This window comes from Anabrus simplex, chromosome 11 (assembly GCF_040414725.1).
Source record: "Anabrus simplex isolate iqAnaSimp1 chromosome 11, ASM4041472v1, whole genome shotgun sequence".
NCBI lineage: Eukaryota > Metazoa > Arthropoda > Insecta > Orthoptera > Tettigoniidae > Anabrus > Anabrus simplex.
In genome coordinates, this window is record NC_090275.1 from 47,023,240 (window position 1) to 47,167,418 (window position 144,179).

Here is a 144,179-nt window from a genome sequence, read left to right on the forward strand (position 1 = left end):
CATTTTAGCAGATCTACCAATAAAAAGAAAACTATATTACTCCTATAACAGCAGCCCTGCAGTGTCTTCCTACAAGGATGTAGAAGTAAACGGGACTGAAATACCAGCACTCTGTTATCTACATATTTAAGACAGAAGGATGAGGCGAGGAAGTATATACGATGAGTAACGCATGGTGATAGCAGTGGCGATCTGACGGACCGAAGCCTAGCACAGCTATCCTCCGCCGGTCCCCGAGCCTGTAGGCAGACAGCAGCAAGCCGCGTGAGGCGAGTCGATGGGAAGGGGCGAGAGTCTGGGCTGCAATATCAGTCTCCGAAGCCTTGTTCTCAGAAATACGTGCGACGTGTTTTCTCATTGCTTTCAAGGTTTGCAAATGGAACAATGTGTCAGATGCTTACAATATAATGTGCTTTAGATTTCCATCGCTCGCATTTGAGGTTTGGGCTTCACTGATAGCCTTGGTAGCCCTCAGTATACGCCACTGGAATGTACCCTTGTTTGAAAGAGGAGTTTACATAGCTGAAGTTGGTCATACTGTCATGAAAGTTCTGTGTTTTGTTTTTACACAGGGAGTTGGTTTGTTTTTCTCCAAGGCACAGGAAGCTGTTTGTTTTGATCTAAATTACAAGTAATTCGTGCTGAAAAATGAGAAATGTGAAGAAATTCGGTTAAAGAGACATATGGAAACCAGCGTAAGAACAAGAAAACCTTTAATTATTTAATAAATGTGTTGGTACATATAGTGGAACTGAAAAAATTAGTGAAGTAAATCATGTTGAAAGTGAGGTTGTAAAAAAGTTTGGCTCATGTCCAAATTATTGTACAGCTCTGCTTCAAGTGCATCAAGCAGTAATGTAAATAAAGTGACAACAGGTTTTCTGTTTGTAGATACTGAAATGGTATCAGAAGCCCTGAGACAATTTGTACAGTGTAAATTTTGTAATAATGAAGGGCAAGAAATTAGCTGATGGCAAGGCTATAGGAGGATTAAATAGATTATCTGGTAGTGAAATTGAAAAGTTGCAGGGTTATTATAGTAAAGCCATAAGAGAAAATGTGCATAATTTAGAAAACATGAGGAAACCAGTATGGTGCACATATATACATAAGCTCTCAACAGACGATCAGCCTCAACATGGACTGTGCCCTTGAGATTCATGGTGCAAGTATAATTCTGCTAAAAGGGCAACCTACAAACATAGTCTGCCTGAGGCTATTTTAGATGTAATAAAACCTGTATATCGGGACTTGGCTCATCCAGACCTTCTAAGAGAATGTTTGCATGGTCAAACCCAGAACCCGAATGAATCATTTAACAATGTGATATGGACTAAAATACTGAAGAATGTGTTTGTTGGGTATAATACCCTAAAAATGACGGTACTGGAAAGTGTTCTCTCCGTTTACATAGAAAACACTTGGGAGAGCACAAGTACTTAACCATCTTGGGATTGGACCAGGTCTGAACACCATCAGACAGCTTCAGATAATGGACAACCTGCGCAGGAAATATGCTGATAGACAAGCAGAACAGATGACAAAGGAAGCAAGAAAGAAGAGGAGAGGATGCAAGAGGAAGAATGAATACATGGATGATTCTGAGTATGAAGCTGGGAAGTTTTAAACCACAAGACGTGTGTTTTCTCTGCTACCTAAACTTTGAAGTTGATTTTCTCTGAATAACATTTTTTTTTTTTTTTTTTTTTTTTTTTTTTTTTGGCTGTGGGGTGCTCATCTTGGAAAATACTAAAGATACCAGTATGAAATCACCTTTAAAACCAACACTGCCCTCCATGTTAAACACAAATTCACTATTTAACTATTTACTCCAAAAATTAATTTTGTAGGAAATTGTAACCAGGGAAAATTGTAACATATACAAGCGCACTACAGGATACAGAAATGTTTTCAAAAGAATTACTTTATTTTCGCCCAAATTGACCCCTTTTCTGCAAATGCGTCATTGTTCTTCTGAAACTGTGATCAATATGTAACGAAGTTTGTCAGTAGTATCGGGAAGAAAAAGACCCTACGTCTTGGTACCATCACAGTCTAATATATACAGTCGCGAAGCTCTGATTATATTTTTCATCCGACGTGCCTACAGCGCTCCAAGCGGCGAGGTAGTGACAAATTGCTAGCAGGCAACAGGGAACGAATTACCACTACAGTCTAAAATGGTCATAACTTCTGAACCATTCATGCAAATAATGTCCTGAAAACGTTATTGCAATCCTTATGAATTAGTGGAGGAGGTCAAACAATTTATTTCGATGAGGAGTTCGAGGATAATATCGAAATATTCATTTAATCTTAAGGAGTTACCTATTTTTTACCGCGGACTGTAACATAAAAATCGCTTCTAGAGGGCAACCGGTTCGAAATAGGTATATACCATCGCGGACTTTTTTTTGTAGAGGTTTCTATGCTCTACAATTCTTACGCTTACACTTGGGGTCTATCGTTGACGGTTCAGGCAGCGTAAGCCAAGAAAGCAAGTAACTGACCATGGTAGAACGCTGGCCTTCTTAACCGAACTCGGCAGGTTCGATGTTGGTCGGTCGGTCGCTTTGAGCCGCAGCCAAGAGCCAACGGAGAAGCCTGCTGAGTTGTCAAGGCTGCTTCACAAGCTACTGCCCTGGCCTCTGCTACTGTCAATACTCAACACCTGATCAGTGGATATGGTAGCCTAAGGTTTAGCAAATTAAAGTCCTTATCAAAAGTCCGGCTTTGTGGCTAAATGGATAGAATGCTTGCCTTTGCTCCGATGGCCCCGGTTCAATTCTCAGAATCAACCCCCTCGTACTGTTAATTCCCCTGACTTGGGGACTGTGTGATTATGACGTCTTCGCCATTCATACTCATTAGGTCACCACCATACCTATACATATTGCACCCGTCCACCTCCCGAGTCCCAGACTAGCATTTATCTCAGGGGTGTCGGTTCATTATTTAAGTCATCAAATATAAATATAGCGGCATAAATGAACACGGGAATGAACGGAGCAATTTAAAATTAAAATGGGGAAAACTCGATTGTAAACTTGAATTTAAGGACTCCATGATAGGACTAGGAAGTGACTGTTAACTTTAAAAAGGGCATCAACTAACTACAATAAAAAGATTATGAGAATGGTTTCCTTTGAAATAATTTGCCAGAAAAAGCAGTTTATTACCGCCATCCGACGTACGAAACTTTGATACATTTGGCAACGATATTTAAATTTTCCACACATGTTACATAAACAAATCACTTGCTATACCGCAAGTGGTATCAATATCGTGCTGGGTTGCTTCTGAAATAAAATGACATTTTGAGGTATAATTTACGGATCGATTCCATTTGAATCGAACCGTTGTTCAAGGATATAGCTTCCTTCTATCGGGAGCCCGAGCATAACCCATGTTACGGTCGGCTTCTCGTTTTAACTAAGATGATGTACTCCGGCTATATACATTTTTCCGAGACCGGTACTCGGACTGGGTAATGTTTCTCGTGAATTACGAAAAATGGATTACACGGACAGTTCCTATCTTACGATGTCCAGCTGATGCCATACCACAGAATTAGCATTTACATTTTATTTACATATGATCTGAAATGTTACAAAGTAGCCTCAGTAGACTACTGCCACAAATGAGATAACGAGAAGCGGTGGGAAATACCGTGGCAATGACCCCCCTCGCATCGCGGGCGAAGTAAATAAACACACCAGGTATTACTGTAACATCGTCCCGTACGGAAACCGTACGATAACGAGGCAACAAAATGATTATAATATTTATCATTCTTATTATTCAACATACGAATAGAGGGATGTTGTCACCAAATAATTTAATCCACTATCGTCAGAATATTTATGAAATTATCATCCTCGAAATTATTATTATTATTATTATTATTACTATTACTCAACGGTTCCTGGCATTGTCACGTTTGATTAATATCGTCATTATTATGCGGGATGCAAACACAAATGGTTATTACTGTTATTATTATTATATCCCTCTTGTGGTTATTATTATTATTAATGAATAGGTGACTCAAGATATTATTATTATTATTATTCACGTCACTCAAGAGATTATTATTATTATTATTAATGAACCGGTCACTTCCGCCAAAATATATTAAGATATCGGTCGCAATTATAATTATTTCACTGATCAACCAACGGCATCATTACTGTTATTATTATGACAATTATTATTAATCTGACCGCGATGATTTAACATCGTCCTTACATTATTATTATTATTATCGGTTGCATATTATCATTTATATTCCCGTTTAACATCTTTATCAACGCTCATTTAATTAAGGCGGTCCAATCCTTTATCTGCAATATTTATTATTATTATTATCACGACATCATGATTGTCATCGCTCGTCATTACAATGATTATAATATACGATCATTTATGTGGACTCTGAACTCTCATTATCCTTAGATCCGTAGTATCTCGACGAATAGCTGTGCAGTCTATTTATTTCGTACATGCTGTCACGGGTTCGAATTCTACCCGCTACGTAACTCAGTATTTCTCTGTGACACTGCCCGTACATTTTACACTCATTTCAATATCCTAAGTGTCTCTCGTACGGAATTTTTTTTTCTATCTCAATATTCCTTGATTCATTTATTTCTCACAGAATTATCAACTGACTTATTTATTCCACTTTTGACATCGTACGACCTTTTATTATCTGACTGCAGATTCTTTAACATTTTTCTATCTCATTTTGATCTACGCCTTAGTTCATTCTCCACAAATAATCGTAACATTTTGAAATTATATTTACCAAAATTTTACAATCATGGTTTCGTAATATTAGTCCTACGTGTTCCGGCTAATGAATTGCAAATTTAAGACACGACATTTATACGTAAAAAAATATTGGACCGTAATTTAAACCACACGTTCATTAACATGTACGGATTATTAGCACCGATCTTAAATTTCAATATTATTAATTTATCAAGTTAAATTATCACACTCTTTAATTCCGAATTAAAAAACGACCTCCCGTCATTAAATGATTTCCGACAAGCTCAACACCTGATCACTTGAAATTTATTATTACGCATGGCTCACTAAATTTCCGATATCACATGAATTATTATTATTTCCAAATTATATTTTTTAAAAATTCTTCTAAAAAAAGTAGTTTTATTTTTATTTATTATTATTATTATTATTATTAATTAAAAAAATTTAATTTTCGCCTGTTACACGGTAGTCCACTCTTAATATGTTTAACGCATAACCCCTTTTACAATTTCGATTTATTCTGGCACTAATCAATCCAGATACGATTTACTTGGAATATTATTATTATTATTATTATTATTATTATTATTATTATTATTATAATCACTTCTCACAAATTTAACAACTTCACTTTGAAAATATGAACATACTAATCACAACTGGTATGACGAAGCTGGACCTTCCTTCAATGTCATTACATAGCTCGTTAAAATGTCAAACAGAAAAGCACATATCGGGTCTATTTAACTATAATAACCAAAATCAAATGTACAGAAAATTATTCTTGACTACAAAGAAAATATGAATACATGCATGACTTAACGTACTACTCTATATCTACAAAATTTACATCTCCAACAAACTGAATACATAAAAGACCCGATTATTTACATTGTTATATTTACTACTGTCCGTGCTACAAATTTAGGATGGGGTCGTTAAGCGACTCATCTTGTTACAGAAGGTAACCAAGTCTAATCAAATTATTCCCATTTTTCCCAATCACGATAACATTTCCCAAATATATTTTACATTATGTACTCATCTTAGTTTCTCGGTATTCCATTACAGCTTTGCAGATGAGAGGCTCCTTTCGGCCCCTCTCTGCATTTTACTCCTCCATTCTTGATGGCGTAGTTCCACAAAAGATTTCCTGGCACATTACCATTTTACACTAATACCTTAATTATCACAAACCTTCACCATTGACAACGTTAACACTGAACACTTTAACTTTTATACAACAAATTAATATCCTAGACCCAAAAATTTAATATTTACACTATTTTAATCTTCGTCCAATTACCGCACAATGGACCTGGACACGTACGACGAGGTGTCAAATTTTACGCCCGTCGCGATTTATGTCGTCTGACGCGATACGCCCGTTTCATACGGCACTCTTGAAGTGTTCATGATAGCGGTTCGATATTGCAAAGTACAGGCTACTATTCCCTTAAAGTACTGTTCGTCACACAGTAGGTTATTTACGTACTCATTGTGGTACAATTTATATTACTCTCTTACAGTGCAATTAATTTACTTCACTGATATTAATAACTGACAAACACTGTCCTACGTTAACTATTTCCAGTTCATGTTGCTTGAGCGCGATCACATCTTATAAACACTGGCGGATGCTCGCGCCATTAAATGTTGAGTTACTGTACGCCCGTAGAATTCTAAGTTAGCTGCGACCGACGGTTCAACTCCAGAGATTCATTTCAAGTGTGTTGGCGAGGATCCCTTGTCCCGTATATATCGATGAAGCTTTCCCTCGCGGATTCATTGACGTCATACCCCTTAGGGAGGGGGTGGATTTTTTATATCGGTACTTGCACTCCGAATTGGACGTTAAAATTTACATCAAATTAATCCACTCCGCTAGCATATTTGCTGGATTAAATATGAACTCCTAACGATCACAGATTTAGGAGATACGGGTGGATTTAGCTCCTCACATTTCGCGCCTTTAGAAGCGTCCCTTACAACGTGGTCTTCGTCCAGCCAATGACATTCAAGCTGTCTGGTTTCCAAGAAATCCAGCCTCCAATTTATTTAATTTGCCAATAATTATTGATTATTTTTCCATGCGTGACATCTAATAAATTCATTACATCGATCCGTGTACTCACAATAATTTATTACTAATTACTTTTGAAGTTACGAGAATATCTCATCCATCATTCCTTAAGATGGTATCCCTGAGTCTTACATCAAATTTTTACGATTGGCCGGCAAGCGGTCACGTGATTTAAATCTCCACCTGCCCGAACCTAGGCTAGCGAATGTCCTCGCAGCCGCTGTAGCTTTCCATGACGTCACGGAATTTCCATCCTGCCAAAAATATCCCAGTGCATTACTCATGTAGCGAGCTTCCTTTGTCAAACTATCCCTTTCTCTTTCTGACCAAGACTTATTTGTAGACTTGTATTTCCTTGTTCGCCAACTAATGAGATCCCCTGCTGTGAAGTAGCTAAATGTTGGTGTGTCGAGCTAATCCGTCAGGCTCCAGTCTGTCGTCCTTCCTTCGCTCCTATTTCGACATTACATATATGAAATGTTTTCAACTACACTTCTGTATTTCAATAAATGTACCATATATTATTTTATCAATCAAATCATGACTGACTATGGGCCTAAGTCACTCGGGTTCAATATGCCATGCACTATTATTATTATTATTATTATTATTATTATTATTATTAAATAAAAATTTTGAATTGTACACCATTACCTATTAGCTTCGTCGGGAGATCAGTGTTGGTGTCTGAACCATGATCTCGAGTTCGATTCCAACCAACAAAAGAGAACATTAAACCTGAAAGATAGCATTTCATTTTAGCACATCTACCTATAAAAAGAAAACTATATCACTCCTATAACAGCAATCCTGCAGTGTCTTCCTACAAGGGTGTAGAAGTAAACGGGAGCCTGGGCTGCAAGATCTGTCTCCCGTGCCTTGCTCACATAAATATGTGCGACGTTTTTTCTCATTGCTTTCAAGTTTTGTAAATTGAACAGTGCGTCAGATGCTTACATCATAATGTGTTTTAGATGTCCATCGTTCTCATTTGAGATTTGGGCTTCACCGATAGCCTTGGTAGCCCTCAGTATACATCACTGGTTCTTTCTATGGCGACTTCATTATTGTGAACAAATTTTCCCTATACCTTGCTTCACCTGTACCCCCACTTAGGGCAAGTTTAGAAGCTTATACTTCTAAAACTTCTATATACACCGAGCTCGATAGCTGCAGTCACTTAAGTGCGGCCAGTATCCAGTATTCGGGAGATAGTGGGTTCGAACCCCACTGTCGGCAGCCCTGAAGATGGTTTTCCGTGGTTTCCCATTTTCACACCAGGCAAATGCTGGGACTGTACCTTAATTAAGGCCACGGCCGCTTCCTTCCCAGTCCTAGCCCTTTCCTGTCCCATCGTCGCCATAAGACCCATCTGTGTCGGTGCGACGTAAAGCCAATAGCAAAAAGAAGAAGAAGAAGAAGCAGCTTATAATGGAACACTCGACGGAATAAACCACCCAGCTAAGCTGGCTACGTAAATTTACCCTTACGAAAATAATACTCCAGAAAGCCCTCTTAGTGATAGGAGGTTCAGTGAATCACTGAACCTAATGAGAACCGCGAGTGCTGCAACTTCACCCCTCTGCAAGTAATTATGCCGGTCGACTAGAGTACTTATGATCCAGTTTACTTCCAGCTGACAAAAAGTAGCAGTTATATTTCACTGATATTTTAAACTAACTGAGATCTAAAGATCAACGTTCAGCTCACCTAGGGTGACCAGACGTCTTCATATATCCGGACATGTCCTTTTTTAGACCATTGTCCGAGGTCCGGGTAGATTATTTTAAAAAACCGAAATGTCCTCCTTTTTTCGTGAATCTGCTTATTTGGGAAAATCTGTTTTGCTACTTCGTTTTTACGCATAAGTTTCTTGAATTGACTTGGATGAGCAGACTCCAAAAAGTGACACTTGTGCTCTATAATTATGCTGAAAATTGGCAAAGATGATACTCTTTTTTTTTCCCTCAGTAACGACAGCTCGGCTTTGCCAATTCCAGTTAAAAACATTGGTTCTGTTCTAGCAAATTTAGAATTTAGACTAATATATTCTAATTTTAACATAGAGGCCTATACTACATAAACAAAATTTATGCATTTCGATATTATACAGTAAATTCTTACAACATTTAAATAATACAATTAATTTACACGCCGTGCTGTGCGTTTATGAAGTTCAGTTACCTTCAGGAGTTTTGGCGTGTCTAATATATACTTATAAAACTATACACATATAAATTATTCAAGGTACGCCCATCCAGGAAATGTTTGAAATCGCAGAACTGATCAAAAGATGTCACATCATCATTTTGAAAGGATTTAGTCATATCAGGAGGTTGAGGCAGTCTTGGAACGATGGCGAGTAATACTAAGAGGCAAATGGATTAAGAATAAGTCGCAAGAAGACAGAGTATTGTGTTCAACTTTGTGCAGCCAGGGCAAGCGGGCCGACACCCATTACTGTATCACATAGATTGATGGCTCCCGCATACCAAGTTCTGATGGAACTGACAGTGTTGGCTGTCCATTTGTAGTCTATGAGAATGATGCTGAAATATCTCCCAACTGCTCAATTTTTCAGGCAGAACTTTGGGCCTTAAAGTGGGCGTTACAATGGTGCAAAACTAATAACAAAAGAGTACGAATCTTCAGTGATTCACAAGCTGCATTGAACTCAGTAAACGATAAATATGACTTAAATCCAATAGCTGTCAATATCAGAACAATAGCTCAGGAGTATTCTCACACCTGTTCATCTTAGATTAGAAGTCACAGTGCGTTTACTGGTATGAAAAAGCAGATTCATTAACTAAATCAGCTGCTACGTCTCTTGTGGATATTGCATACCATAAATCTCCAATATGCTAAGTTCAAAGACAAACCAGGGAATATATTTTACATCACTGAAATATTTTATGGACATGTAGTTTGAAAGGATCTGTTATGTGATATATATATATATATATATATTTATTTATTTTCGGAAGTTCAAAATCGACTGTTGTGTAAAGCATTAGTGCCGAACTTTGTTTTCACTCAAATTTTAACTGCTCGAGGAAAATTGAAATCTTATTTGGAACGCTTTAAACTTACCGTTACAGTCGGCTATTTATCAATACAGACAGGGAATCATTTGATATTTGAGTGTTCAATGTTTGAAATGACAAGATGCCGCCTGAATGGTTGTAATCTGGAACTTACTAAACCACTGTAACATATATTCAAGAGACAATGTTGTTATGTGCAGTTTCTCACATTTATCAACAATTTTTTGTAAACTAAATTTATAAGAAGTCCCTTCGTTATGATTTTAAACTAAAATCCTAATATATCTTTGGTAAAATAGGATTCCTGTATTGTTTTTGGATATTAAATAAATAATAAATATATAAATTCATTTCTGTACGTGAAAATCAGTATATATGTCTACATTCAGACTCTCAACGGAGGAATTTTGTGTCCTTTTTTTCGGCACTGTCCTCCTTTTTTAAAATAGATTTGTCCTCCTTTTTTTTCGGGGCCGATGACCTAGATGTCAGGCACCTTTAAACAACAAGCATCATCATCACCTTTTTAAAAAAAAATCTATTAGAAACTGGTCACCCTAACCAGCTCACCTCCACAAATTTCGAACTTCGAGGCGAGCCTCTCTGTTAATCATGCGACGGTTCTTCCCCTGCTATCAGCATCTAATAAAACTCAATATGAGATGTCAACACATGCCGTGTCATACTTTATCTGAGGTCATACACGAGTTACGTTCACAGCAAGGAGTCCACTGCACTAATGACACTTGCTCTTAGTTAAGTAATGCCCACTTAACGAGCAGAGAACAGTCTTCAGGTTATATTACGTACTACTGTATATCTTGCGTGGAATGGTTTCTTCAAAACTCAAAAGAGGACGTAAGTATTTTGTGTACTAGCAATCAAACAATCTACTCTGATCTGCATTTAGGACAGTCGCTTAGGTGGTAGACCCCCTGTCTGTTGTTTTCCTAGTCTTTTCTTAAATGATTGCAAAGGATTTGGAAATTTATTGAACATCTCCCTTGGTAAATTATTCCAATCCCTAACTCCCCTACCTATAAACGAATATTTGCCCCAATTTTTCTCTTGACCTCCAACTTTATCTTCATACTGTGAACTTTCCTACTTTTAAAAACACTACTCAAACTTATTCGTCTACTAATGCCATTCCACGACAGCTCGGAACATACCACTTAGTCGAGCAGCTCGTCTTCTTTCTCCGAAGTCTTCCCAGCCCAAAATTCGCAACATTTTCGTCACGCTATTTTGTTATTATTATTTGTCGGAAATCACCCAGAACAAATCGAGCTGCTTTTCTCTGGATTTTTCCCAGTTCTCGAATCAAGTAATCCTGGTGAAGGTCTCATACACTGAAAGCATACTCTAGTTGGGGTCTCACAAGAGACATATGCCCTCTCCTTTACATCCTTACAACAACCCCTAAATACTGTCATAATCATATGCAGAGATCTGAACCTTTTATTTACAATCCAATTTATGTGATTATCCCAATGAAGATCATTCCTTAAAATATTAACACCTAGGTACTTACAGTGTGATCCCCATAAGGAACTTCCAAACCATCAACGCAGTAATTAAAAGTGAGAGGACTTTTCCTATTAGTGAAACTCAGAACCTGACTTTTAACCCTGTTTATCATCATACTATTGCCTGCTGTCAATCTCACAACTACTCCATTTAGACCCTCTCCTCCCACATGTGTATTGTGCTGGGTCAGGAATATATTTCTTTCTGGCTTCGTATTTCCTGCTTTTCCTTTCCTTTCAAATGTATTTTTCCGAAATCTCTGATTATATTGCCGAGTGTTCTAAGAAATACCTTCACTTGTTGATAACGCCTAAGACGTTTCTACAGCGTACCGGTAACCTAAACTTAAGGAAGCAAGTAAATTAAACAGGTAGGCGGATTGTATGGTACGGTATTGAAAAAAAGAGAGAACACAGATTTATTTCAATCTTCAATGTAAGTATGTTGGGTATTCAACCCGAAGGCTGGTTTTATCCTCTGCAGCTCCGCCAACAGCTGTCATAAATAGCCTAGGCGTCACTGAACAGGCGTACTAGGGAAATGAGGAGTGAGGTAGTTTCCCGTTGCTTTCCTCACCGAGCCAGCTGTTGCTATTACATATCAATCTGCCAAGCCCACTGAAACGCATGCACCAACCGTCCCTATGAGCGATATTTTCACACCATTCATAACAGGGACTGGTTACATAAGGAATGGTATTACTAGCATCACTCATACCTCAGTCACTTTCATATTGTCAGAGCCAAGGATGAGACTGAGAGAGGTCAATGAAAGTAACAAATTTGATATAGCTCATACAAGAAGACATAGTGCATTGTAAACGCTACATTTCGCCAGCAAAGGCATAAACTCAATTTTCAATGCAAACGTAAAAACGGCATTAAGTACGATGCTAATTCATTTTAAATGTTCTGTCACTAAAAGCTCTTTATGTACCGGTAACTCTTGGCAACACCGATACTCCATGAACTGAACGGTGACAATTTGAAATTTTTCGCCGCGCGTCTGAGCATGTGATTCGTCAGAAATTCGCTTGTGCCTCGAAAACTGCAGCAATATTGGATATGAAAGACATGTGAAAGATTTCCTTGTTGTTCTAGGTAATGGAAGTTAGAATCAATTTTATGACCGCTATTCCCTGAGTGAGATACATTTGGGACTACTTGCTACTTTTCTTCACCCAGTGTTTGTGAACCTGGCTAGCGAGGAGATCCACTGTTCAGTGTTCTCGGTTTATCAAACTGTGCACAAGTGAAATTCGGCGGAAGCTTACAAAGGCAAAGCTGTGGTAAGCAAAAGCAGCCAGAGGCATTGTGATCATGTGCATGTGTTCAAATTATATCAAAGAACGTATTATTATGTGAAGTCTATATGTTTGTGATTATGTAGAGACGAGCTGAGAAAGACACACACCGCGAGGCGTTAAATAACATACGATAGGATATACGTACCATTTTCAGCATTTGCGTTGTCGAACATGGATAAAACTACTTCCAGGTTGGCCTTCGAAAAGCATCGTGATAGGAGGTGACTGACTTCGATTCTTCTCTGTTACTTTGAAGATCATGAAGTGGTTAGGCTATCCCACATGGTACTTAGCTCTTGTTTGGTCATGATCTTCGTGGTAACCATAAACCATAAAACGGCAGTTTCTGACTATTCAAAAGCATTTAACATGCAGTAGACCTACATCGCGTATTTTCGTTTCCCGAGCGACGCACAAACACAACCTGGGCATTTTCCTTCTGTCTTTAGGTAGGCTACCATGCAAGTCTATCGTCAGTGGCGTCAGTGTAAAGTACGTGCTTCATTCGGAAAGGAATACACCTCCCATAACTAAGCCACGAATCGCGTAAATCTGAGCGGATTTTATTAGTAGATGGTTAATGTCTGTCGCATGAAAGCTGTCCTACAGCACAACACATTTCTTATCTGCGACCAATTCTGTTTTTCCCTAAGGTTATGGACAGAAGTTTTGTAGAATAACCATCACACACGAAATTCGAGACCCTACATACATTCTCCTGCACATGTTCTAACTTAGCGGTTGTTTCCAATTCTTTGTCTTACTGGGTATCTTTCGCAATGAACAAGGGTCACCAGTAACTCCCTTTTATTAAAAGGGCACTCATGATGTACCGTACTTTTCTTTTTAGCTCTGATACCGAAGTTCTGAGAAAATATTCAATTATTTGAATCGCTCGTAATGTGCACTACCTGAACATAAAGGTTTCTCTTATAATACTGTTTTGAACCAATCAATATATGAGCGCTCGACAACACACACCATTCAATTCGATCCATATTCACACTACCTAGGTACTGTACCGAGTCATTACGTCACCCTTTCCTGAGTAGTCTGCAGTCACAATGTCGGCTTGAACATCAGGGAAAATAAGGATTTAACCATACTGGTACCTACGAATAACGAACTTTAATAGAACAACAAGATTTATGTGACTATTGATATATTCAAAGCCACGGGGTTCGAGGTTTATACGTAGTACCGTATGTGTCAAATCATTTTAACTGAATTTTGTGAGGCTATTTCTAGCATGGTGCAATGTTTGTAAGGCAGACCCTCCGAAGAGGGTGGGCAGTGTCTGCCATGTATAGGAAACTGCGTGGTATTGTAGCGGAGGTTAGTGTTGTGTGTGATGTAGTCTATGAGTTGCAGGGATGTTAGGGGCATTACAAACACTCCCAAGGGAACTAACCATTTTAAGGGTAAAATCTCTGGCCCGACTGGGAATTCAACCCTCTGAACCGAAGAGCTCTATGCTGATCATTCAGCCAAGGAGCCGGATATGTGTCAAAAATGGGAAGCGTTTAGGCCTCAGGATTCTCCACTCAAAATTGCCCAACCAAGGATCTGCTATGCTGTCTCGTTATCCCATCCGCTTAATGCGGAAACTTTCACTGCGTTAAATATAACTTGTGCCAGATCAGAATATTTTCACTTTATAAACACAACCCCAACTGAAATAGCTTCCCATCTGAAACAGATTATATAGAAGTACCGGTATAGTAAGAATTCGAACCACAAAGACGGAACTTCATATTAAAAAACAAACAAAAACGCACTGCCTGTATCCATCTGTGATAGTCATGGTGCAAAAATCAGTTGCTTCTTTGCTTCAAAATATGGGTTAGTGCTTTCTTTCTTTATTCGTGTCAGAAGTATCAAGTTTACTTATAGATATTTAACAAAAAGCAACAAGGGTTAGTGCTAATTTATGGTAGGCCTATTCACCGTACCGTAGGCCCACTTCTTTCATGTGAATATACGAAAATTCTCTATGAATTACGAACAAAGACCTTTAAAAAGCAAAGAAGACGCTTGTAGATCTATGTGACTGTTAATGCAGTGATCATAGCCCCGTGACCTCCAGTCTGAGATGGAATTTCAAAAATAAGGACATTTTCAGACTTGGGAAGTAATTGAGTAGGTAAAAGTAATCTGATTACTTTTTTACCGGTACGAATACTTCCGTCGTAATTTTTACCCGAAATTATCTCATGGAAGTAGAAACGGGATTAAATTAAGTCGTGACGAACTTTTCCAGTTTTACAGCAGAACCAGTAAGTGGTGGTCGTTTTAATGTCGCACTAACACATTGAAGGTTTCCGGCGACGACCTTGCCTGGTGTGAAAAAGAGAAAGCACGGAAAACCATCTTCAGGGCTGACGACGGTGGGATTCAACCTACCATCTCCCGAATGCAAACTCACAGCTGCGTGGCCCTACCCTCCGCACGGCCAATTCGCTGGGTGGAACCAATAAGTTTCACCAGTGCTGGATGAGGCACTTTCTTACCTCTCCAATAGCCTATTTCCAAAGACATCAAACTTATTCTACAGTATCCATCACTGCCAGGGATACTCTCAGAATTTAACACAGGTATCTTCAAGTACCCCTGTACAGTGTCTTTTCATCAAATGCAAATATGTATGCACTTCCCCCCCATGAGGTTGAGGCTAAGCGATGATAATCTAAGGAACCAATAATTTTGAAAGTTCAAAGGTATCATATTCAGTGGTGATAGCCACATGTCTCTATGCTAAAAGAACACAAAATGAAATAATATCTTTCCATTACAGACTTTAGTATCATTCCACCCCATATGAAATTTTTTTTGTAAGGGGGAGAGATTTATTAAAGAAATAAATCATCCGTCCTCCAATGAGGGTGAGTGACCATTTGGATCCGGAATACATTTTCAATTTCAATGGTTTAAAAATATCAAAAGATGAACATTTAAACGTTAATGCTGTTATCTTCTTTTTTTCCACGGTTAGTGGGGGAGGAATGTAACTCACATTCTCAGGTATAGGTGGAAATGAATGATTTGCAGCGAGTCCCTCAGTATCTGTATTACTATTTTTTCTAACTCGCAGAATGGAACTTTCAAATTTTGTAGGAAGTTCGATGTCTGACTAGGGAGGGTGCCTCTTGCTTCGAAAAGCAGGCCTGTGACAATCCACCGATCAACAGGTATTTTATACTTAGATGAAAGGTAAGGCAAGCACGGAACATAAATAGCTTGCTTTTCTAGGTCCACATCCCGAGCCTGAAGCTAATTTTGAGCAATAAATTCATAAACTACCTGAAAAGAAAATATATTGTAACAGTATTATACTTGAGAAAGAAATAACTTAATTAAAATAGAATGATAGGTTTCATTCTTAAAAGAACATCATCTAATTATATCAAATCACACTCAGATATTTAGAAATGTATAAACATTTATGATTATTTCTGTTTAAATACTTATGAACTTGAAATGTTGAACTTTTCTTAATGAAGTTCTCTTTTGTCTCCATCCAGCATAGAATAGCATAGATAGCATAGCACAGAATGCCAAGCATTCATTTGATTGTATTTGATTGGACATTTGCACTATTCATTGTCAATTTTATTTGACCCACAATTGGGTCGAAACTGGTACCAATGTATAAGTAGGCCTATTTATATGCAAAAGCAAAGCAAAGTCATCTCCGTACAGGCCATGAAGGCCCCTGGAGGGGTGGAAGGTAAAGGCTTTCACTATCCATAACCTTGACACGTGGTGGGGTAGAGTGGTTAGCTCTATGCCCGGCCGCCTTTGCCCCCAGGAATTAACCTGGTACTCATTTTTGGTGTAGGCTGAGTGAACCTCAGGGCCATGTGCACCTCCGGAAATGGAAATCTCGTTTCTTAAATTTTACGACTTCCTGACTGGTATGTCTCGAATATTATTACAATATATTTTTTTTTTCTTTTCCCTGGTGAACCGAGCACTCCTTTACTGCCTCGGCCAGGCAGCCCTAAGTAACTATATATGACATCATATTAAACTGTACTGAACAGGTGGACCTTCATTTTAATTTCTTATTAATACGAATGTTTGTCAATACGGATCATGATGAAGTTTATATCGTACAATGTAGAGTAATTGTTGGATGATTGCACCTGCCTATAAATTATCATTATTGTATTGAGGCTAAGAAAGCTGTCTCTCATAACACAAGCGGCACGCTCTCACAAATATCTGTGCCAAGTTATTATTAATGAAACTGTGATAATTGGTTCCAAAATACAAAATGTTGGCCCTAATTATTCCTGTTGCTGTTTCTTCTTCAAAACAATCATTTTCAAAACTGAAACTTATAAAGAACTACCTACCAAGACAGACTCTGTTAACTCAGCCTCCTCAGTGTCGAATGTTTCATCCATGGATATCACTGAAGTTGTGCCTTTGCATCCCACAAATTACGCTGCGTGGTCCAGTTTATTTAGAATGAAATATGAGTCAGGGTGATAGGGTTAGAACCTACCCCCACTCCATGAAACATTTACAAAAGAAAATAAACAGAAAATCACAATAAACAAGTGAAAGTCGACTTAATAGGCTGGCTCTTTTGAACATTCACAGAGACATAATTGTAAAACCAACAGATCTCTTGAATCGATTTTCTAAGAAGCCTCCAAAGTTGGATTTTAGATTAAAATCTGAACATATTATTTGCTGTAAAACTGTTGATCTTCATTATATTGTTCTTGTTCTGTATTTTAATGTAAGATTTTGGACTGTACTGGTACTGCAATCTGAATATCAACATATTTACTTGTCTCAGTGTCCTTATAACGACACTCATGCATGGGCGCACCACACACGCACAAGCACATTCATTATGTTCCATCATCATTATGTAACTATAAGCCCCCCCTCCCCAACTGGTTGATCCTGGCAATGCTACTGATGTGAGTACAGTAAGGTTTTCAAAAGGAAAGACAAAAGATAGAAACATATATTCATTTATGTTGTATTTCAATCCCCACACATTACTGGTATTTCACTTTCAAAATAAAATATATAAATAAATTAATTATTGTTGCAATCTTATAGTAAGCCACTTGTATGAATTAAATGAAAGTAACTGCTGTAGTTAAATTTATATGTTTTATTCATTTTCTTTCAGGGGCCTATTTTTTTTTTTTTTCTGTAGGTGTGCCTGTATCATATTCCTTAAGACTCTGGGGATATAGAATGCAAAGTAGCAAGCATTTAATTGTCAGAAGTCATCCTGGAAGGGAATAGATATAGGAAGATAGAATCTCAGATAGGCTATCAGGCATCAAATATGATTAAATTATGGTACCAGAATTAAGTAAGCTCAATGCATAGTAGTACAGTGTGAGAAATAGAAACAAGGTGTATTGTTAGAAAATGAATGAGTTTTTGGTTAGCTCCATCTATTATACTGTATTCCAGTCAATCAATCAGCACAGCACGCTGATTTGCATTTAGGTGGCAGATACTCTATAACTTGTTTACCTAGTAAATATAATCAATACAAAATTTTTATATCAGGAAATCTGATTAACTTTGCTCTATTAGAGGCAAAGCTTGGTACAATACTGGTACTTTATTTCTTTATCAGACAGGCTCTAATTATTTATTTATTTAATTATTTATTTATTATTTATTTATTTATTATTTATTTATTTATTTATTCATGAAAGGCCCCAACAAGCAAAGCTCATTTTAAGGGGCTGTATACATAGGACATATGCGTAATATTCAAGAGATAAAATTTAAATTTATTGAAGATGTGTGATAAATCAGTAAAGTACAATGGAATTTAAAAATGAAACTACTACAATAACACAAATAATAATCTAAACAAAAACTAGAATAAAATTGAAAGAAACTAAATTATAGCCTAACTAGTAACAAAACTTTTTTTACATGTTTTTACTTAGTAATTTACAGAAAGTACATAAATATTTTTTTAGACCAGGAAGGACTGAAACAATAATTTCCTTAGTATAAGTTTAAATTTATTAATAGCAGAAATATATTTTATTTCATGAGGTAGTTCTTTGTGTATTTGAGACAAATAATTCTTCAGACTCTGTTCCATTAGTTACTATACCTAATTACCAGGTATAAATATTCAAATTTTTGCACGTGTAATGTTGAAGTATATCTCCATGATATTGTATGTTGAGATTGTTAAGTTACGATATGAATTTTAATGTTAACATTTAAAAAAATATAAACAGCGGCATTTCATTTAATCTCCAATTCCAAAGGTAGTGTCCTAGTCTGAACATAAAGAACTTTAGTTGGTGTTAAATATGGTAGGTCTACTCCTAACAAATTTCTAATGGTCCTATTCTGTACAACATTCAGTGGTGATCATATTAAGGGGCAGTACAAATAAGATAGCAATGCAGTACACATTTAACCTGGGCTAAAATATAAACAATACAAAATTTTAGCTACCAGTAAAAATGATTACCGGTACCAGAATTTGAGAAAGATGAGAGTATTTTAAACGACAGGTACGTTGTAAGATTTCTTCTTGAAATTTCAAATCCAGATAGGTGGTATTTCTTGAACCAGCCTCTGATATGCCAGTAACATACATATATACTTCAATAGTATGCTATGGAAAAGTGGGAGTTATGGAATTTCTTGCTCCAAACAATCTTAAGTTTGTTTTCTTATTCTCCTTCAAATTTTATTTACAATCTTTTCTGTACAAAGTAAGCCTAACATAATTGCATTTGCAAACTGGGTGAACATCTTAACAGAATACAAATCTAATTAGATCTGCAATTAGATGTAATATGCAACAGTCAAGCATAGGAAGGAAATAAATGGCAAATTTTTCTTTCCGGTTACTGTATGCAGCTACCATGTAATCATATCTTTTAAGGATAAGAACTTATCAGCAGATACCCGCCACAAGACCAAGTCACATGATTAAATAAATAAACACCTTATGAATGAAACAGACTCACAATTGTTCAGATCTGTTAGGTGTTCTGAGTTAGCAGAGGTTTGTCTAGAAACAGGTTGGAAAGTGTTATATTATTTCTTCTTCTTACTATTATCATTATTCCTTTTATGCCATTGCAGTGTCAGGTTCCAGCCACTACTGTAGTTGGAGACTACTAGTACTGTTAAAATCACTCACAATTAGTATAAAGAAGAGTGAGACGGTGCTTACAGTCAGGAAGAGGGATGGACCAACAACTAGAGTAATAATTTGTGGGGCTTAATACAGGAGGATGGAAGAAACAATAAGGAAACAAGTTACAGTAGTGGGTGAGACAAATTAGTTAGGAGGTTGGTGTGGAGTAAAGATGTCCCTTCCCTCAAAACAACAACAAAGGAGTTTAGAAACTCGGGTAATGAGGGGATGGGAGGAAAAGAAGTAACAAAAATGGATAAGATTAGAAATGAGAAAGTTGGAGAACTAGTGCAGATGGAACCATTGCACAGGATAAAATAGAGAAATCAAAACATACTGTCAGATTTTTTATTACGGACACTCCAGTTTAGGCTTTAATTACACACAAACCAATAGGCCTATTGCAAAATGAGTTATACCAATACTTTTGTTGTTTAATTTTGCATTAGTGTGTTTAAGACAAATTGTTTTTGAAATCCGTTAATTATTTTTCATTTGTTGTTGTAATAAAAATTGTGTGGATTTCTTGGCTTCTTCTTTAGGAACTGCTCACTTAAAAATATATACATGGAAAACTACCTGTCTGGTGGTAATGACATGCTTATATGTTATAGGCACATGTATTGATAGTGTAATAGTCAAGTTAAAATTTTTTCAACTTGTCAAAAAAAGTTCTTATCATTTTTCTAAAGCAACTTTTTCTCAGCCCAGGATAAATGCACAACAGGAAACTCGGGCTTGTTCTGAAGCACTTAGTTGAGGTTATCAGAAACCAGGGTGATACTGAATTTATGAAGAGTAATATTGATGGAAGGTTGTGTGAACGCTGAACCGTGCAATTAATAGAAGGTGGGGTGGTGAAATCAGGTTCAGCGTTGCCGTGTTGAATAGTAGTTGTGGTTCACAATGAACACATATTTTTGTAGATGGTATGGACATGTGAAGAGAATGGAAAGGAAGAGGATACCCAGGAAGATGCATGAGAAGGGAATGGAAGGCAGGAAACCCCAGAAGATCAAGGCACAGGCATCTGAAGAAAATGAAGGACAACTAGACCAAAGTAACAACAGAGAGACAATGGGAAGACAGAGGTTTATGTTTTAAACAAACCCAGCCAGTGGCTGGAAGCTGTGTAAAATGATGATGACCATTATATCAAAGAAGGCTCCAGGTGGACTCTTACTTCTTTTGTGATGTTTATTACACTTATTATACTCAGGTCAACTAGTAAAATAAAGTAAAGGACAGGTAATCCAACAAATAACAATACGAGATATAATCTGCTTGCTAAAGAAACAGCAATAAAACATTGCACAAAGAAATTCATTTCATATTGTTCTGTGTGAACTGATTAGGAGGCCGATCGGTTAGATTCCCTAATAGGGGCGTCTATCTGTTGGATATTCTCTCTTTTCAGACTGAAAAGTGTAACCACAAAATGGTTCTTTCTTAACAATAATGAAATTTCTTATTTTGATGCCTAAATGAACTGTTCAATATGGCTAAGCAATGTACTGTATTTTCATTCAAAGGTGAAGAAATCCTGTGGATAAATAATTCTTTAAAATGTTTAGATTTAGTTACAAGTTGTTGCAGTGATAAGTTCTTTTTGTCATCTAGCAGCCTAACAGCACAGCACCTTCAGAATTTTTTTACTGAGCGGATCACTGCCGTGGAATTCTTGAGCCAGCACACCATAAGCTCGAGGTGAACTAGCCAATATGAGGGCAGGCCATGAAATTTGAAATTAATTGATCACAACAACTCTTGAGGCAGCTGACCATAGTTTTCATAAAAATCAAACAATTGTCAAGCATTTCAACTAAGGGAATAAAATGTAACTTTTAAAATTAAAAATAGCAGAGCGGTTAGCTTAGCCTTGGGTGGGTCACTAGCGGAGACTTTCTGTAACCTCCCACTCAATCTACAGGGTCTCTCGCATAAACTCAGACCAAACGCATGGTGTTTGTACTCTGCACTATGGCAGCTGCTTCAGCCAAGGTTATAAAATGAAGTAGCACAATACAGTCTGTTAAGAGACATTTGTATGGTGTAGCATTTAAATCAGAAGCTGTAGAATACGGAAAAGAATATGACAATAGAGCAGAACATCACTCTGGACCACTCAAGAAATGAGGTATCAGTAACGTACTCGATGATACTGAAGACAATGAGCTTCAGTATTTGAAGAACCAGAAACTGATAACGGAAATTAAAATTTGGACAACAGTATTATGAGTGATAGTGAAGATGAATATATTGAGAACTAAACATACTCACTTATCGTATGGCTTTTAGGGCAGGGAGTATCTGAGGACATGTTCGGCTTGGCTGGTTTTTTTCCTGTTAGCCGATATTCAATTATCCAAAAAATTTCAAGAAATATACTGAAGACAAAAGGAACACTGGGACAAATATAAAGAATTTTATCAACCACAACTTTTAAGATCATGAACTCATTCAAACCAAGAACTATGCAATAGACAAAGACTGCTTATTATTCATTATCATCAATGTCTTACTGCAGTCACCTGAGTGTGGTTAACAAGTCTCCTCCACTCCTTTCTGTCCTTCCACTTTTTCTGCTCCATTACTTCTGCCACAACCAATCCAGCTACTGTAATGTCTTTCCAGATCTGATCCATCCACCTTCTTCTCAGTCTTCCAACTGGTTTTTTTCCTTTAACTTCTCTTTCCAATTCCCTTCTTGCTACCCGTTCCTTTCCCATTCTTTTTTACATCACAGAGAGTTACAATAATTAAATAATTAATAAAATAAAAATAATTAATTAAAAATCTTCCACCTTTTTGAAGATTTTTAATTATTGTAACTCTCTGTGATTAGATTTTGATACGGAAAATGAAGCTGATTACTTGCAATTCTTTTTACATGTCCGAACTATCTCAGTCTTGCTTTCTGTATGTTCTGTACTAACGGTCCTATATTTAGCTCTTCTCTGATTTTATTATTATTCTATTGAATAACCCATTTGTAGGGTACGATAAATCAACTTTGGATACTTTTCCTTCTATTCGATTTCCTTTGCTTCCAAATTTCCTGCATTCTTCGAGAGTGTCACTTTTTCTCTTCCAGAGTCCACTTTCTTCCAGTTGTCAGTTTCTTCCTCTCCTGAAATCCTGCCTTTCGAATTACTTCTCTAAAACGTTTTCTGTTTTCTATTGTGTCTGTTTTAATCTCAATGTTCTTCATATCTTTTTCAATTTCAGCAAACCATGTGGGTTTGGATTTGTAACTGTTCAATAAATTGAAGATCTGTTTAATTAGTCTGTTGCTTTCCATTCTATAAACGTGTCCGACAAACTGTAGACTTCTCTTCCTCATTACATCAGTTACTTTTTCAATTTTCAAATATAGCTCTCTGTTTGGACATAACCTGTATTTTGCATTATTATTTCTTTCAGCTCCTAGTATTTTTCTCAAAATTCTTCTTTCAACTTTCTCTAGGTTTTCGACAACTTCAGTTGTAGTTCTCTGCTGCATATAGAGTTTCAGGCCTGATCACTGTTTGGTAGTGTCTTAATTTCGTGTTCCAGGATAAGGATATTTTGTTATATACATTTTTTGTCATATGAAATGTCCTTTCCATTTTGTGTACTCTGATTTCTATGGATGTCTTTTCTTTTGTGTTGTTCATTATCCATTCTCCTAGGTATTTAAAGCAATTTGTTTTAAATATTGTGTTGTTATGAATTGTGATATGTTGCAGGGCGTCACTGATGTTTGTCATGAACGTTTTTTTCAAATGAAATTTGTAAACTTCATTTTTTAAAATGAAATTTGTAATCCTACTTTTGATACTTGTTTTTGCAATTCTCTGATTTGTTCTTGAGCATTTTTCCAGTGAGTCAGTAGTTAATGCCATGTCATCTGCAAAAGCTAGACAATCTATAGTGATTTTATTTGGATTATTTCATAGTATCAATTGCATATTATTAATTAATTTTAAGTGTTTTTAATCAATATTATGTACAGTTAGTTTCTACTGAAGATGGCCATCTCAGGGTTGAAACATGTATAGAAGTAATTTTTAAAAGTGTAAATCACTTTGAATAGGAGAATACTTGAACAGTAAATTATTATTTTAACAACACTCTGATGGTGAAAATTTTTCGACCAACTGGACTCAAATTGGCTAACCTCAGTGTTAGGTCATACAGGCTTGACACCGAAGATTTTCCCTTAAATTTCTGACCTAATATCGAGGTCGAAAAAATACGGTAGAAAGAAAGGTGATTGATGACGAAAGAGATCATGGACACCAGGTGGGCTACAACTAAAATAAGTTGCTATGATTTCATTTTACAATGTGTTACTTTGTCCCTGTGCATAAAAATTTAAAAGTTTAAATATGTATATCATTTTTCTTAAGTTTTTTCCAAATATTTTACATTGCACTGACACAGATAGGTCTTTTGGCGATGATGGGGGTAGGAAAGGGTTAGGAGGGGGAAGAACCATAATTAAGGTACAGCCTGGTGTGAAAATGGGAAACCACAGAAAACCATCTTCAGGGATTTGAGTCCACTGAAAGCTCTAAAATCCAAACTAAGATCTTTCCTTAAATTTTTGACCTAAAATTGAGGTCTGAAAAATACGGTAGAAAGAAACGTGATTAATGACGAGAGAGACTATCTATTGTACTCGAAAACAACAGTGTATGAAGATGTGGAGATTGTCAACTGAAATCAGAGATCTTTTTACGGATGATGTTATACTGTATATTATTGAAGGAATAGGTGACCATAAGGTTGTAATAATGGATGTAGGACTGGTACCAAAAAGGCTTAATAAGAGGGTCACACAAGACAAGAAATTATACAGAAAAACTAAAGTTGATGAATTTGGGACTTACCTTAAATCACAATTCAGTTGTTGGATAAGTGAAGGGAGTAATGTGGATACACTTTGGGCTAAATTTAAAGGAATCATTTGGGAAGGAGAGAAGAGATTTGTACCTGTTAAGAAGGGTAAAATGACCTCAGACCCTGTTTATTATACAAGGGAAATAAGAAAATTAAAAAGAAAATGTAGAATAGTAAACAGGAAAATCAAAGAGGGTAGGGAGAATAGAGAAACTAGAAAACAGCTAATGAGGGAACTGAATAGAGTGAAAAAGGAAGCAAAAGAGAATTATATGTATGGCATTCTTCAAGAGGGTAATGACCACAAAGGGAAATGGAAAAAGCTGTATTCATATATTAGGAATCAAAAAGGAAAAGGAATCCAAATTCCTACAATGGTGGGAGAAGGGGGTGAACACTATTTAACAGATACTGAGAAAGCAAACCTCTTCAGTAGGGAATTCAGAGATTCAGTAGAAGATTGTCAGGACTTGGAAACCATAACAGAAGATAGAGAGGGAGAGACACATAGGGAAACAAGAAGCTTCTCATTCACAAATGAAGATATTTTCAGAGAAATCCAACTGCTTCAGCAAGGAAAAGCAGCAGGAAGTGATCAAATTACTGGGGAGGTATTAAAGACGATGGGGTGGTATATAGTGCCTTATTTAAAATTTCTCTTTGACTATGTCATAAATAATAGTGTAATACCAAAGAAATGGAAGGAATCTATAATAATACCAATTTATAAAGGAAAGGGTGATAAAAGGAAACCAGAGAACTACAGACCAATCAGTCTGACCAGTATAGTTTGTAAAATACTGGAGAGTTTAATAGCAAAGTACATCAGAGGGATATGTGATGATAAAAATTGGTTCATGAGGAGCCAGTATGGATTTAGAAAGAAATTTTCTTGTGAGGCACAACTGGTGGGATTTCAGCAGGACATATCAGATCAGTTGGATTCAGGAGGCCAGTTAGATTGCATAGCCATAGATCTTTCCAAAGCCTTTGATAGAGTGGAACATGGAATATTATTAAAGAAATTGGAGGGAGTAGGACTGGACGTCAGGGTTATACGTTGGATAAGAACATTTCTAAATTCAAGGGTTCAGAAAGTCAAAATAGGAAATTATATATCACAGGAAGAGAAAGTTTGGAAGGGAATTGCACAGGGTAGTATAATCGGTCCGTTACTTTTCTTAATATACGCAAATGATTTAGGGAACAATATAACATCGAAAATAAGATTGTATGCAGATGACATAATTGTTTATAGGGAAATAAATAACATTGAGGATTGCTCAGAATTACAAAGGGACATTGAGAGTATCCAAGAATGGGTTGAAGAAAATAATATGAAGGTTAATGGAGGCAAATCAACTGTTACAACATTTACAAACAGGAGCTTTAAAACTGAATTTGAATATACTTTGGATGAGGTAGTTATCCCTAAAGATGGCAAGTGCAAATACTTAGGTGTGAGATTTGAAAGTAATTTGCACTGGAAGGGTCATGTTGATGACATTGTTGGGAAAGCATACAGATCGTTACATGTCATAATGAGGCTACTTAAAGGATGCAACAAAGAATTAAAAGAAAAAAGTTACTTAAGTATGGTTCGTCCATTATTGGAATATGCAAACAGTGTTTGGGATCCTCACCAAGAATACCTAATAAAAGAACTAGATGGTGTGCAGAGGAAAGCAGCAAGGTTTGTAACAGGGGATTTCAGGAGAAAGAGTAGTGTATCAGAAATGTTAAAGGAACTTGGTTGGGAACCTTTAAGTAAGAGAAGGGAGAAAACTAGACTTATAGGATTATATAGAGCCTATACAGGAGAAGAAGCATGGAGAGATATCCGTGAGAGGCCTCAGTTGGAAAATAATTATATTGGTAGAACTGACCACAAGTACAAAATTAGAAGGAATTTTAGCAGAAGTGATTGGGGTAAATTTTCATTCATTGGGAAGGGCGTGAAGGAGTGGAACAGTTTACCAGGGGTAGTGTTTGATCCTTTTCCAAAATCTGTACAGATATTCAAGAAGAGAATAAACAACAACAGAGAAAATAAATGAAATGTTAGAGGGCATTCGACCAGTGCAGGATATTGTAAATAAAAAATGTGTGTGATTAAATTAATTCCATCCCCTGGTCTATGGAGTTTGGACAGCCCAAGTAGGGGACTGCCTGTAGGGGTGAAGTACAGTGGGGACTTCGAGGGCCCTGGGACCGCTACGGTAGCTGTGAAGGCCCTTCAGGAACTCTGAAAAGTGGTAGCAAAAGGGGCTCTTGTTAAGACGCAGCAGGTCGTTATGCTACTTATGTTCCAAAATGGGTAAAATATAAATATGTAAATAAATTCAATGTTAATTTTAATCTTATACCAGTTGTATATTATTATTAGAAGTAATTTCACATACTGTATATGAGTTGACTATGTTTGTAAGATATTATAAGTAGAATTTTGTAAACAATATAAATTTATTAAGGATGATGTATGTGTTTAATAGAACAAATTATTAGCGTAAATTGTATAATATTGTATTCTAGGAAAATTTTCTTTGTCTCTTGTTAATTTAAAATTTAGTGCTTGACAATAATGTATTTTAGTGTACCATTTGCCACCGAGGTAGACACCTCATTTGCAAATAAAGAGATTTTGATTTTTTGATTTGATTTGATTTATTTATTATGCCTTTGTAGGTGGCGAAGTTAGGGCTCTTGGCCCTCTCTTACACTTAACCACGGTAGTGATACATCATCGGGAGCAGGGTTTGAGTACATAATATTATACAGTAAATAATAACTTACACAAAAATACATTACACTTTTCTAACTCACATTCATTCGATCTTCCAGTCATACAGGTTAGTCAGTGGCATTCAGCAGGTAGTCTCGGCAAGCAGTCTTAAATTTAAGTAATGGGGTGGAATTTCTGACACTGACAGGCAGGGAATTCCAAAGTCTCCCGCCACAACAAAGGAATTATTGTACATACAGGATTGGTGAACAGGAATAGAAAGGGAGGAACCAGAGCGGGTATTACTGCTGTGAAAGGAGGACAAATACTTAAGCTGGGATGAAATGTATAGTGGTCTGTCTTCAGAGAGCAGTCTGTATATCTGTATCACTATGTGATACATTCGTCGTTTGTCAGGTTTCAGCCATGAAATAGTGTGATAGTATGGGGTGACATGTGTATCATAACTCAGACTGTATATGAATCTAAGGCAACAATTAAGCGCTCGCTGAAGTTCCAAAGTCTGCTCTTTTGTTGCGTCTACCAGAATGACGTTAGAGTAGTCAAGGACGGGAAGCACTAGCGTTTGTATGAGTTTGACTCTCACAGTACAGGGTAAAATATCGCTGTTTCTTTTAACCGAATGAAGTATCGAAAATATTTTTTTACACACATTCTTAATATATTCAGACCAATTTAAAGTTTCATCATTATTACTCCAAGATTTCTCACAGTGTGGCTGAATGGAATAACTCTACCATTCAGTATAACTGGAGGAATAGTTTTGTATCTTAGTATGGCCAGCAATTTTTGAGAGCCAAATAAGGTACAATATTGTGAGCAACTGCAAAAAGATCTCGACAATATTGTGAGATGCACAGCAGGCAATGGTATGATGATAAACAACATTAAAAGTTAGGTTGTAAGTTTTACTGATAGGAAAAGTCCTCTCAGTTTTAATTAGCGAGTTGATGGGGTGAAAGCTCCTTATGGTGATCACTGTCTAGGTGTTTAAGATCTTCACTGGGGTAATGTCCGGCTCCATGGCTGAATGGTTAGCGTGCTGGCCTTTGGCCACAGAAGTCCTGGGTTCGATTCCCGGTAGGGTCGGGAATTTTAACCACAATTGGTTAATTTCGCTGACACAAGGGCTGGGTGTATGTTTCGTCTTCATCATCATTTCATCTTCATCACGACATGCAGGTCGCCTACGGGCGTCAAATCAAAAGACCTGCACCTGGCGAGCCGAACTTGTCCTCGGACACTCCCGGCACTAAAAGCCATACGCCATTTCATTTTACTGGGGTAATCACATAAACTGGATTGTAAATAAAGGATACAGATCTCTACACATGGTTATGAGGGTATTTAGAGGTTGAAGTAAGGATGTAAAGGAAAGGGCATATAAGTCTGTGGTAAGAATAAAATTAGAGTATGGTTCCAGTGTATGGGACCTTCAGCAAGATACTTGATTCAAGATCTGAAAAAAAAAAAAAAAAAAAAAAAAGCAGCTTATTTGTTTTGGGTGATTTTAAACAAAAGAGTCGCATTATGAAAATGTTGCAAAGTTTGGGCTGGGAAGACTTGAGAGAAAGGTAATGAGCTGCTCGACTAAGTGGTTTGTACAAGCAATAAATTTCATGGTTATACCCATATTGATGGATATGACTGAGTTTTTATCCACCTAATCAATACAGTTTACTCTCAAATAGTAATCGTTTCGATCGTACATAGCGGTCATCCTCACCGACAATGACAGCTGTTCTGGGTGCACCACTGCAACCTCGAAGGATATCCTCCTATTAACACCCTTATGGATGGAGAGACTTACTTTCATAATGTTGTGATATCCGTCATTTATTGTAACAAAAGAAGATAGTTCCTTCAGTGATGTGGCGCTGACAGGCACATCAACAACTAATCAATTTTATTTTCATCAATAACCCAAACCCCATGGCGCAACAGCCCCGAAACTACCAGGCGACCGCTGCTCACCTCGAAGGCCTGCAGATTACGAGGTGTCGTGTGGTCAGCACGATGGATTCTCTCGGCCGCTATTCTTGGCATTCTAGACTGGCGCCGCCATCTCACCGTCAGATAGCTCCCCAATTGTAATCTCGTAGGCTGAGTGGACCTTGAACCAGCCCTCAGATGCAGGTAAAAATCCCTGACCTGGCCGGGAATCGAACCTAGGGCCTCCGGGTAAGAGGCAGGCATGCTACCCCTACACTGCAGGGCTAGTATTTATTTTCATCAATACTGTGATATTTTCTTGTAATGCATATTTTACTATGATCCATGATGGGACAATTAACAGACAATGGCTTTTACGTCATCTTTTCATCGACACAAGTACAGTTTTGAAATCATTTTAACTCTCTTGTGACCTACTAGTTCTTATTCAAATCCACTTGACCATTTATCAAATGTCTAATGTATGAATTTTAATGTGTACACTAGTGTATTTTTATGTGTTTGTATTTGTAGCCGTAATTCAGGAGGTTAAAAACCCCCACCCTTTTATTTATGTCGTCACTATGACCTAATTCTAATTTTATAATTAATAGCTGAGGATGACCGCTATATACGGTCGAAACTAGTAATGTTTGAGAGTTAACTGTATTGGTTATGTGGATAATAAACTAAGCTTTTGTAGAAAAAAAGTGGTATGTTCCGAGCTGTCAGTGGAGAGATTGAGATTAGTAGATGAATAATTTTGAGTGGTATTTTTGAAAGTAGGAAAGATCACAATATGAAGATAAAGTTGGAATTCAAGAGGACAAATTGGGGCAAAGATTCATTTATACGAAGAGAGGGATCGGAATAATTTACCAAGGGAGATGTTCAATAAATTTCCATTTCTTTCCAATTATTTAAGAAAAGACTATGTAAACAACATATAGGGAATTTAAATTCATATCAGTGGTGACTAATGGACTGACTCATTCTTTAATGTTTTCATGTTTGCCCTATTCTCCTTTATCTATGAGGGGGGATCAAATATAAACTGGACTTTATTTTTTATTTAAATTCATTTATTGAAAAACACACGGCGATTATAGTTTATTTTTCCACATACAATTTACTGCTTTGGAAATGCATTTGTCCTAGTGAATGAGCAGCTTTTTGATGCCCTCATCGTAAAAAGAACAGGGTCATGTCGCCAGCCAATTGTGCATGAAGTCTTCCACACTCTCGTAATGTACAAATCGTTGCCCTCCTAGAGCTTCTTTAAATGTCCGAACAGATGGAACTTGCAGGGTGATAAGTCCGGGCTATAAGGAGGATGATCAAGTGCAATCCAGTGCATTTCCTGCAGCTTGGAGACAGAGCTGCAGTATGGGGCCGCGCATTGTCGAATCGGTTGGTCTCGTCTTTTGAGGCGATGTGCAACCCTCACCTTGTTCAACAGCTCGCAGTAGTAAGCAGTATTGATTGTGCATCGCTCATGCAAAATATCAAACAGTAAAATGCCTCGCCGATCAAAAAGAAAGGGTTGCAAGAACCTTACCAGCTGACAATCAAGTCTTGGCTTTCACTGGTGCTGCCTCACCTTTCCTCCGCCACTCCTTTCACAAATGCATCTTTGACAGTGTATGATCACCAAACTGTGCAGTCAATCTCTGGCAAATTTCCGCCGCTGCAACTCCTTCACGAGCAAGAAATCTTATAATTATGCGTTGCGCAGTGGAGGGATGCACCTGTTGCTCTGGCATCGTGAGCGTTACTGACGAAATGGCAGGAAATATCTAACAGCATGCTCTCCCCACTCCTAACAGTCCTGCCTAAGTCTAGCAGAAGCACGGGGCCAGTCCTACCAACTGTTGATGTTCAGGAACAAAAATACCATTTATATTTGATCGACCTTCATATTGCTCCCACTTTCCACACTGATCTGTCATGTTTTTATCCTATATGTTTCTCTTCTTTCTATACTTGACCTCATTTGTCATTTGCTTTTTTTTTTTTTTTTTGTTTTTCTTCAATTACATGCCAACTTTACAAAAGTGCATTAACTTTTTTGACACCCTGTTCATAACATGTTGCCCAGTGCACCTAAATGGGAATATCATTTGATATTTACAGGTATTTCAGAATGAAGCTCCTCATCATGGTAATACTGCTGATATGGTTAAGAAATACTGGTGCTGCCAACATTCTGGCAATGATGGATGTCCATTCCCAAAGTAATTACCACCAAAAGGTACCCCTTATCCTGGCACTAAAAAAAGCAGGTCATAATGTAACACTTATATGTACAAACGAAGAGAAGAAAATAGACTTTAATAATACTGTACATCACTCAACGATATATGGACTAATGAAAGATGGCAACTATTGGACACCAGAAGATAAGGAGGAGGAACATTATTTTAAAACAGTATCATCATTCTTGGAAAGATCAGTCCAAAGATGTGAGAATGCTCTACAGAATAAAGGAATGAAGGAACTACTTGACAGCAGTGAAAGTACAAAGTTTGATCTTGCAATTTTTGAACCAGCTCATGGGGAATGCTTCTTAGGAATGCTTCATAAATTTGGGTGAGTAAAAACCATGATGAATTATGACTAACAAATTAAGAACTTCATAAACAGTTAACCCTTTATAGGGCAAAAGACTGGGGGTATTAAAAAAATAAATTTTATGGTTAATTTGTACTTGAAATATATGTATGACAAGGGATGTACAACTAGTTTATGGATTTACACCTTATTTCATAAAATATGGGGTGGGAAATTATTATCCCAGTGACTGTTCCAGATAGGTAATGTTTGTGGGTGGGCAGTGGGATAATAATTTCCCACTTAAAAATATTTATGATAATGCGCTCATTGCGTATTAATTACTTTATTGACATCAACATAATACAATAACATAGCATACTACATGGCCTATGGAATAATAAATGATAATGAAATCTCTCAAATTTAATTTAGTTAGGATGTAGAAAACTTTGAAAACACTGTCTGTGATTTGTGAAATGGTTCAAAGCATGATTTACATAACGCAGCATTACATTTCATATTACTGCGTTTCTCCTTCTGCTCAGTATTATATTGTGCACAGCGACGATATGTTTTTATTAGCTCAGGCTGCCGATATCTGATAATCTCACCGTATTTTCGATCGTTGCTTGCCCAACAGATCCGTTTGTCCACCGTCCACGCCCGTTCGCTGGGGAATAACCAGGGCGCTTCTTGCTCGAAAATGACCGTATCAGTTCATTTACTAGTTGTGACCTAAGCTTCAGGTGTGACGTACCTTTTGTTTTCTTCTCTTTAATTTCCGCTTTGTACACTATGTATGAACTGACAGTCATACTGTCCAGGAAGTAATAAAAAATCTTGAGCCACCATCTTCTAGACTTCTTGACCTGCCAAAAAAAAAAAAAAAAAAACATGAACCTATAAGACACTATGTATAGGATTTCCAAACATAATAGGTTGTGTGGGTTGACCATTGTTTTTGGTTACCATAGTACTGGACATGGTCTTCACCATCAGAGTCCCCACCTTCCTCCGAGTCCAGAGCTTGTTCTTCGGATATTTCATCCAGCCAGACTTCAATCTTTGCTTCCATGTTCAGAGCGGTAGTTATCAACCTACGTAATTCTAGCATAATACTGTATTAAATTATTATTATTATTATTATTATTATTATTATTATTATTATTATTATTATTATTACCAAGCTACTGTTAGATGAAACAAGCTTTACCAATGTTTATGATTTTAAGCCACTTATTAGGAAGACTAAATAGCATAAATACAGTCAAAACCAAAATTAGGCCTAGATCTTACATAAAACCCAAGTACTGACTAAGTGCAAGTGACTATAACATCTTTGTCTATTGTCATAAGGGGAAACTTAAAACAGTTTTAGAATATAGAATTGTAGTAAGTTTGAAAAATATATAAATAATTTTGAAATAGCATCTTACTAGGTTGCAGAAAAACTATGAAATTACCATTGATTCTGTTATTAGTATTCTGAATGACACAACGGATGGATCATTATTATATCTGTGGCACAAACAGATTTTCTCCGTGAATAAATCATGATAAACTGCATTTCCGAAGTATATACTAACCTTTGGAAATCTTCTGTCTTCAGTATTCCACATCTTCTTCCTACAAATACCGTTTCACTGCAGCTCGACACAATGGGACTGCCACTGTACGCGCGCTAGGAACCGCTGGGATATATACTTCCCACCTAGTGATCTTAAGTCACAGTAGCGATCAGGTTATTAAGTTTGAAATGAAACTGTGCAGCCCTCTTACACTAGCAAGTGGAACTGCATGTTCTGAAATAGCCGGGAAGATAATCTCCCTAAAACCGTTACGTATATACGAGGTGGGAAGATAATATCCCAAAGACCTATAAAGAGTTAAATCAACAGTTTGCATGTTATGTTCCAGGCCATATGTGTTTCCTTAAGGTTTACTGATCTGCACAACAAACACAATGAGAAGAAGGCTTCCACCTAATCAATTCTTGTTAAACAAGTAGCCTATTGATTAGGTGGAAGCTTGCAGTTTAATTATCATCTGCTAATCATAATATTTGGCCCTCAATCACCAGTAATACACAGAGTCAATACAGGGTCTCTCTTATGAACCCAGACAGTCCAGCAGCATTTTTACTCTCTGAGACCTAAGCAGCAGTATGGGTGGCACGCTCATAGTCCTTGACCTTGCAAGAAGCGTGCACATATTCAGCCTAGCATCAGTAGCCAGTCTGAGTCTCACCTGTTAACATGGTGAGACAGTTATTGCAACACCGTATTTTCAAATGTAAAAGTTGTTTTAAGTACAACTCGGCTGGATGGGTTCACGATGCATTTGTTCAGCAATTTCCTGGTGAAGTGCTTGCTACCTTCACGAGTATAGATTCACATAATTGTAAATAAATTTGAAACTACTAGCTCAATGTTCAATAAATAACTTGAGTGCACATGAACAGTTTTAACGAGGAAAAGCTAGATGACTGGTGCTAATCTTCAGCGGTCACCGAATAAATCACTCACTTCATTAGTACAACAAGTAGGGGTTTTGGTTTCTTCTGCACACAGAGATACAAAGCTGTTACACATCAAACCGTACAAGTTTACATGGGCCCATTGTTTAAAACCTGCTGATTCAGCAGTGAGAGATTGTGAGTGGTTTGTTGCACCATTGAATGGTTGTTTATTCGAGCCACAGCTTGTGTTCTTTTTGGATGATGCCTGATTTCATCTTAATGGTCGTGTAAACAGTCATAAATCTCGCTACTGGTATGCAGAAAATCCAAATGGTGTTTATAAAGTCTCTCATTATGAAGGATGACACTTCAAGCATCTTTTATCAGGTAAGATTTCATATAAGATTGTATACACTCTTAAAGTAGGGCGGCCACGCGCGATGTAAGTTGGGCTGAGGCAGCTGCTGTAGCGCAGAGTACAAACACCGTGCATTCGGACTGGGTTTATAAGAAAGATCCTGTATACTCATTTTTGCCACTGACTGTAGTTAACAATCCAACAATAACTTAACTCTGATCACCCTTCTGTCAAATTTCATCTCTCCCCTTGGTTTCTCCATCAATTACTGAATCCAAGGCCAGGAAATATTACTTTTTCTAGAACCTATATCTCAAATATATATATCATTTAAGGGTTCCAGATGTACATTTTCTTTGGGTTAGGCTATATTTTCTTTCACTGCCCCTGCCTTCCACTTGAAACTTTCCCTTGCAGAGTGAAAGAGTTTTAACGATTGGTAGACTTCCATCAGTGATGGATACAAGTAATTATTTTCACCCTTCCACCGAGCTGTACTGCACTTAACGTGAGGGTTCTGTGCTGCACTAATGTTTCTTGCTAATGTTATATACAGTGCTTTTTTTGTTTTGTTTTTATTTAAAAAAATGTCATTTATTGACAGAGAAATGTATTATAAATATTCCAGCAGATGAGACTATGTTCACAAATTGAATTTGCAGTAACGATTCTCGCAAGATGGTACCATGTCCTCATATTTCATAGGCTTCATAGGTTGGTAATGCACCCGGGAACAGGAAGTTGTGTTCACTTCCGATTGTTTCCAGTGTCAGATAATCGGTTCTATATCTGCTCTGCAAAATGCAGGGGTTCATGTGTGTTTTGAATTAATCTACTATAAGTTAAATCAGTACAATCATTCTTCAAAATAAGTAGATACTTTATGTCAATGAGTAAAATAAGGGAGGCTGAAGAAGAAGAAATTGACAAATCTACATGTAATAATAATGGCGTGTGGCCTCCAAAAAGGCCTGGTGCAGGTCTTTCGAGTTGAACCGTATAGCCGACATCATAGTTTATAATTTTCATGATCCGTGTTGATTTCCCAGGTTCAATAGAAAAGGACTTTTATTAGGAATCTACCTAATCAACACTAAAATAACACTGTACACAAAATCTTATCCTATCTCGTAAGAAGTAGTACCACTTTTGGTCACTGTGTGACCATCTTAGTTACATATGTAAAGTCACTTAAAAGCTAATCATAACACACATAAACATGACATACAACATATTTCTTTTTTTTTTTTTGTGAACATTCTTTATAAATCATAGGACAAATTTCAAGAAGCATCAATGATAGCACAATGTGGATGACAATGTGGATGTTTTCCTTATTCTACATCAACAGAGACTATACCAAAGATGTCATTGTCAAGAATGTTCACAAAAAAATTTGGATTTTGTAAATCATATTATTGTTTATGTGGGTTATGTTTAGTTTTTAAGTCACTTTATACAGGGTCCAGCAGAAACAATCTACCATTTTAGTATAAGTCCTATAGTAACACTAAATAGGAAAATGTAAACTACTAGAGTGGCAATTGATAGGAATCACAATGTCATTTTATGATACAGTAACACAAGTCATGTTTCATTTTCATCTTTTGATAATCACATATTTTAGATAATCACTGTCCCTTGCGATGCACGCATGGAGTCGACGAACGAGGCTGCCCATTACCTTCACCAGCATTTCAGGTGCAACTGTCTGGATCTCTTTGTGAATGCGTCACATCAAAGTGTTGCCCCACATTGCTAGAAATAGAATGATATCAAATTAATGCCCTGTCTCTGTAATTCAGGAATCAGGAAGGTCGTCAATAGGCCTCTGTAATGTTCCAAATTCACTGTGGCTGAGTTTCCATGTTGATCCTCAATAAAAGTAGGGTCCAATAATTCTGGAAGCTGAAACACCAAACCATGAACTTTGCACTATGGAGTGGTTTTTCATAGAGTTCTTGTGAATTCACATTACCCTAGTTGACATAGCCTGTCAGTTCAAAGTATGCCTCATCCGACATTATCAGGTTGGGAAGAATGTCCCTATTCTCGACCAATAAGTCGATAAAGTTGGTACAGAATTTTTTCCAGGAGGCATAGTCACGCTGCGATAACTTATGAGTCACCTGCATTTTGTGCAGATGATGAGCTAAATCATTATGGAGAATGCGGCGCACACTTCTGTCCGACATGTGTAAAACTGCAGCGTGTTTATTTACTGAATGCCTAGGATTCCTGTCAACAGTGTTCCATACTCTCTCAATGTTTTCTGGCGTCCACACTGTCCTTGGGTTTCCTGGTGGCTTCTTATTCGTGGCACTTGTGGTAGCACGAAACTACTCAACCTACCTCCGATTGTGTGTTGTTGTTTGGTACTCTTCCATGTCTCCCAATATTGAACTGTTGTCGAAATTTCCGCTGCGTAGCTACCACACTGTCACCACTTTTGAAATATGTTTCAATCACAAAAGCGGGATGCGTCGCGGTCTAACGCTTCATGGTAACTAAAACGGCATCCTTCATGTTACACACTACCCTGTTGGTTTTATCCCCACTGCCATTGAAAGTGGTAGAGTGTTTCTATTGGACCCTGTATATGTAGCTGAAGATGGTCACACAGTGACCAAAACTGGTACTACTTCTTACGAGATAAGCAAACGGGATGTCTGTGAGGATGCCTACCTATGATGAATTTTTTAAATGCTGAATACGGCACACACACCAACCCCCCAACCAAGTTGTTGGAATTAACCAATAATGGTTAAAATACTTGACCCGGCCGGGAATCGAACCCAGGACCCTCTGGTCCAAAGGCCAGCACGTTAACCATTTAGCCATGGAGCCGGACAAATCTACATGTGATCATGTAATACACCAAACTAGCACTGAAAATACAGGTGGTGAAGAGTATCATGAAGATCGAAGATCCGCTGGGTCAAAAGGAAGCAGATTCTGATAATGATTGGCCAGAACATTGGAACGTTCTGAGTTAAAAAAAAAAAAAAAGGCCTTCTGTGAGACAAAGGTATGTTGGAGTTTATGTTATAAGTGTGGAAGTTGCTGTAATAGCACCTACATGGTGAGTACCAGCACCTTTTCTTACAGAAAAAAAAGCACCGATTATATACAGTCGAACTTCGATATCTCAAATCACCTTAGGAGCTGAATTTTATTTTGAGTTATCGAAATTTTGAGATATAGAGAATTCTCGCATATGAGGACTACACGTAATCGCATAACGTGTAACTACGGCTTGATACTGCCATTAAGTGTTATTTAACTTGTTTAACTTTGAAGTATTTTGTCAGTACTTAATTCCAACAGTTATTATAGTAAGTCGGTGAAGACAGAATACAATATACAGTCAAGGAACATGCTTTTCATTCTCAATCTTCTTTTCTTCCACTTAGTTTTCAATAACAGTTAGTTATTTCTGTAAAAACATTTACATTCGACTGACTCTGTATTTAGGATCGAAGAATAGTCAATGCACATAACACCTGGTGTAGTGACAATTCAGGAGAGGCTTCGTACAGCTCCAACTGCCTATGGTCAACGCGCCAGGGGTAGACAGATAAGATATACTGTAGTATGTTAAGGAACAATAACACACAAACCTTAAATGCCATATTGCACAGTTAATGTTGTACAAAATTCGAGTTAAAGTATATTTTCAGCGTCTGTGGAGGAAATGTTTGCTTCGAGAAATAGAGAAATTAGTGCAATTGAATTTCGAATAATAGAAAAATAAATACACGTGAAGTGCAGGACAGATGGCAGGGAGATTTAAATTATTTCGAGGTACTGGAAATTCGAGTAATGGAGGTTTGAGATACTGTGGTTTGATTGGAGGGTTGGAATATAAGTCATGGGAGTGGGGAGCATACTGTGCTGCGGAATGTGTGAATAATGGTGAGTAGGTTTACCAAGTGTAGGATATAAAGCGAGAAAACTGACGGCCATGAAATCCTTGTCCTATATAATGTTTATTCCCAGAGAGTACAGTAACCTTTATAGTAAACCCTCAGGGTAGTCCCCTACATTGTTCACAATACGTTGCCAATAGGACATCAGGCACCAGTCACCTCACCATGTGTGTATTTTTTAGTTCCCTGTTTTACAGCATCGGCATTGTCTTTTCCTGTTCCAAACTATCTCTCACACATTGGTTCTTTCACTTTGGAGATGAAGTTTAAATATGGTGGGTGTTCCACTACTTCCCACCCTGTCACATCCATTCTGCATGGAATTTGATTCACTAGTCCAGTCCCATCACTCCGTGACACCACCACCTTATACTGTGTTCATATACTATGATCGATCGTTTCCAGGACATATGAGCATTGTATGGTAACACTTTTCAGATGTGAGGATTATGACAATTGCCATTACTTATGCCCCAACCCTCATATGCAGAGTTATGTTTGCCTGATTTGCCTGAAATGCTACATTAACACAGAATAAGAGCAATTCTCTGCCAGCAAATCATTAGGATTATGAAGAAAATGCATATATTTTTAGAAAATTCAATTCTAAATTCTGTGTAAGTATTTCACTTTTGATTAGAGTAAGAGTTTGGTCCACATAACACATGGACTGTGGTAATAATAATAATAATAATAATAATAATAATAATAATAATAATAATAATAATAATAATAATAATAATAATAATAATAATCGTATGGCCTCAGCTACCGTGTGCAGACATTTCGATTTGACGCCATCTGGCTGTCTGCTCATCAATTTCGACGTTCCGTTTTACTCTAGGTCCGCTAGATGGCAGACAGAGTAAACCAGATCTCTCTTGGGCGTCTATGGCTGAGATTTAATTAATTTTGTCGGGTAAATACCAAATGTATCACCAGAGATCTTTTACATGCCGACATCGTACGACATGGAGTGTTGAATGGACTTTTTTCCGCCCTTCAAAAATCCGACTACCTCTGCCGGGTTTGAACCCGCTATCTTGGGATTCGGAGGCCGACACTCTACCACGGATCCACAGAGGCAGCTATGGACTGTGGTAAAGTGAATATTATGCAGGCATATAGAAAATACTTGACTGCAACAAAAATTTGAAATAATAAACAATTTATTTAATTTATTTTCCGGGTTGAACCGTGTTGTACTTGTACGCATATCACGTACAGTGTGCCGACGTTTCGAATACATTGCAGTATTCATTGTCAAGGCGACTGAAATACCCCTACTCGATCCGAGGTAATCAGTCTCCCAGGCAGAGTTACACTACTAGAGTGGCCTTGATCTTGGCCTTTTATATCCTAGCCTATCTGGCTGGCGTAAGCCCTGGCTGTCTCGCGAGGCTTCTGGAAAGTTTATGTCACAGCCAGGTAGTGGGGGCTTGCCCGTGCTGTTATGTAATGGGGTTGCGGCCCGTGTGTTTATGTTGTGGTCTGTATGTCTTAAACTATGAATGATGGGCATCCAAGAATTACTGATTTTGTATCCTTCTTCTAAATTTATGTTATTCGGATGTTTCTTGATTTCGATAGCCTCGCGGATTTTTCTTTCCAGATTCCAAGGGATAGCTGCTAGGATCTTGGTCTTGTCAAATGATATTCCGTGCCTAGTTTCGTAGGAATGCTTGGCTACTGCTGAAATATCTGTGTTTTGGTTCTTGGTGTGACGGATATGTTCTTTTAGGCGGGTGGAGATCAGACGTTTTGTCTCACCTACATAACAAGCTCCGCAGCTACATTCAATGTGATACACTCCAGGGGCCTGTAATTCTATTGTGTCTTTTACTGGTGGTAGATAACGGGCTAGCTTACGGTGAGGTTTATAGATAGTTTTTATGTTGTATTTGTCCAGTATCTTGCCGATCCTGTCTGTAGTGTTTTTAATGTATGGCAGTATCGCTGTTTTCTGGCAGGTCAGTTCTTCTTTCCCGTTGTTTTCTCCTGCGGCGGTCTTTTCTTTCTTCTCTTCTGATTTTTTAAGGACTCGTCGGATGTTATTGAGCGAGTAGCCATTTTTCCTAAGGGTTTCCGTGAGGTGTTCTTTTTCTTCCTCGAGGTGCTCTGCGTCAGATATCGCTATGGCCCTGTTTACTAGTGATGTTAGGACAGCCTGCTTTTGTGATGGGTGATGATGAGACGAGGCGTGTAGGTACCTGTCTGTGTGAGTGGGTTTCCTGTAGACTGCGCAGTCTACAGGAAACCCACTCACACAGACAGGTACCTACACGCCTCGTCTCATCATCACCCATCACAAAAGCAGGCTGTCCTAACATCACTAGTAAACAGGGCCATAGCGATATCTGACGCAGAGCACCTCGAGGAAGAAAAAGAACACCTCACGGAAACCCTTAGGAAAAATGGCTACTCGCTCAATAACATCCGACGAGTCCTTAAAAAATCAGAAGAGAAGAAAGAAAAGACCGCCGCAGGAGAAAACAACGGGAAAGAAGAACTGACCTGCCAGAAAACAGCGATACTGCCATACATTAAAAACACTACAGACAGGATCGGCAAGATACTGGACAAATACAACATAAAAACTATCTATAAACCTCACCGTAAGCTAGCCCGTTATCTACCACCAGTAAAAGACACAATAGAATTACAGGCCCCTGGAGTGTATCACATTGAATGTAGCTGCGGAGCTTGTTATGTAGGTGAGACAAAACGTCTGATCTCCACCCGCCTAAAAGAACATATCCGTCACACCAAGAACCAAAACACAGATATTTCAGCAGTAGCCAAGCATTCCTACGAAACTAGGCACGGAATATCATTTGACAAGACCAAGATCCTAGCAGCTATCCCTTGGAATCTGGAAAGAAAAATCCGCGAGGCTATCGAAATCAAGAAACATCCGAATAACATAAATTTAGAAGAAGGATACAAAATCAGTAATTCTTGGATGCCCATCATTCATAGTTTAAGACATACAGACCACAACATAAACACACGGGCCGCAACCCCATTACATAACAGCACGGGCAAGCCCCCACTACCTGGCTGTGACATAAACTTTCCAGAAGCCTCGCGAGACAGCCAGGGCTTACGCCAGCCAGATAGGCTAGGATATAAAAGGCCAAGATCAAGGCCACTCTAGTAGTGTAACTCTGCCTGGGAGACTGATTACCTCGGATCGAGTAGGGGTATTTCAGTCGCCTTGACAATGAATACTGCAATGTATTCGAAACGTCGGCACACTGTACGTGATATGCGTACAAGTACAACACGGTTCAACCCGGAAAATAAATTAAATAATTCTTCACACCGTGGAAGCTTCACTTCTAAGATAATAAACAATTTGTAATCCTTATGCTGAAAGAGTAAGAAAATATTTTCAGTAACAAAATTTGAGAAAAAAAAAAAAAAAAAAAAAAAGCAAAATTAACCCTCGTAGTGCTGCGCCTTTTTATAGTGGGTATGCTAAGAATGCCACCCATTTTATGATCAAACAGCAAGGCTGAATAAAGAAGAGAATGCTTGATTACCTGGCAATTTTAGCAATAGTTGGGGGGAACGCAATTGCATTCCTTGGCACTCTTAAGGATTAATTCATATACCAACTGTAGTAGACCTATATTTTTCTTATTATACAGATTAACAACACTCTTATTAATTCCCTTTGTCTCTTTCTTTTCTTTCCAGATCGCCTGCAGTTATAGCATTAAATGCTGTCACTAATCCACAATGGACGAACTACATGATTGGAAACCCAAGTTATCCTGCTTATATGCCTAACATTTTCCTACCATATTCTCATCAAATGTCGCTCTTCCGGAGGATGTATAACATTATACTCAGTTTTTATATACAGTATCAGTGGAATGTCAACTACCTGACTAAAGTGGATGGTATGGATTGATAACGATATTCTATGTATATTTCTAGGTAGAGTAGACTCTCTCATGTCCATCAGTTACAGGACCAGGGCAGGGTCGGTACACAAAAAAGGTCACACAATCTGACGTGAACAAATTAAAAAACTCAATTATAACTTGACATCGGGTCTTTAGGTCCCCAAAAATAAGTTTTAGGCGTTTAAATAGGTGGAAAAAAATGTATAAATATTTTCTTATTGGTTTAAAATAGGTGCAATGAAATTAACAGAATATATCTGAAGGAGTACTGTGTAAGTAGAAATACCTAATAATAATAATAATAATAATAATAATAATAATAATAATAATAATAATAATAATAATAATAATAATATTAATAATAATAATAATAATAATAATAATAATAATAATGTGTGTATGTTCAGTCTTCAGTCCTAAGGCTGGTTGGATCCTCAACAGCTCTGCCATCAGCTGTCATAGATGGCCTAGGCATCACTGAAGAGGCGTACAAGGGAAATGAGAAGTGAGGTAGTTTCCCGTTGCTTTCCTCACCGAGCCAGCCGTTGCTATTACATATCAGTCTGCCAAGTCCACTGAAATGCATGCACCAACTGACCCTATGAGCAACGTTTTCACACCATTTGTAGCAGGGACTGACTGCACAAGGAATGGCATTACTAGCATCACTCATACCTCGGTCACTTTCATATTGTCAAAGCCAAGGATAAGACAGAAACAGATCTATGAAAGCAACAAAATTGCTCTAGCCTATACCAGAAGACAACAGTGCACTGTAAACACTAGGTTCTGCCAGCAAAGGCAAGTTTCAATTTTACAAAGGTAAAATTAAGTGTATCCTCCCAATTCAATACATCATATAATTCCATCATTAGATGGAGTAATCAAATTCAAACATGTTTCAGCTTGTTTGAGCCATCTTCAGTGAAAAAATTCACGTCTACCGGTGGCAGCGAACGAGGAAACATGTACTGGACTAAATAAAATGTAGATAACAATTTGTTGTCACAAATAAGTATTGACTAGGTTGACCCATATTTCGATGTGATGGTGTTTCTACAAAGGCAGACTTTTGGCCTGAGTTTTTGACACAGTGATTTCATCCTGTTTTGAATTATTTTAAAACCAAATTTTGTAAACTAAGAGGTCCGCAACCTCGCTATGTGCACTTATTGTTCGTTTCCATCTGTATCATTTGTTTTAATTTCTTTTCTTCTTAGGTGGCACAGTTTTTAGAATCAATTATGTTTTGTATTAACCCCTGTTTTCACTGAATTTTAATGCAGCAAGTTGTTTTTTTGTTCCACACGATGTAAATATTGTATATTGGGTTGTTTTTATTTCCGTCATGTCTCTCTTTTGTTTTTTCATTTGTTCCTTCATTATGTTTTTTGGCACATTTTTAACTTGTATTATGTAAATTATTTCAACCCCTCCCCTTTTTTCACTGAAGATGGCTCAAACGAGCCACAACATGTTTGAATTTGATTACTCCATCTAATGATGGAATTAGCCTATATGATGTATTGAATTAGGAGGATACACTTAATTTTACCTTTGTAAAGTGAAAACCGTCAATACAGAATGATTCTAATATCTTGTAATACCGGTACTGTTTTAATTTCGTACTAACACATCACAGGTATTTGGCGATGGAAGGACGGGAAACGGCTAGAATTGGGAAGGTAGCATCCGTGGCCTTAATTAAGGTACAGCCCCACCATTTGCCTGGTTTGAAAATAGGAAAGCATGGAAAACCACCTTCAGGGTTGCAGAAGGTGGGATTCGAACCCACCATTTCCCGAATGCAAGATCACAGCTACGCAACCCTAACTGCCTGGCCAACTTGCTTGGTTTCTCATTCTTTCACTATGGGTCTGTCCTCTTTCCTGTGTCTACATGTTTCTGAATTTCAAACTTCTTGCCATTGGTTCCTCGGGTGTGAACTCGTATGAGCTGATTTTCTGTGTATAAACAGTTAGTGTAGCTGCCAGTGGGTCAATAATGAGTCCTGTGAGATCTTTTTGGGTGTCTACTAGCCAGTGTACTTCAGTTTGTCACGTTCCATTGATGACGAGGAAGATTTTTTTTATCAATCGAGAGTTGTCCATCAGTTTTAATTTTCTACTCCATGTTTTTTTTTCCTCTTTCAACCATAATAACAACTAAAATTGTGAGCTAATATGTGTGTTTTATCTTCAGCTGTCGTGCAAAAATATTTTGGTTCATCTGCACCCAGTGTGACAGCAATATTGCAGAATGTCAGTGCAGTAATGGTCCACACAGATCCAAGTTTTGATTATTCTTATCTTCAATGGCCTGCCGGAGTTTCTGTAGCTGGCATTCATATTGGAAAACCAAAAAAATTATCCAAGGTATGTATCATTTCAAGTTTTTTAATTTTAATAATGCATGTTATATGGGTCGACCTAGTCAATACTTAGTTGTGACAACAAATTGTTATCTACATTTTATTTAGTTCAGTACATGTTTCCTCGATCATTGCCACCAGTAGACGTTCATATGAGCTTCATATATATTCACAGTCAATGAGTTTGGTGCAAAGCCTGACTGACTAACAATGGGAAATGTAAACAATATGGATTTGCCTTAGACATTAGTAAACCAATAGAAGAACATTTCAATGGATAGACACAAGAACAAAACAAGGGACAGTGCAATAGAGAAGTGATAGACTATTTAACAATTTTGTATGTATGTTGAGTATTTAGGCCGAAGGCTGGTTTGATCCTCTGCAGCTCCTCCAACAGCTGCCATAGATAGCCTAGGCGTCACTGAAGAGGTGTACTAGGGAAATGAGGAGTGAGGTAGTTTCCCGTTGCTTTCCTCTAAAAATTTTAAAATAGTGAATAAGTAAGGTTCCGCTAGCAAACTTTTAACTTATATCACAACAATTGTGTCTAATGACAAGCACATATAATCTAATAATATAGGGTCTTTCACTGAAAGTGGGGCCGGCCGGCCGGCGCAGCGCAGCGGGTAGATGGGCGAGCTGGTAGGACGAGCACATGGCAGTACGCTGAGCTTGGGGCCGGGAGAGTGCTCGTATGAACTGCATGCACATAACATGCACACATAATAATGCATAATCAAAGTAAAATCATTTCTCACCTTGTCACAGAAAATATTGAAAATATCTTCCACCTGCATCGACATATTTCTAGCTTCATCTAAGGGAATTTTCATTCATACATATTAGTTCATCTACCGAGATAGCCTCAATTTCTCTCATGATATTTTGTTCGAGTCATCTACAGTGTTGAAATGGGAGATCCCCAGATCTAATTGTTTGCAATTTTTATTTATGGGAAAAATTGAAAAATAAGGTTTATGCAACAAACCCTCATACTGTAGATGAACTCAAACAAAATATGAGAGGAACTGAGGCTATCTTGGTAGATGAACTTTTTTTTTTGCTAGTTGCTTTACGTCGCACCGACACAGATACGTCTTATGGCGATGATGGGACAGGAAAGGGCTAGGAGTGGGAAGGAAGCGGCCGTGGCCTTAATTTTCAGGGCTGCCGACAGTGGGGTTCGAACCTACTATCTCCCGAATACTGGATACTGGCCGCACTTAAGCGACTGCAGCTATCGAGCTCGGTAGGTAGATGAACTAATATGTATGAATGAAAATTTCCTTAGATGAAGCCAGAAATGTGTAGATGCAGATGGAGGACGTTTTCAACATCTGTGACAAGATGAGACATTTTTTTACTTTGATATGCGTTATTATGTGTGCTTGTTATTTACATGTGATTCATATGGGCGCTCTCCAGGCCCCAAGCTCAGCGAGTTGCCATGTGCTCATCTGACCAGCTCGCCCACACACCCGTTACGCCGCGCCGGTCAGCCGGCTCCAGTTTGAGTGAAAGATCCTGTATTTTAACAGTGTACCAGTAACCAATATTTTAAAGGTCATGTATTTCAATTATTTTAGGAAACATGTGAAAAAAAATGGCGTATGGCTTTTAGTGCCGGGAGTGTCCGAGGACAAGTTCGGCTCACCAGATGCAGATCTTTTTGATTTTACGCCCGTAGGCGACCTGCGCGTCATGATGAGGATGAAATGATGATGAAGACGATGCACCCAGCCCCCGTGTCAGCGAAATTAACCAATTATGCTTAAAATTCCCCACCCCGCCGGGAATCGAACCCGGGACTCTTGTGACCAAAGGCCAGCACGCTAACCATTTAGCCGTGGAGCTGGACTAGGAAACATGTAATAGCAATAGAATGAAAGGTTTTAATATGCTAAGAGTAGTTTTTAAGAAGGTTGATTATGAGTTTAGAACAGAATTCCAAAACATACTGAACTAAATAAAATGTAGATAACAATTTGGTGTCACAAATAAGTATTGAATAGGCGGACCCATATAACATAGATTATTGTATTTTGTCAATATGGAACAATCAGCCTATAAAAAATGGTCAAGATTATAAATTCTATTATTTTAGCATTTTTGTCCTCATTCTTACGCATGCCCCATCCTAAGTTTCCCTTGATGTTTTGACAAGGGCTGAAATAGGCTTATAAATCCCTATATATGAGGGCTGTTTCTTTATCAGTGGCAACTACTGAATACAATTGATACATAAGAGATAACCCCATGAAATGTCTACAGCCCCTCAAAGTAGTCCCTAGCATTGTGTAGAGCCCATTATCTGTGATGTGAAAGCTGTAGTATGCCTGTAGTGGTGCTTGTTCTGTGGATAGTGCAAATGGAGCAATTTGTCGCCTGTAGAACTTTGGGAACAGTTCAAATGTGGATGCCATGAAGTGGTTCTTTCAACTTTGGTAACATAAAAATTACTAAAATCACACAAATCACTATCTCCAAGCATATTCTCACCATCATCCAGCACAAAAACAGGGCATTTTCACGACATTCGCCACAAGAGTGACACGATTTGTGAGCCATCAAATATCCAGGAGGAGATGGACACACTCAAAGTCACATTAAAGGTAATGGTTACAATGATGTACAGATTCATATAGTCCTGCATCTCAGAGGTACAACTCAGCAAAGCTCACTGAAAGAAGAAGAGAAGGGAACTGTTTACCTGCCTTACATCCACAGTACCACAGACCGAATTGCCAAAGTCCTCCGCAAGCACAATATAAAAACAGTGTTTGGCACCGTCACTAAAATTGCTCACAGTTTAGGTAAAAGCAAGGATAAATTGTCCCCACTATCACAGCCTGGGGTGTACAAAATTCCCTGCACCTGCAGCAAGGTATACATTGGCCAAACATGCCAGTCCTTTGGGACTCGCATTAAGGAAGAGCAAAGAAATATCCGTTTCAACCAGCCAGACAAGTCAGCAATAGCTGAGCAGGCCCTATCGTTGGGTCATGAAGTCGTGTTCAAAATGTTCGAGCTCTTACCCACACTAAACACTACAGGTCTAGGATTATATGGGAAGCTGTGGAAATACGTAAAAATCCTAACAATGTCAACAGTGACAATGGCGATCAATTAAGTAATGCATGGTTGCCAGCCATTAAAGACTTACGTAGATAGTTCTCTTCCCTGTCCTTTCTCTATTGTTATTTCATTTTGGTGTCTTCCAAATTCGTACATTCATCATCACCAGATGGTTCATTCCAAGCTATGTGTTATGTGTTAAGTGTCATACTTTCATAATGTGTGTACACTGGTTATGCCCCCTCCTCCTCCCACACCTTCTCACATCATTATCCTCCTCTGGTTTTCTCCACCCACTTTCTTTCCATTCTTCAGCTTTGTTCTATTCTATTCTTCATTACATTTTATTTTATTAGTCTCTGATTTGTCTGATGTCCTCTCTCTTACTTCTCACGCACACATGGTGTGGTAGAACATCTTAATTGGAGCTTAACGTTGTCGTCACCTCCCGCTTGGAATACGAGCACTGTGCCAGCATACAGCAAGCCACCTGGTGATAAATGAACGTACCACTCTATCTCCAATGATAAAGCATTCTTAAATTCAAATTCTCATTATTGTAGAAGACTTCCTCGTGAACAGTCGAGATTTTGTTCTGAAGATGCGGAGCAAAGTTCTCTGTGAAACATAAAGAGTTTCATCTTGTTTTCTTGACACAGCATAAGCTCAAAAGTTCATATCATGTCTACAAGCACGGGCCGTGAAAGCACCAATGATAAAATCACAAACTGTGAGGTTTGTATCCATTCCCAGTAATCCACCAACAAGCTGTACATCCTCGTCACTGACAGCAGGGCGATCGGGTTGAGGCAGGTCAGCCACACGCTGTCATCTCTCAAGTTGTCTTTGACTACCCATACAATGGTTCTGTAAGCCAACGCCAAATCCCCGCATGCCTCATGAAGAACTTCATGACATGGTCATGCTGTATGGCACATTCCATTTTTAAATTCTGTTGTGCCTGTTCTTGTTTTGAGAATATCTTGGATAATAACCGCTCAACCAGTCTCTCACAGATGACACTGTACTTTGCAGCACAGCGCATATCTGCATCAAATTGAGAAGAGTCCACCTATTCAATACTACAATATTGTATTATCTCTTAGAAGAAATAGGCTATTTGTATTCTAATTATAATAACATGTTTTGTCCATCTTATGGGACATCTTCAGCTTAATGAGGGTACAAGAATATACCAAAATACATGCAAAGTTAACAAGCAGATTCTCTAAAATAATTTAATTTTAGAGAATAATTTAAAGCTTTTAGTAACATTGTGTATGAGTAACACTTTCGTCTTCTTTCTTGAATGTACAAAAGCCTCCATGGCTCAGGCAGCAGCACACCGGCCTCTCACCGCTGGGTTCTGTGGTTCAAATCCTAGTCACTTCATGTAAGATTTGTGCTGGACAAAGCGGAGGCAGGTCAGATTTTTCTCTGGGTACTCCGGTTTTCCCTGTCACCTTCCATTCCAGCAACACTCCAATATAATTTCATCTGTCAGTCATTAATCACTGCCCCATAGGAATGCGATAAGCTTTGGCAGCCAGCACAATTCCTATCCTTGCCGCTACATGGGGGCTTCATTCATTACCTTTCTGACCCAGTCGAATGACTGGAAGCAGGCTATGCTTTCATGGATGTACAGTTCTTTGTATACTGTGCCCTTTTAATGGTATTTCAGTCATAGAAGGTGTGTTTCAATTACATTCATATTGGATAATTAAGGTTACAGTTAAAATCTCTTCCTATAAGCTGTTGATTTTTGCTTGATGTTGAAGTGATGATTTAAGATATTGCCTAGCAAGATAATTGTGTTAGAATACTGATGTTGAAAATTTGCCGGTATAGATTGAAGATTTTCAAAGATATTTGTTGAAGAGTCTCAATTTGATGCAAGTATTACAAGCTGCAGAAATGAAGTTCCTGATGTCATTGCTGCAGAAAACAAGAAGATGTAAGATCCGGAATGAAGAGATCTGTCATAATACACAAGTAAACCATTCGCTAAGCAAAATTGAAAGAACATCAAGACTCAAATGGTATAGCCATGTAAAAAGGATGGATCAAATGAGAACAGCAAGAAAATGGCTAGAAAAGGAACTGGAAGGCAAAAGACCTAGAGGCAGACAAGGAAACAGTGGATCAGTCAAGCAAAGCAGGACCTGGAAGGAAAAGGAGTGGAATGGCACCAAGTTGAGAAGGAAGAAATGTACCTGGACAGACAAAGCTGGAGAGCACTCTTGTATTGCACCCGGGCGACTGGAGACGGTTAAAGGATGATGATGAAGATGATTACATCAATACAGATGCTTCATAATGAAATTCACTACATGCACAGCACATGTGTGAAGTGTTGAATGGATGAGTCTATATACTGTGAGACAGGCTGGGAACCACCCAAAAAGAGCGTATATGCGAGAAACATTGGTTCCATTTCCTGGTGCATATCCAAGAGTATACCCATTAATAAAAAAGCAGCCCTTAATAAAGAAACAGCCCTCATATAATTTCATATGGAACACAAAATTGCACCATAGAGTGGAGGAACTTGATGAAAAGCCTCAGGGTTTCTTTTGGAAAAACAACTCAGTTTATTTGGTAACCCAACAGCGCAGAGTGCTGTGCTGGGCATGGCATGCACTAAATATTAGCAGATGAGGAGTTCAATACCTATATGCAACGCAATTGTGTTACAATTTGATGTAGAGATTGTGAACTACGTTAAACTTTCTTTTACATAATGCATTGTTTTCCTCTTCCTTCTGATGGATATATTTACTTTCTACCAAATGTATTCTTTCCTTTGAGTATTTTGATATAGTCATGAATTTTAGAGCTGTAACTACCAATCTTGGCAGGGAGGCTTAAAGTGCAGCTGTCTAATCACAGAGTATTTCTTTGCTTTTGAACAACAGTTACAACTCAGGTGATAGTGATCTTAATTCCAATCGTACTTCATTGATGAATGATGTTGATGTGGTGGAAAGTGGAGGTGATATTGAGGTGCGTGATGTTAAGCCACATGCTTGTACATTTCAGTGGAAAGATGCTGTATGTCTACATAAGTGGTTTAAGGGGAGGTATTTCATGATGTACTGTAGAATAGAAAGTGTGTGTTATAATGTACCAACATTCTGTGTGTATATCTGCTGAAACTATCAATTAACAGTGTTCCCAATATTGGACATTTTACGCTCCTAATTCAATGAATAACAGATTCCGCCTGCACTAGCAGTTGGTGAGTGGTGCATGCAGCAACTGCTCCTGCTCTGAGGGGTTAATTGTTACACTGTTTTTCTGGCAAATACTACATACAATTATTGAGGTTATCATATCATGCTCATTTGAAAATCATCATCATTTTGCACATCTTCCAGCCACTGGCCAGGTTTAGAACATAAGCCTCCCTATGATATTCTGTCTTCCCACTGTCTCTCTGTTCAGGCCTCCCCTGTTTTCTTCACCTGCTTTACTTCTTTCATCCACCTACTTCTTGGTCTTCCTCTTGTCTCTTGCCCTTCTCTCCCATCACATGGATCTTTCTGGGTATCCTTTTCTTCTCCATTCTCTTCACATGTCCATACCATGTAAGTCTTGATCCCTCTATCCAATCCTGCAGTGATTTTACCTGCATTAATTCTGCAACTCTCTCATTTTAAAAACTTATTCATCTTTGTTACTCATATTCTGCTTCTCAAAAATTTAATCTCACTAGCCTGCATGCTGGTTTTCTCTCTTCCCCATATTAACCCCTTGATGCCGACCTCCATACATTGTATAGACCACCTTTTCTTCCCAAGCTGCCGACCTCTATGCGTGGTATAGACCCCTGCAGGCCTAAATTAATTTTGTTCTAGCTTGTCAAGTTTTAAAGTTGTCGAGATGGAAATGGCATATCCTTATATCCAGCCCAAATCAGAGTTTCTTTTTTTTTTTTTTTCTCTAAAGTATTTGAAACAGTGACCACATTCTGGTTGATAGCATGTAGGGTTTAAATTTCTGCTGCATTCCAGCAGATACATGTTTCAGTACAGGATGTTGCCTTACGTAGATTGATAGTATAAATTGTCATCCCTTATGAATGTTGACCTCCTCTGCGAACCATGTGACCTTGCCGCGGTGGGGAGGCTTGCGTGTCCCAATGATGCAGATAGCCGAGCCGCAGGTGCAACCATATCGGATGGGTATCTGTTGAGAGACCAGACTAACGAATGGTTCATCGAAAGGGGGGTAGCAGCCTTTCGGTTGTTGCAAGGGCGGCAGTCTAGATGATTGACTGATACGGCCTTGTAATAATACTCAACATGGCTTAGCTGTGTTGATACTGCTACACGGCTGAAAGCAACGGGAAACTACAGCCGTAACCACCTCCCGAGGACATGCAGCTCTCTCTGTATGAAAGATGTACTGATGATGGCTTCCTCCCGGGTAAAATATTCCGGAGGTAAACTAGTCCCCCATTCGGATCTCCGGGTGGGGACTACACGAGAGGGGGCGATCATCAGGAAGATGGATACTGACATTCTGCGAGTCGGAGCGTGGAATGTTAGGAGTTTGAATCGTTGTGGTAGGTTAGAGAATCTGAAAAGGGAGATGGATAGGCTAAAGTTAGATGTAGTTGGTATAAGTGAAGTACGTTGGCAGGAAGAACAGGATTTTTGGTCAGGCGACTACCGAATTATCAACACGAAATCAAACAGGGGTAATGCAGGAGTTGGTTTAATAATGAATAAGAAAATAGGGCAGCGGATAAGCTACTACGACCAGCATAGTGAAAGAATTATTGTCGCCAAGATAGACACCAAACCAATGCCCACCACAATAGTGCAGGTCTATATGCCTACTAGTTCAGCGGATGATGAAGAAATTGAAAGAATATATGAGGAGATAGAAGATTTAATACAATATGTCAAAGGTGACGAGAATCTAATTGTGATGGGAGACTGGAACGCAGTGGTAGGCCAAGGAAGAGAAGGTAGCACAGTAGGAGAATTTGGATTGGGACAAAGGAACGAAAGAGGAAGTCGGCTGGTTGAATTCTGCACTGACCATAATTTAGTCCTCGCCAACACTTGGTTCAAACACCACAAACGACGGCTGTATACGTGGACGAGACCTGGAGACACTGGAAGGTATCAAATAGACTTCATTATGATTAGGCAGAGATTCAGAAACCAGGTGTTGGATTGCAAAACTTTCCCAGGAGCAGACGTGGACTCTGACCACAACTTGTTGGTCATGAAATGCCATCTGAAGTTGAAGAAATTGAAGAAAGGAAAGAATGCAAAAAGATGGGATCTAGACAAGTTGAAAGAAAAGAGTGTGATGGATCGTTTCAAGGAACATGTTGCACAAGGACTAAATGAAAAGGCTGAAAGAAACACAGTAGAGGAAGAGTGGAGAGTCATGAAAAATGAAGTCAGTAGGGCTGCTGAAGAAATGTTAGGAAGGAAGAAAAGATCAACTAAGAATCAGTGGATAACTCAGGAGATACTAGACCTGATTGATGAACGACGAAAATACAAGAATGCTAGAAATGAAGTGGGCAGAAAAGAATACAGGCAATTAAAGAATCAAGTGGATAGAAAGTGCAAGGTAGCTAAGGAAGAATGGCTGAAGGAGAAGTGCAAGGATGTCGAAGGCTGTATGGTCCTGGGAAAGGTAGATGCTGCATACAGGAAAATCAAGGAAACCTTTGGAGAAAGGAAATCTAGGTGCATGAATATTAAGAGCTCAGATGGAAAGCCACTTCTAGGGAAAGAAGACAAAGCAGAAAGATGGCAGGAACATATCCAACAGTTGTATCAAGGTAACGATGTAGATAATTTGGTTCTGGAACATGAAGAGGCTGTTGATGCTGATGAAATGGGAGACCCAATTTTGAGGTCAGAGTTTGACAGAGCTGTGAGTGACCTAAATAGGAACAAGGCACCTGGAATTGATGATATTCCCTCTGAATTACTGACTGCCTTAGGAGAAACCAGCATGGTAAGGTTATTTCATTTAGTGTGCAAGATGTATGAGACAGGAGAAGTCCCATCCGATTTTCGGCAGAATGTTGTTATACCTATTCCCAAGAAAGCCGGTGCTGACAGGTGTGAAAACTACCGCACTATTAGTTTAGTATCTCATGCCTGCAAAATTTTAACACGTATTATTTACAGAAGAATGGAAAAACAAGTTGAAGCTGAGTTGGGGGAAGATCAATTTGGCTTCAGAAGAAATGTAGGAACACGTGAAGCAATCCTGACTTTACGTCTGATCTTAGAGGATCGAATCAAGAAGGACAAGCCCACGTACATGGCATTCGTAGATCTAGAAAAGGCATTCGATAATGTTGATTGGACCAGGCTATTTATGATTCTGAAGATGATAGGGATCAGATACCGAGAACGAAGAATTATCTACAACCTGTATAAAAATCAGTCTGCAGTGATAAGAATCGAGGGCTTTGAAAAAGAAGCAGCAATCCAGAAAGGAGTGAGGCAAGGCTGCAGTTTGTCCCCTCTCCTTTTCAATGTTTACATAGAACAGGCAGTAAAGGAAATCAAAGAGAAATTTGGAAATGGAATCACAGTCCAAGGAGAGGAAATCAAAACCTTGAGATTTGCCGATGATATTGTTATTTTATCTGAGACTGCAGAAGATCTCGAGAAGTTGCTGAATGGTATGGATGAAGTCTTAGGTAAGGAGTACAAGATGAAAATAAATAAGTCCAAAACAAAAGTAATGGAGTGCAGTCGAACGAAGGCAGGTGATATAGGAAATATTAGATTAGGAAACGAAGTCTTAAAGGAAGTAGATGAATATTGTTACTTGGGTAGTAAAATAACCAACGATGGCAGAAGTAAGGAGGACATAAAATGCAGACTAGCACAAGCAAGGAAGAGCTTTCTTAAGAAAAGAAATCTGCTCACTTCAAACATTGATATCGGAATTAGAAAGATGTTTTTGAAGACTTTTGTGTGGAGCGTGGCATTGTATGGAAGTGAAACATGGACGATAACTAGCTCAGAAAGAAAGAGAATAGAAGCTTTTGAAATGTGGTGTTATAGAAGAATGCTGAAGGTGAGATGGATAGATCGAATCACGAATGAAGAGATACTGAATCGAATTGGTGAGAGGAGATCGATTTGGCTAAATTTGACGAGAAGAAGAGATAGAATGATAGGACACATCTTAAGACACCCAGGACTTGTTCAGTTGGTTTTTGAAGGAAGTGTAGGTGGCAAGAACGGTAGGGGTAGACCAAGGTATGAATATGACAAACAGATTAGAGCAGATGTAGGATGCAATAGTTACGTAGAAATGAAAAGGTTAGCACAGGATAGGGTGGCATGGAGGGCTGCATCAAACCAGTCTATGGACTGATGACTCAAACAACAACAACAACATGAATGTTGACATCTCCTTGTGAGAATTCCTATAATTCTTTCACTAACTCTTACGACTCATAATTACTCGACTCGCTGTTACTTTGAAACACGATATTGTGTTGCAAAGAAGCATGGCAAGGTGCAGTTTGAATGAAAGAGAAGTAATTAAGTTTTAATAAATCGGATGATAACAGCACTCCAGCCAACTGAACTGAGCAAAGTGAGAGTGGACGCATAACATAAGGAATAGGAGGGTATGGTGTTCACGGCCAAGTAATGGATGATAAAACATGCCAAATTGTACGCTTTCTTTCCCATGATCTAATAATCACCCCATTAACCTGGGGATTTGTGCTAACTGAATTTTTGAATTATTTTTCCTGGTTCTTCTGCTCAAAGTTCCCCAGGCAACGATTACTCTAGTTTTCATTGCATTGGGAAACAACCCAGGCAAATATAAGAATGTCACTTTCATTCCGTATAAAAAGTGGAAGGGCTCTTCTCCATTAATACACTATAATGAAAGCAAAGTCATCTCCATGCAGGCCACGAAGGCCCTGGGAGGGTTGGAAGGTATAGGCTCCCATTATCTATAACCTTGGCACTCGGTAAGGTAGAGTGGTTAGCTCTACACCCGGCCTCCTTTGCTCCCAGGAATTAACCTGGTGCTCATTTTTGGTGTAGGCTGAGTGAACCTCAGGGCCATATGCACCTCCAATAGTGGAAATCTCGTTTCTTAAATTTTTCGACTTTCTGACTGGGAATAGAACCCACGTCCTTCCAGGTGAACCGAGCACGCCTTTACTGCCTCGGCCAGGCAGCCCCTATTAATACACTATAAGGTAAATATAAATTGAATGAATGTAAATTATAGTCTTTTGAGTTTTGACTATAAACATTTGAAAATAATTGAGCTAAACTGTTGTAACAGTGAATTTTAAAAGATATTGCTACATTTTCTTAGTGCTCACATTTGAATCACCTCCATCCGCTGGATAAAGTGTCACTCAAGTGGCAGAAAGGGGGAACTTCTAAAACGTACAAGTTTAAATTTGTTATACTCAAATGTTCCCCGTCACTGAAGGGTTAACCAAGTTTCTGAAATTATATGTCAACAGTGATACATAGTACACCTATATATATCAGTCTTTATCTGTTTTGGGGGATGTCTTTACTCCACACTAAGCTTCCAACATTTCTGAGGAGTGTTTCTGCTCTTCTCCCCGGCACTCACTTCCTTATTGTTTCTTCTATTTTTCTGTATTAAGCTGCCTTGGTACTTGAAGCTCTCCATCGTTACTCCAGTTGTTGCTCTAACCTTCTTCACACTTGTAAGTATCATCTCGCTCTAGCAGAACAAACCCGTCATTGATGAGCTGATTGTTGATGTAACCGACTTAAGTCTGTACCATTTGTAGACATGCAACTTTTAAGCAGCAACCTTTGCACACCCTGGTGTCCAGTTTAAATTAGCAGGACATAGCAAGAACTGGCCACATACCCAGCCGAACAGCGCCCGTCTGGCAGGTACTCTGGATTGTGTGCTTTTAACACATAAAGGCCAAATTCCCAGTTCTAACTTATTTAGAGTATACTGTCAGGAGGTTAGGTATCAAGTACGCAAATTTTTTGACGGAATGTTTGGTCGCTGATGAAGAGATTCTCAAAACATGTACATTTTATTATACATACATTATCATTATAGACCGTTATGCCTTTCAGTGTTCAGTCTGCAAGCCTCTGTGAATTTACTAAATGTCTCCACAATCCTCTGTTTGCAACTAGTGCTATGGCCTCATTTAGTTCTATACCTCTTATCTTTAAATCGTTAGAAACTGAGTTGTCTTGGTCTCCCTATACTCCTCTTACCCTAAATAACAGAGTCCATTATTCTCCTAGGTAACCTATCCTCCTCCATCCATCTCACATGATCTCTTAATTCCCACTTGCACAGAAAAACGGCATTCAGATTTCGTCGGACTTCGTTCTAGGCTTTCCTTCACTCGAGCAATGTTTTTCTGGTGTTCAAACTCTTTTTGGATAGTTATGGCTTTTATTCGCTACAAAGCCTGTTTTGTACCATTTTGCCACTAGGTTCTGCATTGCAGACTTTGCTGGAGGTAGTCTTAAACTCTTGCGCAAACAGTTCCACACAGGTTTTCCACAAATGACGCTTCACATAACACTCGGCAATGATCATGCGCTGCTTTATCGTGAGCACCATTTTGTGTTGCATTCTGTAACTGTTTAAATCCCGTTACAAATATTTCTCTGTGTTATTATTATTATTATTATTATTATTATTATTATTATTATTATTATTATTATTATTATTGTTGTTGTTGTTGTATCTGATTTTTTATTATTATTACTATTATTGTAACTATTATTATTGTTTGATTCAATTCTGTAATCTGATTTTGCTATGTATTAAATAATTATCGCTTGCTTTATTGTATTTAATTTACTATGTATATATATGTTAGTATCAAAATAATGTACAGTGAGACTTATTGCCTAATGTCAGATATGGATATATTATTTGTGATACTACTTTGAAAACATTGCTACATATGGTAGAATACTGTTACATTAACTGTCGAGTCATCGCTCTGTCACTGTATGCATTTAGACAATGAGATAATATTCAGAGAGTTCCTACTTTGCCTGAAGCTATTTCATCAGTCTGTAATACTTGATAGCTAGGTGGGAGTGACATCAATGGCTGTTTTTAAAGATGACATGGGTGTTATACCATATGACAACTAATAAAGGGCTGTATCCTATAGCAGGAGTCAATTGGGAGTTGGAAGGAGTTGAAAGAAGAGGTTTGCCATGAAGTGTTGTAGTCAGATGGATGGAGCCTTGGAGAGTGAGGCCACAGTTGGTCAGTCTGTCAGTCTTGTAAATATTCTGGGCCAGTTTTATTTTACCTGCCTGGTATATGGGTATAGTACTGTCATTCAAGCTCAAATGATTATCTTTCACACCATTCTAGTTGCCTAATTTTTACCCCTAATGACCTAAATGATGTTAGTTGCAACTATTGCAAAATATTCCGATTGCAGGGCCTTAAAACTTTCCTGGATAGAGCCAAACATGGAGTAATTCTATTCAGTCTTGGCGGTGATCTACAAATGAGTGACAAAATAAAGCAAAAATTTCGAACTGCATTTTTGAAACTGGATCAGAGAATCCTTTGGAACTGGGAGATGGATACTTCACTTCAAAAGCCCAAGAAAATCAAGACTGGTCAGTGGATATCCCATACAGATCTTCTGGGTAAGTAGAAATGAACAATTTAGTAGGATATTGAATATTTTATTAACCTGGGAAGGGTGGAGATTTCATTTTTCTCTTAACTTGTTTATTTATCTGAAGACATTCACTGATGGGAAGTGAGGAAAAGGTATTTTCATGTAGATTGGTCCTGTGGGTCCTCAATAATAGCCTGGTACCATTTGGTACCATATGTCCCTTATGAGAGCCAATTATTGTGACATTTGGTAATACACTTAAGTTGCATTATTATCTAATGTGACCCCACAAATCTTTTATTTGGATGAAAAATAATCTGTAAATGTACTTAAAAAAAATTATTAGCCCATTCAATTTAAAAAAGTATATTTGTACACTATTATTTACAACTGTTCATAAAATCAGGCTGCATTTAGTTTGCCGTTACGAGAAAACAAGTGGAAGTTTATTTCTACACATTCAGACAGGTCTGTTCTGTGTAGTCAACTTCAATAACTGACCTATTCTTCCATTCGTGGGATTTTACTCCTCTCAAAGGGCACTCAATTGTTTCAGTGGTGATATCCCAGAGTGAGGAACAGTCCGATTTGAGAAATGGTAAAGATTCAGTCTGGAGATCATCCTCATTCTATGTTGAGGAGTTGTGAGACATTTCTTTTGGCCTTTTACTTGTCAGGAAATCCTCTTCAAGGGAGGAGGCATCATACTTTTTATTGTTCATAGCTGAAAATTATTTCAGTTAGTGCATGCAACTGCCATTGTATAAGATTGTAGACATGATATGGGCTTTTGGGCTTATGCCGTGTCAGGAAAACAAGGTGAAACTCGTTATGTTTCGCACAGAACTTTGCTTCTTGTCTTCAGAAGAAAATCTCGACTCTTCACGAGGAATCTTCTACAATAATGAGGGTTTGAATTTTAAGAATGCTACCGTTGGAGCTGTAGTGGAACGCTCGTTTGTCACCAAGTGGCTCGCTGTCAAATGGGAGCTGACGACAACATTAAGCTCCAGTTAAAATGTTCTATCACACCGTGTGTGCGTGAGAAGTGTCAAAGAGACAACAGACAAACCAGGGATGAATGTGGTAGAAGAAATAAAATAAAATGCGACAAAAGACACCAGGTTAGAATAGAACAGATCTGAAGAATGGAATGAAAGTATGTGGAGAAAACCAGAGGAGGATGATGTGAGATGGTGTGAGAGGGGTGGGGGGCATAACCAAGATTTTCTTCTGAAGACGCGGAGCAAAGTTCTCTGTGAAACGTTAAGAGTTTCACCTTGTTTTCTGACACAGCATAAGCCCAAAAGCCCATATCATATCTACAAGTACGGGCTGTGAATGCATCAGTGTAAACATTGTGTAAGATTGTCTACCAAACCCTCTTCAATCCCCCATTGCAGAGTCCTTATCAGAATATACAGCCACATCCACATTCCTTGTCTTTGTCGTCCTCTTCCAGTACAGTTCCTCCTAGTTGAGGCCACTGGAGAGGGAAACAAATGACCTATTTGCTAAGCTTGAATTTCTGAACACATTGTATGCTAGGCCTTAGAATATAGCCCCTCCACCCCCCCTGTCCCCCTCTACCAAACTAACAAATGTGCAAATGGTCAAAAAATTAGGAGAGCTGAAAGAAGTTATGATTACTCATGTCAAATCAATTTTTATATTTAATGAATTGGTTTTATGCGTTAGCCATACAGAACGAGCGGTAGATGTGAGACTTTGTAATTATTAAATTAATGTAGTAATGGTCTACCTTTCAATACTATAATATGTAATATTCTAAATTACATTAATTAGGGACTAGTTTCGGCCGGGGCTGGCCATCTTCAGCCTTAATGTAAAACACCTAATAACTAAACAAATGTACATGCACACAATTGACATAAAACAAATGAAAATATTTACAAAGTGACATTAAAAACTGGGATGGAATTATGAATAAATTTGAAAATGAACTAGGTTCTAACATCTTGAGTATGTTCATCATTGAGAATAATTTATATTTTCATTTGTTTTATGTCAATTGTGTGCATGTACATTTGTTTAGTTATTAGGTGTTTTACATTAAGGCTGAAGATGACCAGCCCCGGCCGAAACTAGTCCCTAATTAATGTAATTTAGAATATTACCTATTATAGTATTGAAAGGTGGACCATTACTACATTAATTTAATAATTACATTGTACTTGCAATTCAATACGGATCAGAACCATGAAGTTTATAACCTATGATGTGAGACTTTGTCAGAGGGTAGATATTATATAAATAATAAAACCTAGACCAAAACTTCAGAACTACAGGTTCTCCAGTTCGTCACTTTCGCTAGTTTGCCATAGCAGCAATGATATGTAATAAAATCAATACAGGTCCTACTCATACAATTACAAAACCTAACTTTTACAACAATCCACTTCTTAGTATAAAAATAAAGAAATAACAGAACAATATGAAATGCTAATGTAAACGACATGCGGTACTATATGGTACCAGCATCAGTGTTCTCCCCAGAAATGTTCTTCAGCCGGGTGGCAGGAATGAGTAGCCGGGCAAGGAATTTTACTTAAAATAGAATATGATAAAATTAAATTCATTCCCCTCAGGTCATTAAAAATAATATCAGACAGATGAACATTAAGTGCAAAGTTGAACTATTTTAGTGTTATCATCACAAACAAGACATCCCAGAGTATTTTGAACTTCTAGTGTTGTACTGCTCGTTCTAACCATGTAATATCGAGGCTTACCACTTGGTTGCTGTGGGTGCAATATGGGTTTGTGATGACATGCGGAATGGAAAGCTTGTATGCGATTCCATGCTAATCCAGACACCGCTCATGCACGACACTATGTAATAGCCAAGCTAAACATTTAAACTCTGATGTAATTGATGCAGTTATACTTATAAAAATGATTTATCATTTAAATAAACATTTTATCTATATTTACACACTAATTTGGAGCACCCAGTGACTTCAATATGCATTAATATTATGTAAGTAGCACATATCTAGGTTAAGTTAGCCGGGCGGTCTATAAAAAATGGCAAGGCCCATTAAGAAGGTCCTAGAGAGAAATTTGAGCATGTTTCTTCTGCTCCCAAATGAAGCTAATTGGAAGTTACAGTCATCATCATCATCATCATCAGCATCATCATCATCATCGTTTTGTGTGTCCTCCGCCACCTGCAAGTTCTGCAACCCGCACTCATATCGACGCTTCTGGTGACCACGAGGTGTGGACAGCAGTGCGCTGATGTAATCGTGTGACGTCAGCCAGCGTGTATAAATTGGGCGACGTCTTCTCCGCTCCAGGCACTCAGCAGTGTCCAGCGATCAGACTACACCGTATGTCAGACATGGAGGTACCCTCTTAAAAACGTGTACTGAACAGGTGGACTAATTCTGATCGGGAGGTCTCACCTCAGGACATCTTCGCCTCAAGTTATCCTGCCTCCCGCATCACCGACATACGTCCTGCCTAGCATTCTGCTACTCATGAACTTTGCTCCGAGTTCCCTTCAAGTTCTCAAACTTCTGGCTAGCATTCTGCTACCACGAACTTTACTCCAAGTTCCTTTTATAATTCTCCAAACTACAGATAGTCATCTGCTATCACGAACATTCATTCCTTCGGACATCCTATTTCATCAAGATAGATCTCAGTGTACATATAAATATCCATTTGTGCAAATGTAAATACTGTATCTCTTTGACCGTCAGTCAACTAGTTTATGTTTTTATTTAACGTGTACAGCACTTCAAGCAGCAAGTCATATTTCGTTCATTTTTGTACATAATGTGTGAATATTTACAAACTAATAAACTTTTATGTTGTGCTTTGTATATCGTGATTTTTGTATACAACAATCATCATCATCATCAATTCCCACTCCAGTCGCCCGCTATGGTTAACAAGCCTCCTCCACTCCTTTCTGTCCTTCCACTTTTCCTGCTCCATTACTTCTGCCACATCCAATCCAGCTTCTCTAATGTCCTTCCCAATCTGATCCATCCACCTTCTTCTCGGTCTTCCAACTGGTCTTTTTCCCTTAACTTCTCTTTCCAATTCCCTTCTTGCTACCCGTTCCTTTCCCATTCTTTTTACATGTCCGAACCATCTCAGTCTTGTTTTCTGTAACTTCTGTACTAACGGTTCTATATTTAGCTCTTTTCTAATTTTAATATTTTGAATTCTATCTCTTCTTGTCTTTTTAACAGATGTTCTTAAAAATTTCATTACTAATGCTTGGATCTTACTATCTTGTCTCTTATTAGTTACCAGCATTTCTAGTCCGTATGTTACCATTGGTATGAAACACTGTTTATATAATGTTATATAATGTTAACGTTCTCTTGGGTACTTTGTCATCCCCTAACAGCTCTCTGACTTGATGATAAAATGTTGTACCTTTACTCAGTCTGTTATTCATTTCAGGGTTGATTTCATTACTTCCATTAATAATGCTCCTCAGATATGTAAATTGTTCTACACTCTCTAATCGTTCTCCGTCTATGTTCACTTGGCTTCTCTTTTTCTCTTTTCCACAGTGCAAGACTACAGTTTTCTTTTCTTACTAATTACTATTCCAAACTCCTGATTTTCATTCCAAATGTCCAGTCACCTTTGTACTTCCTTTTCTCCCTTTCCCCAAATCACCACATCATCTGCAAATACCAAAGCATTCACTTCATCATTACTGATACTCTGTTTTACAAGTTTTTTGATTTTATCCATCAATATAATAAACAATAATGGCGACAGTGCACTTCCTTCCTCAAGACCCTTTTTTGTATAAAATGTTTCTGCGTCACCACTCCCCACTTGTACACTGCTTTTACTCTCATGATACATTTTTATCTTGTTAATTAATGATTTTGGTACATTCCTTTTCTGTAGGCATTCCCATACATGTTTTCTCTTAACTGTATCATAAGCTTTTTCCAAATCCAAAAATAGGAATATGATTTCATTGTTCCTTTCCCGATGTTTTTCCATTATCGTTCACACTGTAAATATCAAGTCTATTGTTGATTTATTTGGTCTAAAGCCATATTGTTCTTCCTCTAACTGTGTTTCTATTATATCCCTCAGTCTTTTGTCTATGACTATGACCATTATTTTTAGCCCATGTGATAATAGGGTTATACCTCTATAATTTTCACATTTCTTCCAGTTTCCTTTTTTTGAACAGTGGTACAGTTACAGTATTCATTGATATTTCTGACACTCCTTTCATCTATTAAAAACACATTTAAGGCATTGAAATGTTCATGTAAACTTTCTTGTACAATCAATTATGCTACTTACTTCAGACAAGCAGCCATAGTCGCTTTGCATAAAGAATGCACTAATTCAGAGCACTGTTGATTGAACATGGCACACAACACAGACATTCTAACTGAACTGAATGATTCTTAAAAGGTCCGTCTTTTATTTGATGTGCAATGTTGCCATAATCATGGCGCTCTTTCCGATAATGAGGATAAAGCTATTAAAAACTATTTAAAATAGTATGTGCAAGGTTCACCTTGTCAATACATTCTTATAATTGAAAATTATTTATTCGTGTATGAACAGTGTTGACATACACATTAATTCCCATAAGGAACCTGAAATATTTGTCCCGAATGAGTAAATTTGGACATTATAAATTTTCCAGCTAACTCATTCCTGGTTGCCAGCGTTCCATCCCAGTGTGCTAAGTTGGGCTCATATGTTGGTAAATAGCGCACCTACAAAGACTCATTCGGAACAAATATTTCAAGTTCCCTATGGGAATCAATGTCTACATCATCTGATTGCCAGGCAGGCATCAATTTTTGAAAACGAGACAAAGTCTCTCATAGTGCATTGGCTAAATGGTTAGCGTGCTGGCCTTTGGTCACAGGGGTCCTGGGTTTGATTCCCGGCAGGGTCGGAAATTTTAACCACCATTTTGCTCGCTTGGGGCTGGGTGTATGTGTTGTCTTCAACATCATTTCATCCTCATCACGACATGCAGGTCACCTACGGGCGTCAGATCTAAAGACCTGCACCTATCAAGCCAAACTTTTCCTCGGACACTCCCAGCACTAAAACCCATACGCTATTTCGTAGTGCATTGGCACTGCCGGTGGCTCCAAGTAGCCTATGCTGTGGCCTCCATGGTATGCACTAGCCATACATTGGTAGGTGTGCTATTTACCAACTGATGAGCCCAACTTAGCACACTGGGGCAAAACGCTGGCCACCGGGAATGAGTTAGCTGGAACATTTGTAATGTCCAATAACGGACCAACTATATTGGTATTAAGTGGTATGTTCCGAGCTGTCAGTGGAGAGATGGCGAGGAATGACATTAGTAGAAGAATAAGTTTGAGTGGTGTCTTTAAAAGACAATATGAAGATAAAGTTGGAATTCAAGAGGAAAAATTGGGGCAAATATTTGTTTATAGGAAGGGGAGTTAGGGAATAACTTAACAAAGGAGATGTTCAATAAATTTCCAATTTCTTTGCAATCATTTAAGAAAAGGGTAGGAAAACAACAGATAGGGAATTTGCTACCTGGCTGACTGCCCTAAATGCAGATCAGTAGTGACTGATAAAATCGTTAGTAGTATGCGCTGGTACTGTACTCCTTTCCGGGTAGTGGAAGCCATTTTCTTTTCAGTTCTGACTTGGTTAACATGTTACCTTTAAGTTTTTCAGTCTGTAAACACTAATGCAAATTTAGAAAAAAATGAAGAAAAATACCTGGAAAAGGAAGCATTTTATTAATAACAGAATCCATAACGGAACCTCTACTGAACTGATTCCATTGGGCCTGGTTCAAATACAGTTTAGAGAAAACATCAATCAGACGTCGGTCAATACTACAAGAGTTGGAAATTTATCATACATCTCCCTTGGTAAATGATTTCAATTTCTAATTTATTTTCTTACAAATAAATATTGCCCCAATTCATCCTCTTAATTTCCAACTTCATCTACTTTTAAAAACTCCATTCAATCTTATTTGTCCACTAATATATATTTTTTTGCTAGTTGCTTTACGTTGCACTGACACAGATAGGTCTTATGGCGACGATGGGACAGGAATGGGAAGAAAGAGGCCATGGCCTTAATTAAGGTACAGCCCCAGCATTTGCCTGGTGTGAAAATGGGAAACCACGGAAAACCACCTTCAGGGGTGCCGACAGTGGGGTTCGCATGGCCACCTTGCCTGGTAAATATGTCATTCCACACCATCTCCCTACTGAGAGCTCAGAATATACTACAGCACTTGATAGAGCAACTTGTCTCCTTAGTCCCACATCTTGCCTGTCCAAAGTTTCCAACATCTTTGTCAGAAATCTCCCAGAACTAATCGTGCTGTTTCTCTTTGGATCACTATGAGTTTTCAAATCAAGTAATTGTAGTGAGGTTCTCAAACACTGGAACCATACTATAATTGGAGACCTCCAGTGACTTATACACCCTCTCCTGTACATCCTTACTATGACCCCTCAATACACTCGTAGCCCACCTGCTGGGCATGATCATTAAGACGTTGAAGTCTATATCGTCTGACACTGTGGTTAGATTGCTTGTCAAAAGCCTGGATTAAATTCCAAAACCTCTCAGCAGTGCTCATATGGAGTGGGTATATGATGTTGTTGATGGTGATTCATCCGTCGGATGGGAACGTAAAGCTTTGAGCAGACCCGTTGGTGTTATTCAACATGAGTAGGCTGCATGCTGACACGATGTTTCACCCTCTCCCTACCTCATTATCATCTTCATCCCACATCCAGGCATGTAGGTCGCCTATGGGTGTCAAATAGAACGAACTGCACAGGAAAGCTGAAATTTGCTATAGCCTATTTCTGGTCATTCCACCGAGTCAGGAATGGAATGAATGAAGCCCCATCTAGCGGTGAGGATAGGAATTGTACTGGCTGCTGAAGCCTGTTGCACTCCTTTGGGGCAATGATTAATAACAGAGAGATGAAGTGAAATGATATGGAGAGTGATAATGGAACATAAGACGACAGGAAAAACTGGAGTACCCAGAGGAAGACCTGTCCTGCCTCTGCTTTGTCCGGCGCAAATCTCACATGGAGCGACCGGGATTTGAACCAACGAACCCAGCGGTGAGAGGCCAGCACGCTGCCGCCTGAACCACAGAGGCTTACTACTGTTTATAAAAGTAATAAATATGAGTTCTGCTTCTTTTTAACACACTTTTTTTGTTTTCCAGACTCTCTTCCTATTGATATGTACAGCATCTACACGAACTTTCAGCGGAACTCATTTTTTAATATCTTAATACACTTATCGCCTTATTATAAATTTTGTTGTCGCAACAGATGAACAAACTACTCCGACTTCACGTTGTTGCATGTAGCTATTTAATAATGAAAGTTCCTACAACACGACTTGGAAGACCACTCATTCTACTGCAGAGTATTTATCTGAAGTACTTGATAAATCTCAGTTGCTGAAACATAAAAATATGAAACAATTTTTCCTTCCTTTTCAGCTCATCATAACGTGCACCTGTTCATTACCCAAGCTAGTCGGGTCAGCATACTAGAGGCAACAAGTCAAGGAATACCTATCATAGGAATACCATTTGGAAGGGAGCAGCACAGTAATATGGAGAAAGTGATAGCGAGGGGCACTGGAGTACAACTTGACTATAAGTCAATCAATGAAAGAACTATCTTGGAGGCAGTACAAGAAATTCTACGAAACACCAGGTAAATATAATGTTTCAATGCAGATTTGCCATTAATGACTGGATCTGTAAGTACTGGCTTAATTGGGAACATGCATAATTTTCAAAAATATTTTTTTTGAAAAGTACACCAATGAAATAGTACGTAAACGTATTACATTGTGGTATGTTGCCTTGTTTTCTACCATTAAAAAAATGTTTAATAGTGCCTTTCCGCAAGGCGAGTGAAACGGCCTCTGACGTAAGCGGCGCGCTGTGACGTCACGATCCAGTACCGCATGGAGCTCTACCAGCCGTTGTGCATCAGCCGTTGCTAAAAGCCGATTGTTTATTATTCATGATCGCGAGTAACTTCGAAATGACAGAAGAAAGGTTCGAAACAGCACAGTCAGAAAATCTACCCTGTGTAGATGTCATCATTCTTGAAAAATGTGACTTTTGTGGCCGCCGAAATTCGCGGATAACAAGCAAGTTTGTAAGTGGCGTCTTTTATATACGTGGAATGTACTGTAACCCATAGTATTAGGATAACAACGAACCTGGATAGAGATCACATCACTTTCAACATTTCCTTCTAGACTGATTCCCCTATTAAAGAATAACATTACATTTTCGGGCTTTCAGCATTAGTAAAGTAAGAAATCGGATTTCAGCACTAACATAAACATATAGGTAGCATTATAGTACTAGTCCGCTTCTGTGGTGTAGTGGTTAATGTGTGCCACTCCCGGAGGCCCGGTTTCGATTCCCGGCTCTGCCATGAAAGTTGAAAACAAATAGTACGAGGACTGGAACGGGGTCTACTCAGCCTCGGGAGGTCAACTGAGTAGAAGGGTTTCGAATCCCACCTCAGCCATCCTCGAAGTGGTTTTTCGTATTTTCCTACTTCTCCTCCAGGCACCTAAGGCCACGGCCGTTTCCTTCCCTCTTCCTTGTCTATCCCTTCCGATCCTCCCATCCTCCAACAAGGCCCCTGTTGAGCATAACAGGTGAGGCCGCCTGGGCGAGGTAATGGCCCTCCTCACCAGTTTCATCACCAAACTCAAAGTCTCAACGTTTCAGGACACTGCCCTTGAAGTGGTAGAGGTGAAATCCCTCGCTGAGTCCGAGAGAAAACCAACCCTGAAGGATAAACTGATTAAGAAAGAAAGAAAGAAAGAAAGAAGGAAAGAAAGAAAGAAAGATCATAGTACTATAGGGCTATAATCTATCATTCCCAAAAAATGGGACAACTGGCCTACCCACTTCCAGGGCCCATGAAAGAGAATTAAATATCTTTGTGGAGGGAAAAAGTTAAACATGATAAAGATAAATATATCTTCACAAGTCGGGCTGAGTGGTTCAGACTGTTGAGGTGCTGGCCTTCTGACCCCAACTTGGTTCAGTCCGGTGGTAGTTGAAGGTGCTCAAATACGTCAGCCTCGTGTCCAAGACGTAATTGAAGCATTTAAATAAAGCATTATACATTACAATTTAAAGTTTTACCACTAGAACAGCTGACATGGAAAAGTGATTTGAAAATTCAAACAAATTCATCTTACGTTAAAATATTTAAATATATATATATATATATATATATATATATATATATATATATATATATATATATATATAAACTGTAAACTTTTCCGATATATCACCAGCATTTCTCCGGCTCGCCAAAATCCATTTCTTCCTAGTTTTAGCGTCTTTGGAACATTTATAAACAATTTGTTTGGTATGGTATGCGATGTGCTATTGCACATCGGAACTCTACACCATTTATAAGTTTTCTGCCTCACTGTCTGCGCAGGATTCATTTTAAGTCTAAAATATACCACTCAGATTATTATCCAATGTATAGACCTCGAATTTAACCATACTAGACACTAACGTAAAGTAGAAACACGCGAAGTGTATCCTGCTTCTCACAGCACGCTGTGTTATTTCGTCTGCTAATTCAGTCAACCTGTACGATGACGTCAGACCAATGAGATCGCGTGCTTGCGTGACGTGACATTTTCGTAGATTTTTATCACGTTTGGAGTTATTATTTGTACATTCTGATCACATTTTTGAATTCTGCATGAAATTTTGAATCAGATTAGCATATTTTTAATTAAAACCCCGGATCATGCATGTTCCCTATTGGAGTTGTTACAGTGCCATTATCATGTAGGTCCACCTTTCTCCACTAACACAACCTCTAGGTATTTTCTCCAGCAATATGGCGAACAGTTCTGCAGCCGTTTTTGAGGTGGTCTGGTCTAGCTGTCACTGGCACTGTAGCTCACCTAGAGCTGCTAAGTTAGATTTAGATCAAAGCTTAGGGCTGACAATTTGATGTCATTCACCCTTGTTTCCACAAATTACTCATTTATAGTCTTCACTTTATGAATGGGTGCATTGTCATGTAGAAAATAAGAAGGGTCAGTTCCAGATTGTTGTCACAGGGTGGGTAGCATAGCATAGCATAGCTTCAGCATTCGTGGCTCCAGGAACCGAAAGCAGAGGACCAAGTCCAAACTATCAAAAACAGACCCACACCGTAATGCCTCCCCCACCAGATTTCACAACAGGAATAGTGCACTCTGGTAGGTAACATTTGCCTTGTATTCATCAGGTCAATGCACATCCATCAGACTGCCACAATGTGTAGAGTGATCTGTCACTGTGGAGCACCTTCGACTTGAAGTATGGTGTCTCGTATGAAAACGCTTCCCCTGGAGTGGTTTCTTTAGTTTGGGGAACAGACTGAAGTCAAAGGGACTCTTGTCCAGTGAGTAGAGTGTATGTTCTAGCATCTCCCACCTCCATGCCATTAATTTCCTCGTAGGAGCAATATTGTGACAGTGGGCATTATTGATGATGATGATGATGATGTTTGTTGTTTAAAGGATCCTAACAGCTAGGTCATCAGCCCCTATTGGTACGAGGTGCAACAAAATGAAAAATTAAAGCCTCAAAATGTATCCACCGACTAGAATCTAAAACAAATGATGAAAAAATGATCGTGAAACAAAACACAATCAGTGGATCCAATTCACAATGCCTTAATTACTGGGATGATACTTATTATCTAAACGGGTCCGAAATCCAGGTCACTGGTCCCTCATAATGCTATTAATCACTGGTAAAGTAGAACCATGATGTTACTCCTATAGTGGTACTGATCACAGATAACGTAGACTCATGGTGTTTTTTGCATGGGGATGCTAATCACAGGCAATGTAGACCCAGGGTATGTACACACAATAGTACCACTCACAGGTAACACAAACCCAGGGTATTTCACACATAAGGGTACTTACTCATAAGCAACACAGACGCATGGTATTCCTCACATAGCGGGACTAATCATGGGCACCAGTATTCCCATGGTGTTCCTCACATAGTGGAACTAATCACAGACTATGTATACTCATGGTGTTGCTCATATAGTGGTACTAACTTTAGGCAATGGAGACCCAAGGTGTATCACACAACCCATTGTGTTTCTCATAAAGTGGTACTACTCACAGCTAACGCAGACCCATTCTGAGCACAGTGGAACCGACCAGCGGAATGCACACAAGGACACTTATCACAAGCAACGCCTAGACCCATAGTGCTCCTCGCATAATGGTACTGTTCTGATGTAACGTAGAAAATAAGAAGGGTCAGTTCCAGACATCGTGAAGTTGTTGCCATTGATGCTTTCATGGCCTGTACTTATAGACATGATACCGTATAGGCTTTTGGGCTTATGCCGTGTCAAGAAAATAAGGTGAAATTCTTTACGTTTCGCAGAGAACTGTGCTCTATGTCATCAGAAGAAATATCTCGACTGTCCACGAAAAAGGCTTCTTAAACAATGACTTTAAATTTAGACGTTATAATAGAAGTGTAAATGGTACATTCATTCACCACCAGATGGCTCCCAGGACGTGGCACAGCACTAGCGTGCGAAGCAGAAGCTGACCGAACCATCAGAATCAGTCTAAGAGGTTCACATAACATGTGTACATAACATATGACATTGACGTGTATGATATTGACACAAGCCTGGAATGAAACAGTATACTGAAAGAAATGGCGGTTTTTATTTTCAAATTAAAGCAGGATATCCAGCAGATGAACTTCCATCCAATGTCTCTAGATGATATCCCTGTTCTGTAGCAGACTCTCACACTGAGCAGCAACGGTCTCTAGCGACTTTGGTAGTAGTTGGTTGCGTAGGAGGAGCGAGGTTGATAAACCTCCATTTAAGCAATGTACATGTTTTCCTCTCCCTGTGCACCACTCTAGCAGCCTAAAAGTACCCTCCAGCAGCCCTGCACACCCCTCTAACAGCCGTGGTTTCATCCTACCTCAGGTTAACTCTCTGCTGCAAACTTTTCGGCTCCTGCAGTGAACATCTAAGAGTATCGGTTTGTAAAGTCTCCTGTAGCAAATATTTACTCTTTGAAGCTCTTGAAAGGTTTGTCTTGTTGAATGAAAATACAATAGTTGAGTAATCTAAATTATAAAACTTTACCTAAAATACAGTACACATACAAAATTAATGGGGGTAGCGTAAACCTGCAACCTTGTGAAGAAACCGCCCCTGAGTAGTAGTAGTAGTAGTAGTAGTAGTAGTAGTAGTAGTAGTAGTAGTAGTAGTCATTATGTTGTTTACATATTTACAGGACTCTCTTTCTGAAATATATATAACTCTTCTAATAACATTAATACTTAAAAAAATTTATCTTGTAACTAACTCTTACATATATTACAGTAGTAATATTATTATTACTATATTAATACTTAAAGTAAATTAAACTTGTAACTATCTCTTTCCCACATTAAATATATAAATATTTTTGGTTCGTTCTGGCCTACTAGGGACCTCAAGGCTCGTCTTAACCCTTAGCTAAGGTCTTCTGCCTTTTCTTGGCCCAGTACACTTTCATTTCCTGTCTGTGCGCCTGCTTCCTTTCATCCGTTCACTTAGGTCTGGTGGTCCCTGTATCCCTGTACTTTTTTTGCTTGTGAGGGACAGTGGGAAGACTCCCTGTAGGATGGCCTGTCGATACTGAGATCGGTTCTCTCTGGTCTCAAATGGGATCTGTAGCTCCTCTAGGTCTGATTTTACTGAGGTGATCCACTTGGTCTTGGAAGCCTTTCCCCTACTTGTCACTGTGAGGATTCAGTTGGTGAGCCTGCAGGGTTTCAGGTGGCTCATGTGCCCGTAGAAAGTCAGCCGCCTTCTCCTCATACACGTGACTATGTCTGCCTGATGTTCGTAGAGTTTGTTATTGTGCCTGATCCTGTAGGTGCCATCCTCCTCTTTTATGGGTCCTAGTATCCTCCTTAAGATATTCCTCTCTTTAAGTTCTAGTTTCCTGGGTGGGCCCTTGCGATTCATCAAGACGCACTCAGAGGCGTAGAGTACAGAGGGTTTTATACTACTTTATTATTATTATTATTATTATTATTATTATTATTATTATTATTATTATTATACATAACAAAATCACACCAACCTAAACAGAGTCAAGTCAGGATATCAGTAAAATACCACGTAAGGTGAAACCTTGTGTGAGGTAATTTCAAATGTTAATTATATAGAAAGAAATGTATTTAACAATGATGCCTGAAGTATGAGTATGGGTATGAGTGAATGATAGGTATGATCAACAGCACATGGTGGAGCATTGAACAGAAACTGAATATGATGATGTGATATTTTCATTTAGTTATTTCTTCAATAACAGTTGTATTATCCACTAGCTGTTGCCTGCGGCTTAGCGTGCGTTGATTGCATAATTTGGTAAAAGTAATCGTTCCTTGGTACTACACTAAGATATTATCTAAAGTATAAAAACTCACTGGAAAACTCAGTTTCATTTACCCCAGAAACTCTTTGTAAACCATGTTTGTGGTATTGTCTTTTGGAGTTAAGTTGACCAGGTTAATGGAAGAGCTAACTCTGGAATAATCAACATAGAACTGTATATGGGAGAAACAGTCCACTCGCAAGTCAAAAAAAAAAAAAAGTGTTTCTTTATTTTTAAAGGAGATTCCAAATATCTGTTTCCTCATTAGTAACATCTTAAGTTTTGAGTATAAGTGTCCCCATAAAAATGAATTGAACTCCTTTATCAGTCCTTACCCTCCCCTCCTCCAGCGAATTTTTCTGAAAACAAAAATTACGTATTTATTTATTTTTAAAGGAGTTTCCAAATACCAATTTTCATGTATGTAAAATTTCCAGTTTTTGAGTATAAGTATCCTAATAAAAAGTATTCAACTCCTTTTCCACTTCTTTTCACCCCCATAAGTGGCTTTTCTGAAAAGAAAAAATACATGTTCCTTTATTTATAAAGGAGATTCCAAATACCAATCTTCACGTCTGTAACATATTCAGTTTTCGAGATGTAAGTATCCTCATAAACTGAATTCAACTCCTTCACTTATTTTTAAGTCCCTCCCCCAAGTTGATTTTCCATAAACAAAAAATGCATGTTTATTTACTTTTAAAGGATTTTTCCAAATATAAATCTTCACGTTTGTAATATGTTAAATTTATGAGATATACTGTACATACACTCATTTTAAAAATTCACGCGCTTTTTCAATTCTTTTCACCCCCTTAGATGAATTTTGCAAAAACAAAAGAATATGTGTTTATTTTTAAAGAAGATAACAAATACCAATTTTCACATCTGTAACATCCTCAGTTTTTCAGATATAAGTACCCTCATAAAAAGAATTCACTTCCTTAAGTCGTCTTTCTGGAAGAAAAGCGTTTCTTTATTTTTAAAGGAGACTACAGATACCAATTTTCACATTTTTAACTTCTCCAGTTCTGAGATGTAAGTATCCTCTTATCAGAGTTTAACTCCTTCTTCACTTATTTTCACCCCCACCCCCTCTTTAAGTTGATTTTCCGTAAACAAAAAATAAGTGTTTCTTTGTTTTTAAAGGATATTCCAAATACCAATGTTCACATCTGTACCATGTTAAGTTTATTACATATATAATTTTTGTTATGTAGTACAGTACTTGTCGACAGGACCAATACCCATTTCTTGCATGTCATCCCCTCCCCAGAGAGTAAGTTGTATGTGTACCAAGTTTGCTTGAGAGCTATGCTTGGGTTTACACGCATACATCCATAATGTTGGTCATATTTGACATTCTGACTGGGGCTGAACTATGACTTAAACGGCATCCAGATTGTCATAGTTCCTCTCGGGGTCCTTGAAAACTATGGATTCGACATTAATATCTGAGTGCTATGGATGTTTTGCCCCCACAGTTGTTTTTTTTTTTTCCCCAGATAGTAAGTCGTATGTGTACCAAGATTGGTTGAGAGCTTATGCTGGAACATACATACTTTCATCCGTAATCTTGATCATTTTTGGACATATTCTTTTCCACCCTGTCTCACCGCCGTGCCAATGGGGTTGATCTTGGTCTTAAATTATATCTGGAGTGTGACTATTCACCACAGCGACTCCAAAAACTATGGATTCCATTAATATGGGTCGTTTTCTATTATTTTTATACTTCACCCCCTTTCCATCCCTGCCCAAAGGAGTCCTATGAATGTCTTACACAACAGTATATTTTTTCCAGATAGTTATATGTGTACCAATTTTGGTTGGCAGCTATGCTCGAATGTAGATGCATAATCTTGCTGCTGTAGAATCTGGAGCTGACGTTGCCATGGTTATGGCATTTCATTTCTTTATCAGATTCCTAGAGCAGCAGTAGTGTGGAGCAAATATCTCCATAACAGTTGATTTTAGGGCTTTAAAACATGGTTTTTGGGCCCATAGAGCTTACCAAGTTTTGTTCTTTGCATCACGGGGCTTAAAATGAACTTTGTCTCGTCCTTGTACGACAAATTTGATATTTTGCCTATATCAGCTTATTTTCCTCTTTCTTCGAATGGGCCAACTAAAGATCACAATGTTCAACGTTTCTGTTCTGAGAGGGACTTGATATTTGCCCAATAGTCGCGTATTCTCTGGCTATGCTTCTCTCCATTATCCTATTATTTTTATATCTTCCCCCATTGCCCCCTCCCCCCATTGAATTGTTTTGAAAATAAAATATAGCCCATATTCCTCAGGGATAATGTATATTTACATTTGTAAAATAATTTTCAGAATCGGTCCAGTAGTTCCTGAGATTAGCCATTACATGCAAAGTTTACCACTTTATATATTAGTATAGATGACAAAGGATTTAAGGCGCTTCAGACTCATTTTCTGACTTAATGAAGTAGTTTGTAAAGAATCTGAAAGTACATTAAAGAATTTTGGAATGAAGTACAAGAAATTGTGTTTTGTTATGCTAAGTTTGGGCTTGTATAACTTTCAATGGTGTTACCGTGTTTTGGTGGTAGTTATGCATGAAAGAAGGTGCTGGGTGGTGAATAGGTCTCAAGCTACTAAAGTGAAATTAATTTTAAAATTTAACAAGGTTATATTTTCTTTTCAAAATTAGGTAACAACAAATAGAACGGGTACTTAGTAGCCGAAACACAATTGAAAAATACATTTACATAGGTACCCCATTTGGGGCTTCAAAAGTCAGAAACATAATTCTTGGGCAATCAGCTCAGTTTTACCCCAAACACAATTTTAACAGAGGGGCAGAAAACCCCATTCATACCTAGGAGCCCTTGCTCCAAATTACACTGAAAAGCCTCCTCGAGGCATACAATATACCATTTTCAAAAGAGCCACTCGCTCTCAATTTTAAGCCTCTCCCAGGCCACACCAAACTCCACCTTTAAGCTGTCCTCAAAGGACATATACACAGGGGTAAAATACCCAACCTACTGAGGTCTATTAAATGACAAGAAGGTTAATACATGACCTCTAAAATACAATTTGAGGGGAGGCGAACTTGCACTCCTAATACACTTTGTTTAAGACCTACTTGGCCTTAGGCCGTTAGTGCAAGGGCTAATCCCATACTACAGAGGTGACTTAAGAAAATAACAATTTACATTACATTACGGAAGAATTGGTTGAGAAAATAAGTTCACCTCCAGACAATGTGAGTGGGAGCTCGAGAGGGTTAGCACTCTCTATCCCAGTATGTAGCTTTACAAGAGAATAGATGAAAAGAGAAGTTACATTTTAGGAAAAGGTTACATAGTGGAACGCTTAGAACCCGCCCCGAAAGTTAAACTGCTGAGCTAGCAAAGAAAGAATTTATTAATCGGCCATTACCTTGTTGCTGACCGCTGCCGAGGAAAGAGGCGCTTCCCGCCTCCTGCTATGTACTTAATACACTGAAAGATGGAACAGAAGTGGCCGAGAGACCCAAAAATCAGCAGTTTAAATACTCTCGCGGAAGTTTCTAGGCGTTAGGGGAATGAAAACACCCTCCCACAAACACTTTATTGGGTAGGACACAGCAACATATTCAAGTTGGGGGAAGATACATCTGATTGGATAGAAATTAATTTAAGAAATTCGGGATTGGTTAGGTTCAACACAAGGGGAAAGAAGGGGTGAATATTGCCAACTTAAACCATGACTGAAAGAAATTTACAAAGAACAAACTCTTGAAATTAAATTTTCTCCAAAAAACAGTTCTTTCACTTCGCACTAGAGTGCACCGTTGTTGATCTTCAGTAGTGTCCTCTAGAAGAGAAAGTTCACACTTCTAACTACAAGTGAAACAAAAATACATCAAAAATGACACAGTTCAAAAACTCAAACTTTTCCACGTGGTGACATCTTCTGAGAAAGTAGAAAATTAATACCGTCAATAAAGTTCAGACTTCCTCCAGCAGAGGAGTTTCAATTGGCGCACATTTTAAATTAACGGCGTGGAGGTGTACCGCCCGGTACAGTTTTTAAAGGATATTCCAAATACCAATGTTCACATCTGTACCATGTTAAGTTTATTACATATATAATTTTTGTTATGTAGTACAGTACTTGTCGACAGGACCAATACCCATTTCTTGCATGTCATCCCCTCCCCAGAGAGTAAGTTGTATGTGTACCAAGTTTGCTTGAGAGCTATGCTTGGGTTTACACGCATACATCCATAATGTTGGTCATATTTGACATTCTGACTGGGGCTGAACTATGACTTAAACGGCATCCAGATTGTCATAGTTCCTCTCGGGGTCCTTGAAAACTATGGATTCGACATTAATATCTGAGTGCTATGGATGTTTTGCCCCCACAGTTGTTTTTTTTTTTTTCCCCAGATAGTAAGTCGTATGTGTACCAAGATTGGTTGAGAGCTTATGCTGGAACATACATACTTTCATCCGTAATCTTGATCATTTTTGGACATATTCTTTTCCACCCTGTCTCACCGCCGTGCCAATGGGGTTGATCTTGGTCTTAAATTATATCTGGAGTGTGACTATTCACCACAGCGACTCCAAAAACTATGGATTCCATTAATATGGGTCGTTTTCTATTATTTTTATACTTCACCCCCTTTCCATCCCTGCCCAAAGGAGTCCTATGAATGTCTTACACAACAGTATATTTTTTCCAGATAGTTATATGTGTACCAATTTTGGTTGGCAGCTATGCTCGAATGTAGATGCATAATCTTGCTGCTGTAGAATCTGGAGCTGACGTTGCCATGGTTATGGCATTTCATTTCTTTATCAGATTCCTAGAGCAGCAGTAGTGTGGAGCAAATATCTCCATAACAGTTGATTTTAGGGCTTTAAAACATGGTTTTTGGGCCCATAGAGCTTACCAAGTTTTGTTCTTTGCATCACGGGGCTTAAAATGAACTTTGTCTCGTCCTTGTACGACAAATTTGATATTTTGCCTATATCAGCTTATTTTCTTCTTTCTTCGAATGGGCCAACTAAAGATCACAATGTTCAACGTTTCTGTTCTGAGAGGGACTTGATATTTGCCCAATAGTCGCGCATTCTCTGGCTATGCTTCTCTCCATTATCCTATTATTTTTATATCTTCCCCCATTGCCCCCTCCCCTCATTGAATTGTTTTGAAAATAAAATATAGCCCATATTCCTCAGGGATAATGTATATTTACATTTGTAAAATAATTTTCAGAATCGGTCCAGTAGTTCCTGAGATTAGCCATTACATGCAAAGTTTACCACTTTATATATTAGTATAGATGACAAAGGATTTAAGGCGCTTCAGACTCATTTTCTGACTTAATGAAGTAGTTTGTAAAGAATCTGAAAGCACATTAAAGAATTTTGGAATGAAGTACAAGAAATTGTGTTTTGTTATGCTAAGTTTGGGCTTGTATAACTTTCAATGGTGGTACATCTTACTGCGTGTTGAATATTCATGTTTGATGTTCTCAAATTATATTTTTGTTTTTGTTAATATATTTGTATATTTTAAGGGCATAGAGCTGCTTTACATTAAATATATTTGCTTCAGCATATAATTGACTACTTGGGTATAATTCTTTCTTTCTGGTACATTATTCGTAATATAAGGTTTTGAACAACCTGTACTTTATGGATTACATTTTTGTAGGCTCCTCCCCATACCAATATTCCATAGCTAAGAACAGACTGAACTAAAGCGTAATAAACCTCCCTTAACAATTTCATACTGGATATGTATTTTAAATTGTGAAATATATAATTAGTTCTTCTGACTTTATTTTTTAAATTGATAATGTGACTTTTCCATTTCATGTTCGTTTCAATTAATAATCCCAAATATTTAACATTACTTATTTTATAAATTTTGGAGCAGATACATTTAAATTTACAGTTGATTTTGTGTACAGTCAAATCATTAAAATTGTTCCTTGTATCTGTTAATGAAAAATTTATAAATTTTGGTCTTCTTAATGTTTAAAAACAATTCATTTTTATCTAACCATGCTTTAACTTTAAACAGTGCTTGAGTTGCTATCTGTCTGACGAGATTCCAGCTATCACCCTCAACATAAACGACTGTATCATCTGCATATGTTACGATGGGCTTATGTTGGCCGTTTGCTACTGTTCTTTTCTAGATCATTAATAAAGAGAATAAACAATAATGGAACTAATACTGTGCCTTGTGGGACATCCTTATTATCTTCATTGGTGTGCTCAGAAATTCATTAATTTTGACATACTGTACTCGATCGGTCAAGTAACTCTCAAGCAAATCCAGCACCTTACCCCTATAGCCGTATTTTTCCTACTTCTGGAAGAGCAAGCGGTGTGACACACTATCGAATGACTTTTCAAGGTTGAGAAATATCCCTGTGGAAAGCAGAGAAAAATTAAAATTTTCATATATTCTCTTGATTAAGGTGGTTGTGGCATCAGTCGTTCCGAGATTTTTAATGAATCCAAACTGTCTGGGTGAAAGTATGTGGTGCTCTTCTATAAACTAGTAAATATTGTTCTTTAAGCATTTCTTGAATATTTTGGATATTGTTGTAGTTATCGAAATGGGTCTGTAATTTCTAATGTCATAAATATTTCCAGACTTGAAGGGGTTTTACTATTGTTCTTTTAAGCTGCTTTGGAAAGTAACCCAATCATTGATAATATTCAGAAATGGTTCCTTTAATGACTCTATATTTTCTTTAATAATTCAAGCCAAAATACTGCCCATTCCTACAGTTTTGTTTTCATGTACTTCACTCATTTTTTTTTTTTTTTTTTTTTTTTTTTTTTTTTTTTTTTGCTAGGGGCTTTACGTCGCACCGACACAGATAGGTCTTATGGCGACGATGGGATAGGAAAGGCCTAGGAGTTGGAAGGAAGCGGCCGTGGCCTTAATTAAGGTACAGCCCCAGCATTTGCCTGGTGTGAAAATGGGAAACCACGGAAAACCATTTTCAGGGCTGCCGATAGTGGGATTCGAACCTACTATCTCCCGGATGCAAGCTCACAGCCGCGCGCCTCTACGCGCACGGCCAACTCGCCCGGTGTACTTCACTCAAACATTTTCTCAGACTGTATTCTGTTACTGGTGCAAGGAAGCAAGTATGAGGGTTGCAAGCGATATTTAATGTGGAGTTGGAAATCTCTCAGTGGTTTTGTTAATGAAATAATTGTTAGTCATTTTTAAAAACTTCACCTTCATATCTGATTTCCCTGATCTCTTCTTTTCTAACTGACCTTTGTGTAATTTCATTGACTATGCCCCAGACCTTGAACAGTGCACAGACTCATGCAGCTTTTAATTCACAAATATATCAAGTTTGTTATCTAAATCATTGCTATTTAAGATATCTCCCCAATTGATTTTACTTTAATGATTTTTAAGCTCAAAATGATTTATTTTAAAGCAGTTACATAAAAAATTTAGTATATTACTAGGGACCGAAGCATTTTGAATGTTGAGCTTCTTACTATTATAGGATAATGATCTGAAATTTTACTTTGAGAGATGATAGACAGAATGTTGTCATTTCTCAATCTACTTTTAATCAAAGCATGATCAATACAGGATTTACTTGTACCAGATACTCTAGTAGGCTTGTTTATTAAGGACTGAAAATTACTTTCTTGCAACATGTTGAGATATTCGTCACACAACAAATTATAAAACAAATTAATTTAAAACACCACCAATCGATACTTTATTTCTTGCCTTTTGGCAGAATTATAAAAACATTATCATATCCAGGACATGTTTCGACCACTTAGTGGTCATCTTCAGCTATAAATAGCTTAGATGAAACAATTTGATTAGTAAGTACATTAAAATTTTAAATTACTTTCCCATGGGAACTTATAACTATTGCTTAAAGCGCTTGAAGTCTGAGGGGGAAGGAGAGATAAGGAGCGGATTTTAGTGATGTGGTGTGTAAAAAGGTACTTAAATTACAATTCGCATCTACGGTAATATTAAAAAACTTATTTTCTAATTGAACATATTTAAAAATCTTAAAATGTCTGTAATTAGGCTCTTTTTGTAAAAACGCTATGTGGCTTGATCTTGCTTATGTTAAAATTGATGTGTATAACAGTCTTCAAGTTTCTTATTGATTGTCTGTTGTGCTGATTATCTTCCTTGGAAGTTACTTTTTATTTTTAGTAACAGGTTGTGTTGAAATGTTAAATTACAATGGTCCTATGGTGACTTCTCTATTAAATTACGTGAAATGGCAGTCACTGTTTGTGATATTCATGTAATAGCTACGTTCTTGTTGTCATAATTAATTACTACTCTGAGAAATTTAAAGTCATCATACTCAACAATTTCCATTTCGTGTTCTAAACCATTTTTTACCATTAATACAATACCATCACATTTAACTGAACCCTCATTGTAATAAAATTTGTACAAGGCATGGTTATTTATATTATTCAGTGACCAACATGCTGTTAAAATTATGACATCAAACCTATGATCATACACCTTCAAAACAATGCCTAAGGCGTTCTTATTTTTCCTTATACTTCTAATATTAGTATGAAAAATTTCTAATATGCCAATACTTTTCCCTTCTGCATGCTTCTCCAATCTACTCATGCAATCTCTGATGCCCCTACTCATCTCTGAAAGAGGTTGGTATGTTACATAATGATCTTCTAAACCTATTCTGACTATTTACAGGAAAAGCTGATAGTCAGCTGCTAGTTATTACTAAGCTATTGGCTTTACGTCGCACCGACACCGATAGGTTTCATGGTGATGATAGGACAGGAAAGGGCTAGCACGGAGTTTGTACAGAGGGTTGGGGCAAGGTCAGTGCCCAGTAGGGTAATATATGAGCTAGTGAAGGTCAAGCAGGTAGACGAGAGCCATTCAGTCAAGCAGAGAAGAGAGAGAGAGATATGTCCTAGAAGTCACAAAACTCAATACAGAGTGTTACCAACTTACGGGTTAGTAAAATAAACACAAGTTTGATACGAGTAAGCTTATGGAATGCAACACAGATTAACGTTTTCCTTCCAGAATCAAAACATATTTTTTTCTGTCACCAACTTCCCTTTCTCCTACGAAACGTTAGTCTATTTGCTGTGGCAACTTTTAAGACTGAACCAAGATGAACGTCTGTCCATCTTACTGTATATTTCAAGCTTAAAAAAAAGGCAAACAGTTAAAACAGTCAAAGTCTTCAGTGTACTGACGACCAAAGATTTGCTATCTTGCTACTGAAGTTACTGTAACGGCAATTAAAATTTACTTTTGTCTCTTATCTTGTTACAGTTACACAGAAAATGCACGTAAACAGTCAGCTGATTTCAACGATCATCCAAAAACCCCGATGGAACGAGCTTTGTACTGGTGTGACTACGTTATTCGACATAAAGGTGCTCCCCATTTACATTCAGCTTCCATGGGCTTGATTAATGTCCTCATCTTCATTGTTGCAGTAATAGTTATTCTTACAATACTTACACGACGTTGCTACAAGGTACAAACAAAGAAAAAATCACGAGTGAGGTCGAAGCGGAGATGATCTATGAAAAAGCAGAGGCTGTAATAACTATAAGCTCTAAAACATCCTTTTAGACAACATTCACCGAGGTGGCCCGAGAGCCCTGTTCACCCGAGTTTGTTTGGGACCTATCATGTATTGTAGTTCAATGTGTGTGTTTTACCAAGCCAAGGGGTATACTTAAAAATAAAGTTAACTCCATCATTAAGTCAATGGTTACCTGAAGAGAAAGAGAGACAAACTCCTATTGTAAAAGAAGAAAGAAAAAAAGAAAAAAAAAACTTTTCAGGGCTATGCACGATGATTGTGGCTTTCAGTGCACAATTTGTTTAAGACGTCACTCTGCTATTTCTACGAGAGCTGCATAATTTCTGACCGCTGCAGTTGTCTTCTGAGAGTTCGAGGAAACACTGAAAACTTATCTGCAGTTTTTTGTTGAATACAACTTTCTGTGATTCAATACCCTGCCAGTGAAGGCAGGACTGACATGGTCAAGCCATTTATTTCTACTCCTGACTAACCAAGAGTTATTCAGTGATAGTGCACCCAAAAGTGAGTTTATAGCAACTGAAAAAATGTGAAAGTGACAATGAGACTCCTGTTGCTGCAGGAAAAGAAGCATAAACTTGACAACAATGGCTGGGAAACGTATGGTTTTTCACTCTGTGATTGTTTTGATTGTAGTAATAGTGGCTTGCATGAACCCTTTGACATTGAACTAAGATGTGATGATGGTTTTTATAAACTTGTTACTCCAGATATGATGAACTATAAGCAATAAAACAAACCTCTGGCATATGGTCAATGGTCAAAGAACAGTTACACCTTTATTTATTTGATATAAAATGCTTTTCTGCTTCCTTCAGTAGGAGGCTACCTCACAGACAAAGTTTACAATGCACGTATTTATCCACGTAATAGACACACTTCACTTTCCAGTTTTTATAGCAAAAAACGTAGGGTGAATCTTTGATGCGAGGAAAAATTTGTAATGAAAAGACATTAACCTCTTAAAACATGCCCCCTCTTGAACGAATAATAACACCAGCCTGTGAAAATTTCTTTTAATCTCCGGTGAAAGGTTGAAGAGGTGATTAACCCTCATTTAGGTGTGCTGCTTTCAAATATGTACACCATTTTTGCCTATCACGTACAGCTTTTTGCTATTTGAAATCCAAATTTGACATATTGTTGTAATTTCGATTGAAAACACCATAATAATGTAATTTTAATGGGACATGATCATATTGCAATGAATATAAAAAAAGTAACATGTTCATTGCTAGAATGCATGATTCTCCCTACAAGAACACTATTGTTTGCTGCACTTTGATGTGAATGAACACTGTGTTGTTTTGCGTTTGTGTTCTTCAGTAGTGTTATCTCGCACTAGACACCAACAGTAATCTGACATCATGGAGACGTCCCATCGCCCCAGATACCTTTGTTCCATTTCTTTTAGATCCTGATGAAACCACTCGCCATGTTCCTTGGTGAATGCTCCTAAATTTGCAAGAAAATAATCCAGATGACTGTGCAGGAAATGTAATTTTAAGCTCATGTGGCAGCTCAATTTCTGGAAGTTGTACAGCATGGTTTCCATAATTTGTGTTTAGTTGACGTCTTTAACATCACCGAATTTGCTACAAACATCCTTGAATGATTCCCATGCCTGAAACTGTGTTTCGTTCATCATCGTACTGAATGACGGATCTTTCATAAGCTTCCGAATTTGGGGGCCGTCAAAAACACCTTCCTTAATCTTGGCATCCAACAGTCCTGGAAATTTCTGTCAGAGGTACCGAAAGCAGGGACTGCCTCTATCCAAACTCTTCACGTACTGCTTCATAATTCCCAATTTAATATGTAAAGGGGCAATAACACACTTTGGGGATCAATTAATGGATGATTTACTATGTTTTTTCTCCAGACACGAACTGTTTCCTCTTAGGCCACTCAAGGCATGATCCCTGTCCTGAGAGTCCCACTCAAACAGGAAACACGGGAACTTTGTATATCCTCATTGTCGCCCTAATATGATACCGCACACTTTTAAATCACAGCACAGTAACCATCTGCGTTCACTGAAGTTCAGTTTCTGCAACATCATAGATAAATTGTGATAGTTTTCACAAAGAGATGTTGAATGGGCGACTGGCACTGAAGCAAGTTTATTTCCATTGTGCAGAAGAACACCTTTGAGACTTCTTTTACTGGCATCAATAAATAGACGCCAGTCCTTTGTTTGGTAAATAGTTCCAAGATGATGAATCAAGCCAGGGATATCACAGCAAAACACAAGTTCGTCTTCATGAACAAAAAACTGCCGGAATTCTTCCTCCTGATTTCTGTAACAATATGATTTTGTCCCAGGAAGTAAAAAATTTCTCTTTTTTAATCTTGATCCTAAAAGTTAGTGAGGCCTAGGTCACGCGCCAAATCATTTAAGTCACACTGATTATAAAGACGTGGAGTTACATCCTCAACATCTGGTACAAAGGTATCACCATCACCATCCTCCGCACTTGAAGATGATGAAGGCACACTCTCTGGTAATTATATTGGTGGTTTTTGGACAGGAATATCGGGTCCATGTGGTACGGGGGTTATGGCAAATGGAAGGCAGGGATACGCAATGTGCTTTTTGTTTTTCGTATTGAACTCAGACACTTTATATACACAAAAATAACATTCGTCAAAATGATTTCTTTGTTCCCGCCAAGCCATTGGGATTCCGAATGGCACTGACGGGAACAACCCATTGTACCATTGCCGCAGGTTTTCTGCACATGTTTTACACACAATATGGGTTGCGAAATTCTTGTCCTGATTACCTAACTTCATGTTAAAATATGCCAAATACAGGCTTTTTATAAATGGTGTAATATTTTGCTTCTGGCCTTTAATTGTATACTGGCCACAGAAAGAGTTGGGATTGTTCACACATTTTTGCCTCTGAACATCACTGCCACTTGCCATTTTAACACAAACTCACTTATTCACTCAACTGACTTCAAGTGCATAATGTAACTTGTAGACAAAGGTGTGACAAACGTTCTCAGATTCTCTTCTCAGACTATGGAGGAATGAGATCTTGGTGTTTTGACCTTGCCTGACATTGCGCATGCGCAAACTGTAACTGTTATAATTGTTCTTCCGCTGTTCCTGTATGATTCCCACTCCGCTTCAAAACAGAGCACATACGATATTTTCTCTCAGACATGCCCATACCTGCATTCCATACAACCAATCCAAACATCATTTACAACAATGAAGCTCCATTAGCATAAATATGAGATTGACTTGTGACAATCTATATATGATATGAAACAACTGATATTATTTTTTACATAAGGACACTAAATGTAATGTATATCACATACAATTACTTTCACAGAAAATTTTTGCAGGCCGGTGTAATCGATAGCATCTGTAGCAGTATACCAAACAAATAGCAACCACAAATGACGTACTGATGGTTTTGCTACAAACAAGTTTATAATCAATTGATAACTTGTATCAGCAGTGTAACTTATAGGGTTGCCAACTTTTGGTAAATCAAAAGAGGGACACACCTTCCCCTCCTCTACATATATGAAAAGCCGAAGTTGAATATGTAATTCTAACAGCTTAAAAAAGTATAAGATTAAGTACATATGTTTCAATATTGGTGACTTAATACTATCAATCAGTCAGTTATTACTGGTCTGCAGTTAGGGCAGTCGCCCAGGTGGCAGATTCCCTATCTGTTTACCTAGTCTTTTCTTAAATAATTGCAAAGAATTTGGAAATTTATTGAACACCTCCCTTGGTACATTATGAACTTCTTTTCTTGGCACGAAGGCGTCTATTCGCACTTGTACAAAACTAATTCAAGAGATAGTGGGTCAGAACCCCACTGTCAGCACCCTGAAGCTGGTTTTCTGTTGTTTCCCATTTTCACACCCAGCAAATGCTGGAGCTGTACCTTAATTAAGGCCACGGCCGCTTCCTTCCCACTTCCTTGTCTATCCCTTCCAATCTTCCCATCCCCCACAAGGCCCCTGTTCAGCATAGCAGGTGAGGTAAACACTAACTGAAAAAAATGAATTATTTTATTTTTATTATCACGAATAAGACACAACAGGTTATTTTGAACTTCGAATGTTCTGCTCGTTAATAATCACGTACCATACATTGACATACTGTTTTGTGACGTGCAGAATCGAGCGCTCGCATGCAATTCCACGCTGATCGAGGCACTGCTTCTACATGACAGTCAAACTAAACATTTAAACTCTGATGTAACATGTGCAGTTAATGCTGACAATAATTACTATGTTCGTTTGTAATCTGTTTACCCTCCAGGTTCGGTTTTACCCTCGGACTCAGCGAAGGATCCCACCTCTACCGCCTCAAGGGCAGTGTCCTGGAGCTTCAGACTCTGGGTCGGGGGATACAACTGGGGAGTATGACCAGTACCTCGCCCTGGCGGCCTCACCTGCTATGCTGAACAGGGGCCTTGTGGGGGATGGGAAGATTGGAAGGGATAGACAAGGAAGTGGGAAGGAAGCGGCCGTGGCCTTAAGTTAGGTACCTTCCCGGCATTTGCCTGGAGGAGAAGTGGAAAACCACGGAAAACCACTTCCAGGATGGCTGAGGTGGGAATCGAACCCCTCTCTACTCAGTTGATCTCCCGAGGCTGAGTGGACCCTGTTCCAGCCCTCGTACCACTTTTCAAACTTTGTGGCAGAGCCGGGAATCGAACCTGGGCCTCCGAGGGTGGCAGCTAATCACACTAACCACTACTATGTATTTAAATAAATAGATTTACAGTGTTTACATTTTCATTTGGAGCAGCCAAAGACTCAATGTGTATTAATATTATGGGTAACTAAGTACATATCTAGGTTTGTTAGCCAGCAGTCTGTAAAAACGGCAGGGCAATGCACCCATTAAAAAGCTCCTACGGGGAACACTGCACAGTATTCCCTGGCTGTCGTAAGAGGCAATGGAAAGGGGGATCAGGGCCTCTCAACTTAGCAGCATGGGTTGGTGATCATAGTTCACCTAGCTGAGTCTGGCAATGCATGTACTTATTTGTGTCAGGCTCCTCATTGTTTAGCCTCCCTTGGTCAACTCTTGCTCTCTTCTGACCCCGATGGTATTAGATTTTCGAGGCCTAAAGAGTCTTTCATTTTCATGCCCATTGTGGCCCTATCCTTGCTTTTGCCACTACCAGCTTGCAATACCATCATCAGGAAAATGACAAGTAGGAACTGGGTTGCTCAACCTCAGATATTAAGAAACTCAGCCCTGGGATTATGTGTGTCTGCTGCACAGTATGCTGCACCAGTATGAGGTGGTTCTTCACATCTGAAACAGGTTGATGTCAAAGTTAATAAAACTGCAAGGACTGTGTCCGTATTTCTGATAGGAACTACTGTATGGTACAGAAACAGAAGGAACAGTGGAAAGGAACTGCACCTGCAAGTGGAGAAATGCATGAAAGAATTAAGTCCCGGCAGTGATCAAACCTACTGGCATCGAAGACTTTACACTTTGCAAAAGTGGGTGTGGAATGATGCAAGACCACAATCCACAGACGAGACCTCCTACCAGCTGATTCTGATGTGTGGTGCTGTGCAACATCTGGAACATTTGATGACATGAGCACAGCTAGGACTTCCCTCTACAGTTCTAGATACTGTGCTAGCCAGTGACGCAGCCACTGCTATGTTTTTGAAAACTGTTTGATTGGACACAAATTTATACATATACCAATACTGAGTAAGTTGGCCATACGATTTGAGTCATGTAGCTGCGAGCTTGCATTTGAGAGAGGGCGGGTTTGAAGCTCGCTGTCAGTTATCCATTTTCAAACCAGTCAAATGCTGGGGGGGCTGTAGCTTAATTAAGGCAACAGTAGTCTCCTTCCCCATCCTAGCCCTTTTCTACCCCATTGACGCCATAATCTGTCTGTGTTGGTGAGATGAAAAACACATGGCAAAATACATACACCAAATATACAAAGATTTCTAAGAAAAAAGTCATTTCACACTGCTCATAATTATCTCCTCACAAATTCTCTCAAATGCCTTTACCCTCCTAATTTCACCATTCTCCACTTCTAGAAGTTGATGGAAGGCTGGTGTTTCATATTTGAACTGGAAATACCTGTCATACAGTATTACATACCCAGAGGTCTTTTGAACAAATGCCCAAGTTTTGAGGAAAAATATTCTAATAATTTGCTACATTAAAGGATGAAATGTTGTTAGTATAATTTATGAATTAGTATGCTGTGGTGTTTGGCCTACGTTCACATTACAAATAGGTTAGACCTAAACAAGTGCCAATCCACCTCATATCACCCATTCGTCTCCTCTTTCTGCTGCTTTTCCTACAACGTGGCGCAGCAGATACAAGCTGTGTTACACATGTAGACTTGGCCATGTTTTACAGCCGGATGCCCTCCCTGACACCAACACTATGGGGAATGTACCTCATTCTACCCTAGCATTTATGAAAAGACCATAATAAATTAAACATATCTCTGTAATTACCAAAATGACAAATTTGAGTTTAGGCCTATACTTTCTTCTTTCTTTCTTAATCCGTTTACCTTCCAGAGTTGGTTTTTCCCTTAGACTCAGCGAGAGATCCCACTTCTACCGCCTCAAGGGCACTATTTAGGCCTATCCTACTTATCAAGTAAAGTAGTTTTTTTTTTTCTTTCTTTCCGGAAGTCGTTTGCAACCCAGCAGTTATAAAAAACCGTAACTAATGAAAACAGAACAAGAGACTAAACAACAAAACATTCTAGTAAACTGACCGAGTTCAGTTTTTCCACTGTTACTGAGGGGATAACTAAAGGTAGGCCTAAATAAGAAAAGGACAGGAATCTTAGTATGAACGTAGATGGAACTGCAGTTTTAATATCATCACCATCTTTTACGGTGGAATTCGAGTTAAGAACTGATACCATGGTTGTGAAAATAAAGGATTCGTTATTACTTTCGGATATTCAGGCGTACGTCCAACAACTTTTAAATAAAGAAATACGTTTGTTCAGTAGACATACCGACTACAGGACCAGGCAGAAGTACCGGGTTGCCTAAAAATCCCTTGAATATATAAATATTACGGTAATCCAGAAAACATCTTTCGAATCAATAAATCCTTACCTTTATCATCACTAGCTTCCTTTATTAGAAACAAATTTATTCGATTTCTTGAAAAGAAGTAACTCAGAAAACGCCAGCAACATAACCTTTCACGATTGAAATAATGAGTTTTACTTTTAACATTGATCTTGGAAGAACACTGCATGTTATAGATAATACAATAATTTTTCTCTCATCATCTATTCTACGGCAAGAGCACAAAAACTCGCATAATACCTAAACGAACGAAAGGCATTAGAACGCGTGACGCCGGTCTATGTAAGACTGGTATGACAGGTGTTTATTGTTGTTGGGGTTACTAGACATCAAAATTAAAACACTTCAAAGAATATAAAATGTGTAATTACATTCTTCCGCAACATGATATATAATACAAGTACGAAACTGAATTTTCATGTGCCTCCTTAGCTCAGTGGCAGAGCACTGGTCTTGTAAACCAGGGGTCGGGAGTTCGATCCTCCCAGGGGGCTGGGGTCACCTAACCATACCCTTTTTTGTCGGTTATTTGCGGAAACAATCCTGGTTTACATTCAATTCAATCTCAATTCTACGGCTGCATTGTTCTATTCCTGTCAATTATTAAATATACTGCCATCTCGACATAACCTTGGTGATATACACCTCCAGGTGCTGTGAACTCCCGTGGTCCCATGGTGTAATGGTTAGCACTCTGGACTTTGAATCCAGCGATCCGAGTTCAAATCTCGGTGGGACCTGAAAGTTAATTTTAATTTTTTTTTAAAAAACATTTTCACTTCTTGGTGTATTTCATTCCGTAATATTATGTTCATGAACACAAACACTAATGGACATCACAATTTTATGTAAATAGAGTTCCATGGTAAGATCGGCATACGCCTGCCGAAATCTAGTTTTACCAAACGTAAGAATGATCAGATGAATGTCTATCAGTAAAATGTAATAAGTACTTAATATATTGATCAAATATTTATCTCTGTCTATATGAAATGTTAATTACCAGTAATTCCGTACTATTTCGCCGCGTTTATTTTCCTTGACCTATCCTGCATAACTTATAACATTTGTCCAGGTCTGAAACATCTCTGGAAGTAAAAGATGCATATTCAAATTGTGCTAGATAATATATATAATTTTATTAAGAATTATATCGTATTTGTGGAGAAACAAACATGGAGGCACCGTTGATATATAAACAGACTGTAAGGGCCTAGCCGTCGTCTTCCCCAGTGGCGCAATCGGTTAGCGCACGGTACTTATAAGACAGTATCCGAGAGATGCCGGGGTTGTGAGTTCGAGCCTCACCTGGGGAATGTTTTTTAATTTCTAATTTATTACATACAAGGTTCAAGTGTAATTTCCTAATGACATTTTATGAAGGAAAGTGTGCTATAATGCATTTCCTTGTATAGTATATGGCATTTTTAAGATATGGGTAGAATTGCTCAAGGTAGCAAATTCGTCGGGAATCTATACTTATGTTGCGGATTTTCTTTGAGAAAATACGATTCCTGGAAGACGTTTAAGACCACTTTATTATTTCAAATAACAAGATCCCGGTCTCCTATTTCTGTTGGTACTAGGAAAATGGGCGTTCTGTTGGTGCTTCAACAAAGGCTGGTATTTCCTTTTAAACAGAACTGAAATGTGTGGTTACACATCTTCCTCAAATGTTTATTAATGATCATTTTTTGGCCATTTACCTAGATGTTATGCCCCTTTAAATAATAATAATAATAATAATAATAATAATAATAATAATAATAATAATAATAATAATAATAATAATAATAATAATAATAATAAACATCATCATCATCATCGTCGTCATCATGAACATGTTTTTTCATTTGTTGTCTTTGGTGACACATTTGGTGTTTACCCGACAAAATTCATTAAATCTCAGCCATAGACGCCCAAGAGAGTTTCGGTTTACTCGGTCTGCCATCTAGTGGGCCTGGAGTAAAACGGAACGTCGAAATTGACGAGCAGACAGCCAGATGGTGTCAAATTGAAATGTCTGCACACGGTAGCTGAAGCCATACGATTATTATTATTATTATTATTATTATTATTATTATTATTATTAACTACCGGTGGTGTATAAATATAACTCACCAAACACACACCACTATGCATTTTAATAGCCCTACTTTTTAAATTATATTATGATAAAAGACCATGCCTCTTACATCATTGTGATGCATTTTCACAAATGGCGTAAATTATGAGGTAAATATAATTATTTCAAGACCAGAGAGTGTATGGAACTTTATTTGGGGAAAAGCAGCTGCGAATGAGGGCAACAACAATACACTGACATATACATATTGTATTAGCAAGAGCTATTATTCAAAACAACGTTAATCCATGGAATAGGTATAAGACAGAATTTCCCTGTTTTTGCATTGTAGGTTCTATACGCCTATAAATGCCTTTGCTGGCGGGACCTAGTGTTTACACTGCACTAAGTCTTCTGGTATGGGCTACAGCAATTTTGTTACTTTCACTGATCTGTCTCTGTCTTATACTTGGCTTTGACAATATGAAAGTGACTAAGGTATGAGCGATGCTAGAAATGCCATTCCTTACGCAGCCAGTCCCTGCTATGAATGGTGTGAAACTGTTGCTCATAGGGTCGGTTGGTGCATGCATTTCAGTGGGCTTGGCAGACTGATATGTAATAGCAACTTCTGGCTCGGTGAGGAAAGCAACGGGAAACCACACCACTCCTCATTTCCCTAGTACGCCTCTTCAGTGATGCCTAGGCCATCTATGACAACTCATGGTGGAAATGTTGAGGATCCAACCAGCCTTCGGGCTGATGACTAAACATACATACGCCTATAAATACACAGCTCCCACAATGTGGATTTTACGAACATTTTCATAACAATTGTTCACGTATTTTGAATTCTCTTCCCGTTTCTTTTTTGAAACAATTTGAGCGTAAAAGATATAGTTTTCTTGTAACACCAGCAAATCACGATGCATCAACATTAAGAAACTCCATTTAATCGCCCCACTCTTGAATAAGCCCCTGGAATAACTGTCATTACATGAGGTAGTGTTGCCGTATTTGTACGTGTTGGCAGACAGCTCTTGTGCGAGAAATGGCTCTTACGGGCGCTAGCCCATGACGTTATCAGATAGCGCAAGCCTGGAGGGGTGTAGGGGTTCTACAGTACACGTTCGTAACTACGATACTCCGTACGATCTATGCATATATTCTTTGATATGAGTTCTTGGTTCAGGGTACTTACAGGGGTTAGACAAGGCTGTAATCTTTCACCTTTGCTGTTCGAGGTTTACATGGGTCATCTGCTGAAAGGTATAAAATGGCAGGGAGGGATTCAGTTAGGTGGAAATGTAGTAAGTAGTCTGACCTATGCTGACGACTTGGTGTTAATGACAGATTGTGCCGAAAGCCTGCAGTCTCATATCTTGCAACTTGAAAAAAGCGTGCAATGAGTATGTTATGAAAATTAGCCTTTCGAAGATTAAATTGATGTCAGCAGGTAAGAAATTCAACAGAAATGAATGTCAGATTGGTGATACAAAGCTGGAACAGGTAGGTAATTTCAAGTATTTAGGTTGTGTGTTCTCCCAGGATGGTAATATAGTAAGTGAGATTGAATCAAGGTGTAGTAAAGCTAATGCAGTGAGCTCGCATTTGCGATCACCAGTGTTCTGTAAGAAGGAAGTCAGCTCCCAGACGAAACTATCTTTACATCGGTCTGTTTTCAGACCAACTTTGCTTTACGGGAGCGAAAGCTGGGTGGACTCGGGATATCTTATTCATACATTAGAAGTAACAGACATGAAAGTAGCGAGACTGATTGCTGGTACAATCAGGTGGGAACAATGGTAGGAGGCTACTCGGAATGAGGAGATGAAGGTTAAAGTTAGGAATGAACTCGATGGATGAAGCTGTACTCATAAACCGGCTTCGGTGGTGGGGTCATGTGAGACTAATGGAGTTTAAAGATAACAGGTATAGAACTAAATGAGGCCACAGCACTAGTTGCAAATATGGCGACGTTTATTAAATTCACAGAGGCTTGCAGACTGAACGCTGAAAGGCATAACGGTCTGTATGTATGTATGTATGTATGTATGTATGTATGTATGTATGTATGTATGTACGTATAAGGACGTACATAATTAAATGTGCTCAACACGGAGTTTATATAAAATGAGCGAAATACCGTGCTTTGTAATCACCGTATAACAGGAAAATAAATGCTTACTTTAAAGGTAGCCATAAGCAATAAAAAACAAAATAACAATTTATTTTTTAGAGATTTAACATTCTCAACCCTCCTATGAACAATTATGAAGCAGAATAATGCCGACTACTATGTTGCTACTACATTTCTTCTCTAGCGAAATGTTATACTTTTACAAATTTAAACAAAATAAAATAGGCTATGATAAAAGTAGCATTTCTTCAAGCAACCACGTTGATACAGAAGTACGCAAATACAAACACACATTAAAAAATTACTGTGTCAAACCTCACACCTATATAGATATATGTTTCAACCATTACTTGTAGACTAAAACAGGTAACTGGAGGCTAATCATCGATAGCCGTGCACAATACTGAGTCAGCAACGTGGGGACTATGCCCTTTCGAAGTGGAACAAGTGATTACGGAAAAGGTAAAAGGTGGGGAAAGCAGGGCTGTTACTGAGTTTTCAGACAGGTGATTTATGAGTATGAGTAAGTCGAACGAATCTCGCAGAGTAGTTGCAGCGGAGTCGAAAGTGCAGGGTCCTGTGATGTATTTTTCAAAATACATGACATTTCGACTTCTTTATTTAGAAAATTGGGACTTTATGTAAAATAGAAGGGATATATTAAGATGTAAGAATATGAGAAATAAATCCATCACATATTATAAGCTACAATCACACTTGTTTGTAATAATAATAAAATTATAATATTATCTAGCCAGTCGGCCGTGCGGTTAGGGACGCGTAGCTGTGAGCTTGCATTGGGGAGACAGTGGTTTGGAACCCCACCCTGTCGGAAGCCCTGAAGATGGTTTTCTGTGGTTTGCCATTTTCACACACGGCCATTTCCTTCCCAGTCCTAGCCCTTTCCTGTCCCATCGTCGCTATAAGACCTGTGTGTGTCGGTGCGTCGAAAATCCAATTGTAAAATAATATTATACACCTTCAAAATAAACAAAGAAATCCCTTCACCACCAAGCATGGTGTTTACAGTCCTAATGGAACTTGACAAGCCAAGCGATCGCTCCTCAACCCGAAGATCTGCAGGTTACGAGGAGATGCGTGGCCAGCGCGACGAATTATCTCGGCCGTTATTCTTGCCATTCTAGACCCCCCCCCGTCAGATAATTCCTCAATTGTGCTCACGTAGGCTGAGAGGACCTCGAACTAGCCCTCATATCCAGGTGAAAATCTCCTACCTGGCCGGGAATCGAACCCGGGACCTCCTAGTAAGTGGCAGCTCTTTATTTTGGAACCGTGGGGCCAGCACACAGAGAAAAATTCAAAATGCATAAGAGTAGGCTATTTATCAGTCTTTAATGAACTTGTTATATATATTTTGATATTTAGGCATAGAACTTAACACACGACAAACCCTAGAATGTGTTTGTACAATATTGTTAAAGCCTTCACTGTCTCAGTTTTCAGCAGGCTTTTCTCATTAGTCCACAGTGCATTCATTAACCTTTTACAGTACCAAGTTGTATTCGCCCTTATGCATGCCCATCCCGGGTTTTTCTTGATTATTTTTAGGAATGGCTGAAATTGAAAAAAGAGAACATTACAAAATATGAAAGGAAAACATTAATGATTGTTATATATTGTCTCTTTCACCGGGAGTAAAAAGTTTCTACAGATTTATTCACTTCGAATTCGTTTTCACTACCGTTATAAAAACCGCACATACCGTTATTCCCGACAATATCTAAAATTTCATCATACTTTCATTACTCCTGGATACAGACATGTAGGAAGATAGAATACAGCAATGTTGAGCACAAGGTATATAATTATGATAAACATATTGTAAACTGATGAATCGAATGGAATGTCGTCTTCACAGGGCGCTGCTCAGCTCCGTGGCTAAATGCTAGCCTTGTGACGAGGGGTCTCGGGTTCGAATTCCGGCTGGGGTGGTGGTTGGGATGGTGGAAAATATGTTTAGTTCCGAGTTGTGTCGGGCGTGACACGTTCCACAAGTGCATTGAACATAAACTTATAAGGCCTTTTAGGTTTTTAATATTTGTATCTTGCTTTCTAAAATGAACAAACTCTTCACACCATTTATCACTGACACTTTGATATTTCATTTCACTCTACACTTCACCTTTGAATTCACAATATACAGGATATAACAATAAGGCACGTGCAGACTTTCAGAACATATTCCTCACACGTAGAAGAAGAAAATATGGTGTATAGACATGGGCCTGGAAACACTTTATTTCTATTGTTACGAATAAAACTCCATTTGTTTCATTACTCTAATTTATTTCAGGATGGCCTAATAAATGCGCACACACACACACACACACACACACACACACACACATTTAAACACAAACACTTAAAACCAGTTATGAATCGCCATACTAATTACCTATCTATTTGCCAATCTCTCTACCTTATGGCGCAGCAAGGGTCCAGTCCGTTCCTTTACCTGGGATACTAATCCTTACTTTCACTTTCCCAAAGTCCAGTCACCCAGTGGCGGCTGGTGGTTTAAAAGTTCAGTGGTGCACAATTTTTACCATTGATACTAGGGCAGATCAGAAAATAAGTTGCACTTCCCAGTTATGGCCATTTATTACACCACATATACAACTGCAACAAACTATAAAGACATACACTGTAACGCCACTTTTCCACATAGTTTCCAAGACTCTCCAAACATTTCTGCGAACGCACAACCAACTTGTCGATGCCGGATGCATACAAATTTCCTCCAGCGTTCTGCAACCACTCGGAGACAGTGGCTTTCACCTCCTCATCGGTCTTGAAACGTCGACCACCGAGCTCCGTTTTGAGCTTACCGAACAGATGAAAGTCACATGGCGCTAGGTCGGGACTGTAGGGTGGATGTTGCCAGACCTCCCACTTGAAACGCTGCTGCAGTTCTCTCGTTTGGCGGGTCTTGTGAGGTGTTGCGTTATCGTGCAACAAAATCACACTGGCGCTCAATTTCCCCCGACTCTTCTCTTTAGTCGCTTTACGCAACCGGTGCAACGTTTGACAATACGACGCCGCGTTGATCGTCGTTCCTTTCGGCATGAATTCCATGTGCAACAAACCCTCCATGTCAAAGAACACTGTCGCCATAACCTTACCGGCTGAAGGTTGAACCTTAGCCTTCTTTCGTTGTGGTGATGAGGGGTGCACCCATTCCATTGACGTTCGCTTCGTTTCGGGGGTGAAGTGGTGGACCCACGTTTCGTCGCCTGTGACGATTCGCCACAGAAACCCGTTGCCGTCTGCGGCATAGCGTTGCAAAAATGCCAGGGAGGATAGGAAACGTTGTCCCTTGTGCTCATCGATGAGAACACATGGGGCCCATCGTTGACACAGCTTACGATATCCAAGGGCCTCGTGAACAATGGCGAACACACTGCCATACGACATGTTCAGCTGCGTCGCGATTTCTCTCCGTTTAATGCGCCGGTTCTGTCTGATGATCGCATTCACACTGTTGACCTTTGCACGGGTCCTGGACGTTGCGGGCCTGCCTTCGCGATGTTTGTCCGTGATATCCGTGCGTCCGGTTTCGAATTGCTGACACCACTTTACGATACCTTGTCAGGAAATGGTCCGCTCCCCATAAACAGCACTAATTTCACGATGAATATGCGTGCAATTCTTCCTTTTGGCCCATAGGAATCGGATTGTCGCACGCACGTCATATTTGGAGTGAACGTCCAGTTGACGCGCCATTGCATTTGGCCGTTATTCACACAATACTAGACGAGACAACACAGCGAGCTGCCTAACAGACGTTCGGGCAGTGTCTGTCCCTTTCTCCGCTGTGCCCACGTTTGCGACACACAGCGCGCTGCTGCGGCGCGTTAGTGCAACTAACCTTTTGATCCACCTACGTATAATATGATTACAGGCTAATTTTCAAATCCAGATACATCAACAATACTTTTATATTATTAAAAATAGAACAAATATTTTACATTTCTGTTTTCAGGAATATTACTACAACCCAGTAACATTTTTTCATTTAAAAACTCTTTTACCATATTGAAATGAAACACTTTGAGGTAAGCTAATTCCGGTATTGAAAAAATCCTTTTGTAATGTATCTGATTTCGAAATTAAACGTCGCGTGGCCTTCCCATTCGTTTCACCTCGGATTTTTCTTCGGCACTCCGTTGCGGAAACGGTCCAGACATTAAAGACTGCACCGAATTCGTGATCTGGCAAAATACCACTATCTGATAAAAAACGCACAATAATAAAAACACACGCTGACACAAATGTTTACACAGTGAAATCAATACTTAGCTTGTACGCACATAACAAAGCTCACAACTATACTGAAAGAAATGGCGGTTTTTATTTTCAAATTTAAAGCCATTAGTTATATATCCAGCAGATGAACTTCCATCCAATGTCGCTAGATGACATCCCTGTTCTATAACAGATTCGCACATTGAGCAACAGCGGTCTCTGGCGACTTTGCTAGTAGTTGGCTACGTAGGAGCACGGCCGACTGAATCCCTCGCTGCGCTCCTTATACCTACAGCGACGCATCAAGTCGGCCGTGGTAGGAGGAGCCAGGTTGATAAACCTCCATTTAAGCAGTGTATAAGAAGTCACGCCGATCTTTTCCTCTCCCCGCGCACCCCTCTGGCAGCCAGGGTTTCATTCTACCACAGGTTAACTCTCTGCTGCAAACTTTTCGGCTCCTGCAGTGAACATCTAAGAGTACCGGCTTGTAAAGTCTCCTGTAGTCAATATTTGATCTTTCAAACTCTTGAAAGGTTTGTCTTCTTGAATGAAAATACAGTAGTTGAGTAATCCAAATTAAAAAACCTTACGTAGAATAAACATAAAAAATTAATGAGGATAGCGCAAACCTGCAATCTTACGGGGCAACCGCCCATGCAATCACCTCCTACAGCCACTGTGCGTAGACAGCTGGATTTGAACACAGTGCCACTGGCTATACAAAATACGACGACTGTTCCTTGGTTCGACTCCAGTTATACTTCACACAGTCACATGCAGTGTGCAACCAAACAGCTCAACAGGATTCAACAGGACAATACTCACAACAGTGAACATTAACACAGGTCCATTTACATTCACACTCGCGACAGCGGCTTCCCTCTCTGTCTCACGCAGAAATACAAGAACACACAGTATAGTCCTTCGTTCCGTTGATCCAGTCCACACACTCATTGGTCTCTCCGACACCACAACAACAGCTCCTGGTTCAGACCTCGGTGGGACACTGGCGACTGCCAACACCTCTGTCGCCCTCAGCCCAGCCACCGAATCTCAACTCACTGAGTATCACACTGACTCCCCCACGGAGTCACTCTGACTCCGAGTCCAACACTGACTGACTCTCCGCTGCTAGCCTCCCTTTTTATAGCTCGCGAGATTTGATCCAGAAATTTCACGATGTCACTACAGGCAGAACATTCCCGTTGAACCTCCAAGGACCTCACAGCTAAGCCGGCCGCCGAGAACAATGCACGGAAAGGCTGGCTCCACCCCACAGGCCGGCTGGGAGATTCCAGGTCGTCTGAGTCACCAACCCCCTCCTGGAAGTACCGAAAGGAGCTACCATGGGGCTGGCACGTAATACTATGTTTAAACTCACTTTCTACAACTGTACATAGTACATTAATTATGGGAAACAAACAGAAAGTACCAGGATACCACATTAAATGTTCAAAATGCCCTCCGTTAGTACTGATATCGGCACGAAGACTCTCTGCATCTCATCCCGGGATTTAATACGACGGTGGGTTGATGAAGCTTTCAACAGATGCAGGCAGTGGTGGCGATTAGGGAGGGCTTTGTGCAGAAGAATATACATTTTTATTCCATTTTAGCCGCCTGAAACTAAGAATTATATTGTTCCTAGAGCAATTTGTACAAATCCTGCTGTCTTTTCAGCTAATACTTTCCTTTAATTATTAAGAAAAGTACTTAGCGGAAATACGCACAAAATACAGCGCCATAGCATGTAGTGAAGATACGCGGAGCAATGTGTAGGTAGTAAGTTTTGCGACGGAGGGTAGCAGGGGTATAAGAGCCCAACTAGAGTATGGTTCCAGTATATGGGACCCTCACCAGGATTACTTGATTCAAGAACTGGAAAAAAACCAAAGAAAAGCAGCTCACTCTGTTGTGGGCGATTTCCGATAAAAGAGTAGCGTTACAAAAATGTTGCAAAGTTTGGGCTGGGAAGACTTCGGAGAAAGGAGACGAGCTGCTCGACTAAGTGGTATGTTCCGAGCTGTCAGTGGAGAGATGGGGTAGGAGGACATTAGTAGACGAATAAGTTTGAGTGGTGTCTTTAAAAGTAGGACAGATCACAATATGAAGATAAAGTTGGAATTCAAGAGGGCAAATTGGGGCAAATATTCGTTTATAGGAAGGGGATTTAGAGATTGGAATAACTTACCAAGGGAGATGTTCAATAAATTTCCAATTTCTTTGCAATCATTTAAGAAAAGGCTAGGAAATCAACGGACAGGGAATCTGACACCTGGGCGATTGCCCTAAATGCAGATCAGCAGTGATTGATTTATTTATTTATTGATTGATTACTATTACCTTTACGTCTCTATCGAAATTCGCTCCCAGAGAGCATCAAAATCTTGCCATTTTATGGTCTTTTTCAATTTTGAAGTCTACCCCTCCCCTTCACCTGCTATATCCTTCAGACACGGGTACGTTTTGTTGTCTATACATTTTTGTACCTCCCCCCTCCCCATCCCGCCCTCCCCCACTTCTAATTCCTAATCGCCACTACCGGATACAATGAATTCAATATTGTGTATATTCTGTGGTCTGAAATTATTTCAAGAAACATGCTATTCGCATGATCTTCGGAATGATGTGTTGAAAAAAAAATTGATACCGGTACTTCTGTATCTTATTCCTTTACATGAATCATCTGCTGGACAGTCCATTTCCGCTCAGTCAACTTCTACAGCAAGGAATATTAGGTTCGGTTAGGGGAAGCAAAATATGAAGAAGATATATTTCTCTTCTCTGTTTATTTACCGACCTTTAATGTTCTTTAGCGACTTCCGGAGACTTAGCTAGCCTATTACGATAGCGACAAACTAGTTTCGCTTGTTGGCAACACTGAACCAGGTTGCCAGCCTGCTGTTGTTCAGTTCGTCGTTACAGACGCAGCTGAGTGTGTACTTGTTTCATACGAGTGTACTTGTTTATTTGCTCAGTGTGTTAATTAGTTAATTAGTTAGTCCTGTTGTCGACATGTCAGCCAACATAAGTCCACTTGAATGCTTCACGAGGAATTTAAAGAAAGGGCAACCTTTGTGGAGTAGTGAAAAACAAATGGCCCTTCAATGCTTGTTGTTCTCTGTTGGATTTAGGTTTGTAAAATGTAATCGATAATCGCTATTGATTATTGCTGGTCCATGATGGATCATGTTTGATTTTTTATAGGAAAATGGATGGGGAGTATCATAATGAGATGGACGGCGTTATGTTTGAAAGTTACTTTCGTAAGCAACTTCTTCTTACTCCATTATTGTAACGGACAATGCTAGACATCATTCTGTCCAAGCGGAAAAGGTTACTGCGAAGAGTAGCTCCAAGAAAGCTGTTAAGGATTAGTCACATTAAATGGAATCACACAGACAACAAATTAGAATTAGTGAACTAGTTAAGCAATATTCGTTCGCAGTACGAATATAAAAATAGACATCGCCGCTGAAACTGCGGGCAGCGCTGTTTTACGCCTTCCTCCTTATTACCGTGAACTGAGCATTATTAGAGTTGGTGTGGCTCAGGTGAAAAACTACAGTACATTACTGCAAACAATACCCTTAAGAAGTGTAAGCCGCTTTAAGTACCTGGACATTGCATTACAAATTTCTAGCAAGGATTTTACATTGCACATTAGAGACCGAGTAAATACGGCAGTCAAGGCAATGCATGACATCCTGCACCCATACAGACTCACGACTGGCGTGCGAGCTGACAAGGGAACTATTCTACATTAAGGACATTCGTCTCCAAATGCCCCTACAGTCCACTCCAGGATACGAACAACTATTGCAAGAACTATTATTAAAAAAGAACATATGGAGAGACTTTTATGCCACTGATGCAATGGTTTATAAAGACTCCATGCGCAAAGGGTGCGACTTAAGGCATATAGTCACTAAGTTCGCCGCCCATGATTTTCATTATAAACTGTGTGAAACAAAACGGTTCCATGAGCCAGGACTGAACAGTGTATGTGATCGCTGAGGAAGTTTTCGTGAACGATACCACGCAATGTACTGGAAACTCCGGAATGAATCCTGGAAGAAATTCTGTTCTGACGACTGTTGGATTATCTAATTTAATATTGTATTATTTCTGTGCTATATTGGAATTCTAATATTGTGTGTAATTATTTATCTATAATGGCTATTGGCTGCAATAAATGTTTCATTTACGTTTGATGGAAGAAGCAATAAACTTACGTGAAGTTAGCGCAGCGCATTGGAAGCACTCCGTATGGCATGTCTTGAAGGTGGAAGAAAAAAAAAATAGTTCGTTGCAGACGGACTCACTGAAACTCTGCACGACAGAATTGTCATCCATGTTGCAAGTGACAGTGACACGAAGTCGAGCGAGGAATCCGACTTGGACCTAGGAGTTTGATCCTTGTCAGATGGGTAAATACGAAGGGTGTATTGTATTGTTTTACACTTTATTTTTTTCTACCCAAATGAAGTACATTACACATCAGTTGTTACGTCCACCTTCTCAAAATACTCTCCTTGTAACTGTATGCACTTTTGCCATCGATGTGTCATTCTCTCCAGACCTTCCTGAAACCATTCTTTCAGAGTGCTGCGTACCCATGCTTTGACAGCTGTGTCCAGTTCTGCAAAATCCGCAAAACGGCGACCACGCAGAGGTTTCTTCATGTTCCCGAACAGGTGATAATCATTTGGTGCCAAGTCAGAAGAGTATGGTAGGTGTGGCAGCACCGTGAATCCCATTTGATCAATGGCACTTCTTCTTTTTCACCATGTAATCAATTTGGCATTAAGCCACTTAATAAGAAAGTCATAGGTCTTATGAAAGATGAATGTGGTATGAATATTATGACAGAGTTCATTGGATTAGCACCAAAAATGTATGCATATGAGACTGAAAATTCACAATCTCTGAAAAGGAAAAAGGTGTACGTTAAAGTGTAGTTAGTCATTTACATGTTCAACACTGGCGTAATGTACTAGCATCTAAAAATGCTGCTTTCTGTATGCAGATAAGAATTCAGTCACGCAGACATCATGATTTTACTATTGAGCAGAATAAATGCTCATTAATTCCACTTGATAATAAATGTGTGTGGAATAGCGATTCTCTTACGAGTGTACCATGGGGGGTCAACAACATATAGCTGTTTGTTATGCCATGTTTTTAAAGTGTAAATACAATTCATAACACTTTTATTATTATAAATATTATAATTATGTGTAAAAAGGGGAAAGATTATCTACAAAAAGATTATTATGACAATAAAGATAATGAACAATACGAAACAAAAATAGTATATTGTTTTATTTTTACAAAATAGATTATCATTACTCATCTATTCCTCTTCCTTTGTCCATCTATTTTATATTTTTTTAGAGAAAGATGTTATGAATCAGTAAAACTTGAAAAGGTAAAGAGTAAAACCTTCACCTTACCGCACCCCTCCTTTTTCATCCACCGCTCCTTCCTCTTCTTTTATCAAACGAAAGGGGTAAAAAGAAAAAGGGCAAGTAAAAACTTATGCGACACATCATAACAGGAGGTGAAAAGAATAAGAGGACAACTCTACAACATGCTTTCCAGTTTAATACCATAACGTAAGTATATCTGCGCCAAAAAAGGTAATATTAACGATAAATATTTGACTAATCCTCTTATCCGTTATTCTTTGCAAACTGGACTAGGAGATCGACATCAGTTAGCTCTTTAATTGCATTAATAACAAAATTATGATTTCTACCAAGATAGTGTCGAGAAGGGCAGCTAGCCTTAAAACTTTAATCCTCTAAGGTTAGACCTGCTTCTATGATGGTAGCAGGGGGAGGGGATATTGAGAAGGGCAGCTAGCCACGTTCGAAAACATTCTACGCCAAGAAAACAAGTGCACGTGCTGTCAAGATGGCAGCTGTTATCTTAACAGTTGTTCAAATTCCGCGCTCCTACGTCGTTAAGATGGCAGCAGTGAGGCTAGGCCCTGTTAAGATGGCTGCAGTGAGGTTACCTATGTTCACTTGTTCAACAAGTGCACGTGGTTATGACCTGAGAAGATAGCAGCTGTTATCTGTTACTTATTCAAATTCCGCGCCCCCTACGTGGTTATGATAGCAGCAGTGAGGTTAGGCCCTGTTAAGATGGCAGCAGTGAGGTTAGCCACATTAACTTGTTAAAAAATCCGCGCCAATCAAGTGCACGTGGTTAGGACCTGTCAAAATGGCAGCTGTTTAAATTCCGCGCCCTCTACGTGGTTAAAATGGCAACAGTGAGGTTAGGATCTGTCAAGATAGCAGCAGTGAGGTTAGCGACGTTCACTTGTTAAAAAATCCGCGCCCACGTGGTTAGGACCTGTCAAAAGAGCATGTGGATTTTAAATTCCTCGCCCTCTACGTGGTTATGATGGCAGCAGTGAGGTTAGCTATGTTCCACAGTCTGCCACCAAGCGCCGATGAATTTCTGCAGTGGTTACGCCTATTTTCATTGGAACCAAGTCGTATAGCGCTGTCCCTGACGGTTGCTTTCCATGTTGTCTGCTCCTACGTTAACAGTGTTGTTATGAAATGCCTATGGCGAGTGCATTCGTTGGCCCCTGTGCATGTGCTGCTACCAAACGGTGGAACGAGACATTAGTTACACGTCACCACCTTCAAAAGTGAACTGTAAACCATACATACCACTGCCCTCGTAATGTAAAGGTCGTACTGTAGCTTCGACGACGTCACGCTTTGGGTGGGACTTGAAGGCGATACGCATCCGCTCCGCTTGACTAACACACTCGTTTAAATTACTTAAGAAACTGTTAACACCTTATGAAACCAAAAACTATTCATAAATATTTGTTAATTCTGACATACAATGCATATCATTCCCCGTAACGTTCTATTTATCGCGTATATCCGTTCGTTTCCCTGAGTACAGGCTAACACTTTTAGACACTTCTTGCGATTTCTATCCATTTTTTTAGTCAACTGGAATATTCACATCATACGCACTGATAGAAAACATGCAGCCATTTAGCAATACCATATACTACAAATGTAAATTATTTCTGTACCACAAATTCAGTACCTACAAGAGAGATTACGAGTAAGCTACCCTCCAACAATAACAAAACATTCACTGTGACTGTCATGAAATTAAGTTATTGTTAGAAAATGTAGATTTTTGAACAGCAAATAATGCTTATACAATTATTTTCATATTCAATTTTCATGGAAATGACCCTGTACCATTGCCTGTGATATGGAGTCTTATAGGAAAAATCTCAACAGTCATAAATTGAACTTGAACTTGAATGTTCAAATACACCGAATTCAAATAAGCCGTAAGCCTGATTACGTACAAATATACCTAATGTTATCCATGTTTATGACATAATAAGACATTTTAACTCACTATCTGGACGAGACGCTCTTATTTTCCTCAGGATTGTGTCTTAAAGAAAGTGGTTGATACACACAACTTTGTTGTGATTAACTACTAAATTCTCCCTAGGAGTAGCCTTCTTCCATAACCTCACTCTTACTTCATCAGAAGGAAACACAAATACTGGAGTATACTCTTCTCGTTTATAATTGGCTTTGGAGCCAGGCACACAGCAATTCTTAGGCATGATTTCTCTCACTGATACCCTTTAATTATGTGCACATCGCGGTTGATTATAATATAACACTGAATGCACTGACTCAATAATTTTACAATGCGGATTTAACATTACACAAATAAACTACAAAATTAAAACACTGAAGAGCGATCTTATTAACTTACAGACTCTCATGGATACACGCTCACACTAAGTTTTCTTCACTAGTTAAGGACTTTTCTCACTTAATAATGCAGTCGATGACGACTCATCACATATATCTGAGTAAGCATGCACTCCACGATAAAAATTTCAATAAAACAACGAAGAATTCACTTGTAACTCAACTAACTCATGCGCTAAACTTACACCCTGACGATCAACTGATTGCTTTCCCGCGCTTGCTACAGTACGGCCTGTACATAACGAAGGCAGCGACCATACCCGGACGTACAAAAAATAAAGTGTAAAGCAATATAGTACGCCCCTCGTATGAAGGTAAGCCGCGCAATTTATATGTTCAGTGACATTCCAAATATTTGTTAATTTCTAAGACTTTTTATCACCGTCGTGGTAGATATTCCTGCGTTCACAGTAGACCTACTGAGCTGCTGGCAAGTAGCGAGTGTGGCCGTGTCATGGCTTTCATTTTAAACCGGCCGCTCTAAGACTGGCAACATTGCTTGTCTCCCCGTCTCTCTGTTTCCGACCTGTACTCAACGTAGCCTGAATCTTAGAAAATACAGCTTCCCATAGTGTTTTAAATGTTTATTTCATTTCTAAACGAGTTAATATCTATGGAAAAAACTATATATATTAATGTTATACATTTTTAGAATTAAATATGTGAACCCCCATCGCCGAACTTCAAGATCCGTCATTAAGATACAGCACACTATGTTTTCCGGTATGGGATGGATCAATTTTTGTTACTTTCATTTGTCTGTCTCAGTATTCTCTTTGGCTTTGCCAAAATAAAAGAGACTGAAGTATGAACAACAGTAGTACAGTAGAGCACGACAAGCTGAAATAAGACCGTGGAAGCCAAAGACGGTACAGTATTATTTAGGTAAGATACGGCAACGTTCAGAGCGCGATTTAACTGCACATAGTGAAAAACATAAAAATTGTAAAACTAAAAAAAGTTTAATTATAATTCAATAATAATAATAATAATAATAATAATAATAATAATAATAATAAATTGCTAAAATGTTATAATAATACCATTTTCACGATTATAATTAATTCTGTTAGGAAAGTAATAGTTAACATACTCTGCTTAGTGTGAAAGACAATCCAGGGATACTGCCACCACCAAATTTATCCATGATGATTGGGGAATATTATTGAATAACAATAACGCCATTAACAACTGCTGGAAGTAGTATTTCAGAGGGTTACTAAGTGAGGAGTTTCCATGGGACAGAGCAGCTTCTCAATGTCCAGCTGAGATACCTGTGCCTAAGGTCATTCCATCTAAACATTGCAGTAGTTGCTATGGTCCTGGACCTTCTCAGTACACGTATCTCCATTGCATGAACCATCTGCTCATGTCTCTTCATTGCTAGCCAGCATTCAGAGCCATAGAACACCACTGGACAGATTATTGTGCGGTAGATGTTTAACTTGAGGCACAGGGGTACATACCGTACGTTTAGGCTTGCCCACTATCCTACGTCTTCTGGTGCGGGCTAGAACAAATTGGTTACTTTCATTGTCCTGTCTGTCTCATCCTTGGTTTTGAAAATATGAAAGTGACTGTGGTATGAGCGATTCTAGTAATGCCATTCCTTATGCAGCCAGTCCTTGTTATGAATAGTGTGAAAATGTCACTCATAGGGTAGGTTGGAGCGTGCATTGCATTTCAATGGGCTTGGCAGATATCTGGCTCGGTTAGGAAAGCAACGGGAAACTACCTCACTTCTCATTTCACAAGAATGCCTCTTCCGTGACTCGTAGTGTGACCGTTCACAACGTCACCTATGGTATGTCATGATATCTAGGAGATGAAATATGCCGTTTTCCGCATCATTCTACGATAAAAACTGCCCAAGTTAGAATTTTTCTGCCCGCTCCAGGACTCGATTTGCAATATCCAGAGTCGCGCGACCCAGTTCTAGTTGCTGGTAATTAGCAGCAAGGCGGTGCAAGAGCGCTTGTACTCGAAGTTTTCTCACTCTCACCGCGAGCGAGATGAAACGATACGCGTTATCACGTGACAAAGAATCTAGGTCACTAGCTGAGCTCAGAGAGTACATCCAACGTGAAAACTAACATTATACCCTGTTTTCCTCGCTTATTCACCACTGCCAACTTAACGCATTCAACTGTTTTATTTCTGTTAATTTTTATAAATCGCAAAATACCCAATGGATAATTAAGTGCAAACATTCATTTGAATCAGGGAATTTTACGCATATGTATGAGACCGAGAAGTGCTCTACTTAACTGACAGAGCGGTAACTACGCTGTAAACAAGGGCGCGTCTTAATGACTAACAGATGTTGGACCCTAACCGTGAGAGCGAACACAAGGAATCCCCTGTGCTCGTCATCATTCACCGCCAGAGACTAAAGGACGCTTTTAAGATTGCTTCAGAACCTACGAAGTTATTTTAATAACAGTCACTCAGTGGAGATGGGAATACAGGAGCTACATTTTGATACCCTGTTCGTCACTGTACGTTGCGTATTAACGGACCAACGTGTGAGAAAGGATTGCATTTTTTCCCCCACCCTCAGCATTCGGGTCTCTAGCGTAGCGCGCCTATATATTCAAGAGCTGAGAAGGAGACACTACCCAGTGCATTTTCAATGTAGCGCCAGTACGGTAGTATTTCGTCGTGGTTTGTGTGTGAGTCGTTTGTGAAGAAATAATCTTGTAATTTGAGCAGTGTAATACAGTGATTCATTAAAGTCTGTGAGTGTGTGGAAATAATCACCCTCTGAGTGAGATGTTAGCGTGTACAGTGTGCCGCAAATTAATAAATAGGAACGGTACGAAACCGCAATAACCGATGTCCGTGTGTAGAAAAGGTCGTACATCGAGCCTCCTATGTGTCTAAGTTAATACGGCTCAGTTAACATATATAGGGACGTACTTAGCGAAGTGGGTGGAGCGAACGTGCTTGATATCAATATGAATTACCAAGAAAGTCAGTGAACGGCTCAGTGTAGACCTAATTGAGGACAGCGCCACGTTAAAGTAATCCGTAGTACAGTTGAGAGCTCGACTTACGGCTAAGTGCATTAGAACAGGCCTGAACTAGTATCATGAATACGAGAATGCTAATACATTAGTGGCCTAACCACTGTCGTTTCTAGGGAAACTAGTGAAATTTCTGGGCCTATAATCGCTGCCTACAAGAAGAATAGATAAATGAGAAGGGATTAATGTCGGGCTTCTGGGACATTACCGACATTGGGTTGGAATGCTCGTGCTATTGAGCAAATCCAACCATTTGTTCAAATTGTGGTGTGTAATAAACTAACGCATTCACTTGAAAAAATTTCCCCTCATTTACATGTCTACGAGAACGCCGGAGTGAACGCCGACGTCCAGTTGAATGCCAGAATTTTGCCTGTGTACCGGAGTGAACGAGTCATCTAGCTGTTTGCCGGAATTTCGCCTGGTAGCCGAGAACGTCTGGAACGTCGCTGTCATGTGTATGACCTGCCAGGAAGTCATCATGGGTCTTCACATCGCCGATGACGTGATGCAAGCAGTCTAAGTCCATGGAGTGCCCTCCTGTGAAGCTGTGAACGTGGTATCCAGAAGGCTGAGTACATTTCCAAGTATTTATATCTTTGAAGGTCGTGTCCCATTGTAAATATGTAGATTTTCCACTTAGATGTAACGTAGACTGCAAGCACGCCATTTCAGAGGGATAATAATTATAATTTCATTTTTATTTGGGTCTTTTATAGAATACTTTCTTCATGGTTTGGGAACGACCATATTTTACTTCCATTTTTTTTTACAAGGGTTTGATAATGCATGACGTAAATTTAAGGACCTCAGATTAATTAAGTGTGAAGTACTGTCAAGTAAAAGGGCTTAAATATTCTACGTAAACGATTCCAGTTATCATCTTTCTACAGCCAATAGGAGTCCTCAAAGATATCTCAGTAACTGATTTTTTTTGTACTTCACAAGCTCTTAGGAAATCCTCCTTACTAGAAATTAAAACTGCTGGAACAACGAATGGAGCATGAGATTGGGATATATATCTTACATCGCTAATTAGTTCGCGAATGCGCAAGTTAATTTGGACCCTGGTGGCAGGAGATCATCACTGAATTTGCATCGTGGTCGATGTAAGGAGAGGAAATGAAATGGCTGAACAGGCTGTAGCCATAATATATATTGTGAAATGAAATGTGAAGTTCCCTTGGAATCTGTCATTAAGACACGCGAGGCGCATATCGCGATGTGAATATGTTGATTACGGCCGGATATAGGGCCGTGATTTGTGTGATGCCATGGTGGCCAGTATTGAAAGAAGTGAATAGATTATTTGCCGTGAAGCCATTGCCCGAGAAGGCTGAGTGGACCGCTCTTTGGAAGTGTGTCACGGGCAGCTCACAGCTGGAGTTTTATGAGCCCCTTTAAACGGGGGAGTGAAGGCGTTTTCTTCAGTGAAATAGAACAGATACAAGTGGCGAGTTTCTTTTCCTTTCGGCACAGAGATTACGTGTGTTAATTTAAATAGAGCCAACGTCGCAGAGATCCCAAATGAGCATTAAAGGAATGATCCCTCCAATTTATTTCTTTAATTATTCACAGCGTGTAGGGAATTCCAGGTCAGATATACCCTGTCTCAGAAGGTCCTGAGTTCATTGCAGGAGACAGTAAAGCTTACTGTCACAAGCGGCAGGTGAATAAGGCCACCTGTAATCCATTGTGTCCATGTGAAATGTATATATTCTTGTCCTTTTCTTGCAGGAAGTGATATAATGATATGTTTATAATGTTTTGGTATTGAAGTCGCTAAATGCTTGTCCATAGGTAACATCGTTGAGTAAATAATGTCCTGGTATATGTGTTGATAAAATCCTAATGAAATGAGCGTGTTTATTATACTGCATATTTGGCAACGTTTAACTTAAGGAAGGGTTGTAACGCGACTTTCAAAGGATTGGGAGTGTAAATTGCCTATTTCAGTTCATACGATACTAGCAAACTTATATCATAATTTGATGCAAATTGAATATATTAATTCTTGGCAGGTAAACAGATTTACAGCGGGGTGTGTCCATAATGATTAAATATGTGTGTGATGTAATATAAGTGTAGAGTGAAATAATTAGAGAGAAAACGCCTCTCTAAGTCTGAGGTAGTGTAATAGTTCGAGAGGGAACGCCTTCTTAAATTTGAATATTTAAACGTATAATGAAGTGTAGAAAAAGACTACCGAACATTTAAACGTCAAGATCACCCAAGTTACTATATGTAAGGTGTTTGTATGGCATACCCATGTAAATAATGTGTTTCACTAGTATAAGTAAAAATTTGTTATACAAGATATTGTCTCTCTTCTCATTAGTAATGAAATGGTATTCCTCTCATAATTAACTTTTCCCCCTACTATAGAGACTATTACTAAAGGACTTACCGCCCCATCGGACAGTCCACAGACCCGAAAATGCGATACCGACTCAGCTAGCGAACTATTCTAGTAGGGGAGGGTGAGGCTTCGACAAACCGGGCTGAGTTCGAAGCTCACCGATGGTGCTCCATTCTAACGTCATATTTATGAACAATGGTAACTGGTTCATGTACTGATGCCTTGGAAAGGTTACAGTAGGCCATCTGTGGCAGCTAATGGCAGAGCTGTTGAGGGTCAAACCAGCCTTCGGGCTGAATACCCAAAGACAAAAGTGGCAATTGAACCTTATTGGTATGGCGGCTGATGCCCTCTTTAAAAAAAACATTTAACATACGATAATGTAGATTTTATTAACTTTCAGGAAAATTATGCTACATCGGAAGTGATGAATATGACACATGAGACTCTTGTAGAACAATCATCGAGGCCTGCAGCACGGAAAAGAACCCGCTTAACATTGATTGAACAGAAAACAACAACACCCCGACTCGGCACAATCTTTGATTTCCATCAAGGAGGATGACTGGGAGGTCAAAAGGAGTACAGATGAGGCAACTGAGTGAAAATCAGCAAACTATCGCCGAAAAGCTCATTTCTGACAGAAGCATAATCTTTTATGGCAAAAGAGAAAATCAATACATTTTTCAAGTATTTCTTTATCTCCCTCTCCGCACTCTACCTTCGTCAATCCATTCTCTACCTTGCATCCAAACATACCGTGGGTCCATCAGCCTCCATATGCTTCCCCACACAACTACTCGATTTCAGGTAGTTCTTCTACTCCTACCACTCCAGTGCACCAATAACCATCTACTAAGGTATTTCAATCAACGGGAAGTATTCCACCGAATCCTACCCCATCGCCTAAAATATTTTCTACATCACAACAGCTTGAATTTGTACCACCCACGATAAGAGTCAGGTATTTCGGCGATGATTTCTGTGAAGTATTGTGACTCCTTGTGTTATTTGAACATCCCCATTTTGTAAACATTAATAAATGACATATACACTTACCTTTATAATGTACTGTTTTATACATTGGTAGATAGCTGTGCATGTTTCAGGAATCACAGATGACAAAATTTGTGGTGAAATCGCCGCACTAAATTTCATGTCTTTATACGATTTGCCTGTAGCCAGGTAACGGAGCGTCACAATTAATTTTCCTTCAGCCTTCACGGATTTTCTGAGGATAGTGTTTTTCTATTCTATGTGTGGTTTAACCATACCAAGTAATTTTATAAAACACGATTCATTTATTTGTAAAAAAATACGAAAATTGTCTGATTCTAATTGAAGAGGTGGATTCCAAAATTCACTAAGTAAAAAAATAGTACTGTATCTTTTAGGGGAAGCATTTTTATATATTTAGGTATTATTCACAATGTTTGTACCACGGCCTTTCTTAATTGCCTCTTAAAGGTAGAATGATTATTATTCCGGGAAAAGTACTGGATATGAATGCTGGTTTTTAGCAAAATGTATTAAATCATGTTCACTTAGTGCATTTTGGAAAAAAGCATGAGTGGTTAAGTACATAGATTATAAAAACAAAACCATTCCTGAGTGCTACCTTCATTGGAACATAACTAAAGTAATCTCACAGCTTGACATCAGGGTTATGTTACAGAAAATGTTCTTCTTCATCCCAGTGCACATCGTTATTGTCCTTAGCTAGTGATGTGCAGTGGCCCAGAGCTTTATCATAAAAAGGCTTTGTCCCTTGGATTGAGCTGCACAAATGTTAATAGTTTCTCCACATTTTTCTTGTTTAACTCACTTATCTTGTTCTTCTGTTCGATTTCTGAGCAGGATTCGTAGCAGGATCTCTAGAAAGAGCCTCAGTATGTGACAAGGAAATTGTCTCGTTCAAGTTTGGTTTTGAAAACATACAACTTATTGCGAAAATCAACAATATCTTTTTTTAAAATTCAAATCCCTTGTCATACATTGCTTCGTTCTAGAATGATTGCAGTCTTTGCTAGGAACACCATGGGCACTACTACTATTCCGAGCATATTTGCTTTTGTTTTTGTCCCAGTTTTCTGGATTCAGTTTTCTCTTCCTATCTTCTCATTTTCCTGAGCATTAACTAAACACTCTAAATCAAAATCACACATTGTTTCACAGTTCCACAAGAAATGTCGTGGGAAATATTACTACTGCGTGTTCTACTGCTCATGCGCAATATAGCAGACTGTGACTAAGAACATTATGGAATAGTACATCAACCGCCTTAGTACAGTTTGGAAAAAACCTCCATTTTCCCCCTAATTATCTACGTGACTAAGAACCGCTTTTCTTTTTTAAGTCAAGAATTTCATGTTTGGTCCGTATTGAATAGAGATTACAAAACAATAAGTTAAATTGTACAAGATCCACCTTTTCAATACAAGATATGTTGTTGATTAAAACTACATCATTTATTAAATGGTACCGGTTTCAACATCCATGGACGTCATCATCAGCCAAATAGGGTCATATACAAAGATACACATTAAAGTTAAAACACATAAAATTGGCCCTCATAATTAAAATTATCCATAACGTTAAAATATAAAGCATATTATGCTAAATGTCCAGGTTTTAATATAGTTAGTACAAGATTGACAACTTGTTAGTCACGAATAAAATAAAAAACTGAAGTTCGTGAGCCTCGTAGAAATAAGTTCGAAGTCACTGACAGTTTTAAAATTTGCTAGGTGTGATGCAGTAATGTTAAATACGTTGAAAGAAGAGGATGATGTTCCTCTGGGAGCGTAAAAACAATACTAAGTCAGTAGATAATGCATATAAAATCCATCTTGGTAAGTACGATGTTATGTCGTATTTCTTTGGAGCGAGTGGATCTTGTGACCGGAACTGTGTGTTGAAATACGACATAACATCGTACTTACGAATATGGCTTTTATATGTATTATCTACTGACTTAGTATTGTTTTTACGCTCCCAGAGGAACATCATCCACTTCGTTCAAAGTATTTAACATTACTGCATCACACCTAGCATACATTTCTCTACATACGTTGATGCCAATTCTGTACAAAACACCCAAATCTAACAAATTTTAAAACTGTCAATGACTTCGAACTTATTTCTACGAGGCTCACGAACTTCAGTTTTTTTAAATTTTATTAGTGACTAACAAGTTGTCAATCTTGTGCTAATTATATTCAAACCTGGATATTTAACATAAATATGCTTTATATTTTAACTTGTTATAGATAATTTTAATTATGAGGGTCAATTTTATGTGTTTTAACTTTAATGTGTATCTTTGTATATGACCCTATTTGGCTGATGATGACGACCATGGATGTTGAAGCCGGTACCATTTAATAAATGATGTTGTAATTTTAATCAACAACATATCTTGTATTGAAAAGGTGGATCTTGTACAATTTAACTTATTGTTTTGTAAGAACCGCTTGGCACATATTCTTCTCTCAAATGATACATATGCCTTCTAAACAATAACAAACGAAACATGCAAAATAACAGAATTGACTTAGTGCGTTTTGGAATCCACCTTCATTCCTTGATTAAGTTGCCATGGATAAAAATTTCTTTCGTTATTGTTACAACTTCTTCTTTCAAGTTTCTCATCATTTGTAACAACTATAACACTCAAAGCTAGTCCGATCTTTTGTTGTTTTGAAAGACTCGGAAGCATAATATAGCGCAAACGACTCTAGGGAGAACACGAACACAACCGTCTGCAACGAATTCGGAGTCTTCACTAACCTCGTCTGGTCTGAAGGTGTGTAGGCTCTGTCGAACCTCAGGCGGTCTGTCGATTTTGTCTGCTCTGGCGATCTGGCCTGACAGTGTATACCGTACTTAAGAGTTCTGTACTTACATTGCTGAGGAAAAAAAACAACACAAAAAACAAACAAATGATACTGTGTAGGCTTTTGGGCTTATGCCGTGTCAAGAAAATAAGGTGAAATTCTTTACGTTTCGCAGAGAACTGTGCTCTGCAACCTCAGAAGAAAATCTCGACTGTCCACGGGAAAGGCTTCTTAAACAATAACTCTTTAAATTTAGACGTTATAATAGAAGTAGAGATGGTACGTTCATTCGCCACCAGATGGCTCCCCAGACATGGCACAGCGCTAGCGTTCGAAGCGGAAGCTGACCGAACCGTAGGGTACAACCTCTTCACAAGAAATGTCGTGGTAAAATATTACTACTGCGTGTTCTACTGCTCATGCGCAATATAACAGACTGTGACTAAGAATGTAGTTTTTAATTTTCCACCATTCCATCTGTATGGATGTACGAGCATCACGAGAAAACGTCTGAACAGAATTTAATGAAAATCGGTATATGAAAGCGGGAAATAAGGCATTACACTTTAGGATATAAAGTGTTTTATTCATGCTGAGTAAAATGGTGGTTTAGGGGAAGGCCTAATATTTAATTCTCAAATATCTTTGTTATAGTCTTTCTATCGATGAATATTACACAACAAGAGTTATAGAGAGTACAATTTCCAATGAAATGAAATGTCGTATGGCTTCTAGTGCCGGGATATCCCAGACGGGTTCGGCTCGCCAGGTGCAGGTCTTTCTATTTGACACCCGTAGGTGACCTGCGCGTCGTGATGAGGATGAAATGATGATGAAGACAGCACACACACCCAGCCCCCGTGCCATTGGAATTAACCAATTAAGGTTAAAATCCCCGACCCGGCCGGGAATCGAACCCGGGACCCTCTGAACCGAAGGCCAGTACGCTGACCGTTCAGCCAACGAGTCGGACAATTTCCGATCATTTATGCGTTATACAGTTTTACCGTACGGGCAATGATAACGGAGATTTTTATGAATTTAGATTTTTCTTCCGTAGTCCCGTAACGCCGAACATCGCTAACTTGGAAATACTGTTCCGTCATGTTAACTGCTGGATTTTGTCGTGGTTGTTTTCAAGAAGAAAACCCGCGTGATCACCAGCCCACATCGACAAGGAAGATAGTCAGGATGACTATCAAAATGAGAAAAATCGTGAAGAAACGATCGCTTAAAGAATAAGAGAGGGAGTCATAACAGGAGGATGCCCTAATATCACAGAGCCTGCAGGAAACTAAACGTGAAGGCCTACAGTATCAAAAGCCCATAAAACTGATCAGTAATAACATTACCTATACTGACTGTTATTTGTTGCGATGTGCTTTGTCTCTTCTGCTGCCAGTCATCTCCGATAGATGGCATTGCGTATGAGCAAAGGTAATTATCTAAATGAGTAGATCAACCGGAATTGTACAGTAACATAGAAGGAAACTGGGGTATTAATGTTTTATTTGTAGAATATATAACCAACTTGCAGATCTACTGATAACTGTTGGCGGATCCCTTGGGATTCACGGAGCAGACTTTGGGAGCCACTGACAGGGCATATCCTCCACTCACTGCTGAGAGGTAGTTGGACATTGGTTCATTCAAAAGCTGAGAATCCTTTCCCGTTGGTTATCTAAAAGTTGGCCATAGGAAAGTCAGCGTACAGTTTAACCCCTTTTAAGTGACTAACCCAAGACTGAAGAGTCTGGTTCCGCAATTCTTTTCTTAAGGGGAGGTGGTGCCCCTAACTTCACAATGGTAATTTTATCAAATTTAGGTACATATTTTGAGAGGACTATCAGTAATATAATTGTGAAATTTGATACACATATAGCTTCAGGGCCTTTGTGTCAATGATCGTTTGTATATTAAACAGATTGAATTTATATAATTTTTTAACGGACACCCATTTTTGATTGATATTTTTAAGACTTTATATAAACACAGGAATTTTAAAAAAATAGGCTAAAACTATGATACCTATCTATAAAACAACGAATAATATACCTACAAGTGTTTGACATTTCGTGCTCATATGCCTAATAGTTCCTGAAATTCCAGTACCTTCCCCTAAAATAAAAATAAAGGGGAAAGACAAGAAAAAACAAACAAAGATTACCTCAATGCATACTAGCATCATATTCTGAATCATCAGGGCCGTCAGCATCTTCCCTAAATCTTTTCTGGTTTCTCTGCACAGTTCTTCATGGAGAAAATGGAAGCATTCAGATCAAACTTTTTCTTCCTCACATATCCTCATTTTCTTGAAATATACGGAGGATGTTCGCTCCTGGCTCAACCCCTAATAGCTGCATTACTTTCATCCCACCAGCGCATCCGTCATTGAAAGCAATTACAGCATCATAAACATCAATGTAAAATGACTGATATCCTACAAACACTGTTTTTGGAACCCTACTCCATACGACACTGTTGAATTATTCATTAGGGTTCTGTGTACGACCATGCTAGCATTTACGGAGTAGTTCTGGACCAGAAGTCTCCTGAACACAGGCTTTAAAATACAAATGGACCCAACAAAAACATTCCCTTAGATGTTCGACCTATTTCTATAATACAAACTTTATTTGGAGGCCAAGGAATCGATGGATAAACACAGTGAAATCGGAGGTCAACAAGAGGAATGTCAGTGGGAGGACATAGAGGAACAGAAACTATACTTTGACAGGAAAAGTGGCGAGCGCTTGTACACCACACCCGGGAAACTGGAGCTGGAAAATGATGATGATGATGATGACTGAAAAGGGGATGTAACACAAGTGTCAAATTACATTGTTTTTGATGCCATTAGGAATGATTCATGACGATCCAATTACTCAGCATTATAAAATAAACTTCAAAGTTACAACATTTATACAAAAATAAAACATTTTTTGAACCAGAGGGGAGTACCGCCTCGTACATTTCTTGGTTTCGTCATGGTTGATTCCTTTCTTCATGATATGATTTAAATAATGATTTATTTTACATATAAAGTACTTAAGAAGTAAAGGATGCGTTTTTACATATTAAGCAATAGTGTTTCAATGTTATTTATTATAACATTTCTATAATACAAACTTTATTTGATGATTTGAGTATCAATTATTTTCTTCTGATTATATTTCAATCGCCACGAGTGGACTCTTCATCCAGTTCTAGGATATAACTGTACGTTACTAGCAGCCAGTAAGATATGAGACCTGTACAAGACAGAATTTAATACGTTATAATATTTATTTTGAAATATTTAGTAACTATCTTAACACACAAATGGAATACGGAGATATCCAAGGCGAAGATTTCCAAAATAAGCAATTAGCACTTAAAAGTCACCGAAGTGGCACTAAAGTGGCAGACATTGCCACTAAAAATCAATCATAAAGTACCATCATTTTAGCAATTTAAATTATCCTGGTTATTGGACACCTATGATTTCTTTTAAAACCAATGCGTTTGTGTCAAAAAACAAGGTAAAAGATTAAAAAGTAAGAGGTAACAATAAAATCTATTCCGGCCATAGGCGCCGACAACATGGGAGCAAGAGGGAGTGTGAACCCCTTCACACACAAAAAAATAAGAAAAAGTCTTCGCTAGAGGGTATTGCGCTCAGACCAAAGGCTCATCGCGGGGAAAAATGTCTGTGTATTGTAAATGTGTTTATTTAGATATACGGCTACATAAACCTACTCTGAAAAAAGAAAAACACCATATTATACCGTATCAAGCGATAATTTGCTTGTGACGTTTAGCATCGTTATTGGTGGCGCTTCCGTTGATTAATTGCAGGTGAAAGAACATAGAAAAATTATTTGGAATGATACCTGAAGTAGAGGAGAGAACCATCCTTTATGCTTGCCAGGGATACAGCGACCCGCCCACATAAATATTTCCCGTTGTGGGTGGAGCCGGTAGAATAAAACCCACGGTATGCCCTGACTGTCGTAAGAGATGACTAAAAGGGGCCCTATGGGCATTTAACTTGGGAGGTTGGCAACCACGGGGCCCTTATCTGAGTCTTGTCATTGCTTCCACTTCCTTGTGTCAGGCTCCTCACTTTCACCTATCCTATCCGACGTCCCTTGGTCAACTCTTGTTATTTTCCAACCCCGAAGCTATTAGGTTTTGAGGGCTAGGGAGCCGTCTTTTTCACGCCTTTCGTGGCTCTTGTTTTTTCGGCCGATATCTTCATTTTTCGAAGTGTCGGACCCCTTCCATTTTCTTCTCTAATTAGTATTATTAGAGGATGGTTGTCCAGTTGTACTACCTCTTAAAACAATAACCACCACCACCACATACAAGTATTCTTACTTATGGTGATGAATTAAAACCGAGACAGTGTAAATCTGAGAAATGCGACCGTTTCCTGTGTTGCTATTGGTTGGCTTGGGCCAGCTGTGATGAAGACATGAAGACAAGTTTTCTATTGTCTCCGATAGAACTCGCATTATGTCTGGCATCAACGCTGCTACATTTGGTAAACATAAGAAAACCGCGGAGTTTGAATTTGAGTACGGACGGCTTTTGCAGCCGCCCCTAACCTGGGATCAGACACTACTCGATTGGTCCCAGAGCCATTTCCTACACTTGGGGGACCATCACTACACCTAAGGAAACTCATCTGTCCAAAGCCGTTGATCACCTTAGAGGATCGGGTTATTCACCACCGCTCGACACTCGGCGTATTGACTCTGACTGCATGGTCTACTTGTTACATAGCGGGGTACAGGCCAGGCAGGCTTATCTGTACCAGGCAGTGGTACAAATAGCTTCCTGGTTCAAATTATAATACTTATTTCACTGGCTTCCTGATGTGAACAAAAACTTTCCCGGCTTCCCAGTGCAAACCGCTTGACTATTATTTTATTTTTACTTTATTTTTGTCACTTTTTAATATGTATTTTTACATATTAACGTCGTACTAACACACCGAACGTTTTCGGTGATGGAAGGATGGGAAAGGGCTAGGATTGGGAAGGTATTGGCTGTAGCCTTAATTAAGGTATTTGCCTGGTATGAAAATGGGAAAGCCCGGAATATCATCTTCAGGGCTGCCGACGCTAGGATTCGAATCCACTGTCTCCCGAATGTAAGCTCACAGCCTGCACATTTTTCCTGGACTCCAGCGGATGCTAGAGGTTGCATCTTCCGAAATGACAAATATAGTCTGACACAACTGATCAAAGCAGGCAAGCTGGAAGGAAAACGTGCACGTGGGCGGAGAAGATTATCCTGGACACTAGAAAGGTCGATCCACCAAAGCTCATTTTGGTTTTGACTGGGGCATTACGGCGGGATGCCCTTCCTGAGCTTCTCCAAGCCTCATATACTCTTTCTATGAGTATATTTCAGTTGGTAATAATTCCTTCCGTTTGAATTTATTCCTTCTGTGCAATTCACATATTTCTTATTGGATGCAAGACAAGAGAATTTGGTGGCCAGTCCTAGACATTAATTTTCTGATTCTATGGGACATCTGTAACAGATTTTTCTTATGTCACGGTTATTTATTTATCGTATGATGTGCACAGATATATTATATAAATAAGTATACAATATATACATAATATATACAAGCAGAAGCCTATAGTTCCAAATCAAGACCATTAATCCATTTTAAGGCCTCCTCAGTTGCGTTGTGTATGTCCTTCAAAGGACCTTGAAATGCTCTCTGTGGACACTCGGCAATTACGTGGTGGATGGTCTGTGAGGTAGCTCCACAATCACACCCAGAAGACTTCTGCCAGCCCCATTTATAAAGAGTATAGCCGCATCTTCCTTGATTGACTCTTATCCTGTTTAGAGTCCTCCATTGACGTCTGGGTAGATGGAATCCGGGAGGTTGAACATGAGGTAGAAACACAAGATGTTGATTGGGAACAGAAGACTGCTGCTATTCGTGTAACCAGGCGTTCGTGATGGAGAACCGAGATTCTTCCAGTGTAAGTGCAGTGCGCCAGGGTGGAGATCTAGACTTAAGTCGTGGAGGGGCAGGTTGAGTAATATCCTGGTGAACGGGGAGGTTGGAGTTCTGACTGATCTTCTTCCACAGTTTTAGAAGAGCTTCAGACCTTCTTAAGCAAGGCGGTGGAATATTACTGAGTGTAGGCAGCCAGGCCACGTTTGTAGAGCGAATACAACCAGTTATGTCACGGTGCAGCATCAAGTATAACTGTGTAATATTTATTGAGATAGAAGTTAGTTGCTTGAAACTAGCTCGCGTTAATCCCTCTCCATTGTTCCTTGAGCAACATACATACGTCTTTAAAAATGCAGTACCTACTAGTGAGTATACTAATCTGACAGACCCTTCACAGATATTCACGCATCTAGTCAAGCTTTCTCACAAATATAATTTCAAATATCGATAGATCTCGCTTTAGACGAAACGAATGTCACCTTGCGTTACGTTTTGTCAAGTCACTTTTCAGAGCTCCGATTTTGGCGGAAACAAGCGCCACTCAATATTACACAATCTGTTCTCGAATGCTATTTTGGCAGACTCTTTTGGACCTTCCTATTTTAAAATCGTTTTCTCAAACTTTTGATACATTTTATAGTTTTGAAATAATTGAAGGAAGTCTAATATACACTTTTTTTTTTGGACACACGAATTTTTCACCGAGGGATCCACGACTGGAGCGCAACGAGGGACGTACTCTACCTCAAAATCTAAAGTCAGTACCGTTATCTTGGCAGATCTTGACTTCCTGGAAAAGTACTGCTACTTGGATTATGATTCTCTTCGTAACAATGCAAAAGGTGAAGAGAGATTTTCGATATCTTTAATTGTGTAGGAGTTCTTTTTACTAGCTGTTCACTCTCTGTGTTTTACAGTTCAGATATTTTACACAACCGTTTCATTAATGCCACGACCGCTATTTTCCCATCCTTACGTCGCCTAAAATCTTCGACGTGTTAGTGTAGTGCGACGTTAAACCACTAGATACAAATCGGTACTTACCATATGAAACTATACATTCTATGAGGAACATCGTGATCCAGAGAACTTCACCCAAAACACAGTAGAGAATGAACACGATGATGGATGTAACTAGGATAGGAACTAATAATATGCAGTGGCCAATAACCCATACTAGTATCAATATCCGTTTCTTCTGAAAAGAAAATATAATTATGATAAATTATGTTAGAGCATGAAATGCTCCAGTTTAATTCTGAACAGATTATAACATCTACCTATTGAGTTTAGTAGAGTTTCATGACAGGCTAACAATAACAATTAATATGGTAAGGTGCGCTAATTCATCCCCTCGTCTATGGATAGTGCAGCCACCTGTAATCCAGCCAATGAAACGCTTCAGAACCAACCAGTTGAGCGCTGGGATGGTAGCGAAGTTCTGTCTTTTACCGCCATATTTTCCAACTGTGTAGTTCGAAGAGAAGCTGATTATACTTTTGATTCAACTTCAGAACACCGTTCTGATGCTTCAAGGTGGGTTTTTCAGCAATTTGTGATTGCTACATATAAATTAGAGTCTGGGTCTCCTGCTTCAGCTCTCCATGCCCTACGAGTTTCATCGTTGAACGAGTAGCGGCCGTCATGTTTATGATTATTGAGGGAAATTCGTTCTCTAATCCTCAGGTGGTACAGTTCTTTTCAGGCACACCCCCATTGGAGGTGAGCTGCATATACTTTTTGACTACATACCAGTTCTCCCGCCAAGCTTAAATTTCTAGCAGTTCTTTTTTTCTTTTTTTGCTAGTGTCTTTACGTCGCACCGACACAGATAGGTTTTATGGCGACGATGGGATAGGAAAGGCCTAGGAGCTGGAAGGAAGCGGCCGTGGCGTTAATTAAGGTTCAGCCCCCAGCATTTGCCTGGTGTGCAAATTGGAAACCACGGAAAAGCATCTTCAGGGCTACCGACATTGGAATTCGAACCCACTACCTCCCGGATGCAAGCTCACCGCCGCGCGCCCCTAACCGCACGTCCAACTCGTCTGGTCTAGCAGTTCGGGAAGACCATTCTAGGATTCGTATATCCCTTAAGACTACTTTGGTTTCATTTGCAGTGTGTGCTCTTGCATTAATTTATTGTGCTGGAACATGCGATTTGGTATGGTGGCCATGTAGGTTATGAGAAGACGATCTACGAGTACCAATCTTCCCACATACCGGCAGGCAGTCTTTGTTCCCTCAACAACAACCAAATCAGTCCCGGTGCCCTATGCAATAGCTCCTCACACCATAATCCTAGGGACTGGAGAAGTATGCCTCTCAAGAATCAGAGACGGATTCTCCCCATCACCACTTCTGCTACAGATATGTCTAACTGATAGCCCAAGGAAGAAGTGAGACTCATCACTCTACAGAATGCCACTCATCTGTTTCCGATGGTTCGTGGCGATACTCTGCTGTAAATGCTGCCCTGATTCCAACTTTTGTCATTCAGGTATTCGCCAGAGCCAGAGGAAAAATGTGTATGTTCTTTTCACCAATAAAAGAGTAGCCTATTTCTTCACTTTAAATATTGTGATATTTGCTTAAACTTTCACACATGTGTAAAATGAGTGTACTTACCAACACTGCTCCAACCAGCAGAATTACGTCCATTATCAACGATATATACCTAAACACCAATACTTCGTGAATATGCAGGACAATGGCTGAAAAGAAAAGGAGGAAGCATACTATTTTTAATCAGGAAAGAAAAAAGTAAAATCTACTTAACCGCAACATAGATGTAATAAATTCTAAATACACATAGCCCTTACTCTTAAATGAAATAGTTTAATATTCTTTTAAAACATAATTGTATTTCAAGTACAGCAACAATTAAATGCCAGCATTTCACCACCTGACGATGGAGTCTAGACTCTGAAACGCGTTGTGGAGTAAATCATGTAATAAAAATTGTGATTGGTTTAGAAACCAAACTGGACTAGGAATGTATTGTCTCCACTTATATTTAAAGTGGTTATGGATGAAATTCTAAAGGAAACAAAGGCAACATAAAAAGGGGATATGGAAACATTGATGTGGATGACATTGTGATCTGGGGAGTCAACAGTTCAGAAGTGCAAATCCAACTACAGGCTTTAACAGAACCGCTAAATGTGATAGACTCAAAAATGTCAATTTTCGTTTCTGGGCTTAAAAAATCTCCAATCTCTTCTGAAGAATTTGGTGCATTAATTATTGTGCCGAAGTTATATTTGAGGCAATAAAATTAGATTTAAACATAACACTACACGTTGAATATCATTAGATGCAATTTACCAGTCAAACATTATTTTTGGATTTTCTGTAATTCATATTTTTTGAAATATTTGTGTACCTTTTTCTCATAAACTGTCTCATCAATGTATTTGAAACTTAGTAGTCTTTTAGAAACTATATAGATCTGCTTGTGGAAGTAAATTTAATCAGATATCTAGATTAGTTCATGGAGACCAGCTTGAAGAGTACTGAAAATTTTACTGAATATTTCAGTTTTCAACCAGGATATTTAAAAAATCTCAACTCCTGTAAACAATAGGACAATCATTTTACTTCAGCAGCTCAAAAAGGGTTTAAATATTATACATGCAAAGTTTCTTGGGCCTAGTTAATATATTTTCTCAGAAAAAGGGTACATCAGTTAAGGGAATTTTTAACAATATTTTTTTAAAATATTATTTTTATAATGTTCTTTCTGACACAACATATTAAACATAGAAAATAGTCTACTCGAATAATGATGAATAAATGCTGAATATATCAAAAGAATATTCAAGGAAATTCCACTTTTGGTTTCTGAGATATATAACTAAACATCGGAAGTTAAATTTTGTTATCGTTTCACACTTCCCGTTTCCATTAAATGACAACATTGAGAAATGTGGTAAGAAAATCCGTGTGGAGAAGAGCAAAACTGTGGTGATGACGAGAGGAGAAAGAGAAGGAAAAGATATCGTTAGTATCAGGGGACAAAGCTTTCAGGTTGTGGAATGCTTGAAATATTTGGGAAGTGTAATAATGCAAGATGCAAGGTTTGATAAGGAGATCAGCAGAAGGGTACACGTGGGAAATACATTCTACCAGAAAGTAAGGAACTTTGTGTGGAACAGAGGTTTCTATGAAATGTAAAGGGTTAATGTACAAGATGTACGATACCCCTATGTTAACGTATGCAACGTAGACTTGGAGATTGACAGCAAGGGATGAGAGTAAAGTTCAGGCCAGTTTGATACAGTTTCTGAGGAGTATGGTAGGGAAGACAAGGAGAGACAGAGTAAGAAATGTTGAGGTCAGAAAAGAAATAGGGGTAGAAAAACTGAGTGATAGGATGGAGAAGAATACATTGAGATGGTTTGGACATGTTATGAGTAGGGCCCGAATTCATATGCACTAAAAACTCCAAAAATATGCATGCACGTATGCACTAAAATGTTGAAAATATGCACTAAAATAAAACAAATTACACTTACAAACGCATTATTTAATTTTAACTCAGTGTTAAATTGATAAACAGATTAATTACTTGCAAAATGATGTATGCCAGTAGGTTATCAACGGTTTTCAGGTGTCAGTGACTTTCTGTTGTCGTACAGAATTAATTTACGTTGAAAATGATCGTTCTACGTCGACGGACGTTACTTGGTAACACTTGTACACTGGAACTGACTGCTTAACTTCTTTTTTTTTTTTTTTTTTGCTAGGGGCTTTACGTCGCACCGACACAGATAGGTCTTATGGCGACGATGGGATAGGAAAGGCCTAGGAGTTGGAAGGAAGCGGCCGTGGCCTTAATTAAGGTACAGCCCCAGCATTTGCCTGGTGTGAAAATGGGAAACCACGGAAAACCATTTTCAGGGCTGCCGATAGTGGGATTCGAACCTATTATCTCCCGGATGCAGCTTAACTTCTTCAGTCCTGGGTTTGAGTCCAACACCGCACTGAGTTACTTTTTAACTTTTTCTGCAATTTCACCAGGGACACAATTTAAAGAACTAATGGTGTTTTGAATTAACTGAAAGGATTCGTGTAGGGGTGCACCGCAAGTTTCTAGGTCCTTAATCGCCATCTAAAGTGATGAATAATGCACATGGATGCAACTCGTATCTTTATATACAGTTTCAGATTCAAATGCGCACTTTGCTTCACAAACACACGCAGTATGAGGACTATCATCATTACTTTTAACTACATCTTTTACTTGATTAAAGTCCGACTCGTTGGCTGAATGGTCAGCGTACTGGCCTTCAGTTCAGAGGGTCCCGGGTTCGATTCCCGGCCGGGTCGGGGATTTTAAACTTCATTGGTTAATTCCAATGGCCCGGGGGCTGGGTGTTTGTGCTGTCCCCAACATCCCTGCAACTCACACACCAACACATAACACTATCCTCCACCACAATTACACGCAGTTCCCTACACATGGCAGATGCCGCCCAGCCTCATCGGAGGGTCTGCCTTACAAGGGTTGCACTCGACTAGAAATAGCCACACGAAATTATTATTATTACTTGATTAAAGTTCTCCTGGTAGAATGATACTGCGGATAACAAAGTTACCCATCTTGTGAGAACAGGTTCCGGTGGAAATAGCTGTTGTGGAAAGGGTCATTATCCGTCTGCCTGCTTGTATTGCGACACTGAAAGCTCTTTCCTTGATCGGGAAAGGCTTCTCGTGTTACCAGTGGATGTACAACATATAGAGTTCATTAGATTTTTCATTTCGTTCAGAAATCTTGGATAATCGATCACAACATAAGAGAAAAATACATCTGTATATGCACTTACGTTCAAAATATGCAATGACCTTCAAAATATGCATTTGCATATGCGCATATGTATTTTTTTTAAATCCGGGCCCTAGTTATGAGGACGGAGGAGGGAAGGATACCAAAACAAGTACTGGAGGCTAAGATAGAGGGAAAGAGGGCGAGAGCGAGGCCCAAAGCAAGAACAGTATAAGGAAAAGAAGACTGGAGTGGAATACAATTACTTTTTTTTTTTGCTACTTGCTTTACGTCGCACCGATATAGATACCGTACGTCTTATGGCGACAATGAGACAGGAAAGGGCTAGGAGTGGAAAGGAAGTGGCCGTGGCCTTAATTAAGGTACAGCCCCAGCATTTGCCTGGTGTGAAAATGGGAAACCACGGAAAAAACATTTTCAGGGCTGCAGACAGTGTGGTTCGAACCTACTATCTCCTGAATACTGGATACTGGCCGCACTTAAGCGACTGCAGCTATCGATCGCTGTGAATACAATTACTGAAGAGGAGTGGTAGCTCTTTCAGGTTACATATCAATGAACAGGCGGTTGCTGCCATCAAAGATATCTACAGAATACAGGACCTAAATACTCTTTTACTTGAATCCATTTCAACTGGTAATAATCGCTTACTGCGTTCATTTTCACAAAATTACAGCACTGACTTAAGCGTTAACTTGGCCCGACTTCTTGGCTGAATGGCCAGCGTTGACACCATCGGTTCAGAGGGTCCAGGATTCGATTTCAGACCGGGTCGGGGATTATAATCGCGTCTGATAAATTCTTCTGGTGCGGAGATTGGGTTGTATTTGTCCCAAAAATCTCCTCTTCATATTCAGACAACACACCACACTATAAATCTCTACAGAAATACGCAATAATGATTACATCGCTCTACATACGGTAGGGTTGGCATTAGGAAGGACATTCGGCCGTAAAACAGCGCCAAATTCACATGTGACAAACACCCACGACCTCACAGGTATGAGAAAAGCGGTAGAATAATAATAATAAGAAGACACTTAATGTACCCAACGCGAACAGCGCCGCTGTCCTAAGCAATGCTGCCATAAATAATTATTTGGCATATCTTATATCGAGGTAATAAATTTCCTAACCTCGGTGACAGCACGGGCAAAGTATTATCAAATATTATTGAAACCATCGAATTAGACGCACAAAGAGAATATATTTCAATCAATCAATCAATCAATCAATCAATCAATCAATCAATCAATCAATCAATCAATCAATCAATCAATCAATCAATCAATCAATCAATCAATCAATCAATCAATCAATCAATCAATCAATCAATCAATCAATCAATCAATCAATCAATCAATCAATCAATCAATCAATCAATCAATCAATCAATCAATCAATCAATCAATCAATCAATCAATCAATCAATCAATCAATCAGTGATGTGCATTTAGGGCAGTCCCCCAGGTGGCAGATTCAGTATGTGTTGTTTACTCAGTTTAAAAACAAAGAATTGCAAGGAATTTGGAAATTTATTGAACAACTTCCTTGGTAAGTTATTTCCAATCCCTAACTCCCCTTCCTATAAACGAATATTTGCCCCAATTTCTCCTTTTGAATTCCAACTTTATCTTTATATTGTGATCTTTCCGTCCCCCAGGTGGCAGATTCAGTATGTGTTGTTTACTCAGTTAAAAAAAAAAGAATTGCAAGGAATTTGGAAATTTATTGAACAACTTCCTTGGTAAGTTATTCCAATCCCTAACTCCCCTTCCTATAAACGAATATTTGCCCCAATTTCTCCTTTTGAATTCCAACTTTATCTTTATATTGTGATCTTTCCTACTTTTAAAACCACCACTCAAACGTATTCGTCTACTAATGTCATTCGACATCATCTCTCCACTAACAATCGGAACATACCACTTAGTCGAGCAGCTCGTCTCCCAAGTCTTCCCAGCCCAAACTTTGCAACATTTTTGTAACGATACTATTTTATCGGAAATCACCCAGAACAAATCGAGCTGCTTTTCGAATCATGTAATCCTGAAGAGAGTCCCATACACTGGAACCATACTCTAGTTTGGGGTCTTACCAGAGACCTATCTGCCCTCTCCTTTTCATCCTAACTACATCCCCTAAAACCCTCACAATCATGTGCAGAGATCTGTACCCTTTATTTACAATCTCATGTATGTGATTACCCCAATGAAGATCTTTCCTTATATTAACACCTAGGTACTTACAGTGATACCCACAGGGAACCTTCACCCCATCAGCGCAGTAATTAAAACTGAGAGGACTTTTCCTATTTGTGAAGCTCACAACCTGACTTTCAACCCTTTTATCACATCATACCATTCCCTGCTGTCCACCTCACAACACTATCGAGGTCTTTTTGCAGTTGCTCACAATGTTGTAACTTATTTATTACTCTATACAGAATAACATCATCCGCAAAAAGCCTTATCTCTGATTCCAGTTCTTCAGTCATATCATACCGGGCGAGTTGGCCGTGCGTGTAGAGGCGCGCGGCTGTGAGCTTGCATCCGGGAGATAGTAGGTTCGAATCCCACTATCGGCAGCCCTGAAGATGGTTTTCCGTGGTTTCCCATTTTCACACCAGGCAAATGCTGGGGCTGTACCTTAATTAAGGCCACGGCCGCTTCCTTCCAACTCCTAGGCCTTTCCTATCCCATCGTCGCCATAAGACCTATCTGTGTCGGTGCGACGTAAAGCCCGTAGCAAAAAAAAAAAAGGTCATATCATATATATAAGAAAACATAAAGGTCCAAGAGTACTGCCTTGGGGAATCCCCCTCTTAATGACTACAGGATCAGATAAAGTTTCACCTACTCTAATTCTCTGAGTTCTATTTTATAGAAATATAGCCACCCATTCAGTCACTCTTTTGTCTAGTCCATTTTACGGTAGTTAACTAAACATAGGCTATCTGCGGGACAATTGCTGTCCCGTGTGGGACAATTTAAAACATCTCAAAATACGAGACTGGTGCTCACCCTATGCATGGATATTTTTCCATTAGAGATAACGCAGAAGAATATTTTGATCAAATAGTTACTAACCTGATTCATCTTCATAAATATCCCGCTCATTACTTTGTTTTACCCACGTGTAGAATGATATATACAATACGCAGAGTAACTGAAACAGATCAAATAATCTGATTAGTTCCACAAGATTTAGCAACTTACATATAGAGAGTAGAGAAAACACTATTATAATATTATAATTTACCTACTGGGGTTAAAATAGAAATGAAAGGCGTTGGTATAATGTTGATGATGATGCTGATATAGAATGCCGGCATATGACGCTGTTGATGGTGATTCGCCCGTCGGATCGGGACGTTATGACTTGGGTAGGCCCCTTGATTGTTTTCGATAAGAATAGGCCATGTACCGGCACCAGGTTCACCCTCTCTGTTCCTACTGTCATCACGAAATTCATTTCATCTCGTTAACTTCTCTAACAAGACTGACGCAGCAAGGGCATCCCGTCGAAAAACTCTCGCTAGTCGCTACGAAGATTCATCTCACTTTATACACGTCCCCACAGAGAAATGGCATGACGGTTGGACATATAATAATAATACTAATAATAATCATCATTGTCATCATCCACACGTATCATTAAACTGTAAGTACCAACCAGTGCGACAACAACAGCTACTGCTTAGACCCTATTGCCTTCTTTGATCTTGAAAAGGCTTTCGACCGTGTTCCACATCGTGTGATCTGGTGTGCACTTCGCGACCATGGTGTACCTGAAATAATTATCAGTTGGATGAAGATGCTATACAGGAATACCGCAGGTCGTGTACGTTGCCTCGTAGAAACCTCGGAGAGCTTCCCAGTGAAAGTCGGTGTACACCAAGGCTCCGCACTGTCCCCATTGCTCTTTGTTCTCGTCATGGACACGATCACACGGAACCTCCAAAGGAGTGTCCCTTGGGAGCTCTTATAAGCAGATGATGTCACCCTTGCTGATACCAACAGAAGAGGATTGCAGCGGGAAGTTGAAGATTGGAACAGCCGTCTCTCACAGTACGGTCTGAGACTGAACAAAGAGAAGATCGAAATCCTCGAAACCATCCCAAGCAACGGCACCATGCAAGTTGATGGAGAGACCTTAACGAAAACCGTAAGCTTCTGGTATCTAGGATCTCGCTTACAGACTGATGATGGGGTAGGTGATGAAGTGCGAAGTAGGACAAAGGAAGCATGGATGAGATGGAGGGAAGTCGCAGGCGTTCTCTGCGACAGACGGATGCCACTACATCTGAAGTCCGAAATATACTGCATGATAGTACGTTCTGTAGCTTTATACGGTGCTGATTGTCGACCAGCTGACAAAACTACGGAGTGCCAATTACAAACTATGGAAATGCGTATACTCCGTTGGTCGATGGGCATCACACTCCTGCATCATGTCAAAAATAACACCCTTCACCAACAGATGTGCATTGCACCCGTCACTGAGAAGGTACGGGAAAATCTCCAGTGGTATGGTCACGTCCTGCGTTCTGCACCTGGAAGAGTTGCCAATTTCACCCACTTTTTTAAAATTAATGGGCAACGTCCACGCGAACGTCCAAAGCAACGCTGGCATGAAACAGTAAATGCTGGTATGAAGACTCTCAACTTTACACCATATAATGCTCAAGATCATGCAAAATGGCGAGCCAAGATTAAAACAGCCGGACTCTGTACAAGCGGGAGAACGCTAGAAAGAAGAAGATCATGAAACTGTACGTGAGAGCGATGTCTGCGGGTTTGTTCCGCCGAAAATCGGAAATAGCTGGAGATACTTCAATGAAATACGGTGAATATTTTAGTGCGTTCTTATTTTAAATACTACTAAGCTACATGCTACTTCCGCATGTCGATATTTCTTGATGGATACAGTATTTTTGCACGAGCCTCTTGGCACAGGCCAGAACAAGATGTTGCTTTCACCGAAGTCCCAATCTCATTCGTGACTATGATAGTACGGAAGCTGCTGAGGTATGGGTGGTGCTGAGTAACAACTACTGAGTCTGGCTGTAATGAAATGTGTTACTCACAGAACCGGCCGTGCTGCAATAGCACTTTCTGCCACACCGAGCAAAGCAGTGCCAAACTACCTCATTTCTCCTGCCAAATACATCTCATTTTCGCGCTACCATCGGTTCATCGCATAAACTCTGGTGGGGATGTTTGAGGACCCAATCCATTTTCGGCCTGATGACTTAACAGGCAGAAGTGAAACTTCCCGTAACAGACACTCGTTAATTCCCGGGAGAATAGCCCGGACGGTTACGTGAACGAATCGTATCCACGAAATTTCATTGTAATTTTTGTCTTAAATGGAGGACAATGATTGCTTTCACACAAATCAACAGAAAAATTTGCGGTAAATTAATAAATACCATTATTAGTAGAGAAATAGTGATACGTAACTACGGCGACTATTTCGCTGTAGACACGACTCTCCTCTGTGGCATTCTGCTTCATCGTGCCGTCTTCCGTTTCCTTCTTGAGGTCCAGAGCTAGCACTGACGAATGGAATATCTTTGACCAACAGACTAGCGCGGGCAGTTCAGACAGAAAAATGGAGGTGAAAAGTATACCGTAAGTAACACAAAAGTATTTTTGTTGAAATAAATATAGCATGATATCTGGACCAATGATTATATTAATTTTTTTTTTTGCTAGGGGCTTTACGTCGCACCGACACAGATAGGTCTTATGGCGACGATAATTATATTAATTAATGAGTTAGGGGCACAAATCAGCCAGTTGCCCCACCAATAGTAACAAGCAAAGGAGTTCAAAGACCGAGCTCTATAGCTTCAGTATCCAGTATTCGGGAGATAGTGAGTTCGAACCCCACTGTCGGCAGCCCTGAAGATGGTTTTCCGTGGTTTCCCATTTTTACACCAGGCAAATGCTGGGGCTGTACCTTAATTAAGGCTACGGCCGCTTCCTTCCCATTCCTAGGCCTTTTCTATCCCATCGTCGCCATAAGACCTATCCGTGTCGGTGCGACATAAAGCCAATAGCAAAAAAAAAAAAAAAAAAAAAAAAAGAAAAAAGTTTAAAGAAGTTAAGTGAGCAAAGACTGAACACACAAAAGTGTTAAATGAACAAAAGACGTACTGAAGCGTAGTGATGTAGTAGAATTCACAGTCGTAATGTAGAAAAGTATGTAAGTATATACTTCTCTAGCAATATTGGTATTTATTAATATACCGCTAAATTTAATCTTAATTTGTAAAAAAAAAAAAAAACAATTATTATCTTTCATTTATGACAAAAATTATAATGGAATTTCATGGATACGATTCGTTTATGTACCCGACACTAACTACGAAAATAATAGCGCGAACAGTGCTTACAAGCTTCAGAAAACGAGGCATTTAAGTTGTAATGTCCTGGCCGATCGAAGATTGCACTGTAATCTACTGGACGGCCCTTCGAGAGCACAGAACGGCGTTTCAAACGATTTAAAGATTTAAAGATATAGAACTAAATGAGGCCACTGAATTAGTTAGAAATACAGGATTGTGGCGGCGATTAGTAAATTCACAGAGGCTTACGGGCCGAACGCTGAAAGCCATAACAGATGTATTACGTCGCATAACAAACGGATACCAAACACCTGAATGTATACCTATCAAAAATACGTGTGCGTAATCCCGAAAACAATATCTCTCACACAACATTTTACCATGGTAAGTATTTATTGGAATATTGGTTTACTTACTATTTCAAAAGCACAGATAAGAAAGACTCCCGTTCTCAGCGAAACCCCACAACAGCGCGTCAAACGTCTTTGCATTTTGAGGTTAGATCACTTGAATGGTGTTGTTTTTGAAGATACTATCACTTCCAAGACAGATCTGATTAAATAATACATACATTCATTAATTCGTTCATTGACGCTATTTTATAAAGTTTCGTTTTAGGGGAGATAAGATTCAACCTAATATAATGTGCTCATTTGCTAAACAAATACCAGTCAATGTATATTTTTCACACATGCTGTGAAATAGCCAGTATAAAAGACATCGAAGACTTCTTTAGCGTAAATGAAATCATAATTGCGCACAATTTGCAAAGAGTAAGTATAAATCAATCTTTGTACAAAACTTTTTAATGGATTCAGTTCGCATTTTGCATGTCAGGATGTGGTATCTCTCACATCTTCTGCAAACGTCTGCAAATATTTCTTTTATGAGATTCAAGCCGAGTTTACACGAGGACAGTATGCAAGACAGGACAATATTGTATTGTCCTGTGCTCCGTGAACAGTTCCCTTGCGCAGGGCAAGACAATATCAAGTCGTCCGCTTTCCATCATCAAAATGGATCCACTACGCCGTGCTCTTCAAGGAAAATTAAGGAAATTGATTCATATCTTATACGAAGATGTGTTAAGGGCCCCACACACGCGCAGACTTAGTCGGAGGTAAGTCTGCGCAAACCAGTCTCTTCAGACATGTCTCTGTGTGTATGACCGATAAGTCTGCCGACAAAAAGTGTGAAGGCAAGTCTCTGACATTCTGGCACTGCTTGAATGCACCCGGAGACTTTGCGACGAAAGCGCTATCTCATAGTTGCGGCAGGAAATGTAAATGTGATAACCTACAAATATGAAATCTGAATTTTTTTTTGCGCGTCTTCTTCGTGCAGAGCGCTACATTGTGTCCAAATAACGACTCATCTTCTATACCGACTATCTCATTAATTTCAATCCAAATACATTTTTCAACCATCCGAAGCGCATAATTTTAAACAGAAAAAACAGCTGAGCGCGACATATTCAAATTCGTCGGTAAATAATCATTTAGTCTGAGCGTGTGTGGGCAACTGCATACTTCCTACTTACCTCTCGGAGGCAAGTCTGTGCAGGTAAGTATTCCGGAAGTCTGCGCGTGTATGGGGCCCTTTAGATATAGTTAAAGACGTTATAACTAAAAATAAGAAGAGATAGTGGTTACGGAAATGGTTGTCACGCCGATCTTCATTAGGATCGTCTGTTTTATTATTAAAAGAACTAGAAGATCCTCAAGAATATAAAATGTGCATGAAGATGTCAACTGAATGTTTTGAAGACCTTCTGAGGAAGGTCTCACCGATGATTCAACGTAACGATACATTAATGAGAGAAGCAATACCCGCCAGAGAAAAATTACAAATTACTCTAACATACTTATCAACAGGACAATAAGATTGATGGTGGGGGGAAGGCATTGTCCCGATAGATAGAAAGCGAGGCTAACTCATAAGACAGTAGCTTATTCATTGTCCTGTCCTCCGCTAGTTCGTTCACACGAGGACAATATTGTCTTGGCTCATTGTATTGTCCAGTCTACTGTCCTCGTGTAAACTCTGTGTCAATGACGAATGTAAACAGAACTCAGTTCTCCTGAGAGAAAACGTGCCAACTTGTCAAAGTTCACCGATTTTATTCTGGCAGGAGGCCTAGTAAATTATGAGAGCATATTGGCGACCTTGGAAATAGATGGTGGCACGCTACACTGCACATGAACACAAGCGCTGCCTGGTGTTTATCTTTGTCAAGCAATATGAAGACATCAAGACATCAATTAAAAGCGTACTTTCAAATTCAGTATGTAGGCCTACTTAGCGTTGGTTGAAAGTTGCCTGGGGTGTTTTACATTTGGCGATCCCTAAAGCTCCAAGTCGAATTCGGTAAGTCAAGGAGTCAGGCGACACTGGTTACGGACAAGGGAAAAAAATGTGGTTTTGGCATCAGCTGTTGAGTGTTTTTTTTATGTATACTACCGTAGGTGTTTCGTTTCGTTTGATACTGTGCCACGTGTATAATTCCGAGTGTCACACCTTTGAAACTATAAAAATTGTCTATATGCGGTTTAAAAGGATCAAGGTGACAGAAGTTTATCCCGCAGGAGTTGTTTTACGTGCTCGTAAATCTACCGACGCTGAAGCTGGCAGTATTTGACCACCTTCGTTAACTATCTCCCCTTGAAATAAATAAATAAATAAATAAATAAATAAATAAATAAATAAATAAATAAATAAATAAATAAATAAATAAATAAATAAATAAATAAATAAATAAATAAATAAATAAATAAATACATACATACATACATACATACATACATAAATACATAAATAAATAAATAAATAAATAAATAAATAAATAAACAAACAAACAAACAAACAAACAAACAAACAAACAAACAAACAAGCAAGCAAGCAAGCAAACAAACAAACAAACAATCAATCAATCAATCAATCAATCAATCAATCAATCAATCAATCAATCAATCAATCAATCAATCAATCAATCAATCAATCAATCAATCAATCAATCAATCAATCATCTGCATTTGGGGCTGTCGCCCAGCTGGCAGATTCTCTTTCAGTTGTATACCTGGCTTTTTCTTGAATGTTTTTCAAAGAACTTGGAAATTTATCGAACATTTCCCTTGATAATTCATTCCAGTCCTTTACTTCTCGTCTTATAAATTAATACTTGCCCCAATTTGTCTTCTTGAATTCCAATTTATATTCTAGCTCGAAACATACCACAGAGTCGAGCATCTCGTCTCCTTTCTCCCAAGTCTTCGCAGCCCAATTTGCAACATTTTAGTAACACTACTCCTTTGTCAGAAATCACCCAGAACAAATAGTGCTGCTTTCCTTAGAATCTTTTCCAGTTCTCGTATCAAGTATACCTGGAGAGGATCCCATACACTGGAACCTTACTCTAAATGGGGTCCTGCCAGAGACTTAAACGCCCTCTCCTTTATATCATTACTACGACCCCTAAATACTCTCATAACCATGTAAAAATATCTGTAACCTGTCTTAACAACCTCGCTAATGAAGATCGTTCCTTATATTAACAATGGAACTGTTCCAAGTTAAAATTGTTCCAATAGTCACTTACGGATTTACGATCATTTACATTTAACCAAAAGCAACTTGAACGTCATTTGAAAAGTAAAAGTTAATGTAATGAAACGAGCTCTTTATACACTGACTGACAGAGCAAATGCAACACCAAGAAGGAGTGGTTCGAAAGGGATGAAAGTTGGGGAAAAAACAGAGACGGCACGGCCGAATAATTGATGTTTATTTCAAACCGATATGCAGGTTACACAATGCGCACGGCATCGACTCAGTAGGATGTAGGACCACCGCGAGCGGCGATGCACGCAGAAACACGTCGAGGTACAGAGTCAATAAGAGTGCGGATGGTGTCCTGAGGGATGGTTCTCCATTCTCTGTCAACCATTTGCCACAGTTGGTCGTCCGTACGAGGCTGGGGCAGAGTTTGCAAACGGCGTCCAATGAGATCCCACACGTGTTCGATTGGTGAGAGATCCGGAGAGTACGCTGGCCACGGAAGCATCTGTACACCTCGTAGAGCCTGTTGGGAGATGCGAGCAGTGTGTGGGCGGGCATTATCCTGCTGAAACAGAGCATTGGGCAGCCCCTGAAGGTACGGGAGTGCCACCGGCCGCAGCACATGCTGCACGTAGCGGTGGGCATTTAACGTGCCTTGAATACGCACTAGAGGTGACGTGGAATCATACGCAATAGCGCCCCAAACCATGATGCCGCGTTGTCTAGCGGTAGGGCGCTCCACAGTTACTGCCGGATTTGACCTTTCTCCACGCCGACGCCACACTCGTCTGCGGTGACTATCACTGACAGAACAGAAGCGTGACTCATCGGAGAACACGACGTTCCGCCATTCCCTCATCCAAGTCGCTCTAGCCCGGCACCATGCCAGGCGTGCACGTCTATGCTGTGGAGTCAATGGTAGTCTTCTGAGCGGACGCCGGGAGCGCAGGCCTCCTTCAACCAATCGACGGGAAATTGTTCTGGTCGATATTGGAACAGCCAGGGTGTCCTGCACATGCTGAAGAATGGCGGTTGACGTGGCGTGCGGGGCTGCCACCGCTTGGCGGCGGATGCGCCGATCCTCGCGTGCTGACGTCACTCGGGCTGCGCCTGGACCCCTCGCACGTGCCACATGTCCCTGCGCCAACCATCTTCGCCACAGGCGCTGCACCGTGGACACATCCCTATGGGTATCGGCTGCGATTTGACGAAGCGACCAACCTGCCCTTCTCAGCCCGATCACCATACCCCTCGTAAAGTCGTCTGTCTGCTGGAAATGCCTGCGTTGACGGCGGCCTGGCATTCTTAGCTATACACGTGTCCTGTGGCACACGACAACACGTTCTACAATGACTGTCGGCTGAGAAATCACGGTACGAAGTGGGCCATTCGCCAACGCCGTGTCCCATTTATCGTTCGCTACGTGTGCAGCACAGCGGCGCATTTCACATCATGAGCATACCTCAGTGACGTCAGTCTACCCTGCAATTGGCATAAAGTTCTGACCACTCCTTCTTGGTGTTGCATTTGCTCTGTCAGTCAGTGTATATCCAAGTTCTAGCTTTCAAGACTTGCATAATGAGCTTAGCAGGCAAACCAGGGTATGATGCGCATAGGTATCACCCAAATATCACTATAAAATTTGTCACAAATGGAACATAACAATTGCTTTTACACATATCAAGTGAAAAATCTCTGGCAAATTAAGAAATACCGTCGTTATTTGAGAAATATGAAAACATACTTATGGCTTGTAGACAGGACTGGTTTATGTCGTATTACGCTGCTGATGCCGTCTTTTGTTACTTTCTTGAGGTCCAGGGCTAGCACCGTGGAATGGGAGTGCTATGTCTGTAGATTCTCATTATCTTTGTCCATATGACTAGAGTGGCCAGTTCAAACAGCAAAATGGAGGTCAACAGAAAAATAGCATGATCCCTGGACCAATAAATATTTTTATTTCTGTTCGAACGAAAGTAGCTCGATCCCTGGGCCAATAAATCACCTGTCCACTGAATTTTCTTATGTACATTGGCCATACCATTTTGTCGTCTATTAAATATTGTATATCGCGATACAATTCATGAAATGATGTCATTGACAAGTGAAATGAAATGGCGTATGGCTTTTAGTGCCGGGAGTGTCCGAGGACATGTTCGGCTCGCCAGGTGCAGGTCTTTCGATTTGACACCCGTAGGTGACCTGCGCGTCGTGATGAGGATGAAATGATGATGAAGACGACACATACACCCAGCCCCAGTGCCAGTGAAATTAACCAATGCTGGTTAAAATTCCCGACCCTGCCGGGAATCGAACCCGGGACCCCTGTGACCAAAGGCCAGCACGCTAACCATTTAGCTATGGAGCCGGACATTGACAAGTGAAGCAATGAAACGAAAGTAAGGAACTTCAGTGAACACAGATATCACACACGAAATTGTTGAAAGTGTAAGACAAAAGAGATACGTGTGTCACTGTGAGCGCAACACCAAATGTACTTGTAAAGTGGTAAAGTACGTATACATAATATTCTCCAAAAATCAAATATTTCTTAATTTGCCAAAGATTTTTCAATTGATATGTGTAAAAGCAATTATTATGTTCCATTTGTGACAAATTTTATAGTGATATTTGGGTGATACCAATGCGCACTATACCCGGCAAACCATGCTGCTGGAAGACCTCTGTCTACGACTTCGCCTATTATCCACACCAGCGTACGGTGAAGTGGGACAAGAACGTCACAGAAAGAAGAATGAAATTTGGCTCGACTTCTTCATATTAGATGTCGAGAGGAATGGAAGGAAGCTACTTTTATAAGCTGAAACAACTTCACTAGGCTAGCAGTGCATGGTTTTCAACGTAAGATCTGTCTGTACCGAGCGCTTTCATTGACTACTCGCAGTTTCCCGATGACTCCGCCCGCAATGTATAAAGTATGGTGTTGTTCGTTACTAACCTCACGGATGTATTTGCAAAGTTTCGAGTTAATGAAATAAAGCACTTGATCTGCTGTTGTAATAGAATGTAATATTATGTCAACAAAACACTTGCAAATACATCACACAAAGAAATTGAATTAAACGTTCCTTGGAACAACACTACGCGCCGAACTGTTAAAAAGTCCTTCAAAGATCTTCGTCATGGAGACAAATGTACTCATAACTTTTCTAAGAATCTACCAATTTAAGTGGTTATTACCTCAAAAGAAACCGCTTGATCCACTGAGTGTTTTCAGACCAAAACAAACTGCGCACCTCAATTAGAATGAGACGTCAAATTTAATGTGCACTCATAACTTTCCTCAGAATCAACCAATTTGAATAGTTAAGAGCTGAAATGAAAGAGATTGATCCACTGAGTGTTTTTAGGTCAAAACGAACTCCGTACCTCAATTAGAACCGAAGATATGATTGCTTCAAAGTGACAAAAATGGAAAAATCAAATCATTTGAGGAAGGTGAAAGTGAAGTGATTTATAGTACCTGATGACAAATCTGTGCATGAATACCTTTCAGTTAAAGAATGAAGGAAATCGACCGAATAGAATGGCCGGACTGACTGACTTTAGTTTTCATAATTTTTTAAATATACTGTACAGATATGAGGACTGCGTGTGTGCTGTGTGCGACATGGCATGTGGGAGATATCATAATATGATATTATTATCTACTGCGAGAGAAAAAAAAATGTCGCTGACAAAATGTAGCAGTGAAGAGACATCTGAGTTCTTGTAGTTCCGAATGTTGTATTTTATATGGCCATTAGCTGCAATAAAGTTATTAGTCTTTTTTATGAACGAAATAAATCGTTTATGAGTTGAAACTCCCCCTGTGGGTGGGGGCGGTAGAATATCACCCACGGTATCCCATGCCTGTCGTAAGAGGCGACTAAAAGGGGCCTCAGGGGCTCTGAACTTTGGAGCGTGGGTTGGCGACCACGGGCCTCGTAGCTGAGTACTGGCATTACTTCCACTTACTTGTGCCAGGCTTCTCACTTTCATATATCCTATCCGACTTCTCTTGGTCAACTCTTGTTTTTTTCCGACCCCGACGCTATTAGATTTGCGAGGGCTAGGGAGTCTTTCATTTTCACGTCCTTCGTGGCTCTTGTTTTCCTTTGGCCGATATATTCATTTTTTTGAAGTGTCGGATCCCTTCTATTTTTCCCCTCTGATTAGTGTTATATAGAGGATGGTTGCCTAGTTGTACTCTTAAAACAATAATCACCACCATCTCCACCACTATGAGTTGAAACTCGGCGAGTGACATGGCATAATGTGCGACGTCAAACATTATAGCGTCAGTCCTTCATCTGACGATGGTCATGATACAGATACAACTCAGTTATTCGATACCACTGCACGAGACCAAAACGGCATATCTTTATGTTTGTTCTCTGATTCCAGCCCATTTACTTGGTGGAACAACAATTGACAAACACGGCATCTAGAACTGGGCTGTGAATTCAGTCAGTTGTTGAATTTTCCTTCGAGTTGAAGTGAGTCCCCGCCATTTTGGTGACCTGCATAGTTTTACGGCTACATAATCTTTCTTTATTACATGCCACTGTGAACAACAATAATAATTGTGTCATACAATTTCTTTTGCCTACAATTTCTTCGCATTGTGTTCATTAACAATTATGGTGCATTGCGCTGCGTTCGGTTGCTATAATGATAAAGCAAAACCGGAGAAAAATTATGCGAAAAAGATTACATTTCATAGGTACGTAACCTAATTTTAAGCTGGAATTAATTTTTGAGTTTCAAGTTCAAGCCTTGTTAGTAAATGAGGTATTTTCACGAATATTTCAACAGATGTTCTTCTGCTTTTAAGCATAGGTTTATAGATGTTATATCTTGTTGAAGGTTCCCCAAAAATCCTGAGCTACGAGCTAAATGGGAAAAGGCAGTAAGAAGAGAAGGATGGGAACCCAACTCTTCCTCTGTATTGTGTTCGATCCACTTCAGGGTAAGTAAGAAGAAAAATATAGTCATTAAAACCTTCTCGCCCAATTTTATTGGTCGTGATGGTGGTGCTGGTGAAATAGATGTAGAAACCGACTCAATCTCTTCGTCATGATACCAAGCCCGACAGAACCAAAGAATAATAAAACAACAGAGTATTCTTCTAGCTAGTTCTTGAGTTATTATAACTGATCAAATACTATAATCAAGTAACGTTTTGCTGGCTTTATATTGAGTAAGTGAGCAATGTGAACTATGTAATAATGTGCCACAAGACTCCTTCCATCTTATCACGGCTTTGCGCTTGCGCTTTCAGTGTGTAAATTATTGAGTCCCTTCACACAATCTCGGGCTATTCGTCACTCTCTCGAACAATACAGCAACATACAATAATTATGCTCTTCTTATTGTTAATTATGCTTTATCTTTTCCCAAATTGTTTTGCTTTCATTTCTGTTTCATTTACGTGATGGAACGCACGTATTCTAAATAGCTTATTATTTATTTATTAATGTTATGAATTTTAATAATAGATTTATAGCAGTCGATGACAATATAAAGAAGTCTAGGTCCACCAATAAGGCTTTTTGGTCCTTGTCATGGATGTGTATTTCATTTGGTGAGGTAGATACCAAGGTCGAACTCAATGCCAGCTCCTTACTAAAGAAATCTGTGCCTGTTAGCAATACGCTAGCCTGGTTCGGGTAGTTTAGGATAACCGGAGTGCTCTTTTAGTGTAGGTAGCTTTCAGAGATTCCAGTCTTCATTAATTTGCAGACTCAGATTTCTTTCAGACGCCAGGCATGAACACTGGCGAATGAAAACAGACGTTTCTCATCGACACGTGTACACCAGGACCGTTCATGGTTTCCTCCACCACAGATTTTCATCCTAAAGAGGATATCACCAGCCATCAGCTCACTGTGAACTCTCTGTGGTCAGATATGCGAGCATTATCATATTTTGTCCTGTCTAGAACCAATTCTTTGGCGTACTATGCAGATGATACAAATTTTGATCAATACTTTAGCCCTGAAGAGCCTCCGTGGCTCAGGTGGCTGCGCGCCGGCCTCACACCGCTGGGTTCTGTGGTTCAAATCCCGGTCACTCCATGCGAGATTTCTGCTGGGCAAAGCGGAGGCGGGACAGGCTTTTCTCCGGCTTCTTCGGTTTTCCCTGTCATATTTCATTTCAGCAACACTCTCCAATATAATTTAATTTCATCTGTCATTCATTAATCATTGCCCCAGAGGAGTGCGACAGGCTTCGGCAGCCGACGCAATTCCTATCCTCGCCGCTAGATGGAGGCTTCATTCATTCCATTCCTGAACCGGTCGAATGACTGGAAACAGGCTGTGGATTTTCATTTTCACTTTAGCCCTGGAGACAAGACTTTCACACGCGCGGAACGGCTGTCGTTTGTTTATACGCTCGCGGCCTTCTCGGGAGGGATGTTGTCAAGATCGACTCCAATCCTCAGACCTTAATATTAAAAAACCATGGCGTCCGAAGTAGCCGCATTGCTGGTATTAGCTAACACGAAAATATCACGTACATATTATATAAACGGCGGTAATTTAACATGATAAATGTAACATCATAGGGAAAATCACTTTTTCACGTATGAAAACGCTTCGCCAACAAGTACGCACCACATATAATAAACTAGAATCACATATATTCAATAAAAAAGAGAACAACAAGCTGATTATTTAGAAATTTCAATTAGTCAAGTAACGCTTTCTCTTAGATTTCACTTCGCTGGATAGATGAAAATACATTATAAAACTGTTAAAATCATATGTAAAACATCATTTTGAATATTTCAGAATAAATTAAGGGGCGAAATTCGTCGATTTATTCGCTCTCATGAGAACTACGAAACATAATTTGTTGCCTTAGTTTTCAAATGGTGGACAATTTTTTAAATTCAGCACCTAGTGAAAGGGAAGTTCACCCGAAATAATAATGTTATTTGCTTTACGTCCCACCAACTACATTTTTTATGGTTTTCGGAGACGTCGAAGTGCCGGAATTTAGTCCTGCAATAGTTCTTTTAAGTGCCAGTAAATCTACCAACACGAGGCTGACGTATTTGAGCACCTTCAAATACCACCGGACTGGGCCAGGATCGAATCTGCC

General features: G+C 39.1%; 1 protein-coding gene and 3 non-coding genes across 5 annotated transcripts; all 4 read left to right on the forward strand.

The window, feature by feature from the left end:
- Positions 1 to 19,721: 19,721 nt before the first annotated feature.
- On the forward strand, positions 19,722 to 82,938 carry LOC136883542 (UDP-glycosyltransferase UGT5). 2 transcript variants are annotated; one of them, XM_068229760.1, is made up of 7 exons: positions 19,722 to 19,782; positions 31,594 to 32,049; positions 42,461 to 42,666; positions 44,875 to 45,047; positions 58,569 to 58,782; positions 67,267 to 67,486; positions 82,560 to 82,938. In XM_068229760.1, the coding sequence occupies exons 2-7, from the start codon at positions 31,604 to 31,606 to the stop codon at positions 82,810 to 82,812; spliced, it is 1,512 nt and encodes a 503-aa protein (XP_068085861.1). In that variant the 5' UTR covers positions 19,722 to 19,782; positions 31,594 to 31,603; the 3' UTR covers positions 82,813 to 82,938. The 2 variants fall into 2 exon arrangements, with proteins under 2 accessions (XP_068085861.1, XP_067012018.2); XM_067155917.2 differs by lacking the exons at positions 19,722 to 19,782; positions 31,594 to 32,049 and adding an exon at positions 34,667 to 34,858.
- Positions 82,939 to 90,355: 7,417 nt separating this feature from the next.
- TRNAT-UGU (transfer RNA threonine (anticodon UGU)) lies at positions 90,356 to 90,427 on the forward strand. Its single transcript has one exon. It is a non-coding gene; the product is annotated as a tRNA-Thr (tRNA).
- Positions 90,428 to 90,601: 174 nt separating this feature from the next.
- TRNAQ-UUG (transfer RNA glutamine (anticodon UUG)) lies at positions 90,602 to 90,673 on the forward strand. Its single transcript has one exon. It is a non-coding gene; the product is annotated as a tRNA-Gln (tRNA).
- A 486-nt stretch (positions 90,674 to 91,159) lies between these two features.
- On the forward strand, positions 91,160 to 91,249 carry TRNAI-UAU (transfer RNA isoleucine (anticodon UAU)). Its single transcript is given in 2 exon segments — positions 91,160 to 91,197; positions 91,214 to 91,249. It is a non-coding gene; the product is annotated as a tRNA-Ile (tRNA).
- The last annotated feature ends 52,930 nt before the right edge of the window (positions 91,250 to 144,179 follow it).

What these genes read in the sequence shown, in the direction of transcription:
- LOC136883542 (XM_068229760.1), top strand. Translation starts at nt 31,604, where the DNA reads ATGAAGCTCCTCATCATGGTAATACTGCTGATATGGTTAAGAAATACT. An exon ending in GGAATGCTTCATAAATTTGG is followed by an intron (nt 32,050 to 42,460) that starts GTGAGTAAAAAC and finishes TTTTCTTTCCAG; the next exon opens with ATCGCCTGCAGTTATAGCAT. An exon ending in GAAATTCTACGAAACACCAG is followed by an intron (nt 67,487 to 82,559) that starts GTAAATATAATG and finishes ATCTTGTTACAG; the next exon opens with TTACACAGAAAATGCACGTA.